Source organism: Limanda limanda, chromosome 18, assembly GCF_963576545.1.
Source record: "Limanda limanda chromosome 18, fLimLim1.1, whole genome shotgun sequence".
NCBI lineage: Eukaryota > Metazoa > Chordata > Actinopteri > Pleuronectiformes > Pleuronectidae > Limanda > Limanda limanda.
Window position 1 is genome coordinate 2,746,841 of NC_083653.1, and position 142,567 is coordinate 2,889,407.

General features: G+C 42.2%; 9 protein-coding genes across 9 annotated transcripts; 3 read left to right on the top strand and 6 right to left on the bottom strand.

Annotated features, from left to right (window-relative positions):
- Positions 1–5,177: 5,177 nt before the first annotated feature.
- On the bottom strand, positions 5,178–8,473 carry LOC133024818 (12-(S)-hydroxy-5,8,10,14-eicosatetraenoic acid receptor-like). The gene is made up of 3 exons (XM_061091984.1): positions 8,319–8,473; positions 6,790–7,165; positions 5,178–5,690 (listed from the first exon to the last, which is right to left on the bottom strand). Exons 1-3 carry the CDS (start codon positions 8,471–8,473, stop codon positions 5,178–5,180), a joined length of 1,044 nt encoding a protein of 347 aa, XP_060947967.1.
- A 7,085-nt stretch (positions 8,474–15,558) lies between these two features.
- LOC133024003 (hydroxycarboxylic acid receptor 2-like) lies at positions 15,559–17,688 on the bottom strand. Its single transcript, XM_061090942.1, has 2 exons — positions 17,155–17,688; positions 15,559–16,020 (listed from the first exon to the last, which is right to left on the bottom strand). The coding sequence occupies exons 1-2, from the start codon at positions 17,686–17,688 to the stop codon at positions 15,559–15,561; spliced, it is 996 nt and encodes a 331-aa protein (XP_060946925.1).
- Positions 17,689–33,690: 16,002 nt separating this feature from the next.
- ttll2 (tubulin tyrosine ligase-like family, member 2) lies at positions 33,691–36,754 on the bottom strand. Its single transcript, XM_061091985.1, has 3 exons — positions 36,533–36,754; positions 34,810–36,032; positions 33,691–33,997 (listed from the first exon to the last, which is right to left on the bottom strand). Exons 1-3 carry the CDS (start codon positions 36,752–36,754, stop codon positions 33,691–33,693), a joined length of 1,752 nt encoding a protein of 583 aa, XP_060947968.1.
- A 916-nt stretch (positions 36,755–37,670) lies between these two features.
- On the bottom strand, positions 37,671–40,209 carry LOC133024822 (zinc metalloproteinase nas-14-like). The gene is made up of 9 exons (XM_061091987.1): positions 40,176–40,209; positions 39,335–39,389; positions 39,203–39,255; positions 39,056–39,102; positions 38,782–38,851; positions 38,578–38,692; positions 38,103–38,275; positions 37,920–38,001; positions 37,671–37,839 (listed from the first exon to the last, which is right to left on the bottom strand). Exons 1-9 carry the CDS (start codon positions 40,207–40,209, stop codon positions 37,671–37,673), a joined length of 798 nt encoding a protein of 265 aa, XP_060947970.1.
- A 1,162-nt stretch (positions 40,210–41,371) lies between these two features.
- On the top strand, positions 41,372–75,629 carry igf2r (insulin-like growth factor 2 receptor). Its single transcript, XM_061091038.1, has 51 exons — positions 41,372–41,592; positions 44,071–44,210; positions 48,913–49,031; positions 49,601–49,699; positions 50,162–50,294; positions 50,688–50,799; positions 50,915–51,023; positions 51,549–51,708; positions 52,525–52,714; positions 53,047–53,150; positions 53,373–53,537; positions 53,831–53,974; positions 54,215–54,370; positions 54,551–54,688; positions 54,865–55,012; positions 55,158–55,326; positions 55,425–55,540; positions 55,624–55,774; positions 56,108–56,284; positions 56,415–56,510; positions 56,619–56,720; positions 56,824–56,986; positions 57,094–57,270; positions 57,560–57,706; positions 57,802–57,980; positions 58,884–58,971; positions 59,574–59,783; positions 59,877–60,007; positions 60,316–60,419; positions 62,039–62,172; positions 63,282–63,478; positions 63,597–63,723; positions 64,336–64,467; positions 65,012–65,171; positions 65,314–65,422; positions 65,677–65,758; positions 65,841–65,974; positions 66,102–66,251; positions 66,332–66,487; positions 66,592–66,802; positions 67,824–67,976; positions 69,071–69,305; positions 69,406–69,542; positions 69,639–69,756; positions 70,217–70,363; positions 70,472–70,656; positions 70,753–70,939; positions 71,811–71,969; positions 72,046–72,115; positions 72,189–72,464; positions 72,544–75,629. The coding sequence occupies exons 1-51, from the start codon at positions 41,444–41,446 to the stop codon at positions 72,700–72,702; spliced, it is 7,494 nt and encodes a 2,497-aa protein (XP_060947021.1). The 5' UTR covers positions 41,372–41,443; the 3' UTR covers positions 72,703–75,629.
- A 1,708-nt stretch (positions 75,630–77,337) lies between these two features.
- LOC133024702 (solute carrier family 22 member 2-like) lies at positions 77,338–82,816 on the top strand. The gene is made up of 11 exons (XM_061091868.1): positions 77,338–77,739; positions 77,861–77,964; positions 79,157–79,311; positions 79,401–79,569; positions 80,903–81,017; positions 81,279–81,379; positions 81,474–81,688; positions 81,762–81,870; positions 81,959–82,071; positions 82,338–82,437; positions 82,723–82,816. Exons 1-11 carry the CDS (start codon positions 77,338–77,340, stop codon positions 82,814–82,816), a joined length of 1,677 nt encoding a protein of 558 aa, XP_060947851.1.
- A 1,077-nt stretch (positions 82,817–83,893) lies between these two features.
- LOC133024260 (solute carrier family 22 member 2-like) lies at positions 83,894–91,480 on the top strand. Its single transcript, XM_061091297.1, has 12 exons — positions 83,894–84,688; positions 85,170–85,217; positions 85,314–85,417; positions 85,538–85,692; positions 88,631–88,799; positions 89,411–89,525; positions 89,603–89,703; positions 89,776–89,990; positions 90,363–90,471; positions 90,542–90,654; positions 90,824–90,923; positions 91,272–91,480. The coding sequence occupies exons 1-12, from the start codon at positions 84,335–84,337 to the stop codon at positions 91,357–91,359; spliced, it is 1,671 nt and encodes a 556-aa protein (XP_060947280.1). The 5' UTR covers positions 83,894–84,334; the 3' UTR covers positions 91,360–91,480.
- On the bottom strand, positions 91,478–100,014 carry plg (plasminogen). Its single transcript, XM_061091296.1, has 19 exons — positions 99,879–100,014; positions 98,865–99,000; positions 98,669–98,775; positions 98,233–98,347; positions 97,984–98,123; positions 97,628–97,748; positions 97,387–97,505; positions 96,720–96,882; positions 96,505–96,623; positions 95,897–96,056; positions 94,906–95,096; positions 94,664–94,812; positions 94,467–94,560; positions 94,084–94,198; positions 93,916–93,990; positions 93,670–93,810; positions 92,735–92,841; positions 92,408–92,553; positions 91,478–91,877 (listed from the first exon to the last, which is right to left on the bottom strand). Exons 1-19 carry the CDS (start codon positions 99,925–99,927, stop codon positions 91,716–91,718), a joined length of 2,409 nt encoding a protein of 802 aa, XP_060947279.1. The 5' UTR covers positions 99,928–100,014; the 3' UTR covers positions 91,478–91,715.
- A 15,311-nt stretch (positions 100,015–115,325) lies between these two features.
- Positions 115,326–119,876, bottom strand: vgll2a (vestigial-like family member 2a). The gene is made up of 4 exons (XM_061092117.1): positions 119,799–119,876; positions 118,087–118,333; positions 116,411–116,878; positions 115,326–115,369 (listed from the first exon to the last, which is right to left on the bottom strand). Exons 1-4 carry the CDS (start codon positions 119,874–119,876, stop codon positions 115,326–115,328), a joined length of 837 nt encoding a protein of 278 aa, XP_060948100.1.
- Positions 119,877–142,567: the final 22,691 nt, after the last annotated feature.

The window sequence follows — 142,567 nt, forward strand, 5'->3', positions numbered from 1 at the left end:
AAATATATACAGGCCGATATGTAGTTACCAGAATTTATTTTACTCCCCAATATCGGTATCCATGGTGTTGACCATCTCAGCCCCTCAGGCTCTTTTACTCGTGATTTAAAGCTTTGATATAATTTTTGGGAATTTGTCCACAAACATTTCTTTATCCTCTATTTAAAATTTTGCATTATATTTCTCCTGCTTTCCTTTTACTGACTCTTCAGGCCGGTTTGAACAGGAGATGAAAAGAAACCCACGTTGGTGTTTGCTCCTTTGTGTTGCTGCGTCGCAGGATTTTGGACGACCTCCTTCCTCTGGTCTCAGCCTGCAGCGATGTTCCAGTTCGTGACTCGTCTGTCATCGCCGCTAATCTGTGCACGAGTGTGTTTGTACAGTATATGTGTATGTTTTGATGGTACAGCCTGTAAACACACACACACACACACCAGCAGGAGGAGGCTGGTGCCAGGGCCTCTGAAGCCTGGCATCACCATCACAGAAGAGAGGGACAGAACAGAGAGGAAGAGGAGGAGGAGGAGGAGGAGAAGGAGGAGATGAGTCTTTCTGGATGTGGCAGGGCGCCACCTTGGATCTGTGCTGCGTTGGAACACCTCCTGCTTCCAGTATCATGGCTCGGCCGTGAGTTTGACAGCCAAATCTGACTGTTTGGATTTTTGGAAATGGAGCTCTGACGATGGCTTTTTGCAAATGCTTCAATTATTTTTAATGGAATAAAAGTGAATTCCCTACCAAGAAAGAAGACTTGTCATTGTTTCATCATTAAATCTGCTCAAATTCATTTGGTTGATGCAGTAAAACTACTGGAGAATCATTGAATCCACACGTTTTCAATCATTTAAATATAATCATCTCACATCTACAGGCCAATTCTGAGCTTGAATCCACTGAGATCCAATGTGACATCTGCTTAATGGTTCAGTTGAACAGGAAGCAGTTGTTCCCTTTGCCAGGGACGTGCATTTGTCTGTTTATTTGTTTGTTTGTGAACAAGATTACACAAAAACCACACGACAAATTACCAACACACTTACAACAATGATGTGATACGAGTCAGGAAAGAACTCATTAAGTTTTGGTCCAGATCTGGATCAGGCGGCATATTGAGGATCTTATTTTCTCTTTAACGTTGAAGGATTCAGAACATTCACAGATCTTGATGATTAGTGTATTTAGGGAACAGATTTGACTGAGTGTGTGTGATTAGATGCAGCTTGATTGAATTTCAAGGACCAGTAAGACCTTGGTGGAGGTTTGAACTCTACTGGGAGATATCACAGTTTATTAGGAGGTTTCCCCTGTGATCTGGATCTCATTCTGGATATTGATCACATCATTGAACACATTACTTCTTAAATCCAGCTTCATCTCACACCACACTCAAAGCCATTAGTTAGACTGCTGGGTTATCCTGCCACCGTGTGGCTATTCCAGGTAATACAGACCAACACAAAGTATTCTTGTGTAAAATATATAGACTGTATATAAATTACTTCGTTAGGCTTAAATTAAATTCAATATTAGTTCTCAATTTTATAACTATTTTTAAAAAAATGTCCCAGAACCAAAAAAAATACATTTTCCAAATGAGAACGCACTGACTGAACTTTTATTTTGAAGGGATTCACCGGAAGTCATCTGTCTCCGTGCAGCTGAGCCGAATCTGCTGTAAAACGTTTTCCGTCACGTTTTTATTCCCGCGTCAGATTTAGTTTTAATATCAAGTCACATGTTTGAACTTCACCGGTTTTATCTGCTTTTACGCGATAAACCGACATGAAATAAACCGCAGAGCCGGAAGTGACGCGTAACTGTAGCAACAGTAAACTTCCCTCAACTGAACCTGACGACAGGTAACAAAGAATTAACGATTCATTCAGTGAATACCTTTATATATACGGTCTATGATTAATGCAGGTTTAAAAATGTCTCCTGCCTCAAACTACACATATTTTCTTTATCTGCGTTTAGTTCAAGTTTCATTAATTCAGAGTTTCATCTCTAACTTTGTTTCAACCTTTTAGTTTTTATCAGCTGTCTTTCTTCATTATTATAGTTTTGTTCATCTGAAGTTAGCTACGTTCGTGTGTTATTCACGCAATGTTTAAAATTGATCATAAATTAACGCTAAAACTTTTTTGTTTACATTACATTTGTTTAACTTGTTTTCCTCCTTGCTACCTTGAGACTTTTTTGTCAGAAACAGTGTTTACAGAACAGGCGAATAAGAACAAGGTCTTTCTTCTCAGAGAAGTTTAGTTAATTGTCATTGTAACGTGTTTTTTGTGTGTTTGTTTACAGCTCAGGACAAACAGGAGAGGTCATCGTCCGGAGATGTCTGCTGAGATACCCACGGACAGAACCAGTCCACGCACAGATCCAGGTCCGTCCTCTGGAGCCGGTGGCGTGGAGTTCCAGGGCCGCACACCGGACCTGCCGTCCCCTCAGGGTGAGCCAGTGGTGGCCCCCCCGCTGAGCCCTGATGACCCCGTGACCTCTGGACCATCCCAACCGACTGCTGCCGACATTGAATCATCTCAGACTGTCAATAAAAACATGGAACAAGTAGGTTTGAAAGGAAAAGGATGACGTAGATCTGTCATACTGTGAAACACGAGTATTGATGATGTTCCTTTGAGGGCTTCTCTACACAGCTCCTCTTGTAATATTGATATTAGTTGGATAGATCTCTACACAACGTTGGACTCAGTAAAAAACATTTCCTGTTTCACTCCCACTCCTCACCAGTGGTGGGAAGTAACAAAGTAGAAATACTTTGTTACTGTACTTAAGTCGATTTTTCACATATCTGTACTTTACTTGAGTATTTCTTTTCCTGACGACTTTTTACTTTTACTAGTTACATTTGAACAAAAATATGTGTACTTTCTACTTTCTTAAATTCTCAAACTGGCTCGTTACTTGAGCAGTGGAGGTTGGCGCTGCACGCACGCACGCACGCCTCTCTCTCTCTCTCTCTCTCTCTCTCATCTAGGGTTCAAAATTTGTAAAATTATACATTATATACATTATATTCCTATTGTTGTTATAATTTTTCAGTCAGTTGAGATAAATCTTGAGGAGAAACATTTTGGTTTGTTTTGTGTCTCTATAGGCCTACTATAAAAAGCACTTTGCATTTTTAATTTTGGTACTTGTACTTTTACTTTTGATACTTAAGTACATTTCAACACCAGATACTTTTGATACTTAAGTACTTTTAATATGAGCTACTTTAAGACTTTTACTCAAGTCATTTTCTGACGGGTGACTTTCACTTTTACCGAAGTCACTTTCAGGTAAGATATCTGTACTTTTACTCAAGTATGGCTTGCAAGTACTTTATACACCACTGCTCCCCCCCTGAAGTCCGGACACTCTCCTGAATGAAGAAGACGCTGAGGAAGACGTCCACTTGGAAACCCGATGAGATTTGAGCCGGTGTGGATGAGCTGTTAACAAAAAACACTGAGCTTGTGTTGCTTTAAGAGCAGGTCACTTTATTGAGAAGCAAATATTTACATTATACAATATCAAAATGATCTGATGTCAACTTTAACCTCAGTTCTTCCTCTGTCCATTAGATGGCAGTAAACCCTCAGAGATTGAAACGTGTGTGGTTGTTTGCAGACTGGAGCTCGTCCCTGTGAGCTGCTGGAGAACATCCAGCAGATCCACCAGGTTCTACAGGAGCACAGCCGCCTGCTGACCCTGCTAGCAACAGGTCAGTGTCTCACAGAGCAGGTGGCCCCATGTGAGAACACAGCAGGAGATTCACAGTGTTGGTGACGCAAATATTAATAATATATATACAATAATAAAAAACAATATCAGACAATACAAGCATCTCAGGATAAAAAAGAGGAGCCATGCACCAGACCAATTCCAGAGCCTAAAGATCGGCTTCAGATCGACATGTGAAACTAAAAAGAATCTAACTTTTCTACTCAATACTTTTCATATTTGTTTGCACACTTCCTGTCTCTGTTGTTGTTGTTGTTGTTGTGGTTGCCGTGGTATTCAAGATTACACTAGAATCTAAAAAAAAAACTGTTCCTGCCCTGCAGCTCGGCTGATGCAAAACCCTTTAAACCCGCCCAGGGCAAAAGGGTCACGCCTTAAAAGTGTTCAAAGAGGCGAATACATCTGATAAGGACGTGTGGGAATGTGCCTGGAACCTGGGCTCAGAGTCTGTGGCGGCTTCCTGTGATCGTCTGCAGGTCAAAGTGAAGTGTGTTTAGATCAGTGGTCTCCTGCTGGTTTGTAGTTGTGCAGCTGCATCACCTGTATTCTGTGTGTTTACTGTCGCCGTACACAAACATCTCCAGTCAGCTGCACTGCGATAAACAAATGATCCAGTTGTGATAATCAACTTCACCAACGACCTGTAAACTCTGTGAGGGAGGAGAGTTTCAAAAAATCCTTCCAGGCTCCTGTAGGACATGGTTTTCAGACTTCAGATTTACTCTGATTATAAAAGAGGCAGAAACGAATGCGAGGAGCAAAGTGATCCGTCTCTGCCGGCCGCTGACATTTAAATACACGGAGACGTTCACAATATGTCGCTCTGAGTAGAAATCACACGACGGTGAGAAGAGACGGGTGAAGTGCTTTGAAATGATGGACGAGTTTTTCTGCAAACACACAAGTTTTATCTTCTGAGCACTTTGTAAGTCCTGCAGGAGTCAGATTAAAATGTAATCAGAAAAGGAAAGGTCACATTCTCTCGGCTCCTGAACGCAGACTCACAAGAATTCAAATACTTTAATATATTATAAGTAAAAGCAGATATAAAAATAAATTTTAAGCGACACGATCTGACTTTTACTTTGAAGCAAAACCCAAATCTGCAGCTCTGACTCCGCTGCTTAATGGAAGCAGCGGAGTCAGAACCCGGCCAAAGGATCACAAACATCCCTCATCCCTTCATCCTCTTTCCTTCATCCCTTACTGCTCTTTCCCTCAACTCACCCTCATCACTTCATCCACTTTTCCATTTCCATTCAAACCCTTCAATCATATATTGCCGTGGCGCTGTTCTTGCCGGTGAGACGACCCTCGATGACCTTTAATGTTCATCATCGATAGAAAGAAAGAGTCCGATGTGCCCCAGGAGCTCAGAACAGAAGCGGTGGTTTTCATCTGTACGGCCGAGGCCTTCAGATCTAGATTCACAGTTTCGGCAGAAGAACAATTCCCTTGCCTGATAACGGCAGTGAGATTTTTCTGGCTGCAGAGGTCGTAACCGTGTTGGTTCCTGTCGTTGAGCTGATGTCGTGTTTCTTCAGCCTCTTCTGCAGGAACGTGGGGCAGAAGGTGGAGATGTAAGCGTTTTTAAACCCCGTGTTGCTCAGGCAGTAGACCAGCGGGTCCAGCAGGCAGTCGGTGTACGACAGAACCATGAGGCCGTCGTACACCTGCACCACGGCTTTCTCCATTTCCTGTAAGTTCTTCCTCCGGACGCTCAGCAGCACGGCCCGGGCCACAGCGCACGGCAGGAAGCAGATGGAGAAGACCACGGCCACGGACATGACCAGCCACACGGCTCTCCTCAGTTTGGCCTTCTCCCCGACGGTCTTCTTCCGGAGCCGGTGGACGATGCGCACCGTGCAGTAGACCAGGATGACGAAGGGGATGAGGATCTCAGAGAAGAAGACCACCTCTCTCAATGTGTCCACCACGTCCTCAAAGAAAGAGACAAGAACAACTTTATTGCAAGTAAATCAACATGAGGCTTGTTTATGATTGGTCAAAAGTTAAATCTCTGTGGTGCAGTGGTGGAATATTGCAACGTGCAGTGGTGTACAAAGTACTTGAAAGCCATACTTAAGTAAAAGTACAGATATCTTACCTGAAAGTCACCCGTCAGAAAATGACTTGAGTAAAAGTCTTAAAGTAGCTCATATTAAAAGTACTTAAGTATCAAAAGTATCTGGTGTTGAAATGTACTTAAGTATCAAAAGTCAAAGTACCAAAATTAAAAATGCAAAATGCTTTTTATAGTAGTCCTATACAGACACAAAACAACCCAAAATGTTTCTCCTCAAGATTTATCTCAGCTGACTGAAAAATTATAACAACAATATGAATATAATGTATATAATGTATAATTTGACCAATTTTGAACCCTAGATACTGAGGTTCAAATAGTAATGGACCAGTGCATCTGAACTTCTAGAGACAACAAAGAATCAACTATAAACAGTTTTGAGAATGTATGAAGTAGAAAGATATTTGTGCTCAAATGTAACGAGTAAAAGTAAAAAGTCGTCAGGAAAATAAATACTCAAGTAAAGTACAGTTATGTGAAAAAGTAACAAAGTATTTCTACTTCTTACTTTCCACCACTGGCAACGTGTAATTGTGATTATACTTATGATGCTCACAATTAGGATTCATCACCCGAACACTGAAATATCTAAACTTCCATCAGCTTTAAACTATCATTATTTTAATTATTGATTAACTATAACTATTTTAAGTTGCAGATAAATATTCTGTCAATCAACAGATTCACAAATGGATGAATCGACTAGTTATTGGAACTAGAATGTGCACAGGCCTCAGATTGTTACTGCAGCCGCTGCTGTGACGGAACTGAAGTGAGGAAATGAGATTAGATATCAGAATCAGAATCAGAAGTTATTTAATCTTGAAGGAAGGAAGTGTGAGCCTGTCAGAAGCTGCAGTTCATATTGCTGCTGATGCTCAGAGCGGAATAGAACTGAAAGACCTCCACGTGCCAGGTGAACTTCTACAGCTCGAGCAAAAGGAAACAAATACCTCTTCTGTGGTGTTTCGTCCGAAGCTGTTGCAGCAGCCGTCTTTCTGCAGCATGGTGGGCACGGTGAGCGGCAGCAGCAGGACCCAGATGATGATGGAGAACTGGGGAGACTTCTTCAGCACTCGGACAAAGTTCCTCCTCCCCAGGTGGACCACGTTGAAGTAGCGGTCGATGGTCAGCGTGATGAGGAAGGTGATGCTGGCTCCTCGGTTGAGGAAGAGCATGAAGAGCATGACCTTGCACACGCCGTTGTCCTCGCTGCGCCGCAGGCCGACCTGGTAGTAGTAGGCCCGGACCGGGAGACACACCACCAGCAGGAAGTCAGCCACCACGATGTTGAAGAGCAGGATGCTTTTGTTCTTCCAGAACTTGAATCTGAAAAGGGAAAGTTATTCACACAATTAAAAGATTAAACATAAAAGAGCAGAAGAACCTAGATTTTTATTTCAAACCTCTTCAGAATCTTAAGGTGTCATGGACGCTGTGAGGAATTCACACAACAACACAGACATACTGAGACTTGGTGTTTTGTGAAAGGCGGATTTAAAAAAGTGAAATTAGCCGGAGCTCCTCTCCTGTCGGCTGATATTGGTGTCTGCGTTTCTGTTGCTGATATAGAAAACCTTTACATGTGAAGGATAAACTAGGCATATTTATGTTTATTTTCTGATTTCAAGCTCTATACATTTGGTTGTATTTGTATTTTCTTATAGTTGTCACCTCTGAAACGGATTTCAACAAAACTCGGTGGACAGGTTTGGTCAAAGAAGAACTTTATATGCAAATCTGGATCAGGGCGCGGATCCAGGAAGTTTTATAGGATAGGATTTTTTCCCCCAGAGAATAATTTATGGTTCTTTTCTTTCTGCTCTTCACACTGTGCATCAGTGGTGGAAATCCACTGATGCCAAAGAAAACAGTGACTCTCTGTTCAGAAATCTCTCGACGTGTTTATCAGTCGATCTCCGACCACGGAGCGGCTCGACTTGTTTCCTCTGATCGAAGATGAGCTGAGACGCCTCTCTGATGCACAAGTTGTCAAAGTGTTTAGAGAAGTAAAAAAGTTTTTCATTTGCATCCTGAATAGTTTTAGTAGTTTCCGTTGCATGAATCCTTTGCAACATAAATTACTCGCTTTAGTTTTAAAGATAACTTCGTTCTTGAGTTTGTGCAGAAATACGACAAACTGTCGATAAACACACTTTTGTCAACTTACGTAATAACAAACAAGTATTCAAACAGGATGTTAACAATGTCGTCATCGTGTTCTGCTGAGAGCACGAGTTTATTACTGCATAGTTCTGCATAGTAATAAATCACTCTCTAGGTTTGTAGAAAGCACAAGAAGAACTAGGACAAAATTATTTTGCCGGATGATTCCTGATTAACTTTCTCCTGATATTCACTCTTGAATCAATCAGGAAATTTGTGCAAACTTCAGTTTTTACGCCTCCTGCTCGAAAAGCTCACGTTCATATTCTTCTGTTTTTGTGAAGAAGTGAAGTGATGAGGTCGTGTTTCCTCTCACCTGAAGATGAAGATGAAGAGGACCGACAGGTTGAGCGGCAGACCCAGGGCGAACTCTCCATACATCACCCAGGAGAGATTTGTATACGTGACATTATTGTCCACTCTGCAGTTATCAGTTGTATCAGTTGTATCAGTTGTATCATTTGTAGACATGATTTTGCTGATGGAAAAAAATCAAGGTGGAGGAAGTGAATCAGTCGTCCTGTCTGATGAGGCCCTGCAGCAAAGTGAAGAAGAAGAGTCACAGAGTTTGATCCTTCATGCTTCAGGCGTCTCCTCTGCTCAGGCTCCGGTTCCCGTCCCGACTCTGATCCGTGATTCTTCTGGAGCTCCGTGAAGCCTGGACCTCCCCGAGCCACAAGTCCCAGAGGAGGAGGAGACGTGTAAACACAGGGAAGTGCTGAGCTCATCTACACCTTGTGTCAGTGCGTCTGTCGCCTCTGTGTGAGAGAGGCTGGTTCTGCAGACAGGAAGAATATATAGTGAGCTAGAGGTGTGGTTTAGAGAGAAGATCTGACTGGATACAGAAATATGACATATATCTTTCCAGCTAAAATGCCTTCAGCAACAGGTTTGGTGACATCATTAATTCAGAATTAAGGGGAGATAACGTCCGAGCAGTTGAGGTGACTTCCCTGGATAATGGAGCCAATGCTTGTGAAAATTCCTCAGGTGGCCGTCAATAGAAAAACAATCATGCCTGCACACGTCGAGCGTTGTGCAGTGATATCTCCTGGAGAAAATCCCCTTTAATAACAAACTCTTTAGGGTTAGGGTTAACCCTAACCCTAACCCTAACCCTAACCCTAAGACCAAAGGGAAACTACACAATACTAATTTTGTTATATAGATCCAAAACATCTAAAAAGAGTTTGGAAGGAATAAACTGCAGGTTGTTTCTTTGCAAGTTTTTATTTGTGACTATTGATTCAAGAGTTTAGTTTAAATTGTGTTTTTCTTCTCAATATTTACAACACAACCAAATACTCCTCACATGACCAAATACTCATAACACAACCAAATACTCATAACATGACCAAATACCCACAACACGACCAAATACTCATAATATGACCAAATACTCACAACATGACCAAATACTCATAACACGACCAAATACTCATAACGGGACCTAATACTCATAACGGGACCTAATACTCATAACGGGATCAAATACTCACAACACAACCAAATACTCATAACACAACAAAATACTGACAACACCACCAAATACTCACAACATGACGAAATACTCACAACATGACGAAATACCCACAACACAACCAAATACTCCTTATTATCAGTATCCGTGCATACTCATGATTTGAAGCTTTGAACTGATCTGAATAACTAATCTATTGCTTTGTGTATTTACATCAGACTCCACACAGTGTGTCTCTGTCCCAAGACTTGATGTAAGTGACAGTAGAAGTGTGAAGTGAAGTATAGCAGAAGTGAAATACTTCTGCTATAGATTGCATGTCTGAAAACACATGTGGTTTGTCAACCATGTTTCAGTCCACCACAGTTATTGCCACATCCTGTCTCTTCCACAGAAGTTACCATGGAGTGTTTGTACACACTCGTCCTGAAACATCCGGTTGCTGCACTGAGGAGGAAAGACTGAAATAAATATTATCTCCAATCGTACCACAGGTGTAAATATTGTAATTCTGTTGATGTGTTCTGTTGAACATCTGTTGCACTCGAGAGAAACTTCCTCACAAGTTTCTACGTTTTCCTTTTTCTCAGTTTAAAGTGTTTTTTTCCCTCACTGTTGAATGATTGATTAAGTGATTGATTAAGTGATTGATTGAGTGATTGATTGGTTGATTGATTGATTGATTGATTGAGTGATTGATTGATTGATTGTGTGCCCCCCTGCTCTTCAGTTTCAGGTGTTGCTTGTTCTCACAGCCGTTTGTCAAAAGCTGTAAGATTCTTTATGTAAAACTTAAAGATATTTTTTGTCATCATTTTATGTCAAAGACAACATCATCTTACAAGATCTTTGATTTGAGTTCAGCTTCACAACCTCTGAGCTTCATGGTTTCAATTCTCCCCCGAACATTATCTCTCCTTATATTTTCATCTTTCATATCAAAATGTCAAGAGGCCGATTTCTGTGGTTATGAAATAGTGAAATAAAATATTATATCGGAAAAGTTTTGGTAACTCCCCTTGATGCAGATGGGGAACTGATTCATATCAGCATGGAAATAAAAAACGTTTCGCTAAATAAGATCTCTCGTCATCTCTTAAAATAACCTTTATCAAATCGTCACGATGATCTTTCAGAATTTCCACGGAATCTGCGAGTTGGCACAGTTTGCTTGAGCAACCGCAGGGAATGACAAATTCATATTCGGTGAAATGAGAACTGAGTTGGAAATCTTTCTCTTATTTCAGACTCTGGTCTAACCACACGGACATCTCGCTGGTTCCTGAGGACCTGTTTTAAAACACCTGTATAATTCCCTTTGAGTTTTAATGGAGAGTGAAGGTTACCAGAGCTTCTCTCTCATGCTTCCTACACAGCAGTTCTCAGAAACTCAACTCATCTCCCTCAGTGATCTCATCTTCTCTCTCTCTTGTCTCTCTCTCTGTGTCTCGTGAAGGACGGACGCTTCCTGTCTGCTCGCTCCTGATTGGCTCGCCGCTTGTGCTGACACGGACAGACTCCGAGGAGGTGGGTTCGTTAGCACCGCTCTGATGGTCTTTATTAAATTAATATAATTAAACTGTAAAAATATCAAACCTCAATTAAATGTCTCTGTCTTACGGGTTGAGGATTTGAATGAGGAACAACTCACAGCCGATGAGGAAATGTGACAGAAAACCTCTTCACTCTTTCTCCTGGAACCCTAACAACCATTCTCTGTGTTTTCTCTCCACCCCTCAGCTCCCAGCCTTCCCACCTTTCCCAGTATCATCCGCTCCATCAGATGGAAGGAGGCCCCGGGTCCCTCCTGCCCCAGCATGTCTCAGTAAGAACCAGCCAACACAGTCACAACAGCTGAGCTGATCTGACCCAGATTCCGTGGTCACAGGTCCAACCCTGTTTTTAAAAACTAGTGGATTTACAAAGAGTAGAGTTCCTCCTGTGGCTGATTCCATTCATTACACTTCACAGCCAAAACAATTAATGAGAACCTTAATAAATTCTAGTATCGGTTATTTACAGGAGACTGGGAATGACTTTGTGGTCTGAAACTAGTGTGTGTGTGTGTGTGATAATAAATAATATAAATAAACTTTATTAATTTATTTAGCACAGTCCATACATGACATGCAGCTCAAAGTGCTCGAGTAACACAAACACACAACTACGGTCTCTAGTTATCAAACCAGATCAAGGCCCGACTTCCTCACACTTTGTTAATCTGGAGGTTTGGTCGAAGACGAGAACGTCTATCATGTGTTTCCTGTGTGGGGAATGAGTGTGTGGTTGTGTGGGAGATGAGTGTGTTGTTGGGTAATGAGTGTGTGTGTGTGTGTGTGTGTGTGTGTTAAATCTATCTATTTAAATGAGCTCTCTTAGGGGTGTGAATTTAAGGCAGCTGTTGGGCCTTAGCGGAGATATGAACTTATTGTCGGATTCATTTTATATCAGCAGCTTGAGGAACTTGTTTAATGTTGTGATGTGTGGTTAAACTTAAGTCGCCTCCCATGTTTCTTTTGTTGCTTCAAAGTGCAGGAATTTCAAGCATCTATCGCTCGGATCAACACTTTATTATTCAAGGTGCACGTTAAAGCAACAAAAGAAAACCACACCCTCTTTTCCTCCACCTGAGAAGCGGTGCAGGAGTGTGTTGACACATGAGATTTCCTGGACGCCAACCTCCACTAATCACAGTCTGATGATTCACTCAGATTTCATCCTCATAGTTCTCTCACCTGAACGCAGACCAAGGATCTGTCGGCAGGAATGTATTTATAGATTATCATATTTCAGTAGCGGTAACAAAAGTATTTACACAAACAAACTCACCTGAGAAACAGAGAATCCTTCACACATTCCTTTCTACTCACGTCATCAGCTCATATTGTTGACTTCCCTCTGTGTTGCTGCTATTGTTTCATAAAGCAATTATTGGGATAAGTAGAGCAGAATAATTACATGTAAAGGTCCAAGTCATAGTAATACCTTGTGTACATTTCTTACATGTAATGGATTATTGGAGTTCAGGAGAAGTTTGCTCTCATGAAAACTTCTTCTACACAGAATTCTTCTTTTTATTTGATCTCACGCGTTGAGGAATCACAACACATGAGAACATTTGCAGTGTTTGCTTGTGCTTATCCAGGATCAGACTAATACAGCTGCAACTCTGCTGCATTCCTGCCGGGACGACGTGTCAAGACTCGCATGTGTACATGACCCCATCAAACACCTACAGGCCAAATTACCTGAACTAATTTAGATGAGTTGCAGCTCTCTATGTGTGGTGGTTGCTGTTTTTCTTTCTGTGTTCATGCACTTTTAAGGACGCCCATAGAACACGTTCACGTTACATGCTCGGGAACACGTACCCCTGCAGATCAAATGGTTTCTTCCTGAGGTCATACCCCACCCCTGCAATAAAACTTAATGGGAATCGGTTCTGTAGTTTTTTGAGTAATCCTGCAGACAGACAGTAATTATGTCACTCAGTAGAACACACGCCTCCACACACACAGTCTCCTTAGATTCAATCAAGCAGCACCAAATGTTACACACTCGTATATTTCAGTCGACTAAATGTGTCTGATTCTGATTTTTGTGTCCTTTGAGAAACTGGGGACAAATTCAAAAACATGTCTTGTCTTGCAATGTCAAAGAAAGTGGAAACATTAAACCCTGGATCCAGACTAAAGTTCAATGAGTTTGTTTCATAGTAATTCATGAAGAATATTTTTTATGTCATCATGCTTGAAAACAGACAAACAAACAAACAGCAAACGAACAACAACCTTCTGGGCAGAGAGGACTTTAAACATGTCCCCTGTCCTACTTGAAATATATATATATATATATATATATATATATATATATATATATATATATATATATATATATAATTATATACATATGACTCATGCACACTGCTGGTACATTGTGTAGAGTGCTTTGTACACATTAAACAAAGTAAACAGAGACACGTTGACATATCTAAGTTCAGTTCACTCCTGTGTTGGTCTTCACTTAGTGTTTGCAGTGTGTTTCAGACACTGACACATTGTTCTCTGAGCATCGTGGACAGTTCAGTCTTTGTTTGTGTGTTGTGGACAAAAGTGGGCGTCGGTCTCGTTCCTTAATCAGGTCGTTAGTAGAGAGCTTTAAAACTTTCAAACTTTAAAAGAGCTTCGACAGAGTAGAAGGGAAACGAAGGGAAACGAAATCTCAGAATAAAGTCATAATATTATGAGAATTAAGTTGTAATATTACAAGAATAAAGGCGTAAGTTAAGGCTACGTGTTGCCTGTTTTAAAATGATGAATATAGAGTATGTTATAAGTTTCACTGATAACAAAATATTCTGGAAATGTCTGAATTTAATTTTCTTCCACGTGGTCGTATGCTCGTCGTAGTTCAGCTGTGGATGTCGCTCCCTTCTTTTGGTTTCCTGGATTTTTCTCCAGCAGACTCTCTTTACCCAAACTCTGAAGTGTGTGTGTGTGTGTGTGTGTGTGTGGGGGGGGGGTCCCCTCTTCTCGTCATTAATTCACTATTTGATTTGCGTAATATCTCACAACACAAACGTCTCCTTGTGTCGCTGGACGTTACTGGTGACACTCTGATTAGTAACATTCACGTGATATTAAACACACAATCGCCAGACAACAACACACCTGGTCACTCGTTGTGTAATGTGTCACTGCTGATGACGTCATCCAGGTGAGAATGACCCCCCCACCGGTGACTCATGGCGTCTTTGTTCAGTCGCGAGTTGAGATGATTCATAATCAACATCGTAAACGTTGTGTATTTATTTACCACCTGATGACCCTCGAGGTTCTTTCCACCAGTTCAGCCGTTCACCCGTTCATTCGCACAGTGCATCATGCGTCACTCACACACATGTTGTGTCAGCTGTAAGGTGCAGTTTGTGTGTCGGTTGTGTTGCCCAAGGACCCTTCAGAAGCAGAAGTTTGGCTCTGTGGTCATCAGAGGGCGGAGCTTCACAACAAGAGGTCCTCGGTTCAAATCCCAGTTTGACAGAACTGTGTGTGTGGATTTTGTGTGTTGGATTTAGGTTTGTGTGTATTTGTTTTGTCTGTGAGTTAAAATGATTCATTATTAATCACGTACAATCCAGTCAGGTGGATTATAAAGTTATGACTTTAAATCACCACAGGTTTGTGAAGAGCTTCCCAGCATAATGAGGGATGGTTTATTAAAACTTGCTTAAAAAAAGAAAAAAATATTTACAGTATAAATACACCCATCTGTCTCTATATATTTACACAGTATAAACAGTTGTACAATTCATTAAATCCCTATTAACCAGCAGCTTCCTGTATGGGGCCTTTTGAATAAACTCTGGTCACATATGCATCTGATTTTACAAATCCAGGAATTCATGCTTGTGAATATAATAGAAACCCTTCTTCTCTCGACTTCTTTTCTGGGCTTGTTCTGGAACACTTTGTGGTGGTTTTGGTTTTATTCACCGAGTCTCGATCCAAACCACTGGGGCTTGTTTCACAGTGGGAGCTCAGACGGGTTTGACAGATAAGATTCCTGCGCTTGGAAGGAATCTCTCATGGTCGTAACTCAGCCGCTCATTTCATTGTCCAAGCCAAACAGGAGAAACAGATGTGCATGCTTTAGCTGGGAGGTATCGCCCTTAATAAAAGACCCTTATGTTTCCCTCAAGAAAATCCACCAACAGTTATATGATCTAAACAAAACATAGATAAATAAAGATGGACGACGCGTCTCCACTTCCTCACGTTGTACTAAACGGAAGCTAAGGCCCCGTGTCGCCCCTGAAGGCCTCACGGACTCTGAGCGTGTTCCTGGTGAACGCTCAGGACCGACCCACTGTGAAACCGTCCCGCACTAAGGGGTTCTACCCACAATTCATAGCGTTGTGACATTAGTAAACAAATCAAACGGCAGCGTAAAAATCAACAAACAAGCTAAGAAGGAGCAACCGATCCTGTCATGGACTTGTTGTCATTAAGTCATTTTTTGGGGCACGAAGACAGTTTCATGTTGGAAAGAAAACACACACGTCTGCGTTCCATCGACTTCAAATCACGTTACTGCGTTGCGGCTTTGGCGTGTTTCCTGTCGAGCTTTCTATCGGCAGCGGATCTCCTTTCACCAGGAAGGGGAAATAGTTGGAGAGATAAAGACCTTTGAACTTGGTGCTGCAGAAGCAGTAGACCAGCGGATCCAGGAGACAGTCCATGTAGGAGAGGACCATGAGGCCGTCGAACGCCACGGCGGCGCCGTCCTGCAGCTTGTCGCTCTTGTCTCTGACCCGGACGATGAGCAGCAGCATCCTGGCGATGGTGCAGGGCAGGAAGCAGACGGAGAAGACCACCATGACAGAGGACACCAGGAAGACGGCCCTCCGCAGCTTGGTGGTGTCGCCCACGGTCTTCTTCCGGAGCCGGTTGACGATCCTCGCCGTGCAGTAGACCAGGATGACGAAGGGGATGACGATCTGAGTGAAGAAGACCACCTCCCTCAAACTGTCCACCACGCTCTGCAGCACAAAGAGAAGAACAACTTTATTGACATGGACATCACTAACAAAGGCTTGTTTATGACTAGTTTAGTAAGTGTTGCTTAACAAACGTGACAAAGGATCAGAAACTAAAAAGACTACATGTCCAAACGGACATGTAGTCAGACATGTGTTGTGTAATTTGTGTAATTTGACTCACTCAAACTAAAGCTCTGCTTTGTCGGTGTAAAAATAGCCCTGGAAACAGGCTCCATTATAAGTGGATGAGATAACCCCCCCCCCACCTACTACATGGAGAATTCCATGGGCCCACATTCTTCATCTGTGGCTTCTCATCTTCTTCATTGTATTATTATTATTATTTTTTCCGACACGGTTATCGTGTGTGTTCAGGCTGAGAAACTGTTTGCTCACATTAACCCTGTGTGTGTTTTATGCGAACTTTGAATTTCTCAAGAGAACAGTTTGGGTTTTTATCTCTGCACGGTGTTAGTGTTAGGGTCAGGGTTAGGGTTAGGGTTAGGGTCAGGGTTAGGGTCAGGGTTAGGGTTAGAGTCAGTCATATGGTTAGGGTTAGGGTCAGGGTCAGGGTCAGGGTCAGGGTTAGAGTCAGTCATATGGTTAGGGTTAGGGTCAGGGTCAGGGTAACCCTAACCCTACCTTTCGTTGCAGCTGCAGCAGTATTTAGTTTTTATCTTTTACACCTTTCTCCGTATAAACTGAAATTTGTGAAAAATTGGATGCTAAATTCAAAATTTTCCCTTTCTACTGAAATGTTTGTTTATTTTTCAGACGCCGCGGGACTTTTAGTTTTCTCTTTTTTGTCAGCTGACTCTGTCGCAACAAATCCACGATGAGAACATGATACGTTTAAGGAACGCCGCTGCTACAGAGTCGCCTGTTTATTTAAACTTTTGTCATATTGAACGTGTCATGTGTCCAAATTACACCAGATTGAAAACTGCATATCATTGGGTCTCTAACAGTCCACAGGCCGAGTGTGAAGCCAATAAGAGAAATGTTTCTTGAGACATTTACAGACAAACTAAGATTTCTGGAAGTAGTAGGTAGACGTCTTTTCCCCGTGGATTTGATTCAAGTAATGAATATAGAAGAGCAGGTGGAAATCTACAGAAGGAAGGATTTCATTACCTTGATCAGAGTGTCCTCTCTCTGTTGGCTGTGGCTGTTGCAGCACTCGAAGGTCTCCAGCATGGTGGGGATGGTGAGCGGCAGCAGCAGCACCCAGATGAAGATCGAGATCTGAGGAGACTTCTTCAGGGCGCGCAGCAGGTTCTTCCGGCCGGGATGCACGACGTTGAAGTATCGATCGATGGAGGTCACGGTGAGGAAGGCGATGCTGGCCCCTCGGTTCAGAAACAACATGAAGAGCATGGCTTTGCACACCACGTCGTTGGTGCTCCTCCGCTCCCCGTGGATGAAGTTGTACGCCTTGATGGGCAAACAGAAGAGCAGCAGGATGTCAGCCAGCACCAGGTTGAAGAGGAAGATGTTGTTGCTGTTGGATTTCCAGAACTTCAGCTTGAAAATGAAGAGGTGGAGGACGGAGGCATTCAGAGGCAGAGCCAGGATGAAAATGATAATCATGACAGCCGCATAGAACTTGTACAGGTTCTTGTTTGTGGCTTCACAATCCTCAATGTTCTGTAAGGTGATGTTTTCCATTTCAACGGTTGTTTGCACCTGTTGAGCAAGAAAGAACCTTGCAGGGTGCAAAGTATTCTTTTCTAGAGTGACGAGGAAATATCACCTTCCAACAACACACACTCAAACAAAAAAGAAAAAAATCCTGCCAAACAAGTTTCTTCCACCTCCTGGCTCTCCCTTCTCTCAGTCCTGGGACAGCGTCTCAACAATCCTCCTTCCAGTCTTCTCTTGTGTGTCTGGGATCCCCGAGTCCTTCTGGGTTGTGTGTCTTGTTGTGCGAGAGTCGGCACCGAGTCTGGAACTGATTCTGTCTCCGAGCTGCTCAGCCTCGTCCCTGTGGCTCCTCCTCACGGCCTGAGGAGGTGAGTCACCAGCTGCTTTCCCACTCCGGGGCCAATGGGGCTGGAAAGGGCAGAGACAAGCCACATGCAACATTTGAAATGCTAATTTCCCAAAAGGAAGCTCGGACCGGTTCGCTTTGGATAACAAATGAAGACTGAGTTGCAGAATTCCTTCTTAGAATGATGAAATCAGAAGTTGTGAAACTCCTTGAGTGAGGGAAACAGTCGAGCTGATAGAAGACGACTGATACGACTTTTATCCAAAGTGAAAACACCTTTTATTTCCCCTCGCGAACTGTGAGAATCAACTGTTTTTCCATTCCGAGGCCTCAGTGAATCCCAGAAGCTTCTGTTCCTCTCTGAAGCTCCTGGGTTTTTATAACTGAACGTCTCCGCAGATGCTGAAACTGCAGCGAAGGGACGTTCGGATATAAACTCGCAGATGTGGATCCCTGGGAATCGGTGACAGATTTACGCCCGGGCACGTGCAGCGTCGCCGGCCATGCTCTCTACTATGTAAGGGAAAGTAGAAATGAGTTGCGTGGAATGCCGGAGTCCTGAGGGAGGAGGATTTCTGTAGGGAAGGAGGCGAGGGGGGGGGGGCAGCGCTCAACTCTGCATGCTTCAAACTCCTTCTCCACTTCGGAGACAAGTCCAGACAGCTCGTCCAACATCCAGCCTGTTTCCAAGAAGAGGTTCCTGAGACGCTGAGAAGACGTGACCTCTGGAGCGCGTTCGATTTAAAAAAATTCCAAACAGGAACTTGTGTAATAAATTGTGTTTGATTTGATTTGTTTCACGAACATTTCTTTTCTCTAACGGTCTTCGAACGGTTTTATTCGGAGACAGGATTAAACATGTTTTATTATAAAGCTTTGTCCCGAGTGATTTAATTCATATTGTCTTAAAATGGACCATATCAGTATTCTGTGTTTGTCCCCCCCCTCCACTTCTTTACAACTGAACCTTGACCCCTCGTCGCAATCCTCTCCTCACACGATGGTTTAATTGTTCACAGCGCTGGTTACTCAGTTACCTGCGGTTGGGTTTTAATCTTTAATATGTAACAATCATTAAAATGTCTTAAACCAACCGGATCATTGTTATATATTCAGTTTTCTGACACTATCTCAAATGTTTCCCTACGATGTTCAAATGCTGCTGTTTTTAAAGAATATCAAGAATATGAAATATGTAATTTACGCTTTTGGAAGAATGTGCTGTCGAACTGCACAAAAGGAAAACTGAGAAACGAGCTTTATTAAAACATATTTCAGAGTAAAGCAGGTGAGTTTATGCAAAAGCACAACAGCAGTGATTCGAAACAGTTTAATTCAAATGAATAAACCTGAAGGAAGATGAGATCCTGGTTTGTTTTTGGCTTCTGGGAGATTTGCAGCCTGTCAGTGAGACAAACAATCAAACTACTGTCCCCGGAATACCGAGCGGAGCTGTGACTCCACTGACACGCACGGGAGAAGTTGTAGCTCCGACTATAAATCACAGGCAGACAAACCTCGCAGGAGCTCGAGAGGTTTGACACTCCAGAGGTCACATGTTTTGGCTTCGAGCTCCTTGAAGCTTCTCTACACCTGCAGAGTCTCTCGGGATAATATCACCGTGTACTAAGGTTTTTCTGATACTAACGATTCACAAATTTGTGGATTTGCCTCAAAAAGGAATTTGACAGAAAAGTAGTTTCTGGCTAACGTCATTTAAATCCTCATACTTTTTAATAGGGAATCCTTTAAATTTGTTCTTTTGTTCTTTGTGCTGTTTTGAAAGCACTAGAGAATACAATTTTATTATTGACTATTATAATGAATATATGTAAATATATATTATTATAAAAAATGTATGGATCTTTTAGAAATAAACATGTTTAGGGGACTGATGTTTGTGAGTGTGTGTAATTTGGTGCAGATCCAAATAAAAATCAGGATCTAGTGAATTTGAATGTGTTATTATATAAACTGATTCATTACTACATTATCTACTAATCAGTCTTTAGAGTTATAATGAAGCTCTCGTTAACGTTTATTAGGATGAACTTATTTTTCAGAGTTACCTTGTGTCACAGGGAGCGACCGGACTGACAGCTTCGAGGATCTCGGAGAGTTTGTTGGAGAGCACAAAGCTCATGATTCCAAACAGCTGGAGGTACAATATATATATATCATGTTTTAGTTTAGTATAAACTGTCATTTACTGTGGTACAGAGGTCAATCAGGCACCTGCTAGACGACCTCTACATGTATAATTAGCAAAAAGCAAAACTAAGGGAAAACATCAAAATTAGAAGAAGAAACATCAGAATCAGAATATATTTTATTGCCAAGTAGGTTTACACCTACCTGGAATTTGTTTTGGTCAACGGTGCATACAATGAACATAGAACATAAAAACACAATAAGTACTGCACATAAGGAAAAAACTATATAAAAAATAATAATAATATATAAAAGATATAAAAACTAAACTAAACGTCAGAAAAACAATAATTTCATTGCTTTTATATTTAAAAACAGATTTGCATTGTTTTAACAAATACATGTGATAGAACCTGACGTTTAGAAATCCTTATTTCATCTGTTCCCTGGTTCTCACCATTCAGGTTTAACTGCCACATTGAATATGAACATATGGATTGTTGTTGTTTTCCCAGAACAATGGAGCCTCGGTGAGTTCGAAAGACAGACGTCACTTCTGGAGGAAACGAGAGAACGTTTCCAGGATGAACAGAAATAATTTGAAGGTCAGTGACCAGCAGGAGCTCCAGAGGACGGCGTCTCTCCGCCAGCAGCAGCAGCAGCGCAGCAGGAAGTCGACCTCGGGCGTCCAGAGGTTCACCCCCGCCTCATCAAAGCTCTTTAAAGATGGAAGCACACAGCTGGTGAGCCTTCCTGAGTTTAGCCAGGAGTTCGGGACTTTACAGGACTTTCACTTTGGTTTATTTACTCCTCAGACCCCACAGAGAAAGACTCCGGCCCAAACCGAGGACGTTTCCCAGGTTCAAGTCCCAGTCCGAGTAAAAGAGATCCGGGAAAATCACATGAAAAAGGAAGGGAATGGGAATTTGCCATTTCAGTCACAACAGCAAACATACAAATCCACAGGGACGAGCCATTTAGAGGAGAGAGAGTCCAGAGGAATCCAATCACTCTCCGAGCTGACAGCGTGTGTGAGCTCGGAGAAGAGGCCGAAGCATCGGGAAACGGGAAACATGGGTGAAACTGCGGCAAAGTTCTCGGGTGAAGAGGAGGTCAAAGGTCAGATTGAACTGGCAGCACCTCCAGGAGAAACGCCCGGTGGAGTCACCTCGGAGGATCGGTGGGAAACGATCCTCCAGCAGAACGGCCCACGCGTCTGGACGCCAAAACATCCCGACACCGCGGAGGAATCAGATTTAGTTCAGCGTCACCACACGTCCCCCCCCCCGAGCAGCGTGTCCCCCCCCCGGCTCCGGAGACACCAGGAAGTTATTGTTAGTTTTGAGACAGTGAACGACCACATCCAGAGAATCCCAAGCTCCGGCGTGGTAACTCGATCCACAGGCCGCCATGAAACCAAAACACGCTTTCATCTCTGCCGGTGCGGCGAGTGGAGGCCAGGGAGAAACGCGGCCTCGAAGGTCAAAGGTCAGAAACAAGCTGCAGCAGCGAGCGGCGCCCCCCCGGCCTCAGCACCTCGGACTCGCAGCACGTTTCCCACACATTCCTCGGTGAGAAGCGGCGGTGACAGCGGCGGCGAGGGTGAGGATAACCGGAGTCACCAGTTTCCCAAGCCCCCCCCCCGCCGCGGCCCTCAGGATTCCCAGTTCAGCTGCTCAGAGGAAGGTTTGACCAGCGCCGCTCCCAGTGAGGATGAGGACGGAGGGATGTTACCACGGAAACAGAAGCAGGACCTGAACCCTGGATATGGTTCTGTTCTTCAGCAGCAAAATATTACTCTTGGTAATTTTAACATAATGTTTATTTAACAGTTTTATTTCAATGTAATTAGGGCCCGAGCACTGACAGACAGTGAGGCCCTATTGACATTATAAGGATTATTATTATTATTTTTCAGGCAAATTAATTGTCTTTTCGAGGCTTTAACGCTTAAATTCTTACCAAAATTTTCAGAAAATTAGAAAGTGGTGAAAATGTAGGTATTCTGGAGGAATTTTTATTGGGCAAAATGGCTTATTATTCAGAAAATAACAAAATACATACTAAATGTATATTTGGCACATGAAACCCTTTACTATATTCTGCGTCTCTTTTATTTCATTTTATTTTTGAATAAAAGAACAGTAAGAAGACGGGGGAGGGGGGTCGTGTTTGTGTCTTCTTTTGTTGAATTTATATAGAGAAATGATATTCTATAGTTTAATATTGTGTAAAAGTCTTGAAGTGATTTCATTATAGGAGCCATGCTGGGTTATTTAAAAAAAATTTCAATTAATCAATCCACCTCAACCAGTTTGTGCTTTGATGTTTCCGTCCAGGTCACATAATACAAACAACAACAGTCCTTCGATACTTTGATACTTTAAATACACCTCTAAATTCCAGATCAAAGCCAATTGACTAACATATAAAGGAGAAACACAATCTCAGCAGAATCAGACTCAACAATTATTCGTAGACGACAGCTAAACGGGAATCTTATCAACGACAAAGTCCTTAAACCGATAGACAACCGTCACCAGCGCTTCACGTTCAAAATACTTCAAAACAACTTTGTTACGATGGATCACCTGCGTTCATCCAACATGAAGAGGATCCACTGCTCAGGAGACCAAGTAGGTTCAACTGTTTTTAGTTTTAAACCACTTCAAAACATAATTGTCTTTTATTTCTTGACCTTACAGTAGCTTTACAGACTCTAAAATCAGACGTGTGTAGATGTCTCAAATTCATTGAGTATATCTGAAGTTAGGATGGGACTGTGTTTTACATGTTATGTGTATATTTGTGTCTTTCAGGCACTTGGACAGATGCTGTCTGATGATGCTGCCCAACATGGGGGGGTCAGTGTCACCAAAATCCTGCAGGCCCTCCGCCGAGCGCTGCTGGACACAAGGAGGAAGAACCAGGAGCTCGCTGCTGAGAACGATGCTCTAAAGGAGGAGGCGACTGAAAATGCTACACTGAGGAGCCAGGCCGCAGAGCAATCGTTCCTGGCTGCAGTCAACATCGGTCTGAAAGAGCAGGAGAACTCAGCTCTGGCCAAAGAGAACACAGATCTGAAGCAGCAGGCGGAACAAAACGCCGCTCTGGCTGCAGTGAAAACTCGTCTGGAGAAGCAGCTGACTGCTGAAAACTCAGCTCTGGTGAAAGAGAACTCAGATCTGCAGAAGCAGGCGGCACAAAAAGCTGCTCTGGCTGCAGAGAACACGGCACTGAAGAAGCTGACTGCTAGGAACGCAGTGATACAGGAGCATGTGGCAGAGAAAGCTGCTCTGAAGAGGCACCTGGCTGCGGAGAACGCATCTCTGAAGGAGTACATGGACTCCACCTTCTCACGTCTGAATCAGGCCAGAGACGACTGTGTCAACATGGTGCTGTCTGTTATAGCCAGAGAGGAAGAGTTGGAGAAGGAGCTTGAGGATGTGAAGACCACGATGAAAGTGAAAGTGGAAGAAAACATCTCCCTGACCACTGAGCTTCAGAAAGTGGAAAATGACTGGAAGGTGAAAGTTGCAGCTCTGCAGGAGAACTACGAGGAGAAGCTGAGGAGCAGCGTCCTGGAGCAGGAGGTCGGCCTCCAGCAGAGAGAGGATCTGCTGAACAAGCTCAGGATGACGGAGAAGTGGTTGTTACTTGAGGCCAAGGAAGTTCAGAGCCGGATACTGAAGAACATTCAGCTTCAGGTACGTTGCATCAGATCCTTTCAGATATTAATTATATGGATTGTGAGTTTTGTTCATGTTTAGACTTTGAGGAAGAAAATGTTGAGACTTGTGTTGTGTCTCTGTCTTTTCAGGATCTCACCGTTGGGACCGACTCGGACAAGGTGAAGGTCAAAAATGAGAAAAAGGAGAAGAAGGAGAAGAAGGCGAGAGAGAAGAAGGAGAAGAAGGAGAGCAAAGAACTGAAGAAGAGAGAAAAGAAGGAGAAGAAAGAGCGACTGGTGAGAGAGAAGAAGGAGAAGAAGGAGAGCAAAGAACTGAAGAAGAGAGAAAAGAAGGAGAATAAAGAAACTAATAAGCGGGAGGAGAAAGAGCGACTGGTGCGAGAGAAGGAGGAGAAGAAGGAGAGCAAAGAACTGAAGAAGAGAGAAAAGAAGGAGAAGAAAGAAACTAATAAGCAGGAAAAGAAAGAGCGACTGGTGAGAGAGAAGCAGGAGAAGAAGGAGAGCAAAGAACTGAAGAAGAGAGAAAAGAAGGAGAAGAAAGTAACAAATAAGCAGGAAAAGAAAGAGCGACTGGTGCGAGAGAAGGAGGAGAAGAAGGAGAGCAAAGAACTGAAGAAGAGAGAAAAGAAGGAGAAGAAAGAAACAAATTAGCAGGAAAAGAAAGAGCGACTGGAGAGAGAGAAGAAGGAGAAGAAGGACAGCAAAGAACTGAAGAAGAGAGAAAAGAAGGAGAAGAAAGAAACAAATAAGCAGGAAAAGAAAGAGCGACTGGTGAGAGAGAAGCAGGACAAGAAGGAGCGCAAAGAACTGAAGAAGAGAGAAAAGAAGGAGAAGAAAGAGTGACTGGAGAGAGAGAAGGAGGAGAAGGAGGAGAAGGAGGAGAAGGAGGAGAAGAAGGAGGGGGAAAGTATGGAGAGGAGCAAGTTGTTCCCCTGTTTTTCTCCTTTAAATCCAGAGCTAGTCCTAATCTCTCTCATCCTTCCTCTCCCTCATCCATCCCTTCATCCTGAATGACCCACTCCCCCCACCCCCCTTCAGACCTGCATTATTTATTAAACTGTTTCTTTGAAAATTTAAAATAAAAAATTAATAACAATGACTTATTATTCCAGACGGCTCTTTTATTCACGATGCTGGTTAGTAAATATCAATCTCAATGATGAAAACTAAACATTTATATGTAAATACTAACATAAAGTAAATGTTATTACATATGAATGCTGCATGTTATGATGTTATGATGCACCGACTAATATCTTAAACTAGAGTGTCACTCGGTAGAGCTCATACCTCACGATGTTAAAAAAGAAGAACCTCACTGCTCTTCTAGAGACTCTAGGTCTTGTTATTATTATTATTATTCATAAATATAATGAATTGTGTTATCCTGCACAAATCAACATGGATTTTGTTCAGTACGAAGCTTTGTTTTTGGATATTGTTTAACATTGTATAATGCAACTTGACATCGAGATTTTTTCCGCTAATCTGTCGATCACTTCAGTCTGAATTGATATATCTCAACCATTTCCTGGATTGGCGCAAAATTTGTCAAACAACAAAAAGATCAAATTGACTATTATATTTTAATATATTATATCTTCCTTTTAGATATAAATCTAGTTATCTAGGGGATAAAACATCAATAATTTAAATAAATAAATAAATAAAAGAGTCGATTCTATTCTATTAAATCCTTTACCTATATGCCCTGTTGGGGAAATGAAATATCAATAATAATGAAATTTTGAGCATGTTAAAGCCCTCAAAAAGCCAATTCATTTGCCTGAATAATAATAATAATAATCGTTAAAATTTCAATAGGGCCTCACGTCTGTCAGTGCCTGTCAGTGCTTGGGCCCTAATAATAACGACACAAATAAATAGATAAAACAAATAATAATAAATAAATAAAAGAGCCTGATAAAATTAATAGAAACAAGAGAAAGGATGTGCAGTGAAACACAAAGAGACGCTTTACTGTTATTTAAAGAGGTCTAATCTGAATTAATCCTGTTTCTATGGAGACACCAGCAACAATATAAGGCTGCGACGTCACGTCATCTTCCCACAGGGAGGCTGTGCTGGGGTTTCCCTTCGTGTGGATCATCTTTAAGATCTCTGTTGTTTATGTTTTTATATTTCCAGCGGTTCAGAAGACGCTGAAACCTGAGATTGAACCCGATGATGCAGATAAAACAAAAGCGGCACAAACATTGTGGGACTTTCACAGGTAAGAACAATCTTTTAGTTAATCGTGTGTGAAGTGATCAGTGATCTGCTGAATCTGAGCAGCTCTAGATTCTGCAGGAAGTAGGTTTCATCTCTCTGGGTGATTATCTTGTTTCTCCAGCTAACACGTCTTTTTACATACAAAAATGTTACAACAACATTATATTGTATAGAATCTCACTCAGTAGAACTCACACCTGCACCAAGAACCCAACTGCCCCCTAATGAAACCAGATTTAAACTCACTAGCCCCGGATCTCTATTCAGCAGGTTTCACACACTCAGGGACATTAGTTCACTCAACACAACCATTTAATTATCCTCTGAGTAATCAACCAACATGTTGAAAAACGTCCTCTCACAATCTCACAATGTTAGAGAAAGTGAAAAATCCTGGATCTGCACCAGAATTCTGACTCATAAAACCAAGTGCCACATTAATCCGTTGGAGAAGCTGTTGCGTAATCCTGCTAAACGAACAAAGGAGATGTGAGAAAAGGACATGCATGAAGGACCCTGCGGCGTTTTCACTTTCAGGACGGATTAAGTTCTCTCTCCTGTTCTGTTTTTATTTGTTCAGTCTTTAATAATTCTAATAGTTCTGCAGTATTCACTGAGTCTGTCTGCAGAGAACAAGGAGGAAACAGGCTCTTCACCAGGAGAGAGGCCGCGAGGGATCGACTCCGACCCGACAACCTGCTGAGGGACGTCCAGGTCAGTGTCCGGTGGGAGGCTCTTCACACACAGGCTCGAATCCCACACTCTCCTCAGTGAAATACAAAAAGGCCTCATGACAAATTGTGAAAGCAACATTACACAATACACAAATAAGCCTTTAAGAAGAAATAAAAGTGTTGAAATAATGATTTAATACAAGGGCGTGGGTGTGAAGTCTTCAGCATGGATTTAAAAGAAGAGAGCTGGGCACTCTGGGGAGATAAATCTTCACCAGGTGGAATTCTTGAGGGGCGTTCCATTGCACTTCTTCCAAACAGGAGGTCAGAGAACTGTGGAATGCAGCATGAAGATGGACGGCACCTGGAGAAAGCAAACAGGGTCGGACCCAAGAGCAACAAGGCAGCAAGCTCGTTGAAGGAGTCGGCTGAGAGATCGTTGACCAGCTAACCAACCAACTAACTAACTAACTAGTTGCCTTATTCATTGTTAGAAACATTGTTTTAATCACCCTTCGTACGTAAAAGCAGCTTAAACAAGTCGTTACTCTGCTTCGGCCTCTGTTGTCGTGGTGTTGAAGCGTGTTCTTTTATCCTTTAAGAGAAGACCGCCGAATTCGGTTTGCTCAAAGTATTTATTTAGGAAACAATGAACAGGTTACAGCAAAGCAATGAGCTTCCAGTACATTAGTTGTATCAGAGCGCCATGAACATCCGGCATCTGTCCATTTTATAGCAGTCGTTCTTCGTTCCTCCTCCTCGGAAGTGCGCAGGCGTAATCCATCCTCCTGGCTTTTGGTATACGGACGTGAAAAGGAAGACACTCCCAATGACGCTATAGTTGCTAGGCAAGAAAGTCCTTGAACCACAGATGCAATGTGGGGCAAAATTGTTTACAATTGGAGAAAAGATTATTATGTTTCCTGCTTAATCAAAACAATCCTGACTGTGTAAACATTCGGATCCTCGAAACCAAAGCAATGAAACAGAATTAAGTCAAAAACGTCACTCGGTCTGACCTCCTATCAAGACAGCTGTGAGACTCTATGTGAGTTTAATGAATCTGAGGGAATAAGCCTTTAATATCAGAAGCTAGAAATGAGTGAAGAAGTTAAAGATTGATTATTAACACTAAGCAGCAACAGTTATTAAAATCATTTGTATGAAGGCATAATATCTAGCCAAAAGTGCCTCTAGTTTTATTTGGCTGGAGTTCAATCAGACACAACCTATAGTTAAAGAGTTTGAAATTCCAACAGTGGTCACAACGAAGTCATTGTGTCTTCACCATAAATCCTCAGACGTGTGATCCAGACGCCGCCCCCCCCCCCCTGTCTCCCAGGTTGAACCCATCGGGAGTTCCAGGGGGTTTTGGTTGGATTTGGCCGCAGCCGTTCAGCAGCGTTGCTCAACAAACAGAGATTTCTCGTGACCTCATGGTTTCTGTTTCACAACACGTTTCCATTGCTCCTCGCAGACTTCTCCAGGTGAGCCGACCCCTCGTCACACTTTCCTGAGTCAGGGCCAGAGTCCGGAGGATTATTTACTCTCCTGCGTTTCCCCCCTAGTTTTCCCTGAAGCCATAAAAACCCGCCCACTGTTTAACTGTCATTGGCGTGGAGTCGAGAACAAGCTTTTTAATGGCAGCGCTGCAACAATACACTGAGATAATAAGAGGATTAAGAAACTTTCCTCTCACTTCTGGACACATACAGGACTGAAATGCTGTTTCTCCAACATTTAAGTAGAGGTTTAAGTTAATGTATAGGTAGCACAACATATAAGTACACAATCTGAGGATATAAAATGTAATTTAAATAATAAGAAACTAACCAAACTAATCTTTGACAGTGTTTATTTAGACTAGGGGGCCGTGATGGGGTGAAATTACCACAAATTATATCAAGACAAACTTTTTCATATCACTCGATATCGATAATTATAACGATATCGACTGGAATGTTTTATATATCTATATTTGTTTTAAGTTTAAAGAGGGATTTTGGCTCTCGAGTGAAAGTTGTGGTTTTGATTTCTTCTTCTTTGGGAGCAGAAAATGACAAAAATTTGAGAAACAACAAAATACTTATGTAAATAGTGTATTTATTGTATATATTGAACCGTAGTTATATTGTGATGGTTACTGATGTTGTTTTATTGCCCAAGCGATGATGCGCTCACACCTCTGAGTGTTATTCCCTGTAACTCTATGATGAAGATAGATTTTACAGATATTCTCACGGACGTCAGCGAGGTCGACTTCGTGTCATTAGCTGTGATTTTCTTCTTCTTCGGAAAGAACCCGGACAAGTTTCAGCTTGTTCTCCTCCCTGATGTGTTAACCTGCTCGGAAAGTGCCTGTCAGAAAAGCTGGTGGAACAGGTGATGGTCACGGTTAAATACCAGCGCTGGGCAAACTGGGTTTCTGTACAGGAGGAGGAAGTTTCTCAATGGTTCCCAGCAAGAGGAGAAATGGTTTTGTTCTTAGCTTCGTTATCCGTCCAGGTGTTTATCAGTTTTACAAAGCTACAGATTAATGGAGGTAATTGTTTAATCACATCCTTCGGTAACTCACTGGCACAGTTTCGGGATGACACGCCTAAATCTGCCACTTTCATTTTGAGTCAAATGTTTTGGAAACTTATTGGTCATCAGGGGTGAAGCTTGGAAAAACACTCTATGGGGCAATTCTGTAAATCATCAGTTAAAGCCACACATGAATCACACCCAGAGTTCCCAGTGTCGTGACCTGACTGTGTATGTGTGTGTGTGTGTGTGTGTGTGTGTGTGTGTGTGTGTGTGTGCAGGTCCCTCAGTGTGAGCAGAGGGGGGGTGATTGGTCTGTAGTTCAACGCCACCTCCAGGAGCTGATCAGGGAAAACTCCGAGCTGAGGAAGAGACTGACACTCGCTCTACAGCGCTGTCTGCTGGCCGGGCGATGCACTGCAGACCAGGAGGAACAAACACAGGTTCGATATCGACCCTGAATCTTATCAGCCTGTCATCTCATCTTCCATTTCAATCCTTTATAGTTCTGAACATGATCCTGGATCCTGATTCGTTTCACTCCATCGAACACACGAGCAGACTCTAGTGTCTCCAGCTCGTTGTGTGTTTGAAGAACTGAAGTCTATGCATGGAACAAAACTCTTAATGCCACAAAACCTGCTCGGTTACATTCTGGTTTAAACCACAGAGTTTTCACTTGCACGAGTTACACCCTCAACACCAGAGCCTGGGGCCTGTTAGGTTCATTTAGATGATTTGTTGTTGTTTTAATCACTTGTTCCTGAGCCTTTGAGCTTCACACACAATCAAACACACTTTGATATTTTGGACGAAACAGATGAATCATAAGAAACGAAATATCTTTACATCACCCATGATCCTCTGCTTCCTGAACCAGAAAAGCTGCTGCTCAAACAAATCAATTCAAATCAGCAACAACAGCCAGTGCTCTGTTCCAGCTTCTCTCTGGTTCACTCTCCTCGGTCTGAATAAGGTTCTGCTTGTTTCTATGTAAAGTTATTTAAGATGCAGGTTGTGTGGATGGACACGTCAGCTGCAGTGTGGACGAGTCCGGTGTCTCACGCTGAGAGGACGGACGAGCTGCTCGACACATTGGTTCTTTATCTCTGTGAGCAGAGGAATTTCCTGGACAGGCTGCAGAGATAACGCCTGCACGTGAAACACACACACTCACACTTTGGGCCTCGAGCGACAACATCTTGGTTTTCACCTCCTTCGCTGCTCTCACGTGTTTCTTTGAGGTTTTCATGTAACGTCCTGTGATGGCTCATTTTAGCTGGACGGATTCCACCTGTTGATGAGTGGATGCGTGTTGCAGTCGTTTCATCAGGAGCACGATCTAAACCCTGAATCAATGACCTTATAAGGCAACAGGCTCCACTGCACTCGAGGTGTTTCAGTGTAGAACCGAGGTCTCAACACACCAAAGAGTCAACTATAGAGTCAGTCGTCATATTAAAGGACCTGAAACACTTTGAATAAAAATAATAAATATACAGTGAATATTTATAGTACAGCTGTCCGAGATCTGGAATCATTACTTTTCTTAGATGCGAAAGAATAAATATTAAACCTAGTTTGACATGAAGTTAGAACCTTTACAAATGTCTTTATGAAGCAATTTAGGGATCAATACAGAAAAGATTCATTAATAAATACGTCTGTTTCAAACTTTTTAATACAAAATGAATGAATGAAAGAAGCTGTGCTGCCCTCTACTGGCCATCGCTTTCTCTTTTACTCCTGAGAGAGACGAGCTTTCAGTTGAAGTGAGAATATAAGTGTTTTGATGTATTTGCTGATAATTTACCCGTAAAGAAACAATAACTTTAACTGAGCAGCAGTTCAATGTTTTAAGTAAAAACTCTGTTAAGTGGCCTTTAAGCTTCCCGGCAATAATTCATGAGCACGAACAAAAGCTGGTGTCGAAGAACAGACTGACCTCATTACACGTTCATGCAGTGAAAGTCGATACGCTGCCCGAGCCTGATTTCACCTTCACAGCTCAAACACTTCAGGAGTTATTTCCCATAAATTCACTGTATAATTTACATGTTTTCCTAAATAAGGAGTGAAATACATAAAATTACTTTGACTAAATATAAAATTTTACTAAATATAATATATTTTGCAGGATTAATCAATAGTTTAATGCTGTTAAATGTTAAAGACATCAAATTCTATCTAAAAATTTGTATTTCTGTGAATATAAAAACAAAAAAATCTAAAATTGGCCAACTTTTACTGGCAGAGTTTTTTCAATTCTTTTACTGTGTATGTCAATAAAGTCTAACATAGAAATCCAAGATCTATCAGAGATGTTTCATGTTACATAGGTGATTATAAACAGATGGATAAACAGATAGATAAATAAATATGTATATTTTATTGATCCCTAGATGAAAACACACATCATAACAAACCAGTGATAGATAATCCATCATTCTACCTGCAGGAGATAAATAGTGCGTGTTCACAGATCTTTAAATCCCCATGTGGACGGTTTGTCTCTCTGCTCAGACGGATCTTCGTCTGTGGGACAGAAGTCTCCTGCTGACGAGGAGGATCGTCTCTGCCCAGAAGACAAAAACCGTCTCATTCTTCAACGGAGACATGAGACACGTTTTACAAGACGGGAAAGTGGTGAGATCTCCGCCTGCGTTGTTTGACTCCTCTGAGTGTGTTTGGAAGCTTTGTGTTCAGGCTTCACCCGGTCGAACGTGTGTGTTACAGGTTTATTATTATGCCGGTGCACAGATCACACACACCACCCACCCAAGTGGTCTGGAGATCCTTCACTTCCCCAACAAGCAGATCGGTAAGAGGCCGGACGGTGAATCTACTGGTGTAGTTTGAGTTTTATATTACATATCTCTTATATTCCTTATATTTAAAGCTTCAAAACAATGTATGCGTTTTTGCTTGTAGAATCGAACCTACAGAAAAGTATCACCTGCATCTGGAAAGTTTTCTGCACAAATAAGGACTTTGGAGACCGATTGTTTATTCTCCAAAATAAAGTTTGAATATTTCTGTTCACACTTTGGTTGTGTGTGTCCGTGTGTGAACAGAGAAGCGACACCCTGGAGGGAGGAGAGAGATCGTATTTCCAGACGAGACCATCAAGTCTCTGGAGCCCGACGGCAGCGAGAGGACGATCTTCAGCGACGGCACCATCGTTCTCGTTTCACCGTAAGATTCCTGATTCCTGTCAGGACGAGCTTCAGGGTGTCTGCGGGGTCAGAGGGTCAGGGCAGCCGGAGGAGGAGCTTCCATACAGTGAGAGGTCACACAGGGACAGAGCTTCACATCGTCCACTGATCGGGTCAGCAGGTCAGACAGAGGATCCTTAGAGGCTTTGAGCTTTGAAAGCAGCCGACTGCAAACAGAAACATCCGTGTGAGAGATGTGGGAGTGAACTCACAGCTGGTTCAAAGCAAAGAGCTGGAGTTCATCAGCCTGTTTGTCTGCAAAGATTATTCCACAAGACGTCTTCTCCTGACCCAGAAAACTGAAGGACGGTGTTTTTAAATGTGCTTTATAAAGTTTTCTCATGATTATGATTATCTTCCAGGTCCGGGGAGAAGATGATTGATTTCCCCAGCGGTGAAAGAGACGTCCACACTCCTCAGTTCAAGAGGAGAGAGTATCCCGACGGGACGGTTCGGACCACCTACCCCGACGGACGCCAGCAAACCCAGTACACATCAGGACGAGTGCGAGAAAAGAACAGAGTCACACAATCTGAATAACTGTTTGTGTTCACATGGGCAGGAAATATTATTTTCAAATGTTTGTGTCACACTATTTCTCCTGATCCAGATAATGTGGCAGCACTTTCATCTGAATAAGTTATGAACTTATTAATGTAGCACAGAGTCTGTCAGTGAAATTAATTAAATGTCTGGAAACTCAAATATAAATGTTGAAAGTTTCTACTAACTGCACTAAACACAACTCACAAGATGATATAACGATTCAATAAAATTATGAATTACTTTCTTTGTGCTGTTGTAAACACTGTAAATGTGTTGAACCACTTTCCACTTTCTTTGAAACTGATAAGGATAAAAAAATAAAGAAATCACAGCTGCGAAACAACATCCAGAAAGTAAAGTAAATATTCTTTTGATAGTGTTTTAAATACATTAAGAAAAAAGTATTAAGGCTCAAATCAGGATGTGTGCTTCTACGATAAGACTGAAACTATTTCATACAATAGAAAATAGAATCAGGTTCTCATCTGTTTGGTTTTATTTCTTTGAGGAAACATATTCTGCTCATATTCAATTAATACATTTAATTTGTGTTATTACTGTAATAGGGTTAAATGCTCTAATGTTCAGTAAACACATCACTTTCCTCTTTTCAGCCTCTGAAACACTTTTTTAGCTCCGGTGTCTTTAATTTGGTTTGAAACACTGTCTGAGAGACGGAGGATCCTTCGGGCCCCAGAGCAGAGAATCAAAGTCTTCTTCACTCTTCCTCGTCCCCTCGGCCTCGTGGGACCGACCTGAAGTCACCTGACCCGTCAGCTTGTGTAGCTCCCGTACGACAACCTTTACGTTCAGTTTGTGTCGCGAGGCTTTCAGAGTGGCTGCGTTAAACGGGAACGTCCGGATGAAGTCTCCGACTCGGACTGGAGGAACATCTCGTCCATTCGGTGCAGTGGTTTCCACCAGAGGAGCCGTTACTGGGATGCGACTCCCACTGTGAAACAATCACAACATTACATCACGTTTTATACCATGACAAAGGTAAAATGACATAACCAATAAGTTAATTTTGATATCTGTAATGTAAAATTGTACGATCATTATTTTTATGTATTTTAACTTTTGATATTGGTAATGTAACGCATGTTTAAATGTAATGTATGTTTTAAATGTTTGATATCTGTATGTATGTTTTAAATGTGGACCCCACTAAAAGTAGCTCTCTTAGGGTAGTGTAACAATCTGTTCAGTCTGTGTCTGTTTGTATTTCACTTCCTGTTTTATTTTGGTGTCTGGGTTCTTGTGTCTTGTGTCTAGCTTTACTTCCTGTTGGTTTCCCCACACATCTGTACCTTGTTTGTCATTAAGCATTCCCTATTTATACCCTGTTTTTCCCCTCACCCTCTGCCAGATTGTCATTGTTTTTGGACTCTGCTTGGATTTACGACATTCGATTTCTGCCTGTTCCCTGTATGGACTTGTTACTGTTGGACTACTTAGTAAAGTTTTATTTGATACTTTATTTTTCTGTCTCACGTGCTTTCTTTGCAACTGAGTCCCTGCCTAGTTCAGGATTGTCACAGGTAGAGCCAATGGGGATCCTTCAAAATAAACAAATTCAGACACATGAACAAACATCAGTGTGATAACATCAACCTAAAACTACTGCCTCCATCCACCTACATGGAGGAGGCAGTGTTGGTGACCTATACTGCAACCAGCCACCAGGGGGAGGTCTAGAGGTTTGGCTTCACATGTAGGGACCTGTCTTTATCTACAGTCCATGGACCAGACAGAGTAAATCACCTGTAAATGTTGGGGAGCTTCCAGGCCACGGCCGATGGTTTGAATCCCAGTCCCCTCTGTCGGATCCCGGGTGTCCTCTGGGAAACGTCCGTCTCTCCTGGACGTTCGTGTCTCTTCACCACTGACGCGTTTGTCCTTGAACGTGAGCCCAGGATCAGGTGAAGCGTCTGGTCGCTGTGGGTTGTTCCGGCTGTGGAGTTGATTTTTCTGACCCCGGCTGCACACGCTCTGTTTGAGTAAACTGGGGGAAGGCGTCTCGACCGGTCCGCCACCAGAGCACGTCGTCCCGGGTTCGTCCCTTTAGACCGTGGGACGGCTTTTAGCAGAGGGAGTGTTTGAGTTTGTGAGGACCTGGGATCATACGAGGGCCGGTCGCCGTGGAAACAAGGCTGCTGGTGCTTCCGTTTCTGAAACGCTCCGTCTCTCAGGCCGTCAGTGGACGTGTAGTTCATCAGGTCAATCAGATCACTGATCAGTCCTCTCTTCACTGAGACGTCCGCGGGACAGTCCAGGCTCAGCGCCGGGCTGCAGTTGACCTCCAGCAGCCACGGCTTCAACCCGGCGTCCACCAGGATGTCGAAGCCGAACAGCTCCAGGCAGTTGGGACAGGAGGGAACCGAGGGGGCGATGGCGAGGAGGGTCAGCGTCACGATGCTGCTGATCCTCTGCCACAGAGGAAGCTCGTCCACGTCTTGGCTGCGGAGGAAATGCCTGAACTTGCTCATGGTCCACTTGCACCCCCGGCCCACTCGCTCCTTCTCGGCTCTGTAGAAAGGGCCGAGCTTGTTGATGCTGGAGTTGGTGAGGTGAGCGAACAGGTTGCCCAGCGACGACAGGCTGTACTTCTCCGTGGCGAAGCGCACCAGCCCCTCCTGGTGGATGTAGACAGTCAGCGGATGGAAGCTATTCACGCACACGTAGATCCTCAGGTCGAACTTGTAGCCGGAGATCAGCAGGGGGTTGCTGACGTAGCGCTGCACGATGACGGAGCAGTCGTACACCAGGTCTTTGATGTCCTGGAAGAGGAAGATGCCTCGGCCTCTGGAGAGATCCACAGGTTTACAGATCCAGTAGAGCGACGCTCCTCCGGCCAGATGCAGTTTGTCGTATTCTGCCAGGAAGCGGGTGTAGTCGTTGGGGAGGATGAAGCTGGAGGGACTGAAGTCGTAGAGCGACGACCCCCACGAGGCTCTCATCCTCCTCAGGTTCCGTGCCAAGCAGTCCTACCAGAGAGAGACAAGCCAGTGAGACTGTGATCATTTGGAATATTCTGTTGAACATATATTTGTCTTAATCCAGGTACAGATTTCTTTTTAATGTCAGGTGTAAATCTAATAATTCCAGAAATCTCAGAAGTCTGTCGTAGTCTCGAGAGCAGTTCCTCTTATCGGCTTCACACTTGTCACGTGTTTCGGAAAGAACCCAAAGAAGAGCAGAGTCGATTATGGTGCGATTTGGACCAACGTTAAATTCGAGGGGACTCAACAACGTAAGTGACGTCAGGAAATCGATTCACAGATTCTCCAGTTCGGCTCCTGCTTCCTGATTGAAGTTTTACCGAATAAATAGGGCCTATACTGCAGCCAGCCACCAGGGGGCGATCAAGAGGATTTGGTCTCAGTTTTGAGTCACATCACCTTTAAAGTTCATGTGAAAAGATTATCGACAACTTTATCTTTCATTTAGAGTCTTTATGAGTTAGTTCACGTGTCGAGGACTTCACCTTGCGTGTGATGCCAACCGTTTTGGGATGGTGGTTGAGTCGCTGCCACGGCAACAGGTTGTGGTACTGGGAGCTGCGGAAGGCCGAGCCCCTCCAGTAGAGGTTCCAGTCTTCCTCCTCCCGTTCGCCTCCATCATATTCTTCCCACCCCCGCTCGAGGAGAACGTCTCTCAGCAGCTCCGGAGCTTTGTCGTGCAGTCGGAACACCAGGGACGCCGCCATGCACCATCGTCAACTACAGATACAGAAGTGAAACATAAACATGGATCAGCTGCTTGACTTTGAATCGTCTTTATTTTCTAAACAAGTCCAAAAATAAAAAGTCCAAAAACCAGTCCAAAAAAAAACAAGGTGCGACATCCTCTGTTCTGAACATCAACAGAATAAGAGTTAAGTTGTATTTAACATCAAAATGGTCAAGAAAGGAAATCATATTGTTTAAATCTATTGAAATGCTTGTTTCAGAATAAGAACAGATTTATGATGTATAAAGATGTTTTAAATTGTATTTCTGAGACTTAAAAAGATAGATTTATGGGAGAAATAGTGCAGATAAATTTGAATAATAGTTACACACAATGGATATAGATGTCTTACCTTGTAAATGCCGAGTGCACATTAGGTCATGGTCTGATTTTCTGTGTCCAGTGACAGAGAATAAGAGTCTTTCCTCTTAGATCACTTGGCTTCAAGTGTTTGTTTACAGGCGCCTGTTCACCTGGCTCCTCCCACAGACCTAACCAGACACTCGCACAGTCACACACACACTGTAGATGGTCTGAGTGAGATCAGCAGCTCCGTCACCCTCAGGAGTTCAACGTCGGGTCAGATTTCAAGGATCTGATTAAAATCCCTGCTTAGCTCCACACAGACGTGCACATCATGTTACTGAAGTGAAAACGATCAGTGACCTTCAGAGCAGACACACACTCGGTGACCTTCTCCTCTGGACGTGACCTTTCAGATGAAGAGTTTAAACTTGTGCAGGCGGATGAAGAACAAACAAACACAGACAACTGGATCTTCTTTGTTCATAAATATGATTTTATTAAATCTCGGGACACAAACCCGCTCAGTGTGGCTTCATCCGCTCGTCTGAAGGAAGAAACATGTTTTAGTATCGTTGAAATGCTGCAGTTCATTGGTTTGTTAGCAGGATAACACAAACTATGAGCAGTTTGTTACCACAGTGGTAGAGGGAGTTGATTCTCTGGATGTCCAGCTGGCTGAGATGTGTCCTCTGACCCATCTGCTGCCCCCCCTGCTTGGGCAGCAAAGTGGGACCCCCGTCCTGACTGAAGAAATACCTGCGATGACAGAAGAATAAGTGGAGTCAGAGTGTGATATGAATATTGTGTTTATGCAGACGGCTGGAGAGACGACTCACAGTCCGTAGTGCATGATGGAGTCCACGTCGTACGGCAGGTTCTGAGTGTCCCCACGTTTCATCTTGAAGTCATTTTTTCTCCCTTGAAAATCAGAGATATTAATTATGTTAATTATCACGAATCAAAGTATCACACAACATGCAAACAGGAACCGGATCCGTGTTTTCCTCTGAGGCCTTTACCGGGTTTGATGCTCGGCCACTGCACGCTGACGTACTGGTCCCGGTCCTGGCGGGTGTGCTCGTGATATAATCCCAGTGCGTGGACCAGCTCGTGGCAAAGGTTCCCCACGCCACACGACGGACCATAGTACAGCGACTGGGCCCCCCCCTGACAGCCCACGAAGGACGCACAGCTGGAGGAGACAAAGAGGGAACAGTTTCTCTCACGTCCGATAGTGGTTTAAAAAAATACCAGAACCACATTCGACTGGTTTCATCCTCACGAAACCTCAATTTGCTTTCGATTTCATTACAAGATCCTGTTGATTATGTTTAAGGTTCGTGGTCTCGCTGCTTATTCAAGGGTTCAAGTCCTACAAGTCTTCTAACCTAGATTTGAATTGAAATATATTTAATTGTTTTTTTCTTTTTTACAGATATTGAGTTAATTATGAAATCTAAATCATTTGTGTCGTTAATTTGCATTTCTTCTCACCCTTTTCGTTCCTTGATGTTCAGGTAGTTAAATTCATTTGTGTGTTTTTTGAAGCGAATACATGTGACCCTTTCGATCATTGTGAAGGCTTCGTCCATGTCTGACTCTCGATGAGCTGAAAACACACAAACACTTTCTTCACTACACAAACAGACACACACACCTGCTTTACATGAGACGTGAGCTTGATCCACAACAACTCACCCAGGTCCCGACTGACGACGTAAGGGACGGTGGCGTCCAGCCACAGGCTGTGCACGGCGTTCCTGACCTCCTGTGACACAACCACAATCTGAACACTTCCATACTCAAACTCTTCATCATGTTTTAAACCATTTTTCCAACATTCAAAACACCTCATGTCATTTAACCATTTGTTGCAGATATCATTTCTTATTTCTTATTATTTTAAAATTCCCAGTTGAAGCTGCATCTTTCCCAGCAGCCGTGTGAATAGAAACTTCTCCGTTCATCTTACCGGCATCAGAATGTCTCCTTCTTGGACGATCAGGTCATCTTGAAGCTCTACGAGAGTTCAAATATCGGGTAAAAACACAGAACACACATTCTATATTTGAACTATTATGTTTTTTCTGTACGTTTATCAGTAATCATTTAATTTTACCTTCTAAAGTTTCCGAGTTGTCTCTCGGTGGCGGCCCAAGCGTGATGGAGACTCTCCCACCACCTACAGATTTAAACGTTACTGAAATTACAAACTAAAATCTTAATAAATCTGTAAAATCCCAATGAGCACCGACCTGGTGTTGGATGAGTTGCATTGTAGGTATTATTTAAAGGAAGAGCGCCGACTGAAAAAGAGAAATCCAGTTAAAACAATCAGGTTGTCTTTTAATAAATGATTGAGCTTGTATATACTGAACATTACCTGTTAACGGCTGTGAAGTATTCGGCTGCTGCACATCGAGCGTCGGACTGACCGTCACATTACCTGAGCAAAGGAGGGAAGAAGAATTCTCTCAGAAACAATTCAATGTCTTGATCATTGCACAGTGAACAATGGTTCATTTCCCCAGTGGGACACTAGAGGGATAAATATAAAACATTAAATAGAATAAATCCAATTGAATCCAGGCTGAAAACACAGGGGACAGAAAGTTTGTTGTGTCCGATACTGTGACTTCTTTTAAGTCTCGGCTAAATACATGTTTGTACTTTTTTTGGAAGATATATATTCATGAATTTACTGATTTTTATTGTTCTTTTATGTTTTTATTATTACTTCCTCAGTTTGTTGTGGACAGTTGGGTTTTAAAAACAGGATCAATACGGTGATTAAAAAGGTTGATTCAGTGACTCTCCTGAGGTCGCCTGAGGAGAGAGCAGTGTTTGTGCTGTGTTTATTATTTTGATGTGCACAGTGAATTTCATGTTTACTGTCTGTATCTTGGTGGCAAATTAATTTCCTGATTAAATTCCTTCAATTGCAGCAAATATCCAAAGAGCACCGACCTGTGACAGCAGCAGGAGCAGGAGCTGGAGGTGGATGTACCGGGACTCCAGCAACTACATGAAGAGAAAGAGTAAGTTATCATCATCACTCAGCTGATTATCTGTTTTAACGTGTGGTCGTGTACCTGTGGACACGCAGAGGAGGAGCAGGAGCCACATGGAGCAACACAGCATCGTCTCAGGAGCAGAGAACCTGAGGAGAAGAGAACCTGAGGATCTGAGGAGAAGAGAACCTGAGGAGCAGAGAACCTGAGGAGCAGAGAACCTGAGGAGAAGAGAACCTGAGGAGCAGAGAACCTGAGGAGAAGAGAACCAGAGGATCTGAGGAGCAGAGGAGCAGAGGACCTGAGGAGCTGAGATGTTTCCTGACATGAAACCTGGTCTCGTCTCAGCAGGTGGGATCACTTCACTCTGATTATGACCTCTCAGTCCGGCCTGTAGAGGGCGCTACAGTAGCTTTCTCAGGCTGTGCCATGGAAACTGAATATAAAAGACATTCATACTTATTCCTCTGGTAGTCTGCTGTTTATTGTGTGTCTGTGTGTGTAAGTACACTGAGCACAAATACACCAGAGTCAAATTCTAGGTGTGTGTACTCGTCCATGGCAAATAAAACTGATTCTGATTTAAGGTTTAATCTTTTTCTTTGCATTAGAACCTAGAGTCATATGTCTAATGATATTTATTATCAAAATGATCACCACCAAATTGCTCACAGTCATAATTTTCCGTCTTCTATACATGCGATTGAACACATTTTATAAATCATAAGAAATTACATATTGTGTTTTCATCTGCATTCGTTTGTCTGATAGTTTGCGTGATTATGCAAAAACCAGATGAACTACCTCAAAACTTGGTAGACGTATTTCAATATAAAGTGCTCATTCTAGGGTAAAGAAAACCACAAATTGTACAATTTAGATGAGACAACCTAGTGAAAAAATCACTAGGATCATTTTATATTCAATTTCTGCCAATAGATCCTTTTCACCTGAATCTTACACACTGGACCTTTAACATCTGTTTCACATCTGGGCCAAAACAGTTTGGAGTCATTCATCAACATCTGATGTAAGAAGCTCAGAACCAATCACCAACTCATAGAGCAGATGTATAATTGAATGTATGGTGCATATTATTCAACACTATTCTTCTTTCTGCTCCTTTTCATTCACGGTTTGAGATTCTGAATGAGATGAATCACCAGAGTCCGTGGGAGAGTGGAGTTCTCCCAGGGCCCCTGAACGCAGCGCCCGTCACCGTCATGTGATGTCCTGTCATGTGATGCGTTCACTTCCTACTGACTGGGCATCGAACTCACGGCACTCTGCTGCATCATGTCGACCCGCTGAGGCTCTTCTCGCTCGTCCCCCCTCCCCTCGCAGACAGCATGTTTCCTGCTCGGTGTTCCTCCGGCCGGCGGCCCTCCCTCGGCCCGGTCCTGTGGCTGCTGGCCGGCTGCCTGCTGGCCGGGTCCGGAGCCCTGGAGGCGGGCAGCTCCGGCTCCAGCAGCAGCCTGTGGTACCAGGACCTGTGCAGGTAACAACAACAACAACACAACACACCGGAGACACACACACACCCTGCAGCAGCAACACAACACACTACAACACAACCCAACACAGCTGTGTCTCCTCAGCTCGTCCACCTCCAGCTGTGTGTGTGTGTGTCTGTGGAACCTCGTGTAATTTAGTGTGTTTTTAATCTTCCTCTGGTCACACACCCGGTGCCACACAACCCAACACAACACAACACGGGTTCCTGTGTAAAGTGGCTCCTACACAACCATTCGGCGTCGTGTTCCGGGCACAACACACACTCACACATTAGTTCCGGTGAAACATGTGAAGCCTCAGCGGGGTGACGGTGGAGTGCTAGCCGGCTAACACACCGATAAACACCGCTGTTATCTCCCGAACAGTCGCTGCTCGACACCCACTAATCAACGGGACCAGATCTGAATGGAAACTATTTTAAATTCAATTATCTTTTGATTGAATTAGTCAAAGGTTATTTGTGTGTTTGTGTTATTTTATCAAGCTAATGTGTAGCCTCCCCCCCCCCCTCGGCTAACATGACATGCTAGCTGTCATGCAGCAGCTAATGCTAACAACTGCTAGCACGGTTAAATTACACGTTTTTCAAAGGGACCCTGGTCAAGCAGATATATATATTTATGTGTGTACATTTACTTATACTTGTACTTTACTCGAGTTTTTATACAATGGTGCTTTTACTCCTCAAAGGGAATTATTGTATTTTTTACTCTTGTACATTTATTTGACAAGTTAAGTTCCCAGTTCCCTTTGTTTACTAAAAGCTGGAGCTACTATGTAAGCACTTAAGATAAGATCAAACTTTATTAGTCATTGTCACAGCAGCAAGAGTCTGAACGAGGCATCAGTGAGTAATCATACTTACAAGTAAAAAAATATATAAAACAAACAGAAACATCATAATGGAATAAAAACTATTATATAAGCAGTAAAGACAAGGACAAGATATGAGAGTCTGTTCAGTCTGTTCAGACTTTTACTGTGTGTTATAAGGACTTTTACTTTGTGTTATAAGAACTTTTACTGTGTGTTATAAGGACTTTTACTTTGTGTTCTAAGGACGTTTACTGTGTGTTATAAGGTCTTTTACTTTGTGTTCTAAGGACGTTTACTGTGTGTTATAAGGACTTTTACTGTTTGTTCTAAGGACTTTTACTGTGTGTTCTAAGGACTTTTACCGTGTGTTATAAGGACTTTTACTTTGTGTTCTAAGGACTTTTACTGTGTGTTATAAGGGCTTTTACTTTGTGTTCTAAGGACTTTTACTTTGTGTTCTAAGGACTTTTACTTTGTGTTCTAAGGACTTTTACTGTGTGTTATAAGGACTTTTACTTTGTGTTATAAGGACTTTTACTTTGTGTTCTAAGGACTTTTACTGTGTGTTCTAAGGACCTTTACTGTGTGTTCTAAGGACTTTTACTGTGTGTTCTAAGGACTTTTACTTTGTGTTCTAAGGACTTTTACTGTGTGTTATAAGGACTTTTACTGTGTGTTATAAGGACTTTTACTTTGTGTTCTAAGGACTTTTACTTTGTGTTATAAGGACTTTTACTTTGTGTTCTAAGGACTTTTACTGTGTGTTCTAAGGACTTTTACCGTGTATTCTAAGGACTTTTACTTTGGTAAAGGATCTGCATACTTTTTCCACGACCGCTTTTTGTTGAGGTTTCATTTCAACCCGAACAATGAGTCGGCTGAATACAGTCGTTATGAATACAGTCGTTATCCTTCTTAACCGAGCTCTGTTCTCGCTGCTGCTGTGCAAATATTGACGCAGCGGCTGAAACCAGGAGCTGGGACGTGTGAATTCAAAGCTCATGTAAGGAGGCTGCTGACAAACAGAAATAGTTCACAACACGTGTCTGACGGGTTTAATTGTACATATGCAGGTCATTTATTTACAGTTCTGTGCTAAACACGACCCCTGCAACAGACGATGAATATGAAACTCAAATCTTAATGCTCTTTCTTTTTATTTCCTGTACTTGAAAAAAAAAGGAACTGTAGTTGTTGCATGAGAAACAGTTTGTGTCTCACTAAGACAGAACTTGTGGCGACAGGTTGCAAACACTTGAACAGTCTTATTCTTGATTTCCCTATAGATCAGTATTAGTTCAGACATATTTTAAACCTGTGTTTCAGAATCAGAATTCTTTTATTCGCCAAGTATCTTTGCACATACAGGAAATTGCCTTGGTGTGGTTGGTGCACTGTACATAAAACATAAAACAACAATTGGACATAAAACAACAATATATACAGTAGGACAACAATATATACAGTAAGACAACAATATATACAGTAAGAAACAATTAAACCTTCTATTCTTGTATTAGATGTTAAAATAAACATATCTCACTTATTGTTACTACTGTTCTCAGCTCTGTAAATCAGGGAAGCAACAATCCTGTGTTTGATCTCATATCTCATCCTCTGTCTTCTCTCTCTCATTGTGTCGCAGTTATAAATGGGAAGCTAACGACGGCCTTAACAAAGTGAGCTACACGCTGAAGCTGTGCGAGTCTTCGCCCTCGACCGCCTGCGGCCCCGGCGCCGCCGTCTGCGCCCTGGACCTCGTCACCGGCACCAAACAGTCTGTGGGTGAGTGCAGCCGAGAGGAAAACGCTGTTCGTGGTTCATGTTTTTGCAGTTGCATCACGTTCTTCTATCAACCAGGTGTTGTGGCATCATCGCTGTGAGTTCAACACTAAAGATAGAAACTGTGGTCGGTAAAGTTTGAGCAAGATGTTTGACAGTTTCTCCTCAGGTGCTGTAGGAGTTTGTTTTCTGAAGTGTCTGTGATCAGAGAGCCGTGGTTTTATAAGCAGCTGGTGAAGTGAAGCCTCGGTGGTTTGTCAGCTGACGCTTCGCCTCACAAGATCCACGGCGAGATTGTTTTGATAGAACTTGACATTTTGTGGCTGAAACTTGAATTCTTGAGACATAATAACCACTTGTCTGTTGCTCCATTTTTTTTCTCAACTTCTCACGTTGTGCAATTCTAGAGTCATTTTTGTGCAACTGGAGGAAGTAGAATGTTTGTTCATCTTAATTTAGCTGCAGAGTCTGAACTGGTCGAGCGTTTTTATCGATAGGATCGCAATACTCCACATGATGTCATCTGCTCCGTGTCTGGCTGGTGGGATCAGATGGATCCTTGTTTAGACTGCATGACTGATGACTAGAGTCGCAGCTTCTGGCTGTTCAGAGACGCTGATTAAACCACGTGGATGTTGAGTCACACACATCATTAAAAACACAAGAGGCGAGTTCAGAGCCCTGCTACCTGTTGTGTTGTCATGGTGACTCTTACCCTCTGTAGCCCGAGTAAAGTTTGCTAATAAAAGTTTAAACTTTGCATCGCTGCCGTCTTTCAAACTTTTCAAACTCTTCTGTTGTTTCCGTACTTTGGACGTCACTCGCTGCCTCTTGTGTGAAGTTGCAGATTTCAGCTTTAAAATGCAGCTTTGCAGGAAAAAGATGATATATGACATATGGTATCAAAGAAAACATGACCCCCTCTTTCAATTTGTTATTTACACTTATGATGCATGCATTTTAGATTTTTAATAATTTCTGAGACCATGTGTGGATGGATATTGGTCTGCAGCTAATGCATATATTGATTATTTGATGGTAAGAAAGATGATCTCCTGGTTATCAGGAGTGTAAAAGATTGTTTGCCTCTCAGCTCATCGATGACTCATCTTAGGAAGAGAAGGGACATTATTATTGGGATTGTTAATATCAAATCTCGTAAATGCTGAGTGCTGAGGTCAGACGTGACCTGTGAGATCTTCTCTTGACGCCCAGGGAAACGCTGCTGTATGGATCTGTCTTTCAGAGCTTTATCGATACGTTAGCACATCTGATCTCTGAGCTGATGAGGCTGAATCTGCTGCTGCTGCTGTGTGTGTGTGTGCGTCTGTGTGTCTTTGTGTGTGTGTGTGTGTGTCAGCAAGATCCACGTCGCTGCCCCAGCTTTACTCGTGTGATTTAGACATTTAGACCTGGAAACATGAACCAAAACCACAGTGGATCTGTATAATAAACAAGACAGGATAACACACAGCTCATATTTCTTAGATGGTAGGAATATTCAGTGTTCAGTATTCAATCAATTCCACATCAAGAAGAATCTAGGGCAGTTTTTGGAGAGTTATTTATTTCACGTTTGTCTTTGTTCTTCTTTCTGAGCCAACCACCAGCATCCTGTTAATCGGTGGTTGTGTTAACATTGTGTGTCCTCATTGCTCAGTCACACTCGACTTCCAGTGAACAGAGACGCTCCTGATCGCAGCTTAATAACCTGAACGTAAATCGATTTAAGCTTAATCTAAAGCAGCAGCCCTGCCTCTCTGAATGGAAGCCCCTTGCTCCTGTAAACGAATTCAAACTGATTTAAAGTTGGGGACATTCCCAGATTGTCTTTAATTTGTACCTGAAGATATTACGTTTATTGGGAACCTGGTCTTGCTGTGACGATCGGGGCAGTTTCTCAGTTTCAGTCACGTCACTTTCTTTGACCCTGAGCTCTAAAGAAGACGTGCTGCCAGACGGAGTTATGTCCAACTCCCACAACAACAACAACTTGTCCTGCAGACCGAAGCCGTGACCTTCCCCCCGGTGACAAATTGGTGTTTGCTCGCTCTCGGCCAGAAGACGGGCGTCATCTGACTCTGATTTCCAAGCGTGACAAAACGCTGTGTCTCTCACTAAAGGCTCTGAGCTGAGTTTTGTGTTGCAGGCTCCTGTTCACGGTACAGTTTGTGTCCAGGGTTTGTACTTTTAGGATTTCCTCATCAAGTTAGAGTCTTTTTTTCTCTCAAGAGGAAGATCACATATAGAAAGTGTGTCAAAGCAGTGTGGTCAGATGGACTTTAATCACACTTCGTGACTTATCACATGACTCAGGAACGCACCGCGAAGCATAAAAGCTGGACGACACGAATAGACTCACATATCTCCCCCCCCCGCTCTCTTTCTGTTGGCTGAAGTTAAAGCTTTGTTCGTGCTCCGTGGTCCGAGGCCAGACGTGGTCGGGCCTCTCACTTTGACATTCACGTCTCACGTGGTTCCTCATATCAAAATCTGTCCTCTGACCTAATGTGAGGACAGTTGTCTGTTTTAGATTTTTTTATTACCTCCACCGAGGACATTATGTATTCAACCCTTACTCATGTCCTGGGGAATAATTGATTTATCTTGAAGAAGAAAAATCAGGCATATTTAGAGGACTGATATCTTCTGTGCAATTTGGTGCAGATCCAATTCAAAAATCAGGATCTTGTGAATTTAAATGTAGTTTACTATCAAACTATTTGTTTTTAAGTGTTCAAGACAGTTTTCAGGTCAAACTCCCAGTAAAACACATATGGATCTATTTGTTTACTGATTGTCTTGTAGGTTAATCATTGATCAAACGTTCCAAACTGTTGACCTGACAAATATCGTAAAATAAAAAGATCATCAGAATATATAATATAGATTTTATATCTTCAAACTTCAGTTCACTCCCACGGTGTCGTCTCGTGCTGCAGCCGTTTACAGTCAAATCTAATCTACTGTACAACACCTGCTCATCTTTAAGCAGTGGACAGACACAGATAGACACCAGCTCGTGAAGAGAGGTGAACATCAAGCTGATAAAGATCCAGATATTTCCACCAGGAGTCAGAGAAACTTCTAAACTTCAGACCTGAACAAGATGGAGAAGACTGGACTTTAAATTTGTAGTTTTCCTGAAGGAAATGTGCAGTAGAGTAATTCTTTCAGTCTTTAGTTCCAAAAGACACAACGATCACTTTTCAGTTTGATTCAGAAGTGATCAATCCACTATCCAGATTTCCTGACAACAGCTTGTTGTGTTTCGGTGTTAGTAGGTCACAGTGTTGCCCAGTCACATTCTTTCATGGTGTCATTTTGAGAGGGAGTAGAGAACACGCACTCTCATTCACACGTTCAGACGCTCACACAACTTTCTCTTCAACCGCCTTCAGAGGAAAAACTTAATACAAGAGTTACCAAAGAAATGAGAGGTCAAGTATTTCTGTGGAAGATTTGAAATTTAACAGAGAAATGTAAATGTAAAGGTAATATGTTCATTTATTAAACACAGACACTTTGAGACAGTTAATTACAAAGGGCTTAAAGTGCATTTTAAATTAGTATAATAAGTATAAACCAACAGCCGCTAAGATCTTTAGGAAGAAAGCAGCAAACCATCAAAACTAAAACCCTTAAACTTCCCCTTATTTCTCCTCAAACAGTCTTAATTATATGGACGACATAAAGAAAACCCAGGTTGGATCCACTCTGTCCCAGTATTATATAATTCTGCGTAGCAGTCATTCAAACTGAACTAGATTTTCCAGCCATAATATATCCAGGTCATTGAACAAAGGTGGAAACAAAGGCAAATGTTTAACCAGTTATCTTGTTTGGCCACACAAGCAGGAAATGTTTACGACAAAGAAATCACTCTCCAATCAGCAGTGTCAACGGTTTGAATTAATTTAAACTGTTGACACTTAAAGCAGCTTTAAGAGGTGAAATTAAACCAAAGTTTTACATGTTGATATTAAGTGTATACACCCACTTTAACGCAAGTAGTTTTTAAAACAATTTCACCTTTATTGATGTGTGCAGGGAAGCAAATGGATGTAAAAACAACTAGAAAAGAACGACCACATGTAGCATGAAGAGTAAAAACAATATTCCAGTAGTTGTTATGGTTCGTTTTTCTTGTCTTGTGATAAACTTCCTGGAAGAAAGAAACTTATTATTCATTCTTATTTACACATTTCTCATTGTTGATGCAGCATGTGAGCGAATCACAGTTTCACATCTACACATCGGCTTCTCTCACAGAGTTCAGTCTGACTTCTGTGACCCACTGAGTTTATTTAGTGGCAAATCAAGTCCGGGGGTTCACCCCGGACAGTTCCCACAGCGGTCCCATGATAAATGGACAGGGTGCACTGGGAGAATCAGGATATTAAAGCACAGAGGTCGATCTTGTGTATTTTGTTTGAGTTTTCAGGTCAGAAGACAGATATTATTATCGGTCAGTAGCACACAGAAGTATCCAGTCTGAGAGAGGGAGGCTCTGTGTTTGCTACTTTTCATACTTTCAAATGGAAATAACCGTGAAACTTCTTCATTTTAAATCTGTGTGTTTTGTTCCACAGCCACAAAATATTACAAATAAATGAATTTCCTCATGTATGTTGAAGACAAAAGGCTTTAAGAACGTTTTTTTAATGTTCTGTGGTTGACTGTGTTTCTCTGTCTTGATGTCCAGGTGAGCTGTCGCTGCAGAGGCTCTCTGGCTCCGTGCTGGATTTCAACAGCACAACGAAATGTCCAGAAAACAACAACAACATACAGACGAGCATCAGCTTCCAGTGCGGGAAAACCATGGTGAGCTGGATCAGAATCAGCACATGAAATAAAACATGTCGCCCCTTAGCCAAACTGAAACTAAGATTGAACCCCTCCCAATATCTCTGAGTTTTCATTTCACTCAACAGAAGTAATGATGAACTTTTTCTTTCACTGGAAAGAAACTGTTTGTTGTTTATTCGCTGCAATGAAGGGGAAGAGAAGCTAAGAATGGAAATAATCACCTCTGCTCCAGTGAGTCTTAACGTTAGAGGGGCTGTGGTTTCTGAAGATGACTGAGAGGTGGGCTGACATGGGTGTCACTTCCTCTTGAGTTTCTGTTTCTGCAGAATTGAATTGAACTTCACACAGTCTGGAGAAATGAAACTGAATGAAACGTTAAAAAACTCATGTTTAACATTTATAAGAAGATTTGAGGGGTCAATGGCAGGTCAGCTTCAATAAGCCTCAGCAGAAATGGGCCACGGGTGAAAAGTTGTTAAATAAATCAAAGTTTTTGTAGTTACTTCAAATTAAAAATAACCTTTTTGAATGATTTATACAATAGATGTGTATAATAATTATGTAATTTCAATGCCTCTGTGCAGGGGACCCCGGAGTTTGTTGCTGTGTCCCAGTGCGTCCATTACTTTGAGTGGAAGACGTTCAGCGCCTGCAAGAACGGCAAATTCAAGCCGCACAAAGAGGTATGTGGTGGAACATCTGATACCGAGGTCGACTCATTGACGAGAGAGTTTCATGTGTTAGAAAGAACGAAACTGTGGCCGGATCTGTGAAGGTGTCATGTGTGAAAGAGAGAGAGAGGAGGAGTCAGGGAGGTGTTAAAGTGGAAACGCTCCTGTGAGGTTTGAGTACGAGACACGTGTTGAAGATCCAGTTAATCTGAGTTTAACACAGAATAATTGGAACATGTGAAATCAAGTGATGTGTGATTCATTGTGTGAAATTAATTAAATCTACGTGTACATTTCTGAGGCAGATGAAATGTGAACTAGGGCTGCAGCAGTCGATCATTTTACTAATTGAGAAATCCATCCATTCATCAAATGCCTATAAAATATCTTTGATTTATTAAATGGCAAAAGAGAAAAAGGGACTTAGCTCCTGTGTGTGTCTGTGTGTGTCTGTGTGTGTGTGTGTGTGTGTAGGTGCCCTGCTACGTGTTTGACTTGGATGGGAAGAAGCACGACCTGAACCCGCTGATCAAAGTGAACGATGGTTATCTGGTGGACGACGGAGACGACAACATCGACTTCTACATCAACATCTGCCGCAGTCTCAGTGAGTGACGGGTGGAGGGATGAGTAAAGTAGGATGGAGATATGTGTGCAGCTTTTATCACTTTTTAAACAAGTGCAACGTACAGAGTGAAACTCACATACTGTAAGTTTGTATTAAAGACTTTAAAAGATAGGTCGGAGCCTTTTATCTTGTTGCACATAAACCTGCATTTGATAAAGTATTGTTCCTTCAACCACTCTGACAAACCAGGGCTCCTTCTGTTTAAATTACACCTAAAAGTCTGTTTTGAAATCTTAAGAAATCAAATCCCCAGACTGTAAGTATGTGACTAAATATGATATAATGTCTAATCATCATTCCTGTGAGTCACTACCATCAAGGACCTGCTGCAGGAGCTTTACTTCCATCCTCTCCTCTCTCCTCCTCTTTCAGACCAGGCAGATAAACCCTGTCCCGAGGGCTCGGCTGCTTGTCTGGTCACCAGCCAGGGCTCCTTCAGCATGGGCTCTCCCACCAGACCCCTGGAGCTGGTCGACAGCGACAGGTGACCTCCGAGTGAACGAGACACACTTCCGTCTCTTAAAGATCTGTTAAAGAACCTTTCCAATCAGAAGATTAATCATTTTATTTCTTCACTTTCTTCCCCTCCTCTCCCTAAGTCTGAGGTTGCAGTACGAAGTGAGCGCTGGTTCGACTCCTCCTGAGATCTGCAAGGGACACAGTCCTGCCGTCACCATCACGCTCATCTGTCCGTCCAGCAGACATTCAGTAAGATCCGCTCATTCACGTGTTTGTCCCTCCTCTAGTTATTATTTTTTTTTTTTCATTGTTTTTATTGCAGTTTTTTGTTTCTATTCAACAAACAAACAGTGTCTACAAAACTAGACACAAAACAAACAAGCACAAAACATACATGACAGCTCTTACATAAGGGATGAACATATGGCATGATACAATAGGTGATGAATCTCACAGTGCACGAATGTCATTCAAGTCCACAGCAGTCCTTTTAATAGGGTGGAGGAAAGGTCTAGACCGATATAATCCAAAAATGGGCGCCACACTCTGTAGAACTGATCTACACTGTGATGTATGATGTTGGTGAGATATTCCAAAGGGATCAATTCATCAATTATTTTGCGCCAACCACAGACAGAAGGGACCTTGTCGCTAATCCACTGCACAAGAATATTTTTCCTAGCTGCAAATGTTAAAATATTATTCAATCTTTTGTTCTCCTCTAGTTATTAACTGATCCGTGGTTTACTGTAAATGTAATGTCTCTTTCCACAGGGCAGTCCTCCGAAGATGACGGCGGAGTCTCACTGCCGCTACGAGGTGGAGTGGGTGACGGAGTACGCCTGTCACAGAGATTATCTGGAGAGCTCCACCTGCAAACTGACCAGTGACCAACACGACATCTCTATAGACCTGACTCCTCTCACTCTGAGCTGTAAGTCATTCTCTCTTATTTTTCCTCTCTCATTCCTGAAGAATGAGCAGTTTCTTGTTTTTATCGGCAGAAAACAAACACTCCTTCTCTTTTCATATTATCCACAATCACATGTGTAAACTCCAGGAATGATTGGCTGTTGCTTCTATTATCCCGGTTAGAGGAAGTAACTTCATGAGTATATGATTCTGACCTTCCTGATTTGTGACAGCTCATTGAGGCTAGAAATAGAAAAAGCGCCCTTTTCCACTTTTAGCCCCAGTTCATGAGCAAAAATACCAGATGATGTCGACTCAGGTTATTGCTCAACTGGACGTCTGCTCGTGTGAATGTGAATCTCTGAGGTCTTTAAAGGAATAGATCCACATGGTAAAGAAGATCGACACCAAACTTTTCATCTAATCTGTGTAAATTCCATTAATACACAAGTGTTTTGTACAGATTGAACAAATCGCTTCCAGGACATTAATATATTAAGACGACAAAACTAAATACCAAACTATTCCTTTAGGTTAATTAAGTTTTATACCACATTATTAAATTATTCTGGAGTTTTGCTCTTTTCAGGATGTGAAAATAATACAAGAATTATACATGTGGTTCTGCACTAAATCAGATGAATCAAATCAATATTCATATTAAACAATCCTACTCAATCAGATATTGTGAATTGTAGTAAGAAGATGATGATGATGATGATGATGATGATGATGATGATGATGATGATGATGATGATGATGATGATGATGATGATGATGATGATGATGATGATGATGATGATGATGATCCTCCTCCCTGCTGTTTTGTGTGCTGCAGCCTCTGACCCGCAGTACTATGCACATTCTGAGGCCAGTGACGGGTCTGAAAACTACGTGTACTACCTGAGCGTGTGCGGACAGATCCTCAACAAGGAATGTGGCGAGGCGCCGTCCATATCGTCCTGTCAGGTGAAGAAGAACCCGCCCATGAGCAAAGTGGCTGGAAGAAACAAGAACCAGACGTTACGGTAATGTGTGTGTGTGTGTCTGTGTGTGTGTGTGTTGTTCATGCTGAGTCTGCACAGATTTGTCTTTTTGTCTGATTAATTAAAGGCTAAATTCTATGTTTTCTGTCTCAAGAATTATTCCACTGACCAAATGAATAATCCAAAACTTTGAAATCAACAAACAAACACTCACAGAAAATCAACACACGATCTAATAAATAATGATTCCTGCACATGACTTATACACTTCATGTGAAACTTCTTCTAATTGTGATTTTCATAAAAATGATGAATAATCTGATTTTCTATCATTTGATTCAAGGTTATAATCTTTACTCTTTTCTCCTCTGCAGTTATTCAGACGGAGATCTGACTCTGATCTACCCGGACGGGGACAGATGCTCCTCTGGATTACAGAGAATGACCATCATCAACTTTGAGTGCAGCAACAATGCATGTGAGACTCTTTATATCGTCTTCTATGTTCTGTGGAAGGGTTTGACAACTCAGCCCATTGACGCCACCTGGTGGTGAAATCAAGTATCACAAGTTTCCAAGTGTTTTTAAAAAAATTAAGTTTCTCTCCTCCTGACTGAATCGTTCTGTAAAATCCAGATGGTTCATTTCACCGGTGATGCAACTTATTCTTCCTCGTTCTGGTTTCCTTTTTTCCCCGCAGCCAACGGCGGCCGAGGGAATCCCGTGTTTGCCGGAGAGACGGACTGCACCTACTACTTTGACTGGGACACGTCCTTCGCCTGTGTGAAGGAAAAGGAGGATCTGCTGTGTCGGGTCAGAGATGGAAACAAACACTACGACCTCAGCCCTCTCACAAGATACCCTGGTGAGCGTCACAGGCTTTCTGACAGGAGGAGTTCAAATATTCTTTTTCTAATTCTGCTAAAAGTGGTATTTTTTGTACTTCCTTAAAGAGCTGCACTGAAGATTTGCACTATAAGTGTCATTTTTTGCCAATTTTTAAGTTCTACCTCTGATATTGTGACATTTGATGATGCATTTATTGTAATGTTTTAGAGAAAAGTCTTTGTTTGCCTACATTAATGTTTTCCACTTCCCTCCCACTGACTCTATCACTGACTGAACCTTCCTCTGTGTCTTCGTCTCTTGTGGTTTCAGAGACAGACGACAGTGGGAACTGGGAGGCGGTGGACGCTAACTCTCCAAAGCCGGACTCACGTTTCTACCTGAACGTCTGTCACAAAGTCGTCCAGACGGGAGGAGCCGTCGGCTGCCCGGTGAACTCCTCCATCTGTGTCGTGGGTAAGAGACGATCACTCTTCAACACACAGTATCTGAGGAGCACCTCAGGCAGAATCCTTCACTCGGACTCAAGGAGGACCTGTTTGGGAACAGTCATGCTAAACTTAAATAATTGTGCCTCTTTTCTACCTTGACTTGAAACAATTTCTAACCTTCAGAGTGGCTCAAAAACAAGTGAGAATTATTGTTAATCTTGTTAGTTTATATTTAACCTGATGATTGTGTGTCTGTCTCCTTCAGATAAGGATCATGGGCCCATCAGCCTGGGAAGCTTCCTCTCGTCGCCCCAGAAGACAAAAGTAGGGAACGACATCCAACTGGTTTACACTGATGGGAATTACTGCATCAATAAAAAGACCCGGATCCAAACTATCCTGACCCTCAAGTGCAAACCAGGTCGGTCCCACGCAGAGATAAGTTGTTGTCTGTCCTGCTTTGTGATTTCTGTGTGTTTGTGGTGTTGATTCACCCTTCCTCTCTTTCCTCCTCCTCCTCCTCCTCCTCCTCCTCCTCCTCCTCCTCCTCCTCCTCCTCCTCCTCCTCCTCCTCCTCCTCCTCCTCCTCCTCCTCCTGCAGGAGATCTCGAGAGCGCTCCCGTCCTTCGCAGTGTTTCTAATGACGGGTGCGTGTACGAGTTGGAGTGGTACACTGCCGCCGCCTGCGTGCTCTCGAAAACCCAGGGAGACAACTGCAAGGTGGAGGATCCTCAGGCTGGTAAGACACACACACACACACACACACACACACACACACACACACACACACAGACCCACACACACACACCTGAAGAGGAAAAACACTGGAGGGAAAGAGGAAATTCACCTTGTTTTTAATGCTCAGCTGGTTCAACACCTCCTGAGAACTCCTCTTTAACGTTTGCTTCTCCGCAGGTTTCTCCTTCGACTTGTCGCCTCTCTCCAAAAACGGAAGCTTCTACAACCTGACCAGTGGAAACTACGACTACTACATCAACGTCTGTGGCCCGGTCAAAGCTGCAGACTGCCCAGGGAAGGCCGGAGCGTGCCAGGTTGAAAAGAGGTGAGAAATAATCTCTTAAATTGAAGATGAACCTGCAAACTCAGATCTTTATATGACAATTAACTTCCTACAGCGATCTTCTATTCTCTTCTTCTTCATGGATATTATGACTTCAGCCTCAATGTGTTTTTTTCTTGCTCTCCAGTTCGTGGAATCTCGGGGATGCAAACGCTCATCTGTCATATTACGACGGCCTGATCCAGCTGTCGTACACCAACGGCTCCCAGTACAACAACAAGGAACACACCCTCAGATCCACTGTCATCTCCTTCCTCTGTGATCCAGAAGCAGGAGCTGGAAACCCCCAGTTCCAGGTCACTTCCTCCTTTCCTTTCATCGTTTAAACCATGTTTGAGCTCGTTTTTGATTTTTTTGATGAATTTGAATCCTTTTCTTGATTTTGTGAATCCAGGCCGAAGACAAGTACACGTATAACTTCCACTGGTACACGTCCTACGCATGTCCTGAAAGGCCCCACGAGTGTTTGGTGACAGATCCCAACACTTTTGAGCAGTACGACTTATCCAGGTAAAACACAAACCACAAATAACACACATTTCTTAATACCAGCGAACCCCTCTACCAACAACTTTTCCTCTTCTTGTTCCCAGCCTGTCTCGCTCCAGCACCAGTGACAACTGGCAGCCCATGGATTTGTCCGACCAGAAGAAATACTACATCAACATTTGCCGGCCTATCAACGCTGTGCTCGGCTGCGACCGCCATGCGTCCGCCTGCCAGATGAAGTTCGAAACCAAGCAGGTCTGTAACCGCTTTATTCAGATCTGCACCAAGTTATACAAACTGATAAATATTAATGATCAAGATCCATTAATTAACAATAGTGAGTGAGAAAAGGTGGAAAAAGTCAGATTAATAAACACCTCTGATAAGTTTCATGGAAAATCCGTCCGGTATCTTTTGTGTAATCTCGCTTAGAAATGAACAAACAGGGATGAAAACATAACCTCCTTGGTAGAGGTCATAATGTTATCATGGGAAAAAATGTAACTGACGACGGTCTGCCAGCAAATGCAAAGTGTTCATGGTCGCTGATATGAAATGTAATATCATCTTCCCCTCCTCTGTCCTCAGGGCTCCACCAAGGAAGTCGTGTCCATCAGTAACATGGGGATTTCCAAGAGAGGGCCGGTCATCGAGGGCCGGGACCGGCTGCTGCTGGAGTTCACCGACGGATCCGTGTGCATGTCCGACGGCCAGAAGCTCACCTACACCACCCGCATCCACCTGGTCTGCTCCAGGGGGGCTGGGGTAAGAGAATGGAGGTCAGACCGTGAAGTGGAACACAGCCTGTTTGTGAGCGGTGTGTAACTGTGTGTGTGTGTGTGTGTGTGTGTGTGTGTGTGTGTGTGTGTGTGTGTGTGTGTCCCTCGCTGTGCAGTCGACCGGCCCACGGTTCCTCATGTACCAGAACTGTACGGCCAACTTCATGTGGGAGACCCCGGCAGCCTGCGCCATCAGAACCACCAAGAACAATGTGAGTTCACCGACACGACAACATGTCTCCAGTCTGACAGTTAATCTCCACATTTTAACATTATCGGAATAATTTAAATAATGATCAAATGTCTTCTCTGTGTCTCAGAGCTGCGCCGTCACAGACCCCAACACCGGCTTCGAGTTCAACCTGCAACTTCTGGCTTCAAAGACGGGATACAAGACCACTGCAAACGGGAAGGACTTCCTGGTAAGACTCACAAATACTCAGGAAATAAGCTCTCGCTGCTGTTTTAATGTTTTAATGGTTTTTAAGACTACTTATGAACTCTCTGCCTGTCCCCACCCTGCAGGTGAACATCTGTGCAGAGGTGGCACAGTGTGGAGCTGGCATGGCCGGCTGCGAGCTGGAGGAGGGGCGTCCCTCCAGCCCAGTGGGGGTGGAGAGGTCCCTCCAGTACTCCACCGATGGGCTGCTCCAACTCACCTACAAGGGGCCGCTGGACGACCCCACAGGTAACCAGCACTGGAGATCAGTCTAAGACTTAGAGAGGGGGGTCGTCTTCGATTTTTTTTTGAGATATTAACTTTATTCCCTCTCTGATTTTATATTTTCCCTTCAGCGACTCGAGATACGTTCGCCATCAATTTCGTGTGTGATCAGAACTCTCACCCGGGCTCGTTGAAACTGGTGCGAGAGGGTTTGAGCTCTCTGGCCACACACGTGGTCCACGACGTCCTGTTCGAGTTCTCCACCGCTCTGGCCTGTGTCCCTGCTCCAGTGGACTGCCAGTTCAGTGGTATGGACACACACAGACACACACAGACACACACACAGACACACACACAGACACACACACAGACACACACACACACACACACACACGCAGTATATGATGTCTGAAGGGCGTCAGATTGTCTTTTGTAAAAGTTATTAAATGAAGAACATCTGATAAAAAGGACTTTTTGTCATCCTCTTGATAGTATTTTTAAAGGTGAAACAAGTTACAGAAAGAGATGATGTGTAAATATAAAAGCCCCGGCCCTCATACACTGTGTAATTCTACCTCTCTGCCCCCCCCCCCCCAGATACTCAGGGTAATAAGTACGACCTGAGTCACCTGACCCGGGACGGAGACGACAGCCCCTGGATCGCCATCGACACAGACTCGGCCAAATCACGCAGCTTTTACATCAACGTCTGCAAACCTCTGCCTCCCGTGAACAAGTGTCCAAGTCAGTCTGCGTCCGCTGCTGCTGCACCGATCGTCTGTTAAATCTTTTGTGTTTTGTTTTTTTTGGATGCAAACATTCTGGTCTTCTCTCTCCAGTCGGCCCCTTGGGAGCCTGCGGTGTGATCGATGGTAAAAGTTACAACCTGGGATACGTCCTGTCGACGCCACAGGTGGCCGAGGACGGCTCCATCAGCGTCCTCTATCAGAACGGAGACGTGTGCGGCGCCGGATCCCGATACTCCACACGCATCATCCTGCAGTGTGACGACAACCCGGTGAGGGACTCAACACAAAGTGGATTTATGAAGCTTTTTTAAAACCTTTAAAATATGACAATCAAAGGATATAAAATATATTAAATCTAGGGCTGGGCAACGATTAAAAGTTTTAATCGCGATTAATCGCATGATTTCCCCGATTAATCACGATTAATCGCATTTGTATACGCAAAATCCAATAATGAATTAAAAAGTAGTGTATAGCGCAATTTTATTTTCAATGTTCTGCCATATGAACGAAAGTGCCATAACATTTGTTGTGCAAACACTTTTAACATCAGCATTTAATACAGTAGCAGTTAAATAAAATATTCAGTGTAAATCTCAACTTAACAATGTTATCAAAGCAAATACAAAATTAAAGCTCAATGCCACTGCCAGGGCATTAATGTTATCCTCTTCGTTATGAAACATGTATACTCCTCCCTGCGTCTAACGTAGTCTGCCGAAGCTCCGCTCGCTGTTTCCTTGAGTGATTTGCTGATATCAACTGTGTGTTTTGCATTCAGGTGATATTTTAGACTGGAAGTGCTCCGGTGATAAGAAAATTCACCTTGGCTACAAATTACTTTGGTTCTGTCGACTCCGCCGTCTGGAAGGACTTTAAAATGAAAATGGCCATGTAAAAGCTCCGTACCCTTATCCATGGTTGCTTATCCGCCAATTATTTTCTTTTTTCCGGTTCCGCAGCAGTCAGCAACAGACTTTCACAAAATAAAAGCCTGACTTTCACAATAAAACAAAAAATAATCAAACTTGAGTTAATGCGAGATAAAATAATTGTCTGAGTTAAATAAGTGATGAGTTAACTCGAAATTAACTAGTTAACTTGCCCAGCCCTAATTAAATCACTGACAACGTGGCGGTTTAATTAATATTTTTGTGTGTCTGAATTTCCAGGGCTCGCCCATGTTCGACCGTAAAGACGGTTGTGAATACGTCTTCATCTGGAGGACGTCTGAGGCCTGTCCCATCAGGAAGTCTCAAGGTGAAAACACGTGTTCCTAGTGTCAAGACAAGTTTAGACATGAAAAAACTTCTGCTGTTGGATGATTTATGCAGAAAAACAAAACTGCCGGATCGGTTAAATCCACCAGGTCAGAGGAGATAACGAATTTCTTAGAGAAAGACGAATAGAGATAACTGACAGGGTTCGTACGGTCATGGAAAACCTGGAAAAGTCATGGAATTTAAAAATGTGTTTTTCCAGGCCTGGAAAAGTCATGGAAAAAAAAAAGAATCTCCCAAACGTTTTGGAAAAGTTATGGAAATTTGTTATATTCATATTTTCTTGTCGTTCATTTACGCTGAGTTTTAAATAATTCACATGCTTTTAAAGAAATACTCTCAAAATATAAGCAGGCCTACTTGGGTTTGTGTCATTTAAGGTATACTGTCCGCCTTGGAATTCTCATTGTTAGTTTGAATACTACATTTTGTCACTTTTTTGCGTACACACCGAGATTTCACAAAATGTTCGGTCATGGAAATTTGGTTTAAAGTTATTGAAAAGTCATGGAAAAGTCATGGAAATCCATTGGTCAAAATGCGTATGAACCCTGAACTGATCTTTGGTTATTGTCCGTCCAGGTGACTTGTGTCGGGTTCGTGACCCAAAGAGCGGCTACGAGTTTGACCTGAGCTCTCTGAAGGGACGAGACTACTCGGTGAGGAGCGGACGGTACATCTACCACCTGTCCGTCTGCCAGGGGCTCCAGAGAGGCGTCTGCACCAAGAAAGACACCGGCAGCGAGACAGTGTCCTCCTGTCAGGCGGATGGAGACCAACACATGATCGCAGGTACGGGAATGTCCTGATCTGTCATCGAGTGTTCGAGTCGTCGTCCTTGTGTTCATCTCTTTTGTGGGTTTTCACGCGTGTGTATTCGTCCAGGAATGGCAAACCAGATTCTGAGCTATGTGGGAGACCAGCTGATCCTGAACTACACCAACGGAGACACCTGTCATAAGATTTACCAAAGATCCACAGAGATTTACTTCTCCTGCCACCCCGACAGACATCCGGTGAGTTTCACACGCACTGACAGACACACTCAAACAGACAAATGCGCAACAGACAAAGACACAACAGACAAAGACACAACCCCCTTAGAGGAGGGAAACATCTGCGGATACATGAGATACTGATATAAATGTGAGTGTTTTTCTTTAAAATACAGAAACGCCTCCCAGCTTGTTAATCAAGTTGCCTTATTGTGTGTCTGTGTGTGTGTGTGTGTCTGTGTGTGTGTGTCTGTGTGTGTGTGTCTGTGTGTGTGTGTCTGTGTGTGTGTGTCTGTGTGTGTGTGTCTGTGTGTGTTTCACGTGTCCAGGGAGCGCCACAGTTTATCAAGGAGACTCCAGACTGCACCTACCTGTTCAGCTGGCCCACGGCTCTGGCCTGCGTCCCGTTCAGAACCACCAGCTGCTCCTACAAGTAACAATCCTCCACCTCCTTACTCCTCCACCTCCTTACTCCTCCTCCCTCCTTACTCCTCCACCTCCTTACTCCTCCTTCCTTACTCCTCCACCTCCATCTCCTTACTCCTCCACCTCCATCTCCTTACTCCTCCCCCTCCTTACTCCTCCACCCTCCTTACTCCTCCACTTCCTTACTCCTCCACCCTCCTTACTCCTCCACCTCCATCTCCTTACTCCTCCACCTCCTTACTCCTCCTCCTTCCTTACTCCTCCACCTCCATCTCCTTACTCCTCCACCTCCTTACTCCTCCTCCCTCCTTACTCCTCCACCTCCTTACTCCTCCTCCTTCCTTACTCCTCCACCTCCATCTCCTTACTCCTCCTCCCTCCTTACTCCTCCACCTCCATCTCCTTACTCCTCCACCACCTTACTCCTCCTCCCTCCTTACACTTACTCCTCCACCTCCACCTCCTTACTCCTCCTCCCTCCTTACTCCTCCACCTCCTTACTCCTCCTCCTTCCTTACTCCTCCACCTCCTTACTCCTCCACCTCCATCTCCTTACACCTCCTTACTCCTCCACCCTCCTTACTCCTCCATCTCCTTACTCCTCCACCTCCTTACTCCTCCTCCTTCCTTACTCCTCCACCTCCATCTCCTTACTCCTCCACCTCCTTACTCCTCCTCCTTCCTTACTCCTCCACCTCCATCTCCTTACTCCTCCTCCCTCCTTACTCCTCCACCTCCATCTCCTTACTCCTCCACCTCCTTACTCCTCCTCCCTCCTTACACTTACTCCTCCACCTCCACCTCCTTACTCCTCCTCCCTCCTTACTCCTCCACCTCCTTACTCCTCCTCCTTCCTTACTCCTCCACCTCCTTACTCCTCCACCTCCATCTCCTTACACCTCCTTACTCCTCCACCTCCTTACTCCTCCTCCCTCCTTACTCCTCCATCTCCTTACTCCTCCACCTCCTTACTCCTCCCTCCTTACTCCTCCACCTCCTTACTCCTCCCTCCTTACTCCTCCTCCCTCCTTACTCCTCCATCTCCTTACTCCTCCACCTCCTTACTCCTCCACCTCCTTACTCCTCCACCTCCATCTCCTTACTCCTCCACCTCCTTACTCCTCCATCTCCTTACTCCTCCTCCCTCCCGTTTTACCCTCATTTCTCATCCAGGAGTATTTATTTCTCATCTGTACCTGTTCCCTTTACACTTGTTTAGCTTCTTGTCAGACAGTTTAAACTAGTAAATAGCCAATAGCATTTATTATCTACAGTAATTAAAGCCCCATTAGCAACATAACCCAGTTTAAATATGAATGGAACAAAGTTTAATTGTCGGAAAAACTGAAACTTAAAACTTAATTTGCAATGTGGGCGATTCAAGAGTTAATTACATTGATTTTTTTTAACACTATAATAGGTTTATTTAAAATGTGGCAAAAGCTATTCAATTTCATCTGGATGTTTCGCTGCTGAGTTAATTTAGTCTGAATTTCTTTTTTTAACTTTCCTAAAACAGATTTGAAGTTATTTCATACTCGTCCCTCCGGTTCAGAAATGTGTTTAAACCTGGAGTGTGTGTGTGACAGAGATTTCAAAGCCTCTGTTTGTCTGCTCTGTTCTCAGCGACGGTCACGGACACTCGTACGACCTCTCACCTCTGGCGTTGGACTCTGGGAACTGGGAGGTTGAGTCCTCGTCTGTGGACACGAGGAATCGATTCTACATCAACGTCTGCAGGACGCTGACACAGCAGGGAGGTCTGTGCTCTTCATTCAGTGAACAGTGTAGCATCTAATCAGATTTTACTATGGGCCCTGATTGGTCAGTTTTATCTGCCTTGATGACGTGTTGCTGCTGTGACTGTACTTTTAGATGTCGTCCTTATTTTACTGTCTAATTACTTTAAGCAACACACAATTCACACCTAAAGCTTTACACTATTGAACCAGCACTAGGGATGCACCGATCCGCTTTTTTCACCTCCGATACAGATACCGATATCTGAGATTTAGTATCGGCCGATACCGATCCGATACCGATACTAATTAAACAGTCGGATTCCCCTGGTCCGCACCAGTTCTAAGTCACCCGCGGGCGAGTTCACCAACTCAAACTGAGCAGGGCGGGAGATCCGGACCGGGACCCGTCCGGCACCGGGGCGGCGGAGGGACCGGGAGCGGGACCGGGACTCGGACCGGGAGCCGGACTGGGACTTGGACCGGGAGCCGGACCGGGAGCCGGACCGGGACCCGGACCGGGACCCGGACCGGGAGCCGGACCGGGACCCGGACCGGGACCCGGACCGGGACCGGGAGCGGGACCCGGACCGGGACTCGGACCGGGAGCCGGACCGGGAGCCAGACCGGGAGCCGGACCGGGGTTCACAGCCGCCCGGGGGAAGCTAGCGGCGGCGGCATGCGGAGTGGGCAAAGTTCCGAGTCCAGGTCCGGCTCCCGGTCCCGGGGCAGCAGCACCAGCAGCCCGGCTCCGGGGAGCACCGCGGCCCCGGTGGAGGCGGCTCGGCTCGCTCCGGGAACCGGGGGAGAGGCGCCGGACACTGTCGGCTCCGCACGGCGTGTTGCTTGCGTATGACGTCACTCACAGCTCACAGCATAGAATTACACTGAATAGATCAGCCGATATGGATCGGCCCATTGTCACCGATACCCGATCTAGAAATGTCTTCAATATCGGTACCGATACCGATACAAATATCGGATCGGTGCATCCCTAACCAGCACATGGCTTTTATGATGAAAAAGTTCTCAGAAGTGTCAGGGCTTCATTAGCTTTGCTGTTGTTCAATAGCAACAAGTTACATTCTTGAAAATGAATCCACTAAACATCCTCTTTCACCTGGCACCAGGTTCCTGGAAGTGTCCCTCCAGTGCAGCGTCCTGCATGAAGACGGGAGAGGACTATGTGAGTCTGGGGCAGGTGGAGTCTGGTCCCACGTGGGACGGGAACGTCCTGAAGCTGCAGTACAGCAGCGGACAGATGTGTCCCGACGGACAGCGCAACAGGACCAGCATCGTCCGCTTCAAGTGCGACAAAGACCGAGTGGTGAGGGAACTCTGTGCACGTCTCCGCTGTCAATAACGGTGTTGGACCCTGTTTTTATGGCAGAAATACAATGTGTTAATCTAGATAAAAAGTTAAATATGTGTTTCTACCCCCCCAGGACTCCCGGCCCACGATGATCTCTGCCCTTGAGGACTGTGTTTACACCTTCCTGTGGCTGACAGCTGCTGCCTGCCCGCTCAACAGCAGTCAGCACGACGACTGCAAGGTCACCAACCCAGCTACAGGTCAGACTCTCACAAGATGATCCGCTTCTCACACATGTTATACACTAGGGCTGCTCGGTTATGGAAAAAATCATAATCACGATTATTTCCGACAAAAACGAAATCACGATTATTCGAATGATTATTAATATGTGCCTTTATTTTTTTAAAATGACTACCCGGAAGTACCGGTCACTTCCGGTTCCGGTAAACACCGATTACGGCTGCGTGTCTCATTCCTCCGTGAAACCAGGATATCGGTGCCCGGTTATTCAAACCCTTAATGATGGCAACATTAACACTCTCCATAAAAACACTTTGTAACTGAGAACTTAACACTACAAGCACACACACAGAGAGAGAGAGAGAAAGAGAGGGGTGGGGGGGGGCTATGAGGACCATCATCATTTACCCCCGAAACGCCGACATTAAACGGGTTCCATACAACCGTAATCACGATTATATTTCGATTAATTGAGCAGCCCTAATATACACGTATACCTGTTTGAATAATATATTTTGATCATTTTACAGTTTTTTGACGCTAGGAACTGTAAAAAATTTGCCGTAAAATGTGCAGGAAGTGTTTTTTTTTAAAGGTGACCCTCAAATTCGAACCTCTCTCCCCCCAAGGTCATCTGTTTGACCTGAACGCCCTGACGAAGGAAGGCGGTTACACGGTCTACGATCCCCAGGATCAAAAAAAGATAATCCGCATGAACATCTGTGGAAACATGGCCAACGCCGGCTGCAGCCCTGAAACCGGTTCGTACCTCCATCACACCACAGATTCTCATACACAGATTCTCTCCTGGTTACTGTTTGCTCTCGCTCACGCACTTGGATGAGTTATGTAACCGAGGCATGTGCGTCACCTCTGTTCTTCAAACCGCATCACACGGATTAATGAGACACCTGAGGTCACGTGCTCCTCAGATTATTGACTCCTCTTCTACCGGGGGTGAGGTAGATGTTGCTCAGTTCACTGAGTTCACTGAGCAGCAGCCGAAAGCCCAGGCTGCACAACACGGCTGAATAATGAACTATGGGAATGTTCATGAATGAATGCACATCTAGAAATATTATGGGATGCACATGCCAGATATGAATGAGTAGTTCATGCACCCTAATTACACACATTCATAGATATCAGTCGTCTAAATGTGTCCATCAAGCATCAAGATCCATGAATTATTTCATCCGCCGCCTGATCTGGTTCCACTGCAAAATGTTATGGAATTCTATAGAAACAAGGACTTGTAAACCTCGTCATTGTGTAGTTATCTGTGTGTGCGTGTTGTGTTTGCAGCCGTGTGCATCAAGGAGACCAGCACAGCGGCGAGCGGCGGTCAGGTGAGCAGGAAGCTGTCGTACAGGGATCATGTCGTGGAGCTGACGTATGAAGGAGGAAGTCCGTGCCCGGCAAACCCCGAACTCAAGCACAGCAGCATCATCCACTTCATCTGCAGGTTCGTCCTCCGCTGGGGTTTCTCTTTGTCGTTCTGTCATCACTGTTTTTTTATTTATTACAGTTTTTTGACATTCCACACCTTCTGCGATCTATCTCTCATGTTGACACTGAAATAAATAATGAGCGTTGTGTCTCTGTAGACCCCCGAACATGGGCTCAGCCTCCGCGGAGCCGGTCCTCATCGACTCCGATGCCGAGACCTGCACACACTTCTTCTCCTTCCACACGCCGCTGATCTGTGAACAGCCTGTACGTTTACGTGTGTGTTTGTCGTACAGATGTTATTAAAACTCCCTTAGTTGTGGATTTGTGATTATTTCCAAACATTCAAGTGGAAAATGTGTCAGAAAAGACGTGAAGTAGACGTGTGTGGGATTGTCTCCGACTCCTGTGATTCTTCAAACCTTGTTTACTTTTGGACTTCAGAGGCACAACAACTGTTACTGTTCGTCGTGTCCTGAGCCTCGGTCTGATGCTTGTCTTTTCCATAACTGATCTCTCAGGTGACGTGTTCGGTGCAGAACGGCTCTGCTCTGATAGATCTGACTCCTCTGATTCACGTCAATGGATACTACACGGCCACAGGTCAGTGAGCACGGGTTTACACTTCACTTCATTAGAGGAACTGATGATTTACTGACGCTGTGTTTCTGTCTCGTCCTCTCAGATGAGGCCCAGGGTCAAAAGGATGGAGGGTCAGACTTTTACATCAATGTCTGTGTGCCTCTGAACCCAATCCCCGGCGTCACCTGTCCTCCTGGATCTGCCGTCTGTATGGATCCTGATGACGGACCACCAATTGTGAGGCCCACTATCAGATGTTGTCAACAGAAAATGATAGAAGATGTGTTTCTGTTTCCATCGCATCTCCGTGTCTTAAAACCATCTCTAACTTTCCTCATCGACTCCTTCTTCCTGCCTCTTTAAGGATATCGGGCGAACTACCAAAGGCCCGGAGATCGACAGCTCCAAAGGGGACGTGACCATCACCTACCACAGCTCCACCAAGTGTGCAGAGGACCCGTCACAGAACTACTCTTCCACCATCATCTTCACCTGCCAGAGAGGCCTGGACCTGGTCCGTCCGCACTCCCATGAGAGCAGCGTTTACGTTCTCCTGATTCTGGAGGAGGTCACTGACCTTTGTTGTGTGTGCAGGGTTCTCCACGGATGGTCAAGCTGGAGTGCGTCTACCTGTTTACGTGGGCGACGCCTGTGGTCTGTCCAGATGCCACCAACACCAGCGGCTGCCAGCTCACCGACTCCCAGCTCAAGTTCACCTTTGACCTTTCGGGCCTTTCTGCTGAAGTCCAGGTGAGCTCCACCAAAAATGACGTTCCAGGGACTTTGAGTGTTTGTCGGTTTGAGGTGTCAGAGAGTTTTGAACAAACCAGTGAAGCTGAGTCTTTGTATTTCAGGTGCCAGGACTTTCCAGCATCTACCACATCAGCGTGTGCGGCTCGGTGGCGGAGCCGGCCTGTAAGAACGCCGCGGTCTGCCTCGTGTCCGGCTCCGGCTCGGACGCCTCGGCCTCGTCGTTCGGCATCAGCAAGGCCATGACCATGGACTACAAACACGAGGAGCAGGCGGTGCTGATGCAGTACGGAGGAGGAGACCCCTGCCCGCCATGTGAGTCTGTTCAACTTACTGCAATCACATCCAGAGGCTTTTAATCATCTCCAACGTTTCACAATCTGAAAAAGTTTGTTAAAAACATAGATAAAGTAAATTAAAGGGACTCTTACCTTTGTTGCATTTTTACACTTTTCTTGGATAAGGTTAAATTGGTATTAATAAGGTAATGACACTCTAAAATGCAAGACAGACCCACCAGGAGTAAAAACAAACAATTATTTCACTCTCATAATATTTAGTGAAAACTTCAACCAATAAAATTCTTCGGACCGAAGGACCTTATTGGCCGACAGACCTGTCTGTTTGCTGCATGGACATGCAGGTTTTCCGTCTGCTTCTTGTGGCGCATTCGGGCCCGCGTCATCAAGGCATGTGAATGTAAATGTATATAACTTACCGAATCCATTGCTTTGGTAAACAAAAACTCACGTGCCTGCGCGGAGGCAGTAGCTTGTTAGTCTGCTTGTAAGTAAAGTTTCTTCAAAAAAACACTGCGGATGGGAACGAGGGGGTGGGGCATTGGAGGAAGGCGGGATGATTTGAATGTGCTGTAATTCTCAAATGCAACAAAGGTAAGAGTTCCTTTAACGCATTTAACACCATTAACAGAATCATAAGACTCAAGCTGATTTAAAAGGTTACACTTCAAATTAGATTTAGATTAATAATTCATTACATAAAAGTAATGAGAACATTTATAAACTCTAAACATTGTGCAGGTCAATAAAATACTTTTAAATTTGATTCTTGTTCATGATAATCAACAGGAGCATTTAAAGCAGATTAACACAGATGAACCTGGATGGTCGATGTCACATGTGAAGAGCGGAGCCCACTTCCTGATTGAATACTTCCTGTATTGAACCTTAGTGTCAAGGCTGATATATTGATTCTTTGCACTAATATTTGTAAATTAAAATAAATGTCTAATACTCCAATGAGGCGTCCTCACCTCCATAAGATCTTGATTTGTGTGAAGCAACCAAAGGAATAAAGGCGTGTCTGTGTGTTGTAGTGACCACTGAGGGTGAGGCGTGTGTGTTCCCCTTCATTCTCATGAAGAAGTCGTACACAGAATGCACCAAAGATGGAAGGACAGACGGCAGGAAGTGGTGCTCCACCACCGCCAACTATGACACGGACAGGAAGTGGGGCTTCTGCGTTCCAGGTGACAGAGAGGAGACGAAACCAGGCATTAAATCACATGATGATTCCAACACTTTTAACTTTTAACACATGTAGGACTGAAGCTGAAGTGTGGAGCAGGCAGGGAAAACAAAATGACTTTAATTTTTAGATTAGATTCAACTTTATTGTCATTGCACAGTACAAGTACTTATACAACGAAATGCAGTTTAGCTTCTAACCAGAAGTGCAAAAAAAAAGGCAGTAAAAGTGCAGAGTAATGTGCATATTAAAGTGAATATGTAAATAAAGGATATCTGTACAGTAAGAAATATATATGGAATATTACAGTATTAACAGGAATTTTAAGATATAAGGACGATGAATACACTATGAGCAGGATAAAAATATAAATATATATAAATATGAATACAGTATAGGCGGGATATACAGTAGTAAAAAAAGTACTGCAAATGTACAAATGATCAGTGGTTGGAGGAGGGTGTGTGGCAATAAGAAGTATATGAGTATTGTGCATGTTAAAGTGAAAATGTAAATAAATAAGATCTGAACAGTAAGAAATATATATGGAATATTACAGTATTAACAGGAATTGTAAGATATAAGGACGATGAATACACTATGAGCAGGATAAAAATATAAATATATATATAAATATGAATACACTATAGGCGGGATATACAGTAGTAAAAAAAGTAACAGTAGTGCAAATGTACAAATGATCAGTGGTTGGAGGAGGGTGTGTGGCAATAAGAAGTATATGAGTATTGTGCATATTAAAGTGAAAATGTAAATAAAAGCTAAACACGAAATATGAATTAGTCTTTAGTGGCAAAACCAACACTTTGGGGATTTGACGGCAAATATCCCATCTTCCGTTCATCGTACACTTTGTACAGTCAGAGTCAAACATCCTTCTGTTGCCTTGAAAGTTCCCTCAGTCCTATCAGCCATCTTTTGATAATGACTTGTTTAAAGATGCTTTATTCTCCTGTGGTGAAGGAAATTGTTTTTTATTTCTTCCTTTGCAGGAGTGTAAGTTTTGAATTTCGTCTTTACAGTTTGAAAGTGTTTCCTCATGTTTCCCTTCTCTCTCCCTCTCTCTCTTTCTTCCAGCCTCGGCTAAACGTCAGTCGTCCATCTTGTTCACCTGTGACCAGTCGGCGGGCCACGGCTCTCCTCAGCTGCTCTCAGAGACGGCCGGTTGTTCCGTCACTTTCCAGTGGAAGACCAACGCCGTTTGTCCCCCGAGGAAGATGGAGTGCAAGCTGGTCAGCCAGCATAAGACCTTCGACCTCCGAGCCCTGTCCTCCCTCACCGAGCCGTGGAAGTTCAGCCACAAGGGAGATTCGTGAGTCCAGATATGTTTCCCATGTTTTTTGGGACCGTGTGAGGAACCTGGTGTATCCAGAGAAAGATTCCTGACTGTTTTTAAATATGACTGTCCTCAGGTATTACATCAACCTGTGCCAGGGGATCCACGGTGGTTTACCAGCTTGTCCAGATGGAGCGACCGTGTGTCGCCACACGGCAGCAGGACGGACTGAGACCCTCGGTCGAGTTTACACCCAGAAGATGAGCTACTCTGGTGGGTTGTCAAGTCAAATGCTCTTCAATGGACCTGCACTCGTATGTGATGTTTCAACGAGAGCTGGTCTGACACATCGTTCCTCTCTCTCTGCAGAAGGAAAGATCTCCGTCAGTTACTCGGCAGGAGACCATGTCTGTGAGAACGGCGTGCAGGCGAAGACTGTGATCCAGCTGAGCTGTGGCTCCACTGTCGGACACCCAGCACTCATCAGGTCACACACACACACACACACACACACACACACACACACACACACACACACACACACACACACCCCGGTTAGATGATCACTTCTTCACAAGCTCAAAATGTGTTTCATTTACCTCCACTATTTGGTTTTGGTTTCCGAACGACTACAATATATGTGATGCTGCAACATTACAACATTCATTGACTCTTTGTTTATGCTTTTCTAACTCACAGTTAACAGTGTTTGGCTTTAAAGTTCAAGTTCTTAGGTTAAAGTATAATTTAAGCAAAAACATTCCTCATTCCTCAGTTGTTGTTATTCATAGAAGTGAGTTTTTTCAAATTCAAACAACCTAAGAATGAAGGAGAAGTTCAATATATCTCGTTTTGAATTTAGTGAACATGTCATTTTATCCACTGGATTTTTTAATTTGAAGTCTTGCCGACAGCAGCCGCGTTAAATCCCCTGTCTGTGTGTTCAGTGAGGACCAGGCGTCCTGTGAGTTTGTGTTTGGCTGGGAGACTCGCTCGGCGTGTGCGGTGGAGCAGCGGGAGGTGGAGATGGTGAACGGGACGATCCAGGTTCCGGACACCGGGGCCAGTCTCAGCCTGGGATCCCTCTACTTCAGGTAGCTGCACATACCGGGTCATCACCTACAGGTTGATACGGGAGCAGGAGGAAACTTCTACTGTGGGATTGGTAAAGGTACAACATGTAGTTCTCATCTTCCTCTTAGCCAACATCAGGCGTCTGGAGACATCCGTCCCAACGGCGACCGTTACATCTACCACATCCAGCTGTCCGGCATCACCAACAACTCCCTGGCCAAGTGCCTGGGCGCCAACATCTGCCAGGTGAAGCTCAACACGGCCTACAGGCGCAGGATCGGCTCCTCCAGCAAAGCCAAGTACTACATCCAAGGTAATCCTGAGCTTTGCCTGGTTTCCCTCGTGGATCCATTTCTCCGCAGCTGCAGGAGCGTAACACACAAATAACCTTTCAATCCGGTGCCATCAGGAGGAAACCTGGACGTGATGGTTCCCTCGGAGTCGGCGTGCGGCCGCGAGAAAACCAAAATGGTGTCGTCCACCATCATGTTCCACTGTAACCCGGGGGCCGGCGTGGGGATCCCGGAGTTCATGATGGAGACGGACGAGTGCCAGTATCTGTTTGTGTGGCACACGAAGGCTGTGTGTAATCTCACGTGAGTCGACAACTCATCACACACCTGCTGCAAGTTTGTTTTCTTTACTCCCGACTAGGGGTGGGAATTGGCAAAAATGTGACTATTCAATAGTATTGCGATTCTGCAAGTATTGCGATTCGATTCTGCGATATATTGCGATTCATGTCCCCCATATTATTCAAAGGCTTTACAAAAAATGAGGAAATTAAGACTGCTCACCTCACTTCAAATGTCACATTTAATTCTGTGAACAACATTGTCTTCTACACATTAACTGAAGTGCAAAAACTTTGTCCTTGAACATTCAGGACACAGGACCTTTGTAAATATTTTCTGAATAGGAGACCTCTCACATGAACACTGAGCTCCCAGCACATAACTTACAATTATTTAAATACAATACAGTAACATCAAGCAGACATAATAGAGTAACATAAACCTGAGAATAATCATATAAATAAGAGTAACCTAGAGCTTCAATCAAATTGAGAAAAATAAACAAATGTGTTCTACTAGAGTCCAGTCCAGTTGGCTGCAAGGTCATGACCCAAAATGTTAAATTCATTTGGGAATATTGGCATTTTTGTTCAGAAAAAGGAGTTGGTCAACATGCTCAGATGTTAAAGTTCCTCTGGGACGTTACTATATCTCCTGCAGTGGAGAACATCCTTTCCACAGACACACTAGGTATCTTTTAAACTCTGAAACTCTCCTCGTCATGCTTTGCCAGCCAGGAGCCAGGTTTTTTTTTTTTTTTTAAATATTGCAATACTTTGTGCTTCAGTATCGATATAATCGCGGGCGCAAAATATCGCGATACTGAACAGAATCGATTTTTTTCCCCCACCACTACTCCCGACCTCAATAACTAACTGAAACCATCCTGCAGAACGGTCGATGCGAAGTCGCACGATGACGACGATGACGAAGGCAGCGCGGGTCAAGCCGTGTCCAGGCGGAGTCAGGCGCTCGGGCTGCTGCTGAGCCTCCTGCTGGTGGGCGTGTCCGTCTGTGTGCTGGGGCTCCTGCTGCACAAGAGAGAGAGAAGGTGACCACACGAGCATCATGTGACCGAGTGGCCTTCGCTCCCACAGACGCCTGACCTCCTTGTTTTCTTCTCCCAGGGAGCTGGTGATCCAGAAGGTCTCCGGCTGCTGCAGAAGAGGAAACCAGGTCGCGTACAAATACTCGAAGGTCAGTAAACCCGTCCTTCCTCCTCGCCAGCGCTGGGACTCAGAGCTCCTACTAACTCCCTTCACGTCCTCAGGTGAACATCGATGACGAAGCGGGCGAGGAGGAGATGGAGTGGCTGATGGAGGAGCTGGAAGCCCCGCCCACCACCTCCTCGTCGTCCCACCGGGGCAGGGGTAACCAAGGCAACGGCCACATCACCACCAAGGCGGTGAACACGGACGCCCTCCGCTCGTTCACGCTGGACGAGCAGGAGGACGACAGCGAGGACGAGGTGCTGAGCGTGCCGGGGGTGCAGGTGATGAAGGCCAAGAGCTCGGCGGCGGCGGCTCACCGCAGCATCTTCCTACAGGTGAGTTCGGGTACTGCGGCTGGGATCAGGATTCTCACTGAGGCGCCGGGTTACAAACCGTCTCCCTGTGCGTTCCCAGGAGGAGAGCGACGAGGACCTGGTCGGACTCCTGGACGACTCGGAGCGGAAGAGGAAGAGCGGCAGGCCCCGCCCCTCGGGCCGTAACCACGGCAACAGCACGGCGGCCAACATGAAGCGGGACGAGGACGACAGTGACGAGGACCTCCTCAGGGTGTGATGTCACTGCCTCACCCCCCCCCACACTCCGCTCTGTCCCTCCTCCTCCTCCTCCGTCCTGTCTGAACTCTTCTCGCTCAGTGAATGTTTCCATCACAGCAACACAACAACACAACATCACAACAACACAACAACACAACAGTGAAAAGAACCCACAACATCTTGAAATCAGTTGTTTTTTTTCGGACTGCACCTTTTCTTTACTCCTCTGTCCACAGCTCGTCCATCGGTTCCTTATTTATTGAAAGCTGATTGTTTAAAGTGTTGACCTGAACTCTGTCTTTTCACTTCCTGTCACCGCAGCTGCGTCCGCCCCCCCCCCCCCCCCACACACACACACACACACGTGTCCGACCGGCCAGTTCAGACTCATCAGATCAACCCAGGGCACAAAAAACACCTTTTCAAAATGTATTGACTCTGCAGAGAGACACGTCAGGGAAAAGATTCAAGTGAAGATTAAATTATATTAAATACTTGTATATTAGTGTTTTAAAAAGAAAAGGCTGTGCCGTCGCTTTTTGCACTTTACCGTAGCACTGATGACCTGGAAGTGATCCCTTTCTTTGCAGAGTGGGCAACAATACATTTACTACTTTGAGGGGTTGATTCATAGTTTGGGTTTTTAATGACCTTTGGGAACTTGTTAGAAAACCAAGCTGGAGCTCTGGGGCCATATGAGGAAAACAAGAAGACGAGATTTCGAGGATAACGTTGTAGTTGAGAAGAAAACCTGAATGTGAAGTTGATAAAACAACTTTATTCTCTAAATCTCGGATGTTTCTTCTCTCGTGGCCGTAATAATCTGTCGTGGGAAACGGCGGTGAAACGGAAGCAAACAGCAGGAGTGTGGTTCGGGTTTCAGGACGTCCCCTCGTGTCTCTAAAGGGAAAGAAGACGCCCGCTTGTCTTCTCGCTGTTTACAGTTGCTATAATAGCAGATCTTTTTCTCTTTCTTTCCCACGTGAAAAGAAAGCGTGATGCCTTCCTTAATGATGAATTTACTTTTGCATCTCCATCAGTGAATCATCTCCAGCGACAGATTGATTTGTGAGACGTTGTACATAAGACGATAATGTTCAATAATGTGGATTTTTGTTTTCTGTTTTTCGTTTGTCCTCACCGGTGAAATGCTCACACGTTTGTTTTTATGATTATTTGAATGTCGGAGCTGATTTTCTGTCGGTGTCTCTGTTCTGTGTGGAACTAGCGACGGCCTTAAGTGTGAATGGACGGGCGGTGGAAGGTTGAAAGTGAAACGAGAGATGTTAGTTTAGCTCGTGTTGGTTTTCTGAACTCCCGCTAAAGCCATATTCCATCAGCCACAAACGAATGGAAGTAGTTTTTCTTTATTTTTTTGTCCGCTTGCACACGAACGGCTCAGTTTCCATATCCAGGTCTGTGATGGTGGACGTGTCACAAGTGAAGTTTGAACTCGTTAAAGCCAACGTTTGTGCTGAAATCTGCCCTTTGTTTTGCCAAATGCATGAAATGATAACACAAAATGAAGAAGTTCAACATAAATATATCCAGACATGTACATTTAACACCGTTTTCTGCTTAATTACATCAAAACCAATGTTTCCTCAAAGGATCCAGGGCTCAGCTATTCAGGTTTAGTTATTTCATTGATTCCTGAATCTCACACTGACTGCAGTGGTTCCTCATAGTGAAGAGGAGTGAACCTGCACAGTATAAAGCATGGACTGGGAATAGGCCACCAGGGGGACATCAGGACGCTGGGGCTTCACTTTGTGGAGCCGTCATATCGTCCATCTTTATTTCCAGAGTTTGGTGTAAGCACAGTATCTCCGGTGCCGTCCCACTTCCTTCTTCTTTTCATTTGCCTCCAGGACCGACTTCAAGGTGGAATCACAGACTTAGAATTTGAATTCACACAAACTCGGTGAAAGACGGTTGTGTAGATGAGGATGAAATGTGCGATGGTACGAAGGGCATGAGGTTAAATCTCAGTTTTCAAATCCACAGAAACTCAAGTTATTAACAGACATGTGATGTCATCTCTAAAATATCTAATCAATCACCATTCAGGGTATTTCTAAAGCTTTATACGCAAATTTGTTAAACACATTTTTTGTAAAATGTCCAAAAACTCTGACAAAATAACAAAAAAAAACAAGCTTTAGCATTGTTAACATCGGTATTTTATATGGATGAGTTTGGGTTGTGCCATAAGAGGGAAATTTAAAAACACAAATATAAAACTTCATAATTTTTCAGTCCCTCTGCTGCAGGAAGTCACCGATGATTCACGATCACATAATGAAATTAATCTTTTTTTTTTTTTTTTACATCTCGTTCTAAAATCTCACTCGTCATGTTTTCTGTTAATAATCGTCAGGATCAGTCGAATGATTTTGCCGCTGATCTGAAGTTATGAAGTGTTTAACGGGTACGTTTTCAAAAAGCCAAACAAAAAAACCAGAACCTAAATATGATTGTCGAGCAAACAGTTGAAAATGAAATTGAGCCTGTTGCTCTCGGACCTTATTGTTTTAAACATTTGTATTTATTCAACTTCACGATCTGGTGTTTTCCACTTTGTGACTCATCTCTCCTGAGGAGACGTGGTAGCACTCCTCAACTTCTCCATGTTCCTGCTGTTTCTACCCTTCTCTTCTCGTGAAGATGTGAACGGACATTCTTGTGCTTTTTCTCTGATGGTCACTCCAGCAGAGACGTTTTGTTTTGTTTTGTAAAACTAACAACAACAAACTAAAAAAAGCCCCCAAGATATTTTCTGTGATGATTCTGGACGACGGGAGATTCTTGTTCTGTTTTGTTCGCTGTAAGTTCTGTTGTCTCGTATGTTTTTTTGTTTTTTCAGCTCTTTGCCCGTTTTCCTATTTAAAAGTGTCGATGTAAAAAATATTGCATTACTTGAATAAATAAGAGATCTGCTGTTTATTACTGTTGTGGGTGATTTACTGTCAGATGTCTGTTGTAGAATATGTGAAAATGAAGTGAATAGACTTGGACTTAAATCAATTAAATCAATCAAATCAATCAAAGACAACAAATTAAGAAGACACTTAAAACATTACACCCCTGTCACATGCATGTGTTATTTTTGGTTGAGCTTTATCATCGTTGTAACAAAGTGATTATAATTTAATAAATTTTTTCTCTATTTTTGAAAAAGTACAGACTGATGGAGGAATGTAGTGATAAAAGTCACCAAAATTACTTCAATTAAGTTGAATTTAAGCAAAATTTAAACAGATTAACAGAAATGAATGTTGCATGTTTTAATATATCTGTTTCCTACCATCATTGTTGTGGAAATCATTGTAAATTTTTATTGTGAGGAATAATTAACATTGACGTGATCACACAGTCTCTTCACATATATTATAATTAATATTAAAAGGTGTCGAACAAGTAGCTCTCAGTCTCAAAAAGGTTGGTGACCCCTGATCTAACGGCTTCAGACTGGAACTTATTTATGATCATAAATTTGACTCTGAGGACTTCAGACTTCGATGACTTGAGAGTTTACCTTCAAATTAAATCCTTGGAACATCATAAAATCCAGACTCGACTTGGACTCCTCTAGGAGAACGTCAACAAAAGAAGACTTGATGAAGACTTGAATCTGATAACTTGAGACTTGATTAGAACCAGTTTCAAAATTCCCCTGGACTTTGATCTCACTCATTACTTGACTTGGACTCGTCTCAAAGGACATCAGACCTGGACTTCTCTTATTCTAATAACTTATTTTATAAATTAATAAACTAGTGTCCCTCCAACTTATTGAGAACTTTCCCGAGCTTCAGGTGGAGCAGCCCTTTATTACTATATACTGCTATTATATTGGTATAATTACTATCATATATAAATATATATTATGTAATATTATATACTATATATACTGTACTATTTTTATATACTGTCTAACAATAACATTACCATCATATCATCAGTACTATTACCATCATCTTGCCACTGCACCTTATCTACCTATTTATCTTCTGTTTCTGTTTTTATTCTTTCTACATCAATATTTTTTATTTTATTGTATTGTATTTTATTGTATTCAAATATACCGGCTGCTATGACGACTTAATTTCCCTTCGGGGATGAATAAAGTAATCTATCTATCTATCTATCTATCTATCTATCTATCTATCTATCTATCTATCTATCTATCTATCTATCTATCTATCTATCTATCTATCTATCTATCTATCTATCTATCTATCTATCTATCTATCTATCTATCTATCTATCTATCTTTAAAAACTGCATCTTGTTTTTTGTGTCTCACTGATTCACAGAAGCTTCATGTAAAAGTTAACGAGCAGTGCAGGCAGGTCCACGTGTTCCTGTCGCTGTGTTTACGTTAATAAACTCCCGGCTGGTCAATGGTTCAGACGACACACGCAGTCCGAAGAAGTGATGACGAACATGTTTTAATCCTCAACTCCTCTGGACCTACGTCCGTCCTGAGACCTTTGCTCCTGCTCGTCCTGATTAAAACCCCCAGAACAGTGAGGAGGCTCAGATTCCTGTTCTCTCTCAGATAAGCTGCAGTCGCCTCAGAGAAGAAGGAGCTCAGTTTCTGCTCTTTGCAGTTTTTTTTTTGAAGGGAAAAGACAACACATCCGCAGCCATGACCACTTTTGACGACATCCTGGAAGAAGTCGGCAACTTCGGCCGCTGTCAGAAGCGCATCTTCGCCATGATGTGCCTGGTGTCCATGCCGTGGGCCGGCGTGTACGTGGGCATCGTGTTCCAGGGCTTCACCCCCGACCACTGGTGCCGGGACCCTGCGCTGGTGGAGACCAGGGAGGCCTGCGGCTGGAGCCTGGAGCACAGTCGCAGGCTGACGCTGCCTCAGGTCAACGGCTCCGGTGGCGTGCAGCCCAGCAGCTGTGAGCGGTACGAGCTGGACTGGAACAGCACCTCCCTCACCTGCGACTCCCAGGAGCTGGACCTCGGCAGGACCCCCAGAACCGCCTGTAAGGACGGGTGGGAGTACGACTACAAGGGGAGACAGTCCTTCGTCACTGAGGTGCGTTTCCTGACCTGTTGAACTCTTCCTTTAACCCCATTCATCTTATTTTACAAAGGGTACGTTGAGATTAGAGAAATCAGGATTCCAACACAACTAACCTTGTGTCTCTGTGTCCCAGTTTGACCTGGTGTGTGCAGACAGCTGGTTGGTGGACATGTACCAGGCCACGCTCAACATCGGCTTCCTGATTGGAAGCATAACTATCGGTTACCTGGCTGACAGGTAGGTCTGCGATTGGTTGGATCGTTAGTCAGTTAAACCTAAACGCTCTGAATCGTCGCTGAGACACTGATATTGATTGATTGATTATTTATTGAAGCCTTGGAAAACACATTGAGGGATAAGACCCTCATTTACAATGGTGCAGAGGGTACAATGAAGAGTTAATACATTGAAGAGTTGATACATTGAAAGAAATGCAAGAATATGCATATATTTATATACAGTAATACAAGGGAAAAGGTCATAAAACAATCATTTTTGGCGATTCAATAAAATACTATGGTTAAGTCAACTAACAGTTAGAATTACTGCAGGATAAGTCAGTTGTAGATAGATAGATAGATAGATAGATAGATAGATAGATAGATAGATAGATAGATAGATAGATAGATAGATAGATAGATAGATAGATAGATAGATAGATAGATAGATAGATAGATAGATAGATAGATAGATAGATAGATACATAGATAGATACATAGATAGATAAATAGGTAGATAGATAGATAGATAGATAGATAGATAGATAGATAGATAGATAGATAGATAGATAGATAGATAGATAGATAGATAGATAGATAGATAGATAGATAGATAGATAGATAGATAGATAGATAGATAGATTACTTTATTCATCCCCGAAGGGAAATTAAGTCGTCATAGCAGCCGGTATATTTGAATACAATAAAATACAATACAATACAATTAAATAAAAAATATTGAGGTATAAAGAATAAAAACAGAAACACAAGATAAATAGGTAGATAAGGTGCAGTGGCAAGATGATGGTAATAGTACTGATGATATGACGGTAATGTTATTGTTAGACAGTATATAAAAATAGTACAGTATATATAATATAAAATATAACATAATATATATTTATATATGATAGTAATTATACCAATATAATAGCAGTATATAGTAATAATGGCAGCAACAGTATATAATAATAATAGTAAATATAATAATAATAATAATAACATGTACACATGTATAAATATGTGTATATAGACTTATATATACAACGAATATACAAAGAGTATGATAAAATATGATATGATATATAGTAGAGGTATAAATATAAGTATTTGACTATACAATAGATAATATAATATAAGTGTAAGAATATGTAGACAGAGTGTGCAAGATAAGATTATAAGATTATATCTGTTTGTGTGTCTGTCTCCAGGTTCGGCAGGAAGTTGAGCTTCCTCATGTCCAACCTGTTTAATGGGATCACTGGGATCCTGGTGGCCGTGGCCCCGAACTACGTGTCTCTGCTGGTTTTCAGAACGCTGTACGGGTTCGGAGTGAAAGGCGGCTGGGTGGTGGGATACGTGCTGAGTAAGAGACACGTGAACATCTCTGTCGTGCGTCTCTCCTCCTGACACGAGATTCCATGTGTGACACGTGTCCTTCGTCTTGGTCCTCAGTCACAGAGCTGGTGGGAGTGGAGCACAGACGCACGGTGGGGGTCCTGTACCAGATGTTCTTCAGCGTGGGCATCCTCCTCCTCCCGCTGCTCGCCTACTTCATCACCGACTGGCGCTGGCTGCAGGTCGTCATCACCGTGCCCTACATCGTCTTCCTGTCCTACTACTGGTGAGGTTCACCGGTCAGATTCCTGTCCTTTGTCCTTTCAACAGGAGACAACCTTCAATACTCATTACTTCTTCAAAAGGGCAAACACATATTCCAAATACAGTCGCCAGAATCTAGGGTTGCAAAGGGGCGGAAAGTTTCCGGTAAATTTCCGGAAACTTTCCGGAAACTTTCCATGGGAAGTTTAGCTCGGGAATTTTGGGGAAAAAAAATACGCAAATTAAACGCTGAGCAATAACAACATCATTCAAAACTCTATTTTAAAGATGTATGGAACGTTGAGTTTCAACCCTCCACTGTGCATTCTTCCATCACATGCACAGATAACTCCCAGCATGCTTCACTCTACAGCAGGGCTATTGAGGCCTGCTGTAGAGTGAAGGACTAGTCAGGTAAGTTTCCATGATATTACTGGGAAAATATATTAGCATGCTAATTGAGGATTGTTCATCTGTTCATCTAGACTATTTCCATTCATTTATCCATCAATTGTAAAATATTTTTACAGACGATTCCAATTGTTTGGCTAACTATTTATATCTCTGGCATTGCATTAGTGTTTTTTTACAAACTTTTTTCTCATCTTATTCTACAGAACAATGCCACGTGCACTATCTCATGTGTGGAGACATTTCACCTCATCCAATGTAGAAGGAAAGGCTGTGTACATTTGCAAATACTGTGCAAAGACCTATGTTAAGAATGACACAACGATGCAGAAGCATATAGTCAAGTGCCCAAAGTTTCCTCAGGGCTCAAATCAGCCTATAACAAAACAAAATGTTTATATTTATGTCTGTATATGACAAGGTAAATACAGTTAGTATAAATTACCCACAACATTTCCAGTTTATTCCCGTTAATTCCCGTTTATTCCCGTTAATTCCCGTTAATTCCCATGGAAAGTGTCCAACTTTGAATATTCCCGGAATTTTGCAACCCTACCAGAATCTGACGAATCATAAGGAGGTCACGCTGGTTATCGCCCGACCAATCCTGAGTCAGTCTCAGCTGTCAATCATGACGGCCAACCCTGTTTTTTATGCTTTTGAATAACAAATCAGAACCAAACTTAAAGGAAACATAAACAAATAAACAACAAGAATTTTTTTTGTATGTCCCATTTCCTAACATGGAGGAGGTGTGAAGGTCTGATAATCACACGTCTCTGTCCACGTGTGTTTATGTTCCATTCCTATGGTTTTGTTTCATATACACAGAGGAAGAACACGTAGTTTCTTCAGTTTCTTCATTGAATTCACAATTCCCTGTTTCAAATATACCAATAAACTTGTGTGTTTGCATTTTCTTCATGAATGTTCTTGTCTCTCAGGTTCGTCCCCGAGTCTCCACGCTGGCTCCTGTCTCAGAACAAGAAGACCGAAGCCGTGAAGATCACCGAGGACATGGCCAAAGAAAACAAGAGAACTCTGTCCAAGAACATCGAGGTAACGGCCCGATGTATTTAATTATAACTTCCTGCCTTTTTACATTTCGTTTAAATGAAGTCGATATTTTGATATAATCATTTCCCCTCATGTTGTATTTGAGTGTTGTTTATATAATCACATCCTTCAAGGTGCAGTTGAGACAATCATTTTATACGGAGATATATTCAAATAATCTAAATTGTTAAAATACAGTCAATAGAATAAAGCGAAACAGGAGGAATAAATAGTAAATAAGTATAAAGATGTTTGTTTCTTCAGACTCTGACGGACGATAACGCCGTCTCCTGCACCGCCTCCTTCATGGACCTGATCCGAACTCCCAACATGAGGAAACACACTTTCATCCTCAGCTTCAACTGGTGAGTTCAAATTCACTCAGATTATTAATTTTTGTGTTTACGAGCTCGATCACGGGAGATAACCCCCCCGGTCCCCCCCCCCCCCCCCCCCCAGGTTCACCAGTGCCGTGGTCTACCAGGGGCTGATCATGCGGCTGGGGATTCTGGGAGGAAACGTCTACATCGACTTCCTCATCTCGGGCCTGTTGGAGTTTCCCGCCGCTTTCCTCATCCTCTTCACCATCGAGCGGATCGGCCGGCGTCTTCCCTTCGCCACCGCCAACATGGTCGCCGGCGCCGCCTGCTTCATCACGGCCATGATCCCTGACAGTGAGTACGAGGGACGGATTCCACAGACAGGAAGTGACCAGATCAGTATGTTTAAAATGTCGTGTTCTTGCAGGTATGTTCTGGTTTAAAACGGCGGTGGCCTGCGTCGGGCGGCTCGGGATCACCATGGCCTTCGAGATGGTCGTGTTCGTGAACACCGAGCTCTACCCGACGTTCGTCAGGTACGATCTGTTCTGCACTCGATGTGTGAAGTGCATATTGTCTTTATAAATATGTACACATAATAAACTGTGGTTGTGTTACCTGCAGGAACCTGGGCGTGTCGGTCTGTTCCACGCTGTGTGACATCGGAGGCATCGTGGCTCCGTTCCTTCTCTACCGGCTCGCCGTCATCTGGCTGGAGCTGCCACTCATCATCTTCGGTGCGTGAGGACGTGATTATGAAGATGTTGCGTAGACGTCTGGAATCATCAGGCCACAGAGCCACTGATGCTTTTATTCTCTTGACCCGTAGTTGATGAGCGTGAGGATCGAATAAGTTCAGAGGAGAAGAATAGGAACGTTTGGAAACTGTTGATTCATGTAGTTTAATGCAAATCTTCTCAAACTTCTGTATTAATATTGAAAAACCCGTTGGTAACATCATCATAATTAAAGTTAAATATATAATATGTGTTGTGTTGTTCAGGGTCTCTGGCGTTCGTGGCTGGAGGTTTGGTTCTGTTGCTCCCGGAGACCAGAGGCGTCCCGCTGCCCGACACCATCGACGACATCGAGTTCCCCAACAAGTGAGAAATACAGGATAAAAAATAACAAAAAAACTAAGTATTACACATTAAAAGTGTAATTTGCTTGTATGCGTATGATTAGTATGTAAACTTGTCACTTTATTAGGTACACCTGTCTTCTCATATCTGAAATGAAGCTCTAGAGTAGGATTATTATTTTATTATCTCACGGCTGAGCTGTTGGATCCCATCAGCTCGAGATGTTCGACCACCAGTGAGATTCTGGACGTTCTCTCTATCTCGTCCGAACATCATGTTGATGTTGTTGTTTTGTTTTTGGTTTAGAATGAAGGAGAAACTTTCCATGAAGAACCAACAGTTGGACAACTTGTTGCCCAGCGACGACGTGTCCACCAACAAAGAGCCGGCGACTGTCTGACCTGTGTCTGACCTCTGTCTGACCTCTGTCTGACCTCTGTCTGACCTCTGTCTGAGATCAGATTTATTTATCATGTTTGTCTGTGACTGTTTGTCTGTGATGTCTGATCAATAAAATGTGCATTTTTATTTAAATGCTCAGTTGTTGGTGTGTTTTCATAAAGATTCGTCTTTTTAAAGACCTGTGGCCCGAGCGGTTGGTGTTTCTGTCCCTGTTGCCATGGTAACAAGCTCTATTTACAAAGCAACCAAACAAACTCACATTGTTTTGATAATAAAAACAATTTCTGTGAATTATTAATTTGTGAGAAATGCATCGTGTTTTAGAGCTTCACAATAAAAGCCAGGTAATATTTGTATCTTTATAAGGTTTAGGTTTTTTTCTATAGTTCTTTACAGATCCCTCAAAAAACACATATGCATGAAATAATTTTCTGACTTTACAACTTACTTACTTACTTTAAAACGTTATGGTCTGGAGCTAAACTGGCGAGTAATGTTTCCACCAAACACACATTTTTCAAATTTATTTGAAAATCGAATGTGTCTGTCGTTGAGTTGTTTTGCACAAACACACACACACACACAAACACACACACACACACACACACACACACAAACACACACACACTTACATACAAACTTTAAACTAGATGCAATAAATAAAGCCTTTTTGGGGCTTTATGCTGTGGTTTAATTTAACTTAAAGGGGAATTATGGTTTTTAAAACCTGAGCCCTGTGTTTATAACTGGGTGTAAATTAATCTTTCAAAAACTTTTGGAATCGTTTCAGTAGATCACCTCCAGTCCATGAACTGTACACAGTTTTCGCTAATAAAAAGCTGATATTATTATTCTGGGAATTTGCTGATATTCCTGCAAACCTACAGGATTCCATTGTGGCCACAGCTGTGGTCTGGTGAAAACAATCCACTGGACAGATTCCAGAAGGTCCAGTGAGGCCATTATTTACACACTATCGTTTATTTATTCTGGGCCAAGGTTCACAAATAGCTGATTTCCCCTTTAAGAGGAGAGCTGTGCCTGAGTGGAGGAGTGAGCTCCACAGAGAGTTGTTCTACTTTCAGTTGTCAGACGCTTCCTCTGTCCTGATCCTGTGTGGAAGAGTCGCAGGTTTTCAAGCTGCTTGTGATTCTGATTTCACAGGTTTCCTGTTCACTTGTCCGACGCAGAGTTAACCTGAGTTCAATTCTGCGGCTGTTTGACATTCGACACCGTCTTTGTGATTACGCATTAATGAAGTTGTGTAACCGCGGCCACACACTTCAGGCATACTAAGGAGAGTTTGTTTTGGCCTGAGGCCAGTACAAGTTCATTCATTGATTACATAATAATTCAGCCATTCTCTGTTTGGCTCCACCGCAGCTTGGCTCAAAGATCGATCCCCGTTGGAGAAGTGCAGAGTGAACTTCTACAAAGTCTCCACAACAGGAGGGAACGATGAGCTGAGAACACAACTTCCCCCCCGAAGCATCGAATCCGAGAGTTGGACCAAAGCATGGCGACCTTCGATGACCTGCTGGAGGAGGCCGGGACCTTCGGCCGCTGTCAGAAGAGAATCTTCGCTCTGCTCTGTCTGCTGTCGCTGCCGTTTGCCGGCGTGTACGTGGGCATCGTGTTCCAGGGCTTCACCCCCGACCACTGGTGCCGGGACCCTGCGCTGGTGGAGAGGAGGCAGGCGTGCGGCTGGAGCCTGGAGCACAGTCGCAGGCTGACGCTGCCTCAGGTCAACGGCTCCGGTGGCGTGCAGCCCAGCAGCTGTGAGCGGTACGAGCTGGACTGGAACAGCACCTCCCTCACCTGTGACTCTCAGGAGCTGGACCTCGGGGGGGTCCCTGTGTCCACGTGCAAGGTGAGAGCTCTCAGCTTGTTTCTAACTCCACCAGAAGTCGTGTGTGTCCACATGTGTGTTTGTCTTTAAGCAAGATAACACAAAAACATCTGGACTGCATTAGGACTTGGAGAAAAGACAGAGTTTGGCTCAGGGTGAGAGAATTCAGATCTTGGGTCAGATCCAGATCAGGAAGTTTCATTTCACTTTCTGAAGCATTTACAGATTGTATTGATTTCCCAGGGAGTTATTTGTGGAATTTGATTAAACAAATCCGGCAAATTTAGCAGAATGATATCGATTAGTTTGTTGTAGGTGTTTAGTGTTTTTTTGTATTTCACGTAGCGTCTCCTCCTGTGACCCTGAAGTTCTCAAAGCCCTCGATGACAACAGAGCTTTCATGAGGTGAAATACAGTCGCCCGCTCTCTGGGAAGTGGCGTGCACAGAATCTCAAGATGTTTCCTTCTGTTCTGATCACCATGTCGGGTCCTTGTCTTTCAGGATTCCTGGGAGTATCAGTATGAAGGGAGGAAATCCTTCGTCACAGAGGTGAGAGTTGATTTCAATTCACTACAAAACTGAACTGACAAATCCAATCGGTCTCAGACGTGATCACATGTAAACCTTCCTCCCTCTCTGTCCCAGTTTGACCTGGTGTGTGAGGACGCCTGGTTGGTGGACATGTACCAGGCCACGCTCAACGTGGGCTTCCTCGTCGGCAGCTTCGCTTTTGGGTACTTCGCTGACAGGTGAGTTCCCGACAGTCCCACAGAAACCGTTAAGATGTCCGATCAGATGCATCGTCTCCTGATCCGTCAATCTGAAGAACTTTCTCCAGGAACGTTGCATGATTTTCTCTCCGTCTGCAGGTTTGGCAGAAGGATCAGTTTCCTCGTGTCGAACATCCTGAACGCCGTCTCCGGGCTGCTGCTGGCCGTGGCGCCCAACTACATCTCCATCCTGGTGTTCAGGACCATCTTCGGCTTTGCAGTCAAAGGCGGCTGGATGACGTGCTACGTGCTGCGTGAGACTCTCAGCAATTAAATATATTAGTAACGTATTGTGTGATTGGTTGATCAGTAATTTGGGGTTATGGTTTCTTCTTCTCACAACCTACGATGAACTTTGTGCTCCGTCCTGGAACAAACATTTCCAAAGTTATATCTTTTTCATTCAAATGAGACTTTGACTCAGTTCAGGGATTTGTTTATTTGTTTATTTAGAAGGATCCACATTTAAGACATACATACAGATATCAACATTTAAAACATACGCTACGATACCAATATCAAACATTTAAAACATACGTCACGATACCAATATCAAACATTTAAAACATACGTCACGATACCAATAACAAACATTTAAAACATACGTTACGATACCAATATCAAACATTTAAAACATATGTTACGATACCAATATCAAACATTTAAAACATACGTTACGATACCAATATAAAACATTTAAAACATACGTTACGATACCAATATCAAACATTTAAAACATACGTTACGATACCAATATCAAACATTTAAAACATGCGTTACAATACCAATATCAAACATTTAAAACATACATTACGATACCAATATCAAACATTTAAAACATATGTTACGATACCAATATCAAACATTTAAAACATACGTTACGATACCATTATCAAACATTTAAAACATATGTTACAATACCAATATCAAACATTTAAAACATACATTACGATACCAATATCAAACATTTAAAACATACATTACGATACCAATATCAAACATTTAAAACATATGTTACGATACCAATATCAAACATTTAAAACATACGTTACGATACCATTATCAAACATTTAAAACATATGTTACAATACCAATATCAAACATTTAAAACATACATTACGATACCAATATAAAACATTTAAAACATACGTTACGATACCAATATCAAACATTTAAAACATACATTACGATACCAATATCAAACATTTAAAACATATGTTACAATACCAATATCAAACATTTAAAACATACGCTACGATACCAATATCAAACATTTAAAACATACGTCACGATACCAATATCAAACATTTAAAACATACGTCACGATACCAATAACAAACATTTAAAACATACGTTACGATACCAATATCAAACATTTAAAACATATGTTACGATACCAATATCAAACATTTAAAACATACGTTACGATACCAATATAAAACATTTAAAACATACGTTACGATACCAATATCAAACATTTAAAACATACGTTACGATACCAATATCAAACATTTAAAACATGCGTTACAATACCAATATCAAACATTTAAAACATACATTACGATACCAATATCAAACATTTAAAACATATGTTACGATACCAATATCAAACATTTAAAACATACGTTACGATACCATTATCAAACATTTAAAACATATGTTACAATACCAATATCAAACATTTAAAACATACATTACGATACCAATATCAAACATTTAAAACATACATTACGATACCAATATCAAACATTTAAAACATATGTTACGATACCAATATCAAACATTTAAAACATACGTTACGATACCATTATCAAACATTTAAAACATATGTTACAATACCAATATCAAACATTTAAAACATACATTACGATACCAATATAAAACATTTAAAACATACGTTACGATACCAATATCAAACATTTAAAACATACATTACGATACCAATATCAAACATTTAAAACATATGTTACAATACCAATATCAAACATTTAAAACATACGTTACGATACCAATATCAAACATTTAAAACATACGTTACGATACCATTATCAAACATTTAAAACATATGTTACAATACCAATATCAAACATTTAAAACATACATTACGATACCAATATAAAACATTTAAAACATATGTTACGATACCAATATCAAACATTTAAAACATACGTTACGATACCAATATCAAACATTTAAAACATACATTACGATACCAATATCAAACATTTAAAACATACGTTACGATACCAATATCAAACATTTAAAACATACGTTACGATACCAATATCAAACATTTAAAACATACATTATGATACCAATATCAAACATTTAAAACATATGTTACGATACCAATATCAAACATTTAAAACATACGTTACGATACCATTATCAAACATTTAAAACATATGTTACAATACCAATATCAAACATTTAAAACATACATTACGATACCAATATAAAACATTTAAAACATACGTTACGATACCAATATCAAACATTTAAAACATACGTTACGATACCAATAACAAACATTTAAAACATACGTTACGATACCAATATCAAACATTTAAAACATATGTTACGATACCAATATCAAACATTTAAAACATACGTTACGATACCAATATCAAACATTTAAAACATACATTACGATACCAATATCAAACATTTAAAACATACATTACGATACCAATATCAAACATTTAAAACATACATTACGATACCAATATCAAACATTTAAAACATATGTTACGATACCAATATCAAACATTCAAAACATACGTTAGGATACCAATATCAAACATTTAAAACATACATTACGATACCAATATAAAACATTTAAAACATACATTACGATACCAATATAAAACATTTAAAACATACATTAAATTACAAATATCAAAAGTTAACATACATTAAAATAATGATCATACAATTTTATATTACAGATATCAAAAATTAACTTTGTGGTTATGCAATTTTACATTTGTCATGATATAAAACACTGATATATCCAATTCCATAGAAGCGAAAACTGCAAACCATGTAAGAGAATACTACACATTTATGTACAGTACATCACCACCTAGTGTCACAAGTATGCTGTACCCAAGTGTTTCATTATCTGCTTTTTGAATATACATTTACGTGTCACGTTTATGATGATAGACTTGTCTTCGTCTTCTCTGTCAGTGACGGAGATGGTGGGAGTGGAGCACCGGCGGACGGTGGGGATCCTGTACCAGATGTTCTTCAGCGTCGGAAACCTCCTCCTCTCGCTGCTCGCCTTCTTCATCACCGACTGGCGCTGGCTGCAGGTCGTCATCTCCGCCCCTTACATCTTCTTCCTGTCCTACTACTGGTGACAAGCTTTATGTTTACATGTTGCCGTTTTGTGTGTTTTAGGAGGAGCTTGGTTATCTTATTTTTAATATTTTAAGTCTATACAAACTCGTAGATTTGGTTGCAGTCATTGTTTTCCACCCCTTGTCTGTGTTTTCAAGACGATTCCATTAAAAAAAAAATCTCCTTATTAATGAAGAGCATCATCTTCATCACCTGTTTTTCCTTAAATATATTATTCAATCAACTTTCACACACTTATAAATATCAGTCCCCTTAAAAGATCCATGCATTTTTAAAGGAAATTGTCAAGCTTTTAGTGCAATATTAAAGAAAGTGATATTTAAAATTGATATAATATTTTTTCTTTCTTTCATGTCTCATCCTTCCATTAAGGTTCATTTAAATCCGTTCTGTAGTTTCTGAAAATCCAGCTGATAATCAAACAAATAATCAAACCTACAAACTCACGGACAGGGGGTGAAAACATAACCTCCTGTCTCTCCTCTGCTGGAAGCGATTTCATAAAATCACCTGAATTTAATTATTAATAAAAAGTAAAGAAAGAGTTTAGTGAAGTTTCCTTCAGCAGCAGATGTGTTGGTGAGAGATTCTCTCTCTGTGGTTCAGGTTCATCCCAGAGTCTCCGCGGTGGCTCATCTCCCAGAACAAGTCCTCCAGCGCCCTGGAGATCACCGAGGCCATGGCCAAGGAGAACAAGAGGAAACTCACCAAGAGCTTCGAGGTGGATCCATCGAACAGCTTTTCATTTTTAATGTCTTGTGTCTATTTCCTTGTTTCACACACGACTTCTTGTTCCAGACGCTGTCGAGTGATGAGGGCGACTCCTCCTCCGCCTCGCTGCTGGACCTGGTCAGAACCCCGAACATGAGGAAACACACCTTCATCCTCATGTTCAACTGGTGAGACGTCCTGTAAGATCACGATTCTCCACCTGGACCCAGGAGATGCTGAGTCTCATTGACCCTCTGCAGGTTCACCAGTGCTGTGGTGTACCAGGGCCTCATCATGCGGGTGGGCATCGCCGGGGGAAACGTCTACATCGACTTCCTCATCTCGGGCCTGGTGGAGTTCCCCGCCGCCTTCCTCATCCTCTTCACCATCGAACGCGTGGGCAGGCGTCTTCCCTTCGCCGCCGCCAACATCGTCGCCGGAGCTTCCTGCTTCATCACGGCCTTCATACCCGACCGTGAGAAAAACTCTGTGATTCTAATTTGTCCTTTTCTTGCTTCCAACGAGGTAACTTAAGGTTCAGTGCGTGAGATTCAGGTGAAAGGTCGTATCGGCAGAAACTGAATCAAAAATAATCCTAGTGATGTTTTACCTAATGTTTAATCATCTAAATTGTACTAATTGTTGCTTTATTTACCCTTGAATGACCCTTTATATTTAAATACTTTATATTTACATCAGGAGCGGCTCCTCTCTATTGAGACGGCCATGTTTGTTTTACAGTAGCCCACACTGGACAAACTAAACCTTTTGAGTTTTTATGACGGCTGAAGCTTCCACAGGTTCTCTCTCATGTTTTTATGACCTGCTCTTGTGTTTCTGGGGTCAGACTTGTTCTGGTGGAAGACGGCGGCGGCCTGCGTCGGGCGGCTCGGGATCACCATGGCCTTCCAGATGGTCGTGTTCGTGAACACCGAGCTCTACCCGACGTTCGTCAGGTGAGGTCGACTCCATCGTCTCTGCTTCTCACGCTGATGATGAAGCTGAAGGTTATTAATCTGTGTGCAGGAACCTGGGCGTGTCCATCTGTTCCACGCTGTGTGACATCGGAGGCATCGTGGCTCCGTTCCTGCTCTACCGGCTGGCCGTCATCTGGCTGGAGCTGCCACTCATCATCTTCGGTAGCTTTTCTTTTAGAAGATTTTAATTTCACAGCAGAAAGATTAACGTTCGGCTTCTTCTTAACGTGTTGCAGAACCACACTGCGATTTTAAATCAGTGGATTTTTACAAACTGAGCAGTGAAGCTGGAGGTTTTGATTCAGGTTTAAATCTTGGTGATGTTTCTCAGGAGCCGTGGCGTTCGTGGCCGGAGGTTTGGTTCTGCTGCTTCCAGAAACCAGAGGAGCTCCTCTGCCGGAGACCATCGACGACATCGAGTTTCCTCACAGGTGAGAAGGAAATTAATTTGAATTACATGTCCGAGTAATTAACTTTTCACCACTAAATAAGAAGACTGATTTTGCAGGAAAATAACTTAAATCTAATTTGTAATTTGATTGCTAATGATTTATAAGTAAAAGAGACATCATATCAATTAAATGAGCCATTTTAATAAATGTCCTGATTTAACTGGTTTTAATGGATGTTGTTTCTTTGTGGTTTTATTCCGATGGATCTTTTAGAGCACTTTAGAAAAGACTTCCAAACTCTTTAAACTCTTGATGTTGTCTATAGGAATTAATAAAGAAAGTGTTTTTATCTGCAACCAATAAAATACATTTGTTTTCTGCTTCCAGGAAGAAGGAGAATCCGCTGGAGAACCAACAAACAAAGAAACTTTTAAAAGTCGACCTGACGAGCAACAAGGAAACAACAAGTGTGTGATTGTGTTGATTTTGTGTATGTGTATGTGTTCATTTTGCTTTTGCAACAACATGTTGACATGTTGATGAAATCAAGGAAGTAGTTTTTTATACAATTTCTATAAAGTGTGACTTCCACATTTCCTTTGTGTCAAGTTTTATTTTTCAGCTCTTACAGAAAAAACATGTTTACATTTTAATACCAAGACTTTGCTTATTGTGCTTCGGTCTAATTTCACTTCAGCTCCAGTGACAATTTGTTCACATCAGAAAATACCAAACAAACACATCAGCACATCTTCAAAAATCAAAAATCAAAAATCAACCACTGTCTGTGACGGGTTTGAAGCTGTTTGGGTGGAAAGTTTCGTTTTTTATTTAACCGGCTTTGATGGTTGCCTCGATCCAGTCCGTGAACTTGGAGACTCGGGCGTAGACGCCGGGTTTCATTGCGTTGGCGCATCCCAGACCCCAGGAAGTGACGCCCTGCAGGATGTACTTGTTCTGAGCGGTGCACACCAGGGGGCCGCCGCTGTCGCCCTGCGGAGACAAACACACACATGACCACGGTTTCAACTTCAGCCAGACAGGAAGGAAACACTGTCAAAGCAGGAAGGACATTTTCAAATCAAGTGACTTATGGTGTAAGATAAAAACTTTATGATTCCTAAAATAACAGATCTTGTTTTTTTAATCTGAATGGTCTGAAATCACAGTTTGGATGAGGTCATTGACGGTTCATTTTATCTGTAAAGGACAAAATCACAACATACATCATCTCAAAGCAATTTACAAAAGATTGAGACCTTAGATTTAAAGAATAACTCAACTCTTCCAACCGTGAGAAAACAATTCTCTAATGCTTTTACTTTTAATTTGACAATATTCATTTACTGGTCTGCAATTCTGTAATATTTTCCTTCCTTCTTTCCTATTTCAAAGGAACTATGAGTTATTAATTCTTATTTCAAGGGGAAATGCTGGTTAGAAAATGACAGACCATTAGATTAAGTGTTACAGCGGCACACTGTGACGCTTGTGTAGTTTTCTAAGTGTTTCTCATTCGGTACCTGGCAGCTGTCGTGTCCTCCCTCGATGTTTCCAGCACACATCTCGTGGTCTTTGACTCGTCCGTTCAGATACGACGGACGGTTACAGACCTTGTTCTCGATCACAGGGAAACCAGTTTCCTTCAGGATGCCGTCCCCCCCCGTACCTGCAACACACACTTCCTGCTGTTATCCACCATCAGGGTCCAAAACAAAATCAATAAATTACCTGGAAAAGGCTCTGATGTAATGTTTTGAAGGAGTGAAAACCAAAACGTCCTCACTTTCCAAAAGACCTCGTAGTGTGGCAGGTCCCCACAAAGACATCAGCACAAACACATACTGTACCTTGAGTCTCGCCCCAACCAGTGACGTAACACTCGGTTCCACTGGGGACGATGTAATCTTTGTCTGGGAGACACGCCGGCAGGACTTTGTCGTTTATCAGAGCCGGACTGAAAACACAACATCACCATCAATAAACAGTGAACAGCATCTTAGATCCTGGTTAATCATTGAATCTGTTACACACACATCAGGAGCTCGAGCTGACGTCCTCAAACTGCTTGTTGAGTTTAAACGGACCAACAATACAAAGAGGTTTTATTTACAGTGACGTAAATGACAGCTCCCCAAAAGAACCATTTCAATTGCCCCCTGGTGGCTGGCTGCTGTATAGGTTATAAGTGCTGCCTTCTCCATGTTAGCAGATGGGTCAAACTAAAAAGCTGGAAGACACGTCAAATACATCACTTGTTTTTCCTTAAATATATTATTCAATCAAATTTCACACACTTATAAATATCAGTCCCCTTAAATGATCCATGCATTTTTGAGAGAAATGGTCAAGCCTTTAACGCAATATTAAAGAAAGCCATATTTATAATATATATCATATTTTTTCTTTCTTTCATGTCTCATTCTTCCATTAAGGCTCATTTAAATCCGTTCTGTAGTTTCTGAAAATCCAGCTGATAATCAAACATATAATCAAACCTACAAACTCACAGACAGGGGGTGAAAACATAACCGTTTAAACTTATGAGCCAAACTAAAAAGCTGGAATACACGTCAAATACATTTTTCTCAAAGATTGATTGAAAGCTGAGACTGATGCTTGATTGGTTGAGCTTCTTGATCTATGTTTTCAGCCCAAAATTTGCATAAATAATCCCTAAAAATGACCAAAGCATTAGCTGTGCTGTATCTGCAGCAGCAGTAAACCAGTGATAGTTGTAGTGTTAGTGTATCTGTGGTGGTTCGAGGATCCGGTCTGTGTTCACCTCTCCAGTTTGAGCAGAGCGATGTCGGCTCCGTTCGGTCCCATCACCAGTTTCTCCAGCCTCCTCTCCTGCTTGGACGCCTCATTGGCTCGTTCAGTGTGGACTCCCATGATAATCAGGTACGCATTAGGCCGCCTGGACCTACAGTTCATTACATTTACCAACACACACACACACACAAACCAGTTAACCAGTGGCTGTTTCACTGCAGGATTCTGTGATCAGATGTGTGTGAGTGTCCCTGACCTCTCCAGGCAGTGAGCAGCCGTGAGGACCCACTGACGGTGAATCAGAGTTCCTCCACAGAAATGAATTCCCGTACTGGTGGAAAGAGACAAACCATGATAGATACAAGCTGGACGGTATAATGACATCATGTTTTTGTGAGTAATGATTGAGTGCTGGCGTGCTCACTTGGTCCTGAGGCTGATCTGCCACGGCCACGAATGAGGTTTGGATACGCAGCCTCCGACAATACGACCGAAACAACGCCGGGGTTTGGTGACCGGTGAACCGCATTTCAGTCCAGCTGCAAAGAAAGATCGGTTATTAAGTCTTATTTGATCTTTACCATAGGTTGGAAGGATCTTGCTAAGTTTGACCAGAGGGTGGGGCCAGAAATCTAAATGTTAGGTAGCAAGGCCAGGGCTTCAAATAACTAGCTAACCAAAAGTGAAGGCAAACCATCTGGATCGCCCCCTGGTGTTCAGCTGCAGTATAGGTCACAGACCTCCATGTTAGTGTTTTCTTTAGGTCGTTCTGATCGTACCAATGTGGTTCTGATAATGTTCACGTACCACAGTCGGGGATCTGACAGTAGTCCCACTTCTTGTTTCTGTCGGTAGTGTAGCACCACGGTCCGTTTACGTCGTTATCTGGGTTTCTGCAGCTCTGATGGTGACAAACAAAGAGATAATCACGACTTCGCCAGCTGTCGACATTAATTTCAATTTCAATATCGAGATGTCGACAGGTCTGAGTGCGGCCCACTTACATTTCCCTCCAGGCCCTTGGTGGAGTGGGTTACTGGGGTGAAGCTGTTGTGTTGGTGAGGACTCTGAGCGCTCCAGGCCTGGCAGGTCACACCCAGGATGGTGATGGAGGTTGGACCTCGGTATGTTCCTCCATTTCCAATCTTACAGTCTGACACAGAAACACAAAGAGAAGCCACCGGGTGAATAAAGGATTCAAACAAATGTCAAACAATCTCAAACTCTGACAGACGAGTTGACGGACCTGTCGCTGCTGGGGCCTGGGTGACCGTGGAAGGGGTGTCGGGTACGGTGGGTTTGGGTGGGGGTGCTCCTGGACTGATGACGGCACATTTTTCCAAGTTGCAATACTCCCAACGGACACTAGGGTCCATAGTGTAACACCAAGGAGCTCGGTCTCCTTCTGGGTTCCTGCACAGATTCCTCCTGAGGTCCCTGTGAAAAGAGAAACTCTCGAACATCAGAGCAGCAGGTACCAGCACCCTTTGTATTTTAGTCCTATAGAGGCAAACTGAAATTACCACCAGGGGGCAGGATTGGCCTTTGACTATGAAAATAGCCGGAGAAGTCGACGCTGTTTGGGCAAATTCTGACAATTTTCTACAGATATAGATTTTAAGAGAAAAGTCTGCCCAAATATGTGATATTGATCTCAATCTACCATGTTTCTTTAAGAAATATAACATATAAATATATAAAACACCAATGGGATTCTCATTCCAGCTATACGGCTGTTGTGCGAAGTTTTTAATAAAAAAGACTGTTTTGTTTTTATGAATCGTCCTTCAGCTGTTAGATGTGCAGACTTGTGCTGTTTGGGTAAAGAATCGGCTCCAGTCAGCAGCAGCTGTGATTGGCTCTGGGTCAGAACTGGTCCAGTGTTCGTTGGCTAATCCTCACACGTCATTCATCACGTATGTGACAACCCAACACGCCTGTCACATGTAGCTCGCTGTGGGTCTCAGCCACTCTGGCTGCTCCAGCGTGAGATTCATTTGCTTTTATTCAATGTGACTTCTCGGACACATTCCACTGGGAAATCAAACCTGAGCCATTTACAGTTCAACCTCTGAGTTCGATACCAGTTTGAAATGAACCACACGCAGAGACAGGTGAGGCAGCTTGTGGTCAAACCCCTGAACAGTGAGCACTCATGTCCTCTATGCTTTAGTCTTTATATGAAATGCACTTAACAACGTTCTCTCAGCTTCACTGGAGGTGATCGAGCGACTCACGCTGTGGGGTACGCCTGTGCAGTCTTCTTGTGGCTGTGAGGAGTCATGGAGCTCCAGCTTTGACATTTCTTTCCGCTGATGGTCTCTGATGTGATGCCACGATAACTCGTCCCATCGCCCACGTAACAGTCGTCCTCCTCCGGGGGGGCCATGGGATCGTCTGAGGGACACGAGAATACAGTCTATATTGAGGTAAATTCCGTTTTAGCAGTTTAACTCATTATTTTAAACTCCTTTGTCTTGATCGTTTCCAAAGCATCTATCTAGAGTCTGTCACCAGTATCTAAAACATGACTTTAGATATAATCACCTCAGTTATGTGGGGACAAAAAAATCAGAAGGCTGATGACACATCTTCTTTTCTAAAGGTTCTATTTTAAATCTCTGGTAGCTAAAATATTAAAAAAAAAATTGTTCTCTAAATAATAATTGATTTATTGAAATCATCCCATAAAACCCCAGAAATAATCGTCACCCCTAGACTGAGAACTACTGCTATACATTTGACCTTATACATAATTATACCAACTAACGACTGTAATATGTTGCTCAGTTTTCCTCTGAAGCTCTAACAGTTGTAAGTCCATCACATCCGGGGTGTGTGGTACCTGGTCCGGCTCCACAGCTCGGCACCCGGCAGTACTCCCAGCGCGTCTCGGCGCTGGTGGTGTAACACCAGGGCATCCTCTCGTTGTCAGGGTTACGACAGTAGTTGCCATCCAGGCCTCTGACAAATAAACACGTAATCACGCCGTCACCAAGTAGAACAGGAACTCATTTGTGGTGTTGTTGTTGTTGTCGTGTCGTTAATGTGAGCTCGTACTTGCAGGGGTAGTTATCGGGGGTGCGGTTGTGTCTTTGCGGCGTCTGGGCCGACCAGCTCTGGCAGGTTTTGCCTGATTCGGTCACAGCCACGGTGCCTCGGTAGGCCAGGCCCTCACCGGTGGCACAGGTCAGCTCCGGGACGATAGTGGGAGGCTCGGAGGCTGAGGACAGAGGACAGAGGACAGAGGACAGAGGACAGAGGACAGAGGAGAGAGGAGAGAGGAGAGAGGAGAGAGGACAGAGGACAGAGGACAGAGGATAGAGGACAGAGGACAGAGGATGAGACCTTGTCAGTTATTTTCTTCTAGAATCTGTAGTATCTATGAAAGTCCTATTATTTGTTTTTAATGGTTTTCTTATATTTAATGAGACACCGAGTAGTAATCAGGAAAAATTATAATTTCTTTCATCATCAATTATCATATTAATCAATTAATGGTAAAACACTAATCTTTGACCTGAGAAATGATTATTAGATTAATCTAAGCAGTAATTATATTGTAGAACATATTCAAAATAATGAAAGAAGACAATTTTCTCTGGATACATTTACTCTGGTTTTGCCTGTAAATAACTTCTATGCTGAATATTTATATCTTTTGTCCGTTATATCAGGATTTTATATTTTTTATTAACGTTTTTTTAATAAGCAGAGGAAGACTTACGGCAGCGGGGGATGGAGCAGAACTCCCATCTCTTGGTCGGGTTGGTGGTGAAGCACCAGGGCCGGGGGTCTCCATCAGGGTTTCTGCAGTAATTCTCTTCAAGATACTTTTCTGGGAGACTAGAGAAAGGATTAAATAGGACCGTGTTCGCTTTAGAAAATCGAATGTGTGCGTTATTGAATCTCAGTAAATCCTGCTAATGGTGGATTTGTGAATTCAGGTGTGGGTTGTGTGGTCGTACGCGCTGGGGATGTAACCGTGGTTGTGAGGTTTCTGGGAATCCCAGCGTTGGCAAGCGAAGTTGCTTTCAGTGGTGGCGATTTTTCCTCTGTAGTCCTCACCACTGCAGTGAATACACTCCTCTGTAGGACACACACACACACACACACACACACACACACATGTCACACTTCAAAAGCACATTCATTTCAACATTTTCAGTGATCTGTCAGAGAATAATTCACGGATCCTGACGTTAAATGCAAATACAAATCCAGGGACTTTAGATGTGGTTCAATTAGAGGACTGTTGATAGTTTGCAGACTACTGAGTCCTAGTGTTAATATTAATATCAATATCACGACCGATGGATCTCACCAGTGCAGCTGGCTACGTTGCAGTGCTCCCACCGGGTGCTGCCGTCGGTGGTGTAACACCACGGCCCCCCGCTGTCTCCATCAGGGTTTCTGCAGAAGTTAGAGTCCAGGTCTGCTAGGGGGTGAGTCGTTGGTGTCATACTGCAAACAGAAATGAGATATGAAATGTAAGGATGACGTGATGTAAAATGATAGAACACGTGAATACATATACAACACGTGAATACATATAAAACACGTGAATACATACTTCGGCACGTGTGGGAATTTCCCTTCCCATCTCTGACACGTCTTTCCTGACTTTGATCTGGACTTTGTTCCTCTGTAATCTGTTCCCAGTCCATTTACACACTCCAGGAGGTATTCTACACAAGAAGAGAAGACAAGAACACAACACAAGACACAATCAGCATCACATCTGACCCCTGATTGGAATTAAACTGCTATTTAGGTGGAACGTTTGTTGACCTGCCCACTGTTGTAAATATTGATCTTCTAATCAAACTCATCAGACTGTTCCCGCCAGTGAGTCATGTGTGTCTGATGCAACTCGTGTTGTTTCATCCCCACAGTGCTGTTTAACCTCCTCTCCACTGTGTTTGCAGACACAGTCCAAACATCGCTGATCACGCAAAACAGACTAAACATTAACCACAGTGTGATGAGGAGAAAACATCAAGTCTTGCCTTGTTTTTCAAATAAAGCTGCACTGGGTCGGCGCAGGATTGTCTCTGATTTGGAGTTTTCCTTCGCCGTCCAACACTCTTGATCCTTTTCAACAAACATGAACGACCTGTGAAAGAAACAGAGTCGGGTTGAGATGCTGAGGCTTGAATCCAGGTCAGCTGTTAAAGGTCAGATACACAGTGTGTGTGAACTTGCTTGCAGATGAAGGTGGTTTCACTGTCACATTTCTTGGCGCATTCAGCAGTAGAGCTTAACATGTACTGTCGCTTAATCAGCGAGAGCATCCACGCCCCTTCGGTTTTGGCGTAGCCTGTGACCTCTGTACCACTCACTGGAATCAGAATAAACATTTCAATGTCAAATAAAACATAAGCTACATTCGGACTCAGCCCCAAACTCTGGTTTCATAGTTCAATGAGTGAATCCAAATGTTGATAAAGAAGATGAGAACAAAGCTACAAGGGAACTTTTTTTAATGAAAGCACTAAATAATAGAGTGTTAAAAAGAAACTTACGGTTATTTACATTGAGTCTTTGGGACAAATTTGAGGTCTGTTGTTGTTTCAGAGCAATAAAAAAAATGTAGGAACTAAGACTGAACCCTGGGGTACACCATAGTTGATATAATAACAAATTAGATTATCAGATGGTAACCCCAACACTTGGACACCAATTGCCAGCTTTTATTACTGTTTCATCTTTCTTTTTAGTTTTTATTTAATTTTGTTGATGTGAATTAGAAAAACCACCGTTGGCACAGCCTGTTCCTTTTAGTATTTAGTCTTCAAATTTGTTTTTCATATTTAACATTAGATTCAAGCCAAACTTAATTCATCTGCAGGACAGTTTGAATTATATGTAACTAAACAAAACATTATATTATATTATTTTTCATCTCAGACAGGAAAAAGGGAGGAAATGCAATTCAGGACCTTTCATATGTTCCGACTGACTCACAGGTAATTAAATGTGATATTTGAGATGTAATTCACAGAATCATTAATATCAGATCAACTGTGTTTGTGTTTCCACTTTATTTGGCTTTTCTTAGATCTGTGTCTGAGAACAAAACAAATTCTGTCTCTTAATGTTGATTGACAGTTAAACATTTGACCTGATGAGGTGATTTCCCCCTGAAGCAAATCACTGTCAGTCACAATTCTTTTTCCATATTTCCCCGATTCATAGTTGTAATTGTTAGTTTCTTACCGGTGCAGGTCAGGGCTGCCAGGAGGAGAGCTGCTGTGTACAGGTCCATGGTGCGACCCCGAAACCAGCAGCTCACAGTCGACTCACTCGCACACAAACCTCTGGTTATATTGATGGGTTCCTTTGGGTGCGTTGGGTAGACTAACGGGACAACTCAGCCGTTAGTCAATCATTGGCCGGACAAGGACGGAAACAGATCAACAGGTCAAAATCCTGGTTTCTGGGACACAAAGTGTAACTTTGCAAAATCACAGCGTGTCGTCCTCTCTGTAAAGTTCTGAAAATCGTCAACGATTCCTCGAAAACCGTTCTGTTGAAGTTACAGTAGATTGAGAAGAATTTTTTTTCACATCACGAAACATTTTGTGATTTCTTATCGACACGTCCGCTGTTTGTACGCCGGTCGTCATTATGTGTAAATGTCCCTGTGTTGTTTTAATAAGCTGCACATTTAAACACGTATCTAAACTTATTCTTCTGGCTTGGAAGTCTACTTCTCCACCCTGCTTCACACACTGGCTTAACAAGATGTTCTCTGTAATTCGAATGGAAAAACTGCGTCACCACAACGGCAACACACAGAAAAAGAGAACACGGGGACCTGCTTTGGCGCAGTGCAATATATCTTTAACTCCACAACAACCCTGACCTACCTGGCTACATTAGTTGATGTAGTATATTGCTCTGTTCACTTATTCGTTTTACCTGGTCCTATATTTTAGATAGGGCTATTGTGAGAACATTCCCGAAAGACCATATGTAATTGAGTAATCTGTCTGGCAGCTTGTTTTTATTTTTGTTGTTGGTTTTTGGTGTGTGATTTTACCCATGTTTTGTTTTGTTTTTGTTTGTAAATTTGTATTATGTATTGTCAACACTTTGTTATATATCTGAAAATTGTAAATAAAGTATTAAAAAAAAACAAAAAAAAAAACCAAACATGTATCTGTTGTAATGTCATGATGTAGTTCAGACCTGGTTTTCACTGGGGTGGGGGTGAAGGGGAGGTGTTGTCACATAGATCAGACTAAATATGTTTGATTTGAAAGAAGGGAAAGTTCAGAGATTTAGTCGCCTCAGGGAAGACACTAATGATCACTTCAGGACAGATGTTCAGTTGTTTTATGTCTTTAAAATAACACATTCGTGATAGCACAGAAATCCAGATTTTGCCTTTTTCCAAGCGTTGTGTGACGGGCGGCCCTCGGACTTTTTCAAACCCCTGATCCGGATGAGATGAGATCAATATTTAAAGTTAATCTTCAGCTACAGGGAACACATGTCCTCAGCAGCAAACAGCTGATTACAAAACAGCTGAGTTCAGACGGCTCAGTCTCGTAGGACAGAAGAACCAACGTTCAGTTGAATGTGTTCAAAAGATAAAAATACTTAAATTCTGTACAACTCATGAGATCTTAACATCATCTTTATGTTTTTAAATGTGTATGTAGAAGATTAGAAATGAGGATCAATGTCTCGAATAACATCCAAAGGTTTACAAAAACATCTTGAGAGTAAATTAAAAGGTTGTTCCAGATGTGTTACAGGTAAAAAGAAAAACAACCTCTGATTTGTATAATAATTTAATTAAGGCTAGTTTAAAAATAAATACACTTCTCTCCTTCTAAAAAATCTATTAATGAACAATATGTCAACACTTTGTCTGAAAAAGGATTTAAACAAAAATTCGAAAAGTTAATCTAGTGACTTTAACTGACTATACTTTTATTTGTGTTACAGTTTGAAGTCAGGATTTGCTGTAATAGTGTTCTTAGCAGTATTTTAACGGGAGTATATAGTTCTGTGTTGTCTGAGTGTGTGTGTGTGTGTGTGTGTCTGTGTGTGTGTGTGTGTGTGTGTGTGTGTGTGTGTGTGTATACTCACAACAACTCACTTCAATCCCCTCTATCTCTCTTGTCTTCATCTATCTTATGTCTTTCTCTCCCTCTGATTTGAACATATCTATATCTATATATTTAATATCTATATAAATAAATCTAACTCCATGTGTACTCTCTATATATTTTGCAGCTGTATTTCACAGAGAACCTGGAGCTACAGAATTAGTTTTGTGTGTTTGTGTGAGCTGGAGTGCGTCCCTGCCCCGGAGCCTCGGCTGCAGATCCACTGTTTGCTTCAGAAAGGTCTTTGAACTCCGATTCCACTGGATGTAAAATCCTTCAAAAACGGACCCTTCAGCTTAAATAACCTTTTTTAAGTAATATTATGTACCTCGCGTCTCCTTGTCCTTTTTCTAAATAAGAGCAGATGGACGTTTTGAGAAATAATTAGTCTTTTTTTGTCCGTCAAGGAAGCTCCGGTGAATTTCCGGCTATAATAACCGTCTGATTGTTTCGCTGAGAGACTAAATGTATTGGTTTCTGTTTTCTGGCAAGTTGAAGGTCAGCCTCCTCCATAAAGTGGGACCACAACAATACTTGCCGGAGAGGAGGCGAGCGAGAGGTGTAGGCTCTGTGCCGTCCAAGGTTCGCCGCTCAATCAATATCCCACCGTCAGACCTCAATTTAGAAATGTCCCTTTCTCCCCCAAAAGGGAAGAATAGCTGCTTTCTGCAGCTGCATCACTCAGGGTTTCATGTTGGGTCCTTTTTATTTGGTGAAAAGATTCATTCCTGTCGCTCACGATATTCAGTATCACAGCTGGATGTGTTATACTGTGTTTAATTATCATTTATTCCTTTTTATTTACTCGTATCTTCTGTGACTGACGCTTTAAGAGAAGCAAAAACTTGTGATAATAAAATGCAGAAGATTAAAGAAGCTCTTGCTCTGCGTCTTCTGTCCAGATCATCTGCTAGAGACAGTTAGAAAACATAATGTGTATAATAATATGTGTTATTGGCAGAACATACAAATCAGTTTATACCGGTCAAACATGTTTTATAGCCTATAGCTGAGCTGAATCAAAACTATTTAGGAAAACCTTGAAATTATAGCAAAATCTGATGATTAAAACTGATAAATATCTTTTGAAATCACAACAAGACTTAACTACTGTTCAATTAAAACTAAAAAAAAGTAAGGACTCTCATTGCCAGAGCTGGCAAAATATAACTGACCTTAAGGTTGTGATCAAGTAAAAACAAATACGTGCAACTCACATTGAGATTAAATATCTTTATAAATGTTTAATATGTTTTTGTATAAAGAAAATATGATTATATGAGTTAATAGGCACATTTACAAGGTGTACAGAGTTTAATTTGTAACCTTAACATTTATAAATTGTATTATTTTCTGCCTTCCCATCTTTTTTGGTTCAAACCTTCACATTTTTTAGTTGAAAAGTTATAAACAACTGATGTGTCGTGTGAAAGTCATAATTTCTGTGAATTGACGAATGTTTTTCTTTATCTCCAAATGATTTGTTTTATTTATATGTAATTTATCCTCCTCCTTTTCACTTCAGTGTGACGAGCTCCCTCTGCAACACAAAATAAATCCAATAAAAGATTCTAAAATGATAATAATGATGGTTATAACTTGTATAAATCCTCACAACGTGCTGGTCTGAGAACAGTAACTCACCTCTTCTCTCCCCAGAAACGTATCATGGTCATATTTTTGTATTTTATGGATCAGAAAAACCTCCGTTTGTGCTCCTTCAAATCTCTTTGTGTGTTTTCAATCGCAGCCCATTGGACAGAAGGTCCCGGCACGGACACAGAGCGACGGCACATTTGAGGTGACTGTCATAAACTCTGCAAAATATAATAAGAGGAAGAAAAAGCCATTGTTGCTTAAATTGAGTGCATTTTTCCTTTGATTAAAACATCGCTTAAGCGACTTGGCCTTGACTGGAGCATTGTGCGGCTCTGTGCTTCTGAAGGATGTGTGATTAAACGAACTCCTCTCGGACTACACACCGGTATGTTCTGCTTTGTGTGTGGACTCCTGGGTTCTTACAGCTGTTGCACGTTGGACGAAGTGGGGCGAGTGGATTTAAATGCTAATCGTGTGAGCAGCATTGTGTGCGACTCTGGTGTGAGAGTGGAAGCTCTTGACTGAGGAAGGAAATATTTGGGGGCGAGAGCTTGTTGCAGAAACTTCTTTGTCCACGTTGGAGGTTGTCGGAGTTTTGAAATCACAGTTTTAATTTCAAACGCTGTGATGGCAAATTTTAAAAACAAAAATCACTGACTCCTCCACCTGCTCCCTCCCTGTGGAATTCCTGTCACATGACTTCCTCCCTCACCTCGGTCACATCTCCAGAATATGTTTCTCTTCATAAACATTTTTAATAAAAGAAAATACCAAATAACATTCAAATTAAATATCTTAAATTGTGAAAGTATTATTTTTATTATCTACCTTTCATTTGCACTGTTTTCTAAGAAGACAGTTCATGTGACACGTTTCCATCAACGGCCTCTAGAGGTCGCCAAAGACATCAAATTACTGCAGAAAGAAACATTTTGGAGAAAAAATAAGAAAAGTGATTAGGGTGAAATAAATAAAATAAAACACTGTGCTTGGCTTAATCTACACAGTAGATTTAATATTTGTAAACTTTTAAATTAATGTTTTTTTTTGTATAAGTTACCTGCTGTAATGAAGTAATAAAATATATTTCAAATAGAAATTGAAGAAAAAATCCAAATGGATAATACTTTCAAACACTTTTTAAATAAATAAATTAAAATCCCAGAAATAACTTCTTCACACTTCAGCTGCCTCTCGTCTTTTCGTGGCTTCGTATCTTCTTGTTGTTTCAGCAGCAACACAATACAAACACATAGTCTGCGCTGCACAAATATGCACAAACGTACACACACATGCACACAACAGAGTCCAATGTGCTGAGGCCAGCTGTCTCCCTCTCTGCCATTACTGTAAGAGAATCCCCTCGGCCGGCGCTCTAACCCGCTCCATCAATCTCTGTGTGTTTGACAGAAACTATGTCCACCTGTTCTCCCACACACACAGACACACACACACACACACGCACACACACACACACACACACAGAACCTGCAGCCACTTCAGGCCTCAGGTCGGCACGGAGGCAAAGCGGTTGGTGCTCAGCGCTCGGACTCACGTGGTGAAAACAACTGTCGTAATGTCTCAAATTATAAAAACATCAGCTGTGAAGTTTCAGGTTTTTATTTATTTAAATATGAGTTCAGGGTGACGTGACCCTGCAGCACTGGTACTTAAACACATCAGTATCTAGTACTGATACTTTACATGTGTATTTACAGTTAGGAAACTTTCCACTACTACTTTAAACAATTTTTACAGAAGTTGTTTGCGACATTTCTGCTTTTTTTTTTACGATTGCTAGGATCATAGTTACACAACTCACAACACGCTTGTGCAACACACACACACACACACACACACAACACAGACACACACACACACACAGACACACACAGACTGAAGTTTTGCAGTGTTTTCAGACAGGTGGAGTCAGGTTACCTTGACTCTCAGTTTGTTTTGTCACGGTAACGAGGAGCCACAGAAAGTTTCCACAAACCACAAAAGTCCCCGTACATCACACTGTGTATATTCATAATAATATTTAATAATAACGCAGATGACACTGTTTCTCTGTCACGGAGAAGTTGAACTGAGTTAAACCCGATGACTTGGTGTCATGGTGTTTCATCAAAGCATGACTGTGAGATGAGATGAGATAAGATACCATAAAACAAGATGAGCTAAGACCTGATACAATACATTAAGATACGATAAGCGAAGATAAAATATACTATAAAATATTATACGATCCTTTGAGATGGGACAGACTAACTGAGGCATTTATTCCACTTTTATCCTTTTACAAATTAATATTTTTCTTTTATCTGCAGCAGTTTTCATCTTGTGCTTGAAACTCGAGTCGGTTTTTTAAATCGAAGTTGACGATCTCAACATCTTTATTCAGATTAATCTCGCGTCTTTTATCATTTCTGAAGTAAAATCTAGAATATCCACAGCTGCAGTTTATTTAAAGATGAAACGTTTCAACTTCTGACTCAAACCTCCTCTGCTGTTTGAGGGATTTGTGGGATTTGAGCCAAAGATCCTCTGATCTTTAACCTTTAGGCGACTGCTGCCCTCCTATCAGTTAAAATCCCTTCTTTAAACCCTGTCTTTTATTTTCTCCTCCTCTTTTCACCGTGGCCATAGATCACCTGTCCGACCAGATTTGCTCGTCTTCACACCTCACCAATCACTCTTCATCCTCCTGTTGCCTCTCTCCTCCTATTCTCTACCTGTTTGGTCCCCAGATCCATTAAGGACACATGCACACACACACACACACACACACACACACACACACACAAACACACACACACAAACACACACACCCTGAGGCCCGGCAGCGCTCACTAATGCTCGTGAGACTCAGGCAGGAAGTGGGCTGGTGGTGAGGGGGTTATGGAGCAGAGGGGGTTCAAGGTGGATCTGCTCTCAGGTTACCTGTCCAGGTAAGTCTGTGTTTGTTTAGCGTTACCTCCCAGTAGTCCGGAGGTGTGTGTGTGTGTGTGTGTGTGTGTGTGTGTGTGTGTGTGTGTGTGTGTGTGTGTGTGTGTGTGTGTGTGTGTGTGTGTGTGTGTGACAGGCGCTGTTGACATTTAAAAGAGGTGATACTTAATCCGACTATTGTGGAAGACTGTGTAGATCCTCACACACACACTCACCCTCACATATACACACACACTCACACACACATATACACACACTCAAACACACACTCACACACTCACACACACATTCCTCGGAGCAGCAGTGGACTCCACAGCTTGTCTTGGTATATTCTGGTCGTGGCAGCACCCGGCGTCTGTCTTCTTAAAAATAAAATCAGAGCAATTGATGGGATCCATCTCTCGGCCCGGATAAGACTCGTCTATGTGACGCTGGCAGAGGTTCAGGCCGAGCTTTCACTGCCTCGGAGAAACGTCCAGACAGCTGAGCGCCGGGAGAGGAGCGCGGCTGCTTTCATGTTCAGAGGAACTCTCAGAGACTTTGTGTGTTTCTCTAGTGTCCGACAGTCTTAAAGGAATCCAGAGAAGTTCCTGCAGACCTTCTGATTTCTGTGGGTTTGACCTGATGAACGTCTGAGGACTAAACACAGCTGATTTATTTTATTCTCCCACAGTCAGAAGATCTTTAAATGTTTAAATGTCTACAGTTGGCCTGTTGTGTTGCAGCAGGAAACACAGAGATGAAATGATTTGCATTGCTGGTTTTTATAGATTTGATCATTTAAAATAACGATTATTGTATTTTCATTCTCGTCTTCAGATTCAGGAAAACCCCCTCAGTCCTATCAAGTCCCATCAAGTCCCATCAAGTCCCATCAAGACCCATCAAGTCCCATCAAGTCCCATCAAGTCCAATCAAGTCCCATCAAGACCCATCAAGTCCCATCAAGTCCCATCAAGTCCCATCAAGTCCCATCAAGTCCCATCAAGACCCAACAAGTCCCATCAAGTCTCATCAAGACCCACAATATCCATCAAGTCCCATCAAGTCCCATCAAGACCCAACAAGTCCCATCAAGTCCCATCAAGTCCCATCAAGTCCCATCAAGACCCAACAAGTCCCATCATGACCCATCCAGTCCCATCAAGTCCAAAAAAGACCCAACAAGACCCATCAAGTCCCATCAAGACCCATCAAGTCCCATCAAGTCCCATCAAGTCCAATCAAGTCCCATCAAGACCCATCAAGACCCATCAAGTCCCATCAAGTCCCATCAAGTCCCATCAAGTCCCATCAAGTCCAATCAAGTCCCATCAAGACCCATCAAGTCCCACCAAGTCCCATCAAGTCCCATCAAGTCCCATCAAGACCCAACAAGTCCCATAAAGTCTCATCAAGACCCACAATATCCATCAAGTCCCATCAAGTCCCATCAAGACCCAACAAGTCCCATCAAGACCCATCAAGTCCCATCAAGAACCATCAAGTCCCATCAAGACCCATCAAGACCCCACAAGTCCCATCAAGACCCCACAAGTCCCATCAAGTCCCATCAAGTCCCATCAAGTCCCATCAAGACCCATCAAGACCCCACAAGTCCCATCAAGTCCCATCAAGACCCATCAAGACCCAACAAGACCCAACAAGACCCATCAAGTCCCATCAAGACCCCACAAGTCCCATCAAGTCCCATCAAGATCCATCAAGACCCATCAAGACCCCACAAGTCCCATCAAGTCCCATCAAGTCCCATCAAGTCCCATCAAGTCACATCAAGACCCCACAAGTCCCATCAAGTCCCATCAAGTCCCATCAAGACCCATCAAGACCCATCAAGACCCCACAAGTCCCATCAAGTCCCATCAAGACCCAACAGACCCAGATCTCCACAAGTTAATGAATATGGGCTATACATACAAAAGTTGATAATCATAACAAAGAGACATCATTTAAATCCTTTATTTACATTATGAAACTGAAAATGAAACCAAAGTGGCACATGGAGCCGACACCATCGGTGAGTCTGTCCCAGTTTCCACTTGTCCTCACGTACGCCAGGAGGTAAACAGTCCTCAGTCAGAGGGTTCGAACCCCCGGCCGACAGAAGCACAGCTGTGTTTTCCACCCGACTCTGCACCTGCACATCTGGATCTCTGCCGGTTCTGACTGGCAGATCGGCTCTTTTAACGCTTTTACCCCCGAACGGAGCCGGTCACTGGGTTCGTGGAGCGTTTGTGTCGTCTGACGTTTTGAGACTAAAACGAACTGAAAGGCAGAAAGTTCAGTTTAATGAGATTCCAGCATGTGAACATTCAAACACCGGAATGACTGAAACCAAAATCGTTGGATTTAAGCTGCGCAGCGTTGTTGAAATTTCTTTCTGGATTCCAGGTGAACAAAAAGGCTCCAATTATTTCATATGGAAAGTCACTGAAACTCAGGAAAATCTCAGTATTGCTTGTGTAGCTTGGTTTAATTCCATCAGTCACAGTGAGGTGAAGCAATGAGGTTCTTACCAATCTGTGTCATTACTCTGCAAACGTCTGATTCCCTTCCCTTTCTCTTTTTAATACAATATTATTCAATACATCCATTATCTTATATTTATTTCTCTATAGAATCCTGCTTTTGTCATGTATGAATAAAACTTATATGCTTTTACTAACTTTAAATCATTATTATAGTGGAAATGATTTGTCGTAAAGTCAAAGAGTAAAAATGGAAAAACTCTCATCGTACAAGTACCTTAACTTTGAAGTACAAGTACCTGAGTGAAGTTCCACCTGAGCGTCCACGCTGTGACACGTGGACTGAACATCTCAGTGTTTGCACCTTTTCACCGAATGTCTCACGGTGTAACTGCTCCTCATTTTCCTCCTCTCTCCACGTCCATCGCTCCCTCCTCTCTTTCTTCTTGCCACGGGAGCTTTGGTAACAATGTGGAGAATGCTGCAGAACACAGCGCTGGGATTCACTCGGCTTTGTTAAAGGGCTGTTCCGCTCCGTCTCTCCTGTAAACAGCCGTCAAGGGAGGAGAAACCCGATCGCCTCACTTAGCTGTGATCTGCTCCGACTGCAGAGATCATAGAGGGAGGGACGGAGGGACGGAGGGATGGATGGAGGGATGGATGGAGCCTGATGAGCAGACACGGATGCTCGTCCTTCACCTTGAAAAGATGCCGAACAATTTATGTTGAGATCAAATAAATGAATGTGAGGCGGTGGAGTAGCTGCATCAAGTAGACGAGTGGCTTGAAAGTTTCACTTCTGCAGGATTTGCAAAGATTCAAAACTCTAGATTCGTCCTTCGTTTTTATCAATATAACATAAAGATGTCGGCCAACAAAAGAAGTGGAGTTATGGAGCAAAACTTTTTCCAGTCGTCAAGAGTTACAGATTGACACCATGTGAACTTCATGTATAAAATATCTTGTTTCATGTCGTCCTCTCTCACCAATTTACACCGATTTGTTAATTTATTTAATAACGTCTTCTTACTTTTCCATGTTTCATGTTCATCTGTTGATTTTAAAACCTTCAAACAAACTGAATCCTGAGTCGAGACGGCCGGAGAAGTTTCGGCATCGTTGTAATTTGACGTTTGTTGAGTCGACTCTCGGCCTCGGGGGGGGGGGGGGGGGGGGGGGGGGGCGACCTCGGACACGTCTGAACTCGTCGAGCCGCCGGTCGCAGGAGCAGAGGAGACGAGTCGGGGGGGGAAACAGCAGCTTCTGAAAACACGTCTGATGAAGGAGGAGAAACTGACGCTCGTAGTAAATGTGGCGTAAAACCAAAACAATGAGCTGAAAGGAGCTGGAAACGTCCGAGCTGCAGGGTTTGTGATTATCGTCAGGTTCAAATTGCAACTATTGATTGATTGATTTAAATAAGCTTGAGTCAGGTGTCATGTTTATTAGCAGGATTCCTACAAACTAATAACAACTTCCCTGTAGCTGATGTTGTCAAACATCTCATCCATCAGGTCCTGATTCCACCTGAGTCCTTCCTCTCTAAGGTGTCGGCAGTTTGAAGTGAAAGTTTTACAATATCGAACGTATCACGTTTCCAAAATGCAACGAATTCAACATCGAACTTCTGTGGGCCGTCGACAATACATGTGTTGCTTTGTGAGTTTTCCTGAATATTTGGAACAGAAAGGTTTTAAACTAGAAATTAGATTAAATAATGAATATGATAAAAGAAAGTCACAACGTTTAAGAAAGAGATGAATGATTCCTACATCCTCATGTTTGTCCAGTTCCATGTCAAAATGTAATGAACTTCTTGTCTCAACCCTCCACAAAGTTTCGTTAAAATCTGTCACGTTGTTTTTGTGTAATCCTGCCAATAAACAAACAAACAAACATCTCCATCACTGTAGAAAACTATTGACCCTTTTCCACGGGTTCAAAAAATACTGAGTTTTTCCTGCAACAGGACTGAATTCAATCAGTTTTCACTCTCGGGGTCAAATGACTCTAAACACAGGTTTATTATCGGCTCTGATCGGAAGTGATGGAAACATGAAACCCGGGTTAATGAGCTGATTTTGGAAAGACAACGAGTATGTGACATTGAACTTGGCGCATGTGGTGAAAAGAAAAACAGAATTTAAACTTGGGAAAGGAGTCAATCCCCTTTTCTTTAGTGTGTTTAACTGCATTTGAAAGAACATTAAATCTGTTAATTTAGTGTAAAAGAGGTAAAGTAGTTGATCGTATGTCTCAAACTAAAAACCTTAAAGCACCTGTGCTTCAGCCGTGTGATCCAGTAACAACAGTCTGAGCAGCATTAAGGTTTTAACAGCTTTAACAGTATGAACAGTTTTATTATTAATTGAATGGAATAAATCAATGCCCCCCCCCCCCTCCTCTGTGTTTTCAACTAGAGAGCAGCTCTCGACCTTAACCTGAGTCCCTCGGTGTTTCAGACAATTAGCGGCGCTCCACACTCGCCCATTCTGCAGCACGACTGAATTAACTCTGGAGTCTTTGTGAGGAGAAGCATTTCATGTGTCTCCTCCTCCTCCTCCTCCTCCTCCTCCTCCTCCTCCTCCTCCTCCTCCTCCTCCTCCTCCTCCTCCTCCTCCTCCTCGTCCTGAAAGAGGGAGACGGACAGCAGCTCCTCTCCAGCCTCCTTTTGTCCGTCAGCGCTCCCGTCAGAAGCTGATTTGAATCTACAGCTGTCTCAGCTGAGACCAATTCACACGTGTCACGCAGCCTCTGAGAAACCCAACATGTGGCAGGATTTGACAAGTCTTTTGTTGGACTCGTCCGTCTGTGTGTCAGCGGGAGACGACGAGAACAGGTTCCCAGTGTTTCAGGTCCGGGGACGAGAGGAAGCTCGTCCGGTGAGAGGAAGTCAACAGACATCAGGAAGTTAAAACATCTTTAATCTTCAATCCTGCTGATTCTGAATCAATCAACTTCTGTTTGGGGCCATGAAATTCATAAAGTTTAACTCTAAATATGATCAACAATCACATGAGTGAAGCTTTTAACAGGAATGTCTAAAATTCTAATTAGAAACCAGGTGATTGTTTTAATTCCGAATTTTTCTTGTCGCACTGAAAACATTTCTTTCAACACTTTCAATTTCATTAATTTCCTCCGTCAAGGTCATGAGCTTTTTGTCTGCATATGTTTGTCGGATAGTTTATAGTGGTTATTTATAATAAGTATAAATACAAATATTAAGCCTCAATGATGTTTCCTTGCCTCAACGACCTCTTAGGAACCATTTAGTAAGTTTTTTAATGAGTCATTATATTGGTATCAGAAGTGTTTTACACCATAAGATCAGTAACTCCACTCGAGTAGTAACCAGTAACTAGAGCCTCACCCATTAATCTGACCTATTATCTTTGCCTTCAAACGCTGATATGAAAACTTTTACTTCACAGATTAATCAACACTGAAAGAATGTTCACTGTCTCAAGTCAAGCTCTAGATACTTGCTTGTTTTTGTGTTTTCTTTTATTCAAACTTATTTACAACAACGTTTAGTGTCAAACTGGGAAATATCAAACCTCAGTTTCATTTCGACATTTAGGAACAATATCTGATTTATCCATAATATTAGCATCAGTCCCCAAAAGGCCAGATCAGCCAGACTCTACCAGCCTGAGAATCTGTTTAATGGCGTTTTGTTTGTGAGTTTCCTGTTAAATAAACGGACAAATGATCAAACCTGAGCGTGTAACGGGAGCGAAGCATCAACACGTCCAAACAGAGCTTTATTCCCTCAGCAGTGAACCTGTGCTGTGAACTTCTGACATTTCATAGATGCACATTTCACCCTTTTTATGGGTCGTCGCTCTCAGAGTAAAGAGGCCGAGCAGCCGAGTCGCTCCACACTCACAGGCTTTTACAGAAAAACACAGGAAAGAACTTTACACCGGAGCCAGATGGACAGAAACCAAACTTCAGTCCGTATATTCATATATCCACGGAGAACACTGCTGCATGCTGGGACGGCAGATTTACAGAACGTACCTGAAGGACAGAGAGACGACACAAAACAGACACACAACACACACTCGAATGAATGCTTTACTACACTTATAAGGACATTGGCTGTATTGATTTCCTGTTGTTTAAACCCAAGCGTATTATTATTATTATTATTGTATAATTATCTTGTGTTGCCACATGTTCATATTATGCAAAATGACTGAACCAATACCCAGGACACTTGATGCTTCAGGGGTCGGGGAACTTTGATCAGATCCAGGAATCTCTTGCTAATATTGCGAGACTGGACATTTTCCAACATTTTCAGTGATTTCTCAGAGAATAATTCATGAATCTTAATGAAAATGAATAATATTAGTGTGTGAAATTTGACTGTTCATACCTGGAGTTAGATTGTGTCTCCTGTGAGTCACTGAGGGACAGTGGATGTTAAAGAGCAGATATCTGACTGAAACATTATCATCTTGAATATTAATACTAATATATTAATTAATACTAGCCTGAATCAAATTTTTCTGAATTCAAATTTAAAAAATACAAACAATAAAACAATGATGCTTTTTCCTCTCTTTATGCAAACAGGAGAATCTGGTCCTTGTAAGTATAGAAATAGACACACGGCTGCGTATACATACACATTACTGTTTGACAGGTGTGTGTGAGTGAGTGTGTGTGTGTGTGTGTGTGTGTGTGTGTGTGTGTGTGTGTGTGTGTGTGTCTGTCCTCTGCTCCCTTCACTTATATCACACCAGTTGTCCCAGTGGAGCAGGATCCACCTCGCTCTAAATGTTCCCTTTATTAAGTTCATAGGCCTGGCTTGAACACTGCGGTGTGTGTGTGTTTGTGTGTGTGTGTGTGTGTGTGTGTTTGTGTGTGTGTTTGCGTTGAGGAGCAGTTGTCGTTGACAGCTGCAGGGGAGCAGGCGAGAAAGAGTCAAGTGGCTTCAAATAGACAGAGGGACCCCTCCTCTCTCTCTCTTTCTCTCTCTCTCTCTCTCTCTCTCTCTCTCTCTCTCTCTCTCTCTCTCTCTCTCTCTCGTTGGTGTGAGCTTTATGTTTCTTTTGTTGACACATTTTTTAAATATCTGCCTTCACCATGAAATGTCTCATAAGTGTCCGGAACAAAGAGGGTCACACAGTCCGGACCCTGAGAGGTGGAAGTTGTGGTTGTGGTGGAAGTTGTGTTAGAAGTTGTGGTGGAAGTTGTGGTTACTTGTGAATCTGTCCTCGTATCAGTGGCAGGTTAAAGGCTCCGTTCACTCAGTCCTACAAATTTGAGAATTGGTAGAACTGAGTGACTATGGCCTCCTGGGATTAGTCAGAGACATTGTGACAGTAATCTTTGAGTGGTGTTTAATATTTATTAGTTTTAGTTTGAGTATCACCCGTGTCAGGATTAAGATCTTGATGAAGTGACTCACGGATCCAAATAAGAAACAGCTTGTAGTGAATTTGAATTTGCCATTAGGAAAGTGTTGGGCCTGGTGAAGCTGTAAGTGCTGCGCTATAGTGCGTGTATTTGTTGGGTTGTTTGCTTTACAGCAGGATTATGCATAAAGAACATTCATGAAACCTGATGCAGAGAAAAATTCATGGATCTAGATGAAATAAAAATCCATAATGTGGTGAGCAGTTAAATAAAAAACCTGATCTTGTGAGTTTAAACGTGGTTTTGTAACGGGACAGTTTGGGCCTTGGTGGAGTTTGAGCTCTAATGAGTGACACACTATTGTTTTTTTTAATCTTTTAAAGCAGCTCAACCAGCTCCATTTGTGCATTTTTCATCGTGGAGCAACCGTACGTACAAGGACCTTTTCCACAACTTTTAAACATGTTACCGAATCAACAGCTGAACTGGCACGAAACACGACGTGAAAACCTTCTGACGTTATTTGACAACCTGTTGGACTTCTGACAGAAAGACGAGGGGGATATTTGCGTTGACATGGAACCAAAACTCTGTGAAACCCTCCAGCGTCTGTGCGGCCTCCTCAAACCCAGCGTGGCCTTTCCCCTGCAGCCATAACACACTCCCAGTGTCTGCTGCCCAGTTGCCCCAGTGAGGCAAGTCCTGCCAAGTCCTCCGAGCGCTCGTCTTTGGAGTTTGACGACACATGTGTCTCTGTCCGTCTGTCCCAAGACTGTTTTTTCCCCACTTCAGGAATGTTGTCTCTGCCTGTTGCAGGAGCACAAAGAAACTCGTCTTTGTTCACGTCCGTCAAAAGATCGGATGCGCTCGCTCCTCTTCTGTGTTTTTTTTTAGGATCCACGGTGTCGGGCGCTCAGCTCAGCCGTCCGCCGGGACACCGAGCTGCAAGGAGACCAGAAGCCGTTACAGCATAAAACGTGTGCCGTCACTTTCTCTCGTCAGTCATCAGCAGAGCAAACAGAGGAGGAGAGCAGGACTGGAGGAGGAGGAGGAGGAGGAGGAGGAGGAGGGTGGGGAGGCTACAGCTGAAGGAGGAGAAGAGGGTGGGAGTGCAGGAGGGGGGAAGTGAAGGGCAGGCAGGGAATCATCAGTCTCTAAAACCAATACAAGTCCTTGCTCTTATCCTGCCCCTGTAGACCTGAGAGAGAAGGAAAGGAAGGAGGAAGAGGAGAAGAGGAGGAGGCGCAGGAGGAGGAGGAGGAAGAGGCAAGAATAGGAAGATTAGCGAGAGGAGCACAAAACGTCGTGGTGACAAAAGCAGGAGGAATCGCTCGAGGCGGCGGAGGTGAAACCAGAGAGAAGAGCCGGGTGACAGGTGGTGTTCAGGAGCTGAGTGACTGACAGGAAGTGGATCTGAGGCCGAGACGTTTATCTTTTATTCAGTTCTGATTCTTTAACGCTGAAGCTCAAGTGCTCACGTACAAACTAAACTTAATCTGATGCTTTAAGTTTCTCACTCCAGTCAAATGCTACGACATGTTTTCATTAGTTCTCTGAGTGACGGAGATTTTAGACGATCGGTTCGACTTCAGAATAAGAGTTTCAGTTCGTCAACGTGCAGGAAATCCATTGGAAACACAAATTTAACAAAACTAGCGTTGATCTCTTTTGGTTTTGGTTATAACCTCCGTCTCCTACGTCTGTTTGTTAGTTAGCAGGATTACACACAAAAAGTTCTGCAGCTGAAACTATGAGGTCTGATTGTCTATGTGGACGGTAAAAACTTTATGGAGCGAAACACCATGTTAGAGATCTGTCGTGTTTTTTGGTTGTTTCTAATATTTTCCTCAGTTTTCTTAAAGACAGATCTCAACTCTGAGACCCAATGAAGAGTAAATCTACTGCAGAACTACACCGAGTATTACATATGCCAACATAAAAAAGACTAAGATAAGAGTAAAGTTTCTAAAGACATATTTACCAGAATTACTAAGTGTTTTAACTTTTAAGTTTATTCCTGATTGGCTCCCAGTTCAAACAGCCATTTCAAATGAATCAGCTAAACTTTGTGGTGTTTGATTAGAAGTGAAAACTTTGAATGATGACGTCTTTAAATGTGATTTATTCTTTTTTTATTTTCATTTGCTCTGTACATCTGTGGGCGTGTCCGTCTTGAATCAAAGTATCTGTGATCTTTAGTCTTTAGAAACAAAATGGTGACCAGAGAAATGGACGATACCTGTGTCCATGTTGAGTCCGATCTCTGCTCCGGCTCCGGTGAAGGCGCCGCTCCAGGTCGACCCCGATTCGCCCTTCCCCCCGAGGTCACATGGCGACCCGGCGTTGGGCCCTGACCCCGAGCCCCCGGGCGTCAGCCGGTGGTGAGGCCTCACCGAGGGCACCAGCAGCGAGCCGTACCGCGGGTCGAACGCCGCGCCGTACATCTCGTGAACGCCCGGACGCTGGTACGCCGAGCCCTGGCTGCCTATAGCGCCCCCTAGCGAGTAGGGATGGTGGTGGTGGTGGTGGTGGTGGGACGGGTGCCAGGCCTCGGGGCTGGGCTGGTGGAGGTGGCTGTGCAGGGAGGCGCCGGCGTACGGGTCCCCGGGGAAGGAGAGCTCTGTGTGGGGGGGGGCGGAGAGGGACGCCTGGTACGAGCTGTTCCAGAACGACGGAGGGAAACTTCGCTGGCTCATCGGGAACGAATCTGACGTAAACACAAGTCAAACACACGTTTAATCTCCAGAGAAAGTTTGTTTACTCGCCCTAGATAGTAACTAGTTACTAGGATTACTTTAAGTAACTTATTACAGCACAATCAAGTTTAAAAGTGGAAATTAAAGGTTTGACAGGATCATCTCGATTTAGCAAAATTCTAAATGTTGTATTTTCTCTATTTTTGCAAAACTAATTCAAATGAACCTGCAAACATTCAGATTATTATTCATTGTTTGAGTCACTTTATTAAATAAAAAGTAAATTGGAGGTTGAACAGATATAAAAAGAATCAATACAACGCTGAGGACGTATTTTAGAAACTAAAGGAGGATGACGTGCACAGTGACACTTGACTCAAGGATTTTCTTCTTTTTAAATCCACATTTACTCTCATATACGAAATTATTGACTGAAAACCTTGTGAAACACTTTACACAAGAGTAGTGGAGTTTAAAACACTTAAAACTGCTAATCGGAGGGATTCTTATTAAATGTGGGAGAATGTTAGATTTATATTTAACTGTACTTTCAAAATATTGCAATAGTCTCAACATGTTCATTACAATTTTGTGCGTTTTCTTTAATAAATTCACAATTTTTTCATTTGACTCTAAAATACAAACTGAATGAAACAAAATACACTTCTTCTCTTTTCTCTTTTAGCGCTCACTCAATAAAATAAAATCTGAAAGTCACAGTTCTGCATCATATCAGCTGATAAATAGATATTAATAATGTTTGCACCAATATAATGTGACCTGTATTATTCATCATTTTGTAGAATTATACATTTTCTGAGTATTAAGACGTTTCCTCACTGTTGAGTTTTGTTATCTTCAAATTATCAACGTGCTGCTTCACAGGTTGTTTCTCTCTGATATGAAAAACACTGATATTGAAACATAATCTACATCAAAAAAACAGATCTTAAGATCATCGTCAGTCGTTGCAGTTTAAGAAATTCTCCTTTTTTAAAGTCTTAATCTTTGCATTATATTATTTAATCACCATTCAGGTAAAAGACAAAGTTACTGAATCCTGGGAAATGATGTTTGTGTACAAAAATCTATTAAATCTAAAAACTATTAACATCTCAAACACCAGAAATAAAAGCATGGCAGCACATGGTGTGTTTCTCCGGCAGCTCCACACATGTACAGAGGTAGAAAACACACACACACACACACACACACACACCTCTTACGGTCTTGTGGCTGCTGGAGGCAGGGTACGCGCTGGCCTGGCTGAGCGCTCGGCTGAAGTGCTCGTCCACCACCGAGCTGATGTCGCCCTGGAAGTAGGTGAAGAGGACGCAGCGCGAGCTCAGGTACTCGGCGCCCGGCGGCAGCTCCTTGTCCTCCTCCTTGATGGCCGGGGGCCCCGGGGGGCCGAGCCGGCTGCTGCCGTCCTGGGGGTCTTGCATTTTGGAATACAAGGCCAGCTTCTGGACACACACAGGTTTATACTGTTCAGACGCACAACTTCAGAAACTAAATCCAATCGGAAGATGATCAGTTTCAGATGTTTTCACAGATTTGTATATTTGATGTTTGACCTTTGAACCTGAGGACTCACTGGGATTTACTGTTAAAGACACAACACGTGTTTTAAATGCAGAATAACACAAGTGTGATACATTAACACAAAGGTGTGTGTGTAAATAATATAATGTTATATTGATGAGCGACTATAACATCCAATACTTCACCCTCCTTGTTAATTTATCACCGTGTCACACGAACATATCAACTCACATGTGAAGCTATTTTCAAGAATAATAACCAGACACCAGTCGCACACATGAGTGGAAAACATACAACTAAATTGGTTTTAATTACTGATTAAATCCAGATTGTGTTTAAACTATACGTGTGATTACTTTTAGACGTTAAGACTTTAAATACATACATTATTACTATAAAACAAATGTATGAAACAAACCACACAGATTAAGAACTATTATAATAACTAGTAAGGTCGCTGGTTGTGGTTGTGCAGTGCAGCGAGTGGACGGATCCTCCGGCTGTTCAGGTGACAAAGTGAGATGTGGCACTATGTGAAAAATGCCTGCATGTTGACTGAGAGGCTTTAACAGAGAGAAAAGGCTCTTTAACAGGTCTGAAAAGGCCTCACACACACAAACCTGCACCTACTGACACACAGACAGACACACACAGACAGACACACACACAAGGGCCGCTCACACACTGTCACATTACACAGGGAAATCAGAAGCTCTTAATATTTGGCAGCTTTTTTAGGATATTTATACGGAGATTGAGATACAATCAAATTTAAATTAAAAAAACTACCGGTTTAGTTCAACATTGCGAAATTAGAGAAGAAAATTACACTTTAGGAGGATTAATTATTGTTGTCGGACTAATTATAAATTCAGAGAATATGTATTTAATCAGATTTTACATAAACTACCCAAATAAAACTCAAGCATGATGTTTTTCCTGATAAGTAATACACATTTATTATTTACTTTTCTGAAATTAGATTTGACAAACAAACAGTTCTTTGTCCTCTGAAGCTGAAATTAGTTCACTATTTATAAAAAAGCCCCAAATAAAGTTGTTCTTGTTGATGTTAAAATCTTAACGCAGTGACAAATGGGGGGGTGGTGCACCTATAGTCCATGAATTATAGATTTTAAGGGTTTTAAGTGTTGATCAACTTTATATGTTTCGGGACCAACAGGTCGCAAAGTTGCTTTAAAGCCTGAAGGGTTTAAAATATTAAAATAAATGATCCACAGCTACAAAAACAGCTGCGTAATCCTCCAGATTACGCATCAGATCTAAGTTTCACATTATTTAACAACCTGAATCTTAAAGTTTCCTTCACACTGAACCTGATGTAAAGTCTCTAGCTGGTTTTAAACCCCGGTGCAGGATTCCTACCTGGTGGTGATACGGGCTGTAGGAGCTGAAGTAAGGCTGAGGTCCAAACACCTGGTACATCACATCCAAGCAGCTCATGGCGAAGGAATCACGGAGAAGAACCAAGCTTCATTGAGAGAGCGGGTCAGCCCGGAGTGAGAGGAAGAGCTAATCCGGGCGGAGGAGGACACACGCACTCACACGGACACACACGGACTCACACAGACACACACAGACACACACACACTTGGAGAGACTGTCTGTGCCGCGCTGCGCTCTTTACGCACTGGACTGAGGCCGTGCGCAACGGAGGGATCCCCTCCAGCCTCCTCCTCCTCCTCTTCCTCTTCCTCCTCCTCCTCTTCCTCCTCCTCATACCCCCACCCCCTCCTCCTCACTCCCCCTGTTACTGCCACACACCAACCTGACACCTCCCCCCCCCAACCAATCACAGGCCCAGCTCCACCTCTGTCTTAATGGACAAATTCAAATAACTGCAAACATCAGAAGCCAAATTCCTTACATATCCTGTTTTTAATTGGATGACCCACATGTTAAATCAACCTGTCGTCCACATATACTGTTCATTCATATCTTCTTAAATCAGTCGGATACGTCGTGAACAATGGTTTTTATTTTCCAGTAGAGATATATCGCTCATTTTGCAGAGTGCGTCTTTATCAATTCTCAACAGTTTCCGAGCGCAGGAGTTTATTCTTGGGTTCCATAACTCCAGCATTTTTCCTCAGATCATCTCAATGTGTTCCAAGCTACGTTCCATTATTTTATTCGTCCGCTGAGGAGTTACTGTTTGTGTGTTGGTCGTGATATTTGTTAGCAGGATTAAAAATTACTGAACTGATTGTTAGACGAACAAGGCCTCAGACGAACCCTGACCCATGAAATGATGGATTTAGAGAATAATCCACATTTTCTTTCACTTTCTTAAGTGTTTTATGACAAATAAATAGTTTACAATATCAGATATTTCCTTTTTCCTTTTATATTTCTACTGTAACAACTAAACAATCATGTGTAGGATTGTTCGGCCTTGGCAGAATTCATACGTTCAATAAATGCCGCTGTAGTTTCTTTACTTTTAACTCTAACTTTATTTTGAAACTTTCAAACATTTAATGGGGCTTGATAATCCTAACTTCAGAGGAAGCTTTTATATTTCCTTCTTCTAATGTGTTTCACTGACAAACACATCATGCAAATATGTTTAATATAATTAAAATGACATATAGGTTGTTAAAGGGATCATTTTATTAGATTTAAACTCAGGGTCAGAGTTCATCGTGATTCCTTTAAATGGATCTAAGGTTTCAGCTTTTAAACCTTCACCAACCTGCTCCTCTACTGTAGCTCGCTAATTGTTGGGTGAATTGACCTCTGACCTCTTGTAACGGCATCAAACTGAGAGAAAACTATTTGACCTCTGACCCCACTCCAGAATTTGGGAGGCCACCGAGGGATTGTGGGAATTCACAGCATCACATTCCACTCATTGGTCCGTTTGATTTGTTTACTCATTCAATTAGCGGCGTTACATTCTCCAGGTCGGAACTCAGCTGCTCTGATGGAGATCATCACTAAGTACACACACACTGAACACACACAACAAACACACACTGAACACACACTGAACACACACATGATATCTTTCAGTATTTATGTTTTCTATTAAACACAAAACTGCTGCTGTGTTTAGAGCTATTCTTCTTTATAGCTGATATTAAAGTAAATTGATTAAACTGTTTTTAATAGTCATGATACTTTCTACTTGACTTTATATCAATATGTATTGATTTGATTGGATTATTGTAAATATAAATCAAATTACAGTTCTCCGGGGCTACAAATATTAAACATTTCTTTGTCTGTGAAGAATTGATCCATGAATCAAGCTGCAAATACATTTTCCCGACCAATCACATATCAGAGTCAGCTGTCAATCATCTTTTAATGCAACAAACACTTGAACACACGAAAGATTTACAGAAAAACGACAGGATCCAACTTTGTGTGTATTTAACATGTCAATTGGCTTGTTAGTTCGATCCAGGGTTCATGACCTGCACCGCCTTCAGCCACCAGGGGGCGATCAAGATGCTTCGGCTTCACTTTCGTAGAAATCACTCACCGGTTTGATGGACTCCAGAGAAGGTTCAAGAGAATCAGGTGTTCGGTGATTTTGTACGAAGTTGTAATTGTAATGGGAAGAAAAACACAAAACGTAGTAGGAGCATAGAACACAAGCTAATGAAGAACTTCTGGCGTTAATCTGAACAAAGGGGCGGATCCCTGGAGTTTTTTAAACGTTGCAAACTTTTTTACACTTTCATTAATTTCTCAGACATCGTCCATACATCAAACGCCACAAATCCCAAATTAAGAACCGACAATTTAGAAGATCTAAGTTAAAGCAAGTGAAATATTTATTTGTCTCAAGCACAGTTTCTGATTCTCTAACTTTTGCTGAGTTTTGTCTCAGTTTAGTCGTTGATGCTAATTTTACGCTTCGGTTTGGAAAGAAAACCGCGGACACGTGATCCAGTTTTTGACAGAAGAAGAAGAGTAGAGGAGCAGTTGCCGGCGGCGACAGAGGAACGTGGAGAAAAAACACAAAATCATTTCACTGCTAATTTTAGACCTTTTATGGTTCAAATTTAGAAACACGTCTTACACACACACTTACATTGACCTCGCTCATGGCTGTTCACATACCATACATGACTGCCAGCATGCCCCGCCTCACACACACACACACACACACACACACACACAGACACACACACACACACACGCTTGCATGCATAACTGCTCTTTAGCACACAATTAACAGCTTGAGTTTGACTTGAAAACCGACTCTGGCCTGGGATTGGAAGCTACAACAAATGTCCAAACACACACACACTTGCTTGTGGCTGATCCTCGTGTTATTTCTACCCAGAGAAAGACCGAGTACAGTTTCATTTTCCTCACCACATGAAAGAAAGGAGCTGCAGTGAATTTGACTTTTGTTCTGGACGTTAACATTTCAATATTTCATAATTTCCAATGTTCCAGCATGAGTTTGACCTTGACCCCAGTTTTCTGTCGGACAAAGAGTTTATTCTGACAAACCTCAGTCGTGCTAATGGTCGCGTGAGCCTCGGATACACGACAAGAAGACCTAGTGTCTTTAATGTAAATACGTCACTGTCTTTAGTTATTTAATTCAGCTGCAGAATATAAACTCCTGTTGCACAAAAGTGATATTTTCTGCTTTATCTTGTTTGCTTTGACCATATGAGGAATATTACCAGAATAATGTTCGTAATATTACAAGAAAAAGACGAAATTAAGGAGAGAGAAGCATTATTATGAGACACGTTTGTAATAATTATAATTAATAATAATATTTTGTAGTCAAAATATTACGAGAAGAAAATAGTGATATTGCATGAATGAAGTTGTATCAACAAAGACGTCATTATATTAAGAGAATGGATTTGTAATATTACAAGAAACAAGTCAAAAAAATCACAATTCCACAAGAGTAAAGTCATATTATGAGAGTGAAGTTGTAATACTACTAGAATGAAGTAATACTACAAACCAATATCGCAGTATCATGAGAATAAAGTCTTAATTTGTACATATTTAAATACACTAATATTTGACTCAAGATGTTATTTCATGCCTCACATGTAAATATAAAGACCGTGTTGGATTGTGTGGATTGTGTGGACTGTACAAACTGTACGTACTGTACACGTGTGGGCTGAGCAGGTGTGTGTGTTTGTTAGAGTGCAGCCTTTTCATCCTCAACACTTACTTTACCTTCACGCTGGAGGAGGGCGCTGGTTTTGTTCAGCCCCTCGCTGAGGAAGACCCGGCCGTGACCCTCCATTGAATACTACTCCACCAGCGTCCCCACCAAGGACAGCACAGCGTGTGTGTCTGTGTGTGAGTGTGTGTGTGTGTGTGTGTGTTGTACCTGTTGGCTGTGTGCATTATACACACTGTGTGTAAACTGTATGTGTGCATGAACTTGTGTGTTTTTAAATAAGTAGCAAATATATTAGGTTTTAAATTACATTTTTCTGTGTGAAGATATATTGGAGTTTTGTCATCTCAGAGAATGGTGTGTGTGTGTGCTTGTGTGTGTGTGTGTGCGTGTGTGTGTGTGTGTGTGTGTGTGTGTGTGTGTGTGTGCGTGTGTGTGTGTGTGTGTGTGTGTGTGTGTGTGCTTGTGTGCTTGTGTGGGGATCTGAGCTCGTCCGTTCTTTGTTTTGCATGGTCATGTGACTCCCACCCTAACCCCCCCCCCTCTCCCAAGTCATATCTTCTGCTCTTCCTGGTTGTATGAGTGCCAAAGGCAGAAAGTCCCCCCCCCCCCCCCAACCCACAACAGAGCTGCACCTTGAAAACAGAATCACTGAAAACATTGTGGGGAACTTGATGGGAAGAAGACGATAAACAAGTCGAAGAAGGAACATAATGACAATAACATGAGAAGAAGAATGAAGAATAGAAGAATAAAAAACACATTAACAAGAGCGAAGTAGCAAAAAGAGGCAGGAATGTGAGCGAAGAAGAACAAAACCAAGACCAAGAAATAAAGAGGAGAAAGAAAATAAGCAAGAGTGTGAGCAGGAGAAGAAAATGGACCAAAGAAAAACAAAATCAATGAACACAAAAGGAGGAAGATGAGAAAGAGCAGAGACGCACAAAAGGAAACAGAGGAACAAATAGATAAAGAAAATAAAGAGGAGGATGATATAAAATATGTATTATAAATCAAATCTTTAAAGCTCCTGTGAACAAACAACAGAGTTTCAAAGTTTTTTTACACTCCCCCCCTCCTCTGGTTTTCTGTTTTCACTTTTGGTATTTTGTGTCAGAAAATCTCATTTCACTCGATTTCAAAGAAAAGTCGGAACACAAAGATCCAAAAAAGCCACTTTAATCAAGTCACATTCACATTTAACTGATCAAAAGTAAAATTAAATGTTACGTTGATTAAAATGTCTGATTTGCTTCATTTTGAAACAAACCAACAAAAAAAAAAACATTTACAAAGCGGCACAAAGAGAATTTTTCTTTTTGGGAAACAGACAAAAGATCGGACAGAAGCAAGAGGAAACATTTTTTTCACCTTTTTACAATTTACAAGGGTTTAATTTTGAATTCATTAAAATTCATTATTACACCAGGTATAGCAAGGGCAGTGTTTTTGAAAGCGTGTCTGAATATCCATTTATTTTTGTATTCATTTTGCGGTGGTTTTGATAGAATAACTTCTGCGATGACCTTCCAGCAGGAAACCTTGAGGGTTCAGGGACGGCTTTTTGGCGGGATCAGACTTTTGTTTGTCACAGAAATAGAAATCCACTGGCAGGAATATATATTTAAGTGGGTGTTTTAACATCCCTCTCATACACAAAACTTCAAATCAGGCTTTTATATTTAAAATAATGTAAAATAACTCTTTGTTTTGGATGAATCAGCCTAATTAAACCGTTTGGTGACAATGATTTGATTCCAAACACAGAAAATCAATTTTTTTAATGATTGTAAATAAGTGAACTCCACTGATTTCCTCACATGGATTGCATTACTATTTTATTTAGTAGTTAAACTAGTGCAGTGTCCGTTCTAAACTGTCACTTGTGTTGGAAGTCCTGAACAGAGAGTGAAGTTAGAAAACTGTGAGTTCATCCTACCTGGTTTATCTGCAGTGAACAGATTCTTATACATGTTTCTCATAAAAAAGAAATTAGTTTTGTTGTTCTATGTATAAGTTTGAATTATTTACTGTTGAATATTCTAGACGTCTGTGAAACAACCGACACAAACCCACCTTCCCTCCTTTTTCAAAGTAAAAGCCCAGTAATTCAGTTCGTTAGAAAGTATTACCCAACAAATCATAGTACTTTTACTCTTAAGATCACCAAAGATACAGAGTCACAGATATTGTGGAGTTGATTTTGTTTGATTGCCTCCATATTGACGACTTATACCGTTAAACTCCTGCGTAATACATGCAGACTTTCACTAAACTTATGCAAATAGTATAAATTTTACAGTTAATATACTGGTATTTTCTCTTTATAGTTACTTATAACAGAAAATGGTGCAATGTGAACTAAATGATGTTTCAACACAAGTAAAATGTTGAGGTACATGTATACATAAGTATTTTCAATCTAAAAAGAGATTTGACTTTTGTTTCTTCTCAATTCAAATACAAAGATATTAAAACACCTCTTTCAAAACTGTTGATTTAGGGAAAAGAATCAAAATAATAAAGACTTATGTTGTAGAAGTTTGTTAGAGATGCAAAACGCAGACAAAGCTTTTTTTGAATCAACTTCATGTCGTCGCGGAATCGGTGAATGAGGATGAAATAGTTTCTTTTATGTGATGTTCACATCAATAACACCAGGGCCTAAAAAAGTCAATAAAAAATATGAAAATATTCATAAAAACCACTGGAAGATGTAAGTGAAAAAAGTTACTGGCGGGTTTGACGAAGTGTGAGCTTGCTCGGCGGCGGCTGTCCTTGCTCTCGCCTCTTTAGACTCCTGTGTGTGTGAAGCCATTAGCAGCAGTAACACAGACAGCCACAGACATACCTGAGAGGATCATGACTGAAGAGCGTCTTTCTTTCTCTGCCTAATTCCTCCGCTCTTTGTTTCTCCTTGTGCTTTTAACATTCACATCTCACGCCTCTCTCTCTCTCTCTCTCTCTCTCTCTCTCTCTCTCTCTCTCTCTCTCTCTCTCCTCTTTATGTCGTTCCAGCTAAACGCTCGACAAAACTTTGAAAAAACTTATAGAGGAAAACAGCTTTTGTGTGTGAATGGCTTCATAGAAACCATTACATGCCATAAAAAGAGCTTCCTGACACAAGGCTGTGAGGACGAGCTCATGAAAAGACAGGAGTTTCAGATAATTGCACACGGCTGCGTCGCATAAAGAGACGATCCAGGTATAAGATGCAGGCTTTAACCACTAATGGGGGAAAATATGTATTCACTAATGAATACGTCCATATCAACATAAGAAACACGCAATTGTGAAGAGTTAGCAGAGGATTGTGTTACTCTGCTTTAACTTGATCTCTTTAACCCTGAGAGGAAATGATACGCTGCACAACACTCACTCAACAGGATGATAAAGTATAAATCATGGTGTAAAATCTAAGTGACAAAGTGCTTTACAAGGGCAGAGAAATAAAACAGACTGGTCATAGAATCATGAGCACAGCAGAAAAGAAGGAATCAGAAATACGAAAAGACGATATTAATCTAAAAGACATAAAAATACATTTAAAATACAAAACTGGAATGGCAACTGTCTCGTTATGAAACCACATTTAAATTCTACAGATGTGGTTTTTAATCGGATCTGCACACACACAAATCAGACGTCTAAACAAGTCGGATATTCATGAAGATTCATGAGTTATTCTATTTTCTATAATATTAAATTAGTCCTGCTTCACAATATTGAAGAGAGTGAAAACTAAATATTCCAGGATTCACTCCCTGTCCCATAATGCATCCTTGCATCAAGTTTTGTGAAAATCAGTGGAGAAGTTTTTACGTCATGCTGAAAAAAAACCTCGACCAAACATAACTTCCCTGGCAGAAGTGTTTCATTTTTTAGGTTGTGATTTGGTATTAAATTAAATACAATACAAAACAAGTTAGTCTTGGATATTTAGTAATTTAACGTTGTTAAACTAGCGAATAACAAACATGATCATCTACTTCTTATTCAAATGCAGAAGCAAAAAGAAAGAGGGCAGTCTCTAAATTTGTCCCTAAACAAACATAGATTAATATTTAAATTAAATATATCATAACAAGTGAGACATGTTTAATATTAAACTCTGGTCTGACGTCGATGTGAAGCAAACGTGAAGAACTGAATCACGACTGAGGCCAAACACGACCTTGTGACAGCAAATCACAGTCGGGAGAATAAAAGATGGGACTCGAGGCTTCGCTACTTAAAATATGGAGTTTATTGGTGGAAATGTTTAGAGTTGAATTGTGTCGTTCACTTCAAACACACAACGTCACCGACTAATTATCTTTTAACATTTTTCTCCTTTAAGAGACTGTTTGTGTGGCCGTGACGTTCAGCGCCGATCGGAAGGTTTTCACTTCAACGCTTAATTCAATTAATCAAACATCAACGCAGAACAAAATAAGGTCCATGCAGGTGCTTTAAATATAATTAACAACTCAACTATTTCTATTTATCTCCTTTTTAATAGTGTGGCTAATGTTTTGTATTTTACGTTAAGAGTGCAGTCGAGCTGCTGAGATACAAACTCTTTCAGGTGTCATAGTGCCTCTGGTAAAATTGCAGAAATATAAATTATAAATCTGTTAAATCACTATCTTCTGCCATTTTATAAACCAGAAAACAAATCGATAAAAGAAAATAATCAACCTAATAAAACCTATAAATGACACTAAGGCTGTTTTTCATCATAACTTTGAGATAAAGGAAACAAATGGATGAAGTAGAGTCTCCTTACTTTAATTCAACAGCCTGAAAACTGTTCTGAAATACAAACAATAATCAATAAAACTGATAAATCAAATCTTAGAGTCAATCAAATGACATTAGTCTCTGTGCTCAACATGTTTATGGAGGAAATCTAGTGAAAATGAACGGTTAAAAAGTGATAGAACATCTATAAGAATGTTGTCACATGTCAAATCAGCTCAGCTTATACTAAATTATCTTTACCTCCTCACACTCCTCATCTCGCCTCCTTGCTCTCTTGCCTCCTTGCCTCCTTGCCTCCTTGCCTCCTGGGCCCCGGGTGCTGCTGCTCCTGTGCTCGGTGATGACAGGACCAGCTGTCTCTTCTTTTCTTGCCCTTGGCTGTCGCTCATTAATTTCAACCAAAGGGCCGCTGAGCGACAGCGCTGCCTCATAGTGACCATACTTGGAAAAAGAGGAGCGGACACACACACACACACACACACACACACACACACACACACACACACACACACACACACACTCACACACACAGACAGACACACACAGAGAACAAGAGGACACAGAAGTCATGAGTAAGAATTCACACACAACATGTGAATCACAAGGCTAAACACAGATTTATTAATTAAGCTTTTTGTGCCTCTTTGTTTCTCTTGTCAATAATAATCGACTCATATTTTATCATGATTCATAACAAGTGAAACAATAAGATCTCCTGTTTGGAGGCAGAAATATAAAAGCTAAAAGCCGCCTTTACATATGAACTAGAGTTTTACAGGAGGTAATTGTCACTACACACATACTTCTGTTTTACGATGGCGTGGTTGTTAAGCACGTATCCACTAGAGGGCAGCGCAGAGTCAAGAGTTCCCGACAACAACAAACATGGCGTTAGTGGAGAAGGTTGTAGAAATAATTTGGCTCATTTGCTCTAATATTAACTCGTAAACTCTCTCCTCAAAAAGTTCGGCTATTGTTAAAAGGTCTTCCTCGTGTCCTATGATTGTGTTACTTGAACTTTTGAGCACACTGCCCCCTTATGGTTTCCATTGGTACTGCTGTGCTTTGTCTGTTTCGTCCAAAATGAATGCTCCCGCCCTTTTTCCACACAGTTCAGTTACATGTCTATGTTTCATATACAGACTCCACCCCCTAGTGTTCAACACACGGAAATACACTTTATTCAAGAATGGTAAAGGCGTGATCGAATATGAGCAAAGCTAACGCAGAGTACGAAGGCTACGTTCAGGTAATATATAAATATACAGGTGGAGCTACTGCATGTGCGATACATTACAGAACAATAAATGCACAATGTAGACTACTGGTCAGGGTTGTGTGTATGTGTGTGTGTCTGTGTGAGTGTCTGTATGAGTGTGTGTGTTTCCGCCCAGCCACGCTCCCCTACGCCTCCTCCTCGGAGTTATGTAAATTAGATCTGTTAATGAATGTTCTCTCTCATCACATACGAGTGCAAAGTAACTATGCCGTCAATGCCCACTTTGCGTTTGCCACCCGCCTGTGCCAAGCATTCCGACCAAATGAAAATACACACGGGCCGAACCACGCCTGGCATCCGCTCCTAACAAGCTGCAGGAGCACGGCTGCTATGCTGCAGGGAATCCTGAGAATCTCCCGGCTCGGGCGAATGGAGCTCACGCAGCTTTCACTGGTTTCAGGCTGAACTTTGGGCCGTTAGAGCCGAGTATCCATCCCACGGCAATATGAGTGAAATGTCACAAAAATCTGAAAAACATTAACTAAATTTCTTTTTTTCCAGCGGCGTTGCAAACATTCAAAAGAGACACTTGTGAGGTAGAAAAGTAGATGGAATCTTTCGGTAGCGAGTTCGTTAATGAGGCAGAATGTCACGAGTGTTTCAGGATTTCTCACAACAAGAAGTTATTTTCCATTATAGACGGTTTTGGAAATGATGCTCATAAAAAGGCAACAGAAATATTTGGACGACTTAAAATTGTCCCAAAATATGCATCAAATTTCCCTTGATTTTTTATTCCATAAATCCCTTTTTGGTATTTGCTTTCACTCAAAACTATTTCCAGCTTGATTTAGTCACCGTTTTCTTTCTACAGTGTTACTACGCTCATTTAATATCCAAATAAACTACTGATCATAAATAATCTCAGAAGAAGCAATAGATGAGATGGAAAACCTCATAGATAAGTTGATACATGATTGATGAATTGATTGTCCAATGATTGAAACAGTGAAGTTATTAATAACAATTATACAAGTTTATTTGTATTAATGTAAACGTGTTTTCAGTTCATTCACTTATGAACAAACAAGCAGGTTTTGATGGTTGATGGTTTTGACATTAAATCTTTAACTGGTTTATTCCTTTTATTAAATCAGTCGTTTCCTCCCAGACAGAACGACAACGTCACTTTAACGTTAGATAAGCTGTATATTATTTTATATTATTATTGTAGTCTATTTAAGTATTTTTATTACATAAAACTTTACCTTTTTAACTTGCTTCATCCATTTTCCACAGGATAATACTTGTATCACAGCTGTGACAATAAAACAACTTGAATTTTAGGTTTTTAAAATGTTATTTGGTTTGGATTCCTTTTCTTTAAATTTGTGTTTAATGAAAATATATCTATTATCTATAATCTATGTATTTGTGATAATTGTTTGAACTTCACACATCCACCCTCTGACTTTTTGATTCAGATCTTTCCCCAGCTGTTACCAGTTGTTCATATTATTCATATGAAGACGTTGATTTTTCAGTTAAATGTTTTTTTTGTACATTAAGTATAAAACTGTTGCTAAAGCACCCTCCTCTCTCAGTAGTTGTGATTCTGCTGGAGTTGTACTGTCTCCAGAACTGACCTGACACCAGCTTAGCGTTGACTTAGCAGCGCCGGGTGTAAACTGTGGACGATCGGCTCAGAAACCCAACGCTCCCGTCTGAGGTTACCGGTGTTAAAACTCTGCCACATTTGTGGGATTGCGTCCTGCGTGACACGGATTCCTGACACAAATCCTCCGCTGGTGTCTCAATAAATAAAGTGAACGGCGCGGCGTGGAGGCTAAATGAGGAATTCTGGTCTTGTAGCGAGCGGAGGAATTCGCGGCTTGTCACAGTTGATTTCTGTGCGAGAATATGAGACGCTGAGTCCTCTGCTTCGCTCGCTCGCTCCCTGAGTGTGATTGTGTGGAGAGAGGCAGAGAAATACTGAGGAGAAATTCCCCCTCATTCATCCATCCAGAAGTTCCCACACATACCGACACATGACATGCATGAAATCTAACTGCCGACAAGATTTATAACCTCGCTGTTGCTCAGGATGCGTCCGATCCTCTCTTCACTGACGCTAATTGTTAAGTTTCAGGCTGTTTAACAAGTCACATCGTTCTTATACGACAAAATATATATATATAAGCAACTCTAGAGTATTTACTCACAGTGCTGCTTTGATTTAAAATGCTAATGTCTTCAATAAAGATGGACGTGACGTTTCCACTTCCTCCCACTGTCCAGAAATGAAGCCAGAATATGGGAAACGTCTGCTCGACCAATCACGAGTCACCCTCAGCTGTCAATCATTACATTTCATCACAATTTTATATTATCAAAAATATTCAAACCAAACATCAGTGTGATGAGAAATTTTATTTGACGTGCATTTTGACTTTTCGGTTCGGTCCATATCCCATCAACTAACATGGAGGAGGGAGTTTTATTTTTTTTACCAATACTGCAGCCGACCACCAGGGGGCAATCAAGCTCATGTCGTCCATCTTCATTTACAGTCCATGATCAGCACAGAATCCAAAGTAAATGATAAAATCAACCATTAGAATAATGAAAAATAAAAAAAGAATCATTTCAGATAAATTAAAGTAGAATGAACTAAAATGACGTATGAATATAACATTTCTCTGAGGCCCACTTGTCTCCTTCAGAGCTGCAGGATCTGAACTGAACCTTTTATTATTAATAGTTTGTTCATTTAACCTCCAGCTCATCAAAACCAACACTTTATAAATAATCTCCTCCAGCGCACGATGTCGTTAACTCAACACGGAGACGTGAGCCCGATATGCAAAATACACTGTCATGCGTTGACTTAATTTAACTTTAACTTGTTTATCTTCACAACTTCTACTTCATTTCTTCATTTGAACTATGAAACGCATTAATTTATTTATTTGCAGTGTTTCCATGTGTGTGACGAAATGTGGATCCAACCTCTGATGTTTTCTAATGAAGACGATTTCTCTTCCCATCAATCAACCGGACGAACCTGTTAATGACATCGTAGCTTCACCAGCTTGATCAGGTTTCACTGTGTGAGTGTGTGTGTGTGTGTGTGTTTGCGTGTCTGTGTGTGTGTGTGTGTGTGTGTGTGTGTGTGTGTGTGTGTGTGTGTGTGTTTGCGTGTCTGTGTGTGTGTGTGTGTGTGTGTGTGTGTGTGTGTGAACATGTGTTTGCACGTAGGTCCTGTGACTGGCAACAAGACTCTCCTGCCAGTTATACGACCACCATCTTGCAATGTTTGTGGATGAGGTCAGTCTCCCATTTTCTCTATTTGTGTGTCTGTGTGTGTGTGTGTGTGTGAGAGAGAGAGAGAGAGAGAGAGAGAGAGAGAGAGAGAGAGAGAGACACCTGCCTGCAGTGTGACAGCTCTATGAGCGTCCTCATGAATCACAAATCATGTGGTTCCCCTCATCTCATGCGCCCAACTTAGAAATGGCCCTGAAACCTCACTGTGTGTGTGTGTGTGTGTGTGTGTGTGTGTGTGTGTGTGTGTGTGTGTGTGTGTGTGTGTGTGTGTGTGTGTGTGTATGTGTGTTAGATGCAGGAGTGAAACTTTAGTCGAGCCGCCGCAGAGAGAATATGGGGGAACAGGGAGGTGAAGGATGGAGGAGAGTTGTTGTTTGTGTGTTTGTGTGTTTGTGTTTGTGTGTTTGTGTGTTTGTGTGTTTGTGTGTGTGAGGCCGAGGTCATGTGAAGGTTTACAGTGAAACTCACTCGGAGTCGGTTGTTCTTTACGTTTGCTCCGAGCAGAATGAGACAGAAGTTCAGTTCAGGACGTGTAGAGTCTTTAGATGAGTTTGTTCCATAGTTTCATTTCATCTGGTTGGTTTTGATTTCACGTTGTTAAGAAGTTTGTCGTCATCACCTACTTCAAATTTAAGTTTTGAGAAAATATTTTGCATAGAAAACATGTTTTGAAGAAAATAAATCAACGGGTTCACTTTGATAGTTTTGTTACGGCTGTGATATCATTATAGTTTTTCTACCATCATCACTTTTCAAACATCATATCCTTGGAGGTGAAGATTGTAAACTATACTTCTATTGCTTCTTATTCTTATTCTTAGAACTAGAAAACAAACAAACCTTTGGTCCAGTTGCATCCAGACCGAGGTGGTCGGACCAACCAAGGTCGAGTGAAACCGTCCTCAATGATTCTTCTTTGATTTTAATGCTCTTTCCATCTGTATTGTGTGAAACACTTGGTAACTGTGTTAAATTTGCCAAACAAGCCGAGAGGAAAACAAGATAAGACGATCCTTTGTGAATACAGGAACAGAAGCCGGCTCATTAAGATGCTCCTTTCGTGGATTTCCGATCACGACACATTTAATTTGAATTATCCTCCCTCCTGCTCTACATCTTCCACCCGTGTCATTCCTCGCTCTCATACCTCCTCATCTAACCTGTCGTTGATTAGCTGAATGGGCGAAGAGGACAAAGGCTGAAGGGGCAGCAGCTACATTCTGGTTACCAGGCGTCCGGCGCTCGGGGGCTCGGCCGGGAGAAGAGACACGGGCGCCGTACTTTGCTGGAAATATATTCCATCACCCCGGAGTCGGGCTGCGGGCGCCGTCGCTAAGAAGTCATCACGAGCATTCAAACGCCACAAAACCAGTAATTATGCAAAGCAAGAGCAAAGCATTTGATGAACATTTCTCACATTTCAGCTTTGCTCGTCTCTGCGGTTCATGCAAGATTGAAAACGTTTTTTTGTTTGTTCTGCGGAGCTTCGCCTCCTCGGCTTCACCTCCTCACCTCGCAGGATGCTTTTAATTAGAGCCGCATCGTTAGCCGCATCCTCACCGCTCCTTAATTAAGAAGAATCATCTTCACCCTCCGCTCATTGTCCGGCTGTAAAGAAAAGCAGCGTTGCCTTTCTTGTCATTTACTCTGTTTTTCTTTATGATAAGGAAGGTTTCTTTCTTTTTTTTTCTGTGAAGGTTTTCTTTGAATGGGCAGATAAAGAGGGAGAGGAGGAGAGGGAGAGGCTGTGGGATGAAAAGACCCGAGGCAGCCACCTGATAAATTGGCTTGTTAAGAGGAGAAAGATCACTATGTGACATATTCCTTCCTTTCATTCCCGGTAACACAGGTGCAGAGCAGACTACAGACAAATGGGAATCAATCAAGTCCTGCTACAGCTGCTGCTGGTATTGGTACACAAATCCTGACGGCCACTCAGCCGGGAGGTTGATCAATTCATTTTTTATCTTTGCAATTGTTGCATGTGCATAAACACACAGAGCGGAGGGAGAGAAATCACATGTTCCACAGGGCAGGGAGGGTCGAACACGCGTCCTCCCCAAGGCCGGCGTCTCCTTGTGTGTGAGGCGGAGAGTGGGGGGGGGCAATGAAAAGCTGAGAAGAAAGGGTGTGTGTGTGTGTGTGTGTGTGTGTGTGTGTGTGTGTGTGTGTGTGTGTGTGTGTGTGTGTGCACACCCTATTACCCAGACACATCCAGCATTGTAGAGGAGGGCGACTCGGTGCCATGAATACTGGAAGACAGCGAGAGCGTGTTTGACACCGGAGAGGGGGAAGACAGAAACAAAAAAAACGAGGGGGTGAGAAATGGAGGGAAACGCTGGGATGGGGATGGAGGGATGGAGGGATGGAGGGAAATATACACTAACGGGTTGGACGGCGCTTCCTTTTCTGTCAGTCTCCAAGCAACTCACAATAGAAGGTCAGAGAAGAAGGAGAGGAGGGACCCGACAATACAGAAATACAGAATCCTCCTGAATTCATGCTCAGACAGACAGGTAGGACGGAGACTCACAGGCATGCACACACACAGAGCGAGTGTTAGACCTGCAGCGTTACATCAAACCTGCAGAAAAACACACAAACAAAAGTTACACAATATGGAAGCAGTTAAATATCTGATCCGGATGTAGGAATTGGAAAATATGATTGAGTTCTCAAACTCCAAGAACCTTTCAACGGACACCACTCAGACCCCGGACCCCGAGAGTCAGGCTTTTGGAGGTTTTATAACAGGAAAGTGAAATTCAAGAGAGAAATAGTCAAACATTGTATGAGTACTGATGGATGAAAATATATAGAATATAAAAGATAAAACTTTGATTGTCTGTAATCTGATTTAAGTGACGTGAGAAAAGGAAATTGTCTTGAGAGACAGAGGATTATCGTGGATCTTTGAATTCAAGTGTTTGTAATTAGGTGCAAGATTCAAATAAAAATTAGTTTGCAGTGAATTTCAATGGTTTCATAAGACGAGTGTTGAGGAGTTCAATTCATTTCAATGCCTTGATTGTGATTTCACACTGTTAAACTGTCCCAGCGGTCCAGAAAGTAACATGAGGAGATTCTAATAAACCAATATGATAAGTGATGAATAGAATAAAATAGATTAAAATGAGGGTGAGAGGAGTGAGTGTGTTACTCCTCTTGTGTGAGAAGCTCCTGCTCCGTGGAGACGCTGGTGGCGTTCAGGTGTTTATTCACCGCCGCTCGGAGACGAGGATTCTTCCTGGTGGCTGAAGACAAGTGTCCTCTTCTTCTCTCCTCCTCCACCGGAGGAAAACATGGCTGTTGTTTGCTCAAGGACGATTTAAAAAACGATTACAGTTCTTCCCCTGGGCGAGCGAGTCGTTTGAAGGGGAATCATTTCTATCGGGTATATAGGTTCTGAGAAAGTTGTTTGTTGTTTGTGTTTTTTATGAATTCTCCTGTCAGCAGCGTCCATTAGCCGCTCGGGGGAAACGTGTTTCTGATGCATTAAGTGGAAGAAAGAAATGGAAACAATCTGCTCAAGGTTCAGCAGAGAAGCTTCGGCCATTCATGTGAAAGCCGGCGAACAACAGCACCCGCTTTGCCCTTGGACTGAATATTCTTTTAAGTGAATTCTCTTTCAATTCTCCTTCTTGCTTTCATATGATCATAACGTCGTGTAGAGGACGAGTCACTTCACTCCTCCAGTTACTTGTAGCTTCTGTGGAGGTTTGTCTGTAGAGGAGTGTTTTCAGAGCTCGGACCTGGTCAACTCACCGATCATGCGAACGTGTCTCTTCTATTCTGTTTGTTTGAAACTAGATTGAGTCTCAGTAAAACACACAGCTGCACCAAGGCCAAACAATCCTCACATGATGGAGTCGCTCTAACAGTCGGTAGATGGAAGAGGAAAGCAAGTGGTCGGATTATTATCAGTTCATTGGAAATTAACAAAATTGTGTTGTTGGAATGTTAAAGAAAGAAACAATCCGGATCCGCCTCTAAATCCACATCAGGACCAAGTGTTTAATGGTTTCTCATCAGGCTCCATCGCTCCGACACGTGTGGTGAAGATCGGTTCTGCAGTTAATCAAACAAACAAACAAACAAACAAACAAACAAACAAACTGGAATGTGACTGTGGAGCTCCTACCTCCACCAAGTCCCTTTAATTCAATCAAAACCAAACTACACTCACAGATATCAGTCCTCTCAACATGTCTGTGTTATCTATCAAGAAAATGACAAAACTTAATCTCACAATTTATAAGAATATGAAATCAGATGTTCTTGGGTTCTTTCTTCCAACTTTGAATCAGACCAGTTGTGTAGCTTGGTGCAGCTTGACTGACCTTAACCAGATGTGACCTCTATGAGTCTCATTCTACTTTGACGATTCATTGATTCATTGTTTTGTTGATATAATTTCAGATGTTTGAGCTCCATGTTTTCAATAATCCAGTTTCCTGTAATGTAAAGAACACAAACATGTACAAAATCCTCAGGTTTCAGAAGCTGGATCAAGAAAATAACTGGTGATGAACTGACAGAATACAATTAATCAATTAATCAAGATAGATTAATTTATAAACACTGATCGAAGATTGATTAGAAACACAATCACTCTCTAAATGAAATGTCTCCTCTGTTACAAGGAAAGGCCGACGTGCTCTGACTCCAGCTGCATGAAAGACATCGGATTAGAAAAGCTCGTTAGAGAGGACGGACGTCTTCTTTACTTTGGAGCTGATGGAAAAAAGAATGTTTGAACTTGAAAGTTTGGGAGCAAGATGAGAAAAGGTCGAACTTCTTATACGCATCAAGGTTGAGATGTACAGAACGTGAATGTTCCCTGGTTTGATTTGACAGATTGGAAATTCCACTCGCTGGGTTTCTTAGACGTAGCTCCAGATAAAAAGGAGGATGAATTGTAGATGGGGAAAATAAAGCATCTAATTTGTTTCATGCAACTGCAACAGACTATTTACTGCAATATCTGTGTAAACTAACAATATTAATTCCACCTGAAAATGGGACAAATATCCAGATGAAACATCTTCGTTTGACGATCGAAAAGAGCTAATCCCAAACATTCAATTCTTGCTATAATAATAAAACATATATAATTGACTTGTAAAGGATTTAAATATGAAGAAAAATGCATGAACAGGTATTACTGGTATAACTAGACTGTGGAGCTCATCATCAGGAGGGAAATATTTATACATTTCTCTTGATAATGTAAGAAATCCTTAGTTTCTGCTTTGTTTAGTAACGTGCTTGCTCAGGCACTGTCATCCATAAAGTTTTTACAATCCACGCACCTCATACACCTCTACAACCACAGATTGAATTCTTTATTATTAGTACAATATCTCCTCATGGTTCTGTAGTGGTGTCCTCAATAACTGGCCTGTAGTTTACGCTGAAGATTCACAGAACTAAATTATACAGATACACGACTCATCCGTCACATTTTAGAGAAGCTTTCCTCTGAAGTTTTCCCATTGTTTCACGTCGTATTGTTTTACTTCCTGACCGTACATGTACAAACTTCTCACGTTCATTCAGTCGACCAATATAAGGTACTTTCACTTCCACAAAGAGCGTTTACCCTGGATCTTTATACAGGCTGAATACACAGGTTGCAAGAGGCACGTTGTGACGAAGGAAAAGCTTTTATTTAATCTCTTTCTTTCATGTGAGAGAATGAAGCAACAAGTCCTCATGTCGGAGAAGTGATGAGCAGACTCCTCCAGCGTCTGCATTACAGGAAGTCTGCTTCGTTTTAAACATCACAAACCACTTACCAACGCAAAAGAAAACACGTCTATTCAGCGTTAATGCATCTTACAGACATCGTGGGACGTTTCATCCACAGCAGCTTTGCTTTGTGTCCTAAAGAAACAACTCACACTAAACACACACTTCAGGGAATGTAAAGGAGGCTCAAGAAAAGTTTAAAAGAAATAAATAATAAACTACAAGGCCGCAAAAAAACAAGCGAAGAGTCGGAGTCGGCCGCTGAAAGGCAGAGAGCCGCCACGACTTAAACTCGGAAATTAAATTCACCTCGGACGTGATGAAGCAGCTTCTGAGACGCAGCTGAGGACGGAACCAGGCGTCTTGTTGATGTCTTTAAATGTCGTCTTGTTCATGTTTGACTATGAGGAACGACCAGGTGAATAATTTGATGCTTTTATACTGTAAGAATGTGTTTGCGAGTGTGTGTGCACCATGTTTTGCTCATGTTGTGGGGACCTTAATCTGTTTGCACAGTTATGAGGACATGTCTCATTTATTATTTAAAGGATAAGTCGTAAGGATCAGGTTTCCATTAAGGACATATAAGATTTACATTAAGGCGGAAATAGGGTCAAACCCTCAACCTTTCTCCGCTCTCTTCCTCCCACAACCTCCGACTACCGGTCCTCATACACACATGTACATGTGTTTGTGTTTGTACGTCTTGTAAATGTCTCGCACTATTAATAAAAGCACACTACAAATAAAAGACAGGGTCAAGTTCGGTGTCCAAACGACTCCAACAAACACATGAACTGAAAACACAAAGGCAAAAGGCTCAACACAACTACAACACAATCACAGCCGAAGGGATTTTAGTTTTATTTCTTCTGTTCGGATCCAGTTTCAAGAATAAAATATCATTTGTGAAAACTGGCTTCGGAAAGAAATCCAATTAAATCCCTTTCAACCAAATAGTTGCATTAAAGTATTTACTAGTACATATATATATTAACTTCATACTTGTATACAGAAATATGGATAATAAGGCTTTGATAGACTTGGCAGATGTTGAAAAATGTTTGGATGTAATTAGTTTGTCAGATTAAAGTGACGTCTGCCTTCAGGAACCACAACAAATCTCAATCACAGGAAATCAGTGAAGTCGTAAATGTTTTTTTTCGAGACCTTGACTTTGCTGCACTGAGACTTTTCTATTAATCAACTTTTGATTGAGTCTTCTCTCACAGTGACGACACTTCAACACGTAGTTTAAAATGAGTGTGCTGCTCTCTAGTGGACGTCTGGAGCAGTGCAGCCTGAGAGACTCTGAACAGGTAGAAGATCCAAACACTTTCTACCCTTTACCATCAATGGTCCTGGGTCTTATTAACTAAATCAATATTTAATAACAAGTGTTTTATTTTATGTCCACGAGCAGCGTCTGACTGTTGTTTCAGGTTTAAGAGGATTCATCAATTTAGATTAAATGATTTACAAGCTCTAGGTGTTTGAATGTTTAACATGGTTTAAAAAGAATAAAAGTTACTTTGAGAGAATTTTTATTTGTGGATTAAAAAACGTTAAAAGTTAATAAAATGTTCTTATTTGAAGCTTTAAACCTCAAAACTAAAACCTCAAAAGTAGCTGTTTAAATAGTTGAAATGACTTCTTGTTGTATTTACTGTACATGTAACAATAGCAGTAACACAAATGTATTTGTGTCATTCATGTTACTTTTAGTTTTCAAAATCTAATTTGCTAAATGTTTTCTGACATATGTTGGATAAAATAAAGTAAACACACAAAACAAACTAAACTCATGCGTTGATCCTGAACGACAATAACATTATTTCTCATTGACACAACATTTGCTCTGTATATGAGGACAATCTTACCTGCAGCACAGCTTGTACGACATTAACACACACACACACACACACACAGAAACACACAGACACACACACACACACACACACACACACACACACACACACACACACACACACACACACACACACACACACACACACACACACACACACACACACACACACACTCGGCTCTAATGCAAAGTTCTGGTTAAACATTGGCCCAAAGTTTGCCTTCCGCCTTCTGTTGTTTTTACACCGAAGCTCCAGCAATTGTTGCAGCATTATTGACTTAGTAATTAAAGTATTTTAACGTGGGGATTCTGTAATCATTACATACGCCACCATCTGTTCCTGTGACGCCGCGCCAGCACCTGAAATGGATTTTTCCTCCTGAGTAGATAACGTATAAAAAGCAGGAGGAGGCGGGACCACGTCACGGCCATTCATCTAAAACTCTGACTCATGTTAATACCCTTTTTATATTTATCAGGTTTTTAATAAATATTCAACTGTTTTCTCCAGTTTGAATCGTTTCTCATGTGGCAAATAAAAAAGAACAGGAAAAAACCTGAATTAATATTCTTGCTTTTATCTTTACTGTGAATCCATTTGATATATAACTGGTTATGATAAATCTTTTGAATTGAATTGACTTTGATGACTTGACCATGCTGTGTCATTCAGTTTCTTTTTCTTCAAGTTTAAAACTGTTATTATTCACTTTTCCAAAAACAGATAGTTGTTGAAACTATTGTTTAAAAGAGCAAAATTATATTTTTATATCAACAGAATAAAAACCTACATTACAGAAGCTAAAATAAGCTAAAAAGTCAAAATGTGCTATTTCAACATATACGATTTCATAGTAAATTGAGCCGATTACTGGAGCTCATCTTTGCTTTATTAATAAATGTTTTCTCTATAATTACATCAATGTTTCTGATAAACATTCTATGAAATTATTTGGTAATGACAGATTAAAAACAAAAAGCTTTGCTACATCATTTTCTCAGTTTGTTGAGCAGATGGTGAGTTGTAAGGTTTAGTTGTGGTCATATTCAAGAATAAATGATAACAATGATATAACCACAGAAATCTGTATTTTTAGTCTTAAACATCTTATTTAAAAAGCTTTTGCAGACGTAGGTTTATTTATATAAAACTCTAGATTCTTCCGTCAGAGGAGCTGATCAAACAAGCGGCTCCTCTCCCGATCTCCTGGTTTTACGACTTCCCATCTGGTGCAGGACGGACACACTGAGGAGGAGAGTGTTTCCATGTGTCCCTCAGGTCACCATGGGGGGGGGGGGGGTATTAAAAGCTTCTCTTACAGTCTCCGTCCCTCCGTCCGTCTCTGTTGGTTCTGCTAACATCGTGGTCAACACCTTTATCTCGGTCGTATCTCGCTCCATTGTGTCGCAGAAAAAAACAAATAATTACAAATAAAAACCTCCCGACTTCCATTGTGTCTCCGTGGTGCAATCTGCCAGTCGAGCCATTAAGGACTCGCCTGTTTACTGGTTTGACACCAGCTCTTTGAATGGAAGGAGATAAGGATTCTATTGGGTTCTGTTATTGACTGAGAGTCAATCTGTCGCAGAGGAAAAGACAAAGACAAGAACACAAACTGTTCTTCTGTTCAGTATCAGCATTATCAGTGAAAAACATAAAGTGGGAACATGTAATAATCCATCTGTCGTTCATCAAAAGCAACTGAAGACTCTTTGTTTTTGATTGAATCTGTGAATTCATGCTATTGAATCATTTGATCCACATCTTTAGTCCAAAAATAAATATCTCAGCTGATTATTATGTGATTTTCATACAGATTTTCATATTCCCACAGAGGATGAATCCCCGGTGACGTTCATGGCTCCAGATTTTCAAGTTCATCCACCATGAAGTTTGTGGTTTTGAGTGAAACAGATGCAGAACGGTTCTGAACAGTTTTGAAGTAGATCAAGATATAAAAGGAACATCTAAAATATGACGTTAGATATGATTTCTGTGACACTTGGTGGAGGGACGGGACCTTTTAAGACATTTTAATACCAATATAACAACTCATTTATGTCCTTTAGTTTGAAATAGCTCTGACACACCTCAAGCAACTTACAGTTAA

What these genes read in the sequence shown, in the direction of transcription:
- LOC133024818 (XM_061091984.1), bottom strand. Translation starts at nt 8,473, where the DNA reads ATGTCTACAAATGATACAACTGATACAACTGATACAACTGATAACTGC. An exon ending in CTCTTCATCTTCATCTTCAG is followed by an intron (nt 7,166 to 8,318) that starts GTGAGAGGAAAC and finishes TTCCCTTTTCAG; the next exon opens with ATTCAAGTTCTGGAAGAACA. An exon ending in GACGAAACACCACAGAAGAG is followed by an intron (nt 5,691 to 6,789) that starts GTATTTGTTTCC and finishes TCTTTCTTTGAG; the next exon opens with GACGTGGTGGACACATTGAG.
- LOC133024003 (XM_061090942.1), bottom strand. Translation starts at nt 17,688, where the DNA reads ATGGAAAACATCACCTTACAGAACATTGAGGATTGTGAAGCCACAAAC. An exon ending in GAGAGGACACTCTGATCAAG is followed by an intron (nt 16,021 to 17,154) that starts GTAATGAAATCC and finishes TTTGTGCTGCAG; the next exon opens with AGCGTGGTGGACAGTTTGAG.
- ttll2 (XM_061091985.1), bottom strand. Translation starts at nt 36,754, where the DNA reads ATGGCGGCGTCCCTGGTGTTCCGACTGCACGACAAAGCTCCGGAGCTG. An exon ending in CGGTTGGCATCACACGCAAG is followed by an intron (nt 36,033 to 36,532) that starts GTGAAGTCCTCG and finishes TCTCTCTGGTAG; the next exon opens with GACTGCTTGGCACGGAACCT. An exon ending in AAGCTCCCCAACATTTACAG is followed by an intron (nt 33,998 to 34,809) that starts GTGATTTACTCT and finishes ATTGTTTCACAG; the next exon opens with TGGGAGTCGCATCCCAGTAA.
- LOC133024822 (XM_061091987.1), bottom strand. Translation starts at nt 40,209, where the DNA reads ATGTGGCTCCTGCTCCTCCTCTGCGTGTCCACAG. An exon ending in CAACTCGGAAACTTTAGAAG is followed by an intron (nt 39,103 to 39,202) that starts GTAAAATTAAAT and finishes GAACTCTCGTAG; the next exon opens with AGCTTCAAGATGACCTGATC. An exon ending in CGTCGTCAGTCGGGACCTGG is followed by an intron (nt 38,693 to 38,781) that starts GTGAGTTGTTGT and finishes GTGTGTTTTCAG; the next exon opens with CTCATCGAGAGTCAGACATG.
- igf2r (XM_061091038.1), top strand. Translation starts at nt 41,444, where the DNA reads ATGTTTCCTGCTCGGTGTTCCTCCGGCCGGCGGCCCTCCCTCGGCCCG. An exon ending in CAACATCTGCCGCAGTCTCA is followed by an intron (nt 50,295 to 50,687) that starts GTGAGTGACGGG and finishes CTCCTCTTTCAG; the next exon opens with ACCAGGCAGATAAACCCTGT. An exon ending in GCGTGCCAGGTTGAAAAGAG is followed by an intron (nt 55,013 to 55,157) that starts GTGAGAAATAAT and finishes CTTGCTCTCCAG; the next exon opens with TTCGTGGAATCTCGGGGATG.
- LOC133024702 (XM_061091868.1), top strand. Translation starts at nt 77,338, where the DNA reads ATGACCACTTTTGACGACATCCTGGAAGAAGTCGGCAACTTCGGCCGC. An exon ending in CTCTGTCCAAGAACATCGAG is followed by an intron (nt 81,018 to 81,278) that starts GTAACGGCCCGA and finishes TTGTTTCTTCAG; the next exon opens with ACTCTGACGGACGATAACGC. An exon ending in GACATCGAGTTCCCCAACAA is followed by an intron (nt 82,438 to 82,722) that starts GTGAGAAATACA and finishes TTTTTGGTTTAG; the next exon opens with AATGAAGGAGAAACTTTCCA.
- LOC133024260 (XM_061091297.1), top strand. Translation starts at nt 84,335, where the DNA reads ATGGCGACCTTCGATGACCTGCTGGAGGAGGCCGGGACCTTCGGCCGC. An exon ending in TCCCTGTGTCCACGTGCAAG is followed by an intron (nt 84,689 to 85,169) that starts GTGAGAGCTCTC and finishes CTTGTCTTTCAG; the next exon opens with GATTCCTGGGAGTATCAGTA. An exon ending in AACTCACCAAGAGCTTCGAG is followed by an intron (nt 89,526 to 89,602) that starts GTGGATCCATCG and finishes TTCTTGTTCCAG; the next exon opens with ACGCTGTCGAGTGATGAGGG.
- plg (XM_061091296.1), bottom strand. Translation starts at nt 99,927, where the DNA reads ATGGACCTGTACACAGCAGCTCTCCTCCTGGCAGCCCTGACCTGCACC. An exon ending in CTGCTCCATCCCCCGCTGCC is followed by an intron (nt 96,883 to 97,386) that starts GTAAGTCTTCCT and finishes CTCTGTCCTCAG; the next exon opens with CCTCCGAGCCTCCCACTATC. An exon ending in GCACAGGCGTACCCCACAGC is followed by an intron (nt 95,097 to 95,896) that starts GTGAGTCGCTCG and finishes CTCTTTTCACAG; the next exon opens with GGACCTCAGGAGGAATCTGT.
- vgll2a (XM_061092117.1), bottom strand. Translation starts at nt 119,876, where the DNA reads ATGAGCTGCTTGGATGTGATGTACCAGGTGTTTGGACCTCAGCCTTAC. An exon ending in ACAGCCCGTATCACCACCAG is followed by an intron (nt 118,334 to 119,798) that starts GTAGGAATCCTG and finishes GTGTGTGTCCAG; the next exon opens with AAGCTGGCCTTGTATTCCAA. An exon ending in CGGACTCAACATGGACACAG is followed by an intron (nt 115,370 to 116,410) that starts GTATCGTCCATT and finishes CTTCTCTCTCAG; the next exon opens with GTCTACAGGGGCAGGATAAG.